The sequence below is a fragment of the Panthera onca genome, chromosome E3 (assembly GCF_046562875.1).
Source record: "Panthera onca isolate mPanOnc1 chromosome E3, mPanOnc1 haplotype 2, whole genome shotgun sequence".
NCBI lineage: Eukaryota > Metazoa > Chordata > Mammalia > Carnivora > Felidae > Panthera > Panthera onca.
This window is the reverse complement of record NC_138354.1, coordinates 37566613-37688508: the sequence shown is the minus strand read 5'-3', so window position 1 is coordinate 37688508 and position 121896 is coordinate 37566613. Positions and strand designations below refer to the sequence as shown.

Here is a 121896-nt window from a genome sequence, read left to right as displayed (position 1 = left end):
CAGAAATCTTAAGTTGTTAATCTCTTGATTTTTAAATGCTGGTAACTATTAAATCACAGTGGACTAAACCTTTTCCTTTCAAAGTGTAGTCCAGACACCCAAGACCTCGTCTTCACCTGGGAGCTCGTTAGAGATTTAGACTCCCGTATCCCACCCTGGGCCAGAATTGGCACTTGAACAGTATCTCCAGGTGACTTGTGTGCACCATAAAGTGAGAAGCCCTGAATTAAACAAATAGATCAGGGAGCTCGAAGTACCTTGGGCTGCCTTTTTATGACCCATGAATCAAGTGAAGTAACCCTACATGTTAAGACCTAGGAACAACCAGAAGTCTACAATTCAGGATTCAGACGCCACCCCGGGGATCCTTTAATTACATCAATTTATTCAAGTGGTAGAAAAACTGTCTTGGCAGCTGGACGCCAAAATAGAAAGCTTGTAAACATGATTTCATCCCCTGTCCCCTCCAAGGAGCTTCCTATGATAGGAAACAGAATTCTAATTGGCAAATTCCATGATGAGGTCTGTGGAAAAGGATCCCATGACGTAGCCATCGTCTCTTTAATCCACCCCTGCCCAGGGGGGCTGGCTGGACCCTGCCACTCAGACATGGTGCGGTCACGGTGAGTTCCATCGCTAACAGCTCCTGCTTCAGGAGGCCGGAGGCTCTTGGGCAGCAGAGCAGCCCTCACAGGCAGCAGACACAGGCAGGCAGGGAAGGAGCAGTCTCTCTCCAGGGAGCACTGTATTGCTAGGGTTGCATAGGTCACAGCAGGTGACCAGGTGAGAGCCCAGGGCCAGATGAGGGGCTGAGGCACAGGTGCTATCAGAAGCTTGGCTTGGCACCAGGGCTGAGATCACCCAGATGGTCAGCGGTCCTGAAACGTCCCTTGTGGAAGTCAGACTGTAACAAAATGAGCCTTCAGAGCAGGCTGTGACGGGAAGCTGGAGGCTTCAGTCCTTGAAGGGGTTGTGGGCATCACCCTGCTGTTCCTTCTCCCCGGCCAGGAGCTCCCCATTCATCTCCTGCAGTGGGTGGTAAACATAGGCCCCATCCAGATGCCGGCTCCGCTCTGCTCTTGAACCAAGGAGCAAGGACATGTTCACCACCGTGCTGATCAGCAGAAGGAAAACTAGGACCAAGGTGAGGGCCAGCCAGGTGGTCCTGGGTGCAGAAGAGAAAGCCAGAACAGGCGGTTGTTGAGGAGTGCTGCAGGGGTTTCCCTCCCTCTCCTCCACCAGAAGGGAGGAACAAAGTCAGGGACCTCCAGGGGACTGTCCAGGAGCAAAATGGGCCTGGTAGGGCCAGGGGCACATTCCAAACCCATGCTCCAGGAACAGCAGTGACAGTCACCACGTGGGATGCAGGCCAGCACTGCCACACCCCCTGGTATTTCAAGAGAAACCATGAAAACAATTTTTTAATATCAATGTTACTGATTTTCAGATATTGTAATAAATCTTAAATTTTTTAAAATTATGCAGGCCAAATAAAATACAGTTGGGGATCTAATGATGATGTGGACCACAAAGGCGGGTCTCCGTTCCAGACACCTCAAAGCAGACAGAGTGTGGAGAACAGCACCCCTGCCTCCCTCCTGTGGAGCTGGCGAGGGCTTCCAATGATCCTTGCATTCCTTCACGTGAATCTGTGGCCAAAGCCCTCAACACAAAAAGAGACACACGCAGATTGCTGGGGGGCATGGTCGTTAGCCCCCCATGGCTCCCCTTCCTTCCCCGACAGCTGCCAATGAGTTCTATGTCTGCACTGGGGAGGAAGAGCTCAGTCTCACAACTGAGGAGCCCAAACTTAAGACTGAGGCCAGGGTGCTCCCGGGGCCCCTGTCCCTGCTCTGGGTGCATTTTCAAAGCACATTTCTATGTTTTTTGTTGTTTTTTTTCAGGTGTGGCTCTGGCCTTTCAGAGCCTCACCCCAGACTCACCAGGTCAGGACCTCCAGGAGGGACCTGGGACCTGCATTATTGATGAGACTGACCCAAAGGACAATGCCAGGAGATTTTCATTCATACCCACACTTGATTCCCACCTCCAACGCGGGTGGGGCTGGGCCGGCACCCAGGGTTGGACCATGAGGTGAGAACTACCTTTGGGAAGTTCTCAAAGCAGGGTCCCCATACCAGCAGCATAGCATCACCTGGGATAGCACCGGGAATGCAGATTCTCAGGCTCCCTACGCTTACTGAAGCAGAAACTCCAGAGATAGAATCCAGCAATCTCTTTTAACGCACCCTCCCAGAGGTCAAGTTTGAGACCCACCTCACTAGAAAACAGACATAAAGCCCGCCACAAGGAGCACCCGGAAGTGACTGAGGAAGTATGTGAATTCTTCAGGCTTGGCACTTGTGTACCAGGAGCTGAGAAAATAGGTCATGAGTCTCACCGCCAGGGAAAGGAACCCCATGCCCTGCCCCACTCAACTCCAACTGGGATGATGACTGGGGTCCTTCTCACCATTTCTGAGGACCATTTCAGTGGCTGTGAGCATCAGCTGTGACGCCCTCTGTGCTCACAGTGGAGAAATGTCATCTGGGTGCCCAGCGGCCACCTCCTAGCCCTGCCTCGTCCCTGAGCAAAGGCCATACCTCACAGGTGGAGGGAGGGGGGATTTCTTCCATCCCCGCCCCAAGTCCCACCTAATCTCCTACCCGGTGAGAAGGGAGAGTTCTCCTGTCCTCAGGGTGGCCTCGGATGCCCGGAAACACTGCTTCACTGTAAGACACCAGGGAGAGGCTGAGAGGCTGGGAGGGGAGGGGTATGCCCCCTCCTGCCCCCCCGGGGATCTGGGAGGAGCCACACCTTGGGAGAGGATGCTGTTAAGGGCTGGCGCCTGGGCCAGGCTACAGCTGCCGGTCTGGGGGTCACACGGACACTGGTGCTCACATTCGCAACGCCTCTGGCAGCCTGGCCCGTGCCAGCCAAGGGGACACTCTGCGGAGAGGAGGTACAAGTGGAGGACGCCTCGGTGGCAAGGCCTCTCTCTGCACTGACAGGATGGGCCCCAGGTGTGCGCAGAACTGGGCTGAAGCCCCCAGGCCCCCCCAGGCTAGGCCCTGGAGGTACCCCTGGGTGGCATGGGGCCCATCTAGCTTACCCTGCTCACAGGTATGTCCAGTGAAGCCAGGAGGGCAGGTGCATGTCCCCCCAACTGGGTCACAGGCAGCTCCATTCTGACACTGGCACCTCATGGCACAGTCCTCCCCAAAGGAGCCATTGCTGCAGGCTGGAGGGGGGAAGGGGGGAGTCTTTTCAAAGTCCAGCCCTGCCTTTGCTAGGCTGGGGGCCAAGACTGTAGACAGATCTCGGTCACACCCAGGGCCCCGTAGGCTCACGTATTCTTCCAACAGAAAGTTACGGACAATTCTACTTCCAGGCAGGCTCTGAGGCTATGCACTCATGGAGACTCTCGTCTAGATGGGCAGGTGGCCAGCGAGCCGCAAAGCAGATATGGAAGTACAGGTGACGACAAGTGCAGGAGGGATGGGACCAAGCGCAGCAGCAGACCCCGGGAGTGGGTGGGATGGGCAAGCCCCCGAGGGCAGGGCACTTAAGCTGGGGGTTCGCAGAGCAGAGCTGGGTCAGTGAGTAGAGGAGGCTCTGGAGCACCCTGGCAGGTCAGGCTGAGGAGCTCATTTCTTCCACTTACTCAAAAGGAAGCCCTGAAAGATTTCAAACTGTGGATGGTTGCAGTGGGTTGAACTGTGTCCCCCAAAAGATATGTCCTAATCCTCAGAACCTGTGAACATGACCTTATTTGGAAACAGAGTGTTTGCAGATGTAATTAAGTTATAATCTTTAAGAGATGACAGCATCCTGGATTTAGGGCGGGCCCTAAATCCAATGACCTGGGATCCACGTAAGGAAATGGACAGACACAGGGAGAAGGCCGTGTGAAGAGGCAGAGACTGGAGTAACGTGGCCTCAAGCCAAAGAACGCCTGGAGCCACCAGGAGCTGGAAGGGGCAGGAAGGAGCCTCCCCTAGACCTTTTGGAGGGAGTGCCGGCCCTGCAGACACCATGAGTTTTGCAGTTGTGGCCTCCTGAACTGTGAGAGAATGAATTTCTGTTGTTCTCGGCCATGCAGTTTGTGGAATTTGTTGTGGCTGCTGCAGAACATCAACGCGATGATTTAGTCAGGTGAGAGGAAGACATAGGGAGCGGGATAAAAGCAGCTGCCACGCTTGCCCTCTCCCCATGTGTCCAGGGCTGGGGAGGCAGCTGGCCTGCTGGCTTTTACCTTCACTGCAGTTGGACCCCGTCCATCCAGCTTCACAGCGGCAGCCAGCTGCCAAGACAAGACCAAGAAGGCCAGGTGAGGGATCAGGCAGGGCCAAGGCAGTGAGAGCTGGGACCCCCGGTCACAGCTGCCTCCCCAGAGACCCCACTCACTCTCTGTGCAAAGCCCGTGCTGGCTGCAGTTGGAGGGGCCACAGTCCAGCTTGTTGCAGGCAGCGCCCTGCCAGAAGTGCCCCGTGCACTGGCAGCGCCCCTCCACACAGGTCCCATGGCCGCTGCAGTCAGGCGGCTGGCAGCGGGGCTCGTGCAAACACACCACAGTAGACACGCGGCGCGGACAGCGCCACATGTTGTCCTGGCTGCAGGGGGACATCGTGTGTGAAGAGAGGCCATGGTGCTGGTGAGCCCCAGCTAACCCCTCTACCCCCTACTGTAGCCCCTGGGGGATGCCTCTCTCTCTCCACTGCTCCTTCTCCAGCTGCTTATAGGTTCATCCCACCCTGACAATCTCTTCCAACCCCAGGGCCTTTACACATGCTGTTCTCTCTGTCCAGAAGGATCTCCCAGCCCAGCCTTGCCACCTCCCCAACCTTCAGATCTCAACTCAAGTTCCATTAGGCTCAGAGAGATCTTTCCTGATCTATCAACCCCCTTTCACTGGTGTGGATAGTACTCATACACTATGTATGATTCAACACTCTTCTTGTAAGCAGCGAGAAGCGGGGATCTTGGCTCTTCCTGCTCACTGCTGAATTCTCAGGGCCTGGCACATAGTAGGTGCTCAATATTTGCTGAATGAGACAGCTGGGGACAGGCTTGGACTTAAAACCTCAAGAAGAGGGCCCTGGCATGCTTACCAGTGATCTGATGGGTAACTGGCCAAGGTCCCATTGAGCACGAAGGTAGCGGAGCCCCCTCCATCGAGGTTGATGGCGTTGACCACATCCTGTTTCAGCAAAAACTCTGCCATCTCCCACAGGTTAATGCTGCAGCATAAGAGCATTAATGCTGACCATGTCCACCAGCGTTTCCAGTTTAACTGGTCTTACTTTCCATGGTGAACAGTATCACACTTGCTATGGCAGACAAATTTCTAAGTGGGCTCCCCCCAATAATGGCCTCTCTTAATCCCTGGGAGCTGTGAATATAATGGGAAATCACTGCCACGACTGTGTTATCTTATACGGCTCAGCTGTCTGCAAGTAGGGACACTGCCCTGGATTATGGGTGGGCCCAATGGGATCACAAGAGTCTTAAAAGCACACCTTTCCCTGGCTGGTGGCAGAAGGTGAAGTGAGAGGTTTTGGAAATACAAAGGGGGCAAAGGGACGGGACACATCTTTGCTGGCGTGAAGACGGGGAGGGTACATGCATGGGAAGGAATGTGGGCAGCCTGAAGGAGCTGAAGGTCCCCTGGCCAACAACCAGTGAAGAAATACAGACTTCTGTCCTACAACCACAAGGAAGTGCATTCTTCCAACCCCTCGAATGAGCTGGGAAGAGGATTCTTTCCCTGAAGCTCCAGATGAGAGCCCTGCCTGGAAAACAGCTTGATTTTGTCCATGGGATACCTCAAACACAGAACCCAGTTGAGCCCTCCAGACTTCTGACCTACAGAACTGTGATCTAACAAATGGGGGCTGTTTGTGTTTGTGTGTTACTCAGCAAATAACAAACTAATACACTCTCTTCACAGAGAAAGAAACTGTGGCTCAGAGAGGCTGAGCGACTTGTCTGTGGCCAGAGAGCTAGTGGACAGCAGAGCTGAGACTGGAACAGATGTCTTCTCCCTGCTAACTTTGTAATTACTTCCTATTACCCCATCTGGAGCGCAGGAGAGAGGAGGCCTAAGTTGGGGGGATGGAGAGGAAGAGTGTGGAGGATGAGGAGTTCTCAGAACTGGGGCAGACGTAGGGACTCTTTTCGTGTGGGAAGGCAGGGGACAGATGGATGTGAACATCCCCAGGGAACAGCTGGGAGTCAGAAGGGGAGTTGTTGGTGGGCTGAAGTCCCTCAAAGCCGGACTCAGCCCAGGCCTGGCATTCCCAGTTTCCGGCACTCACCCCCGCTGCTCTGTCTGCCCATCTGCGTGGAAGAACACCAGCTGCCCCTTCCGGTCATGTCCCACTGCCGTTCTGGCTGACATCACATTCACAAATTTGCTAAAAGAACCTACAAGAGAAGAAGCCTGGCTGATGACCTCACCCTGTGGGAAGCCTCCGGGACTCTGCCTGTAGTTTCTGCCAGTCTAATGCCACTCTCCAACATTTCACTTAGATCGCAGCTTCCTGCCTCCCATCTGCCCCATCCCACTCAGTCTCCACATAGTAGCCAGAGGGCTCTTCTCAGGTGAAAATTAAGTGACATCAGCTTCCAGCTTCCAGTGGAAAACCCTCTAATGGTTTCCACTGTCCCCAGCACAAAAATCCAAGGCCCTGGCCTACTTGTTCCACCTCATCTCTGGGGGCTCCCTTCTCACCACCCTGCAGCCACTTTCTACTTTAGGGCTTCTGCACCTTCTGTTCCCTCTGGCTGGACTGTGCTTCCCCTCAGCTCTTCCCATGGTTTGCTATTTCCAATCTAGGGCATCTCCTCAGTGAAGCCTGCCCTGACTGCTCAGTCTAAAACAGCTCATCTCCACATCAGGGCCATAGCATCCTTTCACACCCCATTATTCCACACCTTGGTGCTTCTCAAATTGGAGACCCCATCAGAATCACCCAGGGGGCTTGTTAAAACACACATTTGGGCCTCATGCGCAGGAAATCAGGATTCTGATTCAGAGCTCCTTTCCTCTACCTGTCCCCTTTCCCCCAACTTTACTTTTCTTCCTCAGCACTTACCACTTCCTTTCATCTTCCTTTCAATAGAAAGAAAGCACTTACCACTTCCTTTCATCTTAATTTCTGTAAAAGAGAAGCACTTACCACTTCCTTTCAATAGAAAAGTATCTATTTCCTTTCTTAAGTATGCCCAAGAGCAGAGACCTTATTTTGTCATAATCACCACGGATTCCCTGTACCTAGAATAGTACTTGCTCAAAGACTTAAGAACAGACTCCTGCTCCAGCTCAGTGGTCCTGGTTCTCAACAGGGCTGTGCCACAACCTGTCTGACCCCAAACCTGTCTCCTGTGTCTCATCACACTCGGCCGCCTGGCTCTCGTTGATGTAGACACTTCCATTGCGGATCAGCCACACGACCCCACTCAGCAGTTGCACAAATGGGTTCTTAGTGTCCAGCACCTCCTCTTCAGACAGGTACCTGGACACAGAGAAGGCAAGAGATTCACTCACCAGCAGGGACAGCTACGGTTAGTAGGGGTCCCACTACCCTTCCCTCCTCGGCTTGGCTGGTTGATTCTTCCTGGTTTCCCAGGAACCATCCTGGTCCTTAGTGCACCCCTTGTAAATAGTCTACCCATCCCAGTTAACACTTCATCTAATATAAACAACCATTCTCAGCAGATCTCAAGTTCATCCTATAGTCCTTAATTTCCTAGGCCATCACTCTGGCCAAAATACCACCCGATGCCTACTGACGAACCCTGCAATTAAAGTGCCTATTCCCATTCTGCAGAATGGACATGGAGGCTCAACTTTGGTAAATGACCTGAACACACTACCGTGGCCACAACCCAAATCTCAGGTCCCCTGGTTTCTCACCCGGTGACCAGGGTCCCGTCGCGCCGGATCCCGAACTGCGCGTTCTGCAGCCCCCCGGCGCTGCTCACCGGGCGCCCGTCGCTCACCACGTTCCCCAGGCACTCGCCCGTGTCCATGCGGAAGAAACCGCCGTTCTGGGCGACGCTGCAGCCAGCCGCCCTCGCCGTCTCCTCCACGGTGGCGCGGCGCCTCGAAGCGCAGCCGCCAGACCCACCGGGCTCCAGCACCGAGAAGGTACGCAGGGGCTCCGCTGCCCGCGTCAGATGGCCAGCCACCGCGCGGTCCGAGAAGTGTGAAACGAAGGTGCGCACCGCCGGACCGCGGGGGCTGGGGGTCGCCGGGGTAGGTGGCCAGCTCTCGTGCTCGCGGCTGCCGGCGCGCACCCTCGTGCAGTCCCGGGCGAAGCGCGCGCGCGCGTGGGAGTAGGGCAGCAGCAAGTCATCGTCGCGGGAGGCCCTGTGGGGACACGGCGGCCGTGAGCTCGGAGGGCTCAGGGGCGGAGTACTCCCGAACCAGGCTCAACCCTCGGGAGCTGTACTCACCCCGAGTCGAGGCTGCTGGTCGCCTCCCGGAGGAAGCCGAGCAGCGCAAAGAGGAAGACAAGCCAGCGACCCATGGAGGCCGCCATGTTGGACCCGGGGCCTCCAATCACGTGGGACCACCCCACGTGACTCAAGACTTTTGGTGGCAGCTTTCAGGCGGGACAGAATAATTTAGGGTCCTTTGGATATCGCGAGATCCGGTCCTATCACTTACTGTGTTTTTTTTGTTTTGGTTTGGTTTTTTTCAGAAGAGGCGTGGCACTCGTGGTGGTGGGAAAATTCGTGTTTATGTAATTTCAAAGATACCGGAGGTTGTAAGAGTAATGTAAGGAACTCCCATATGCCTTCTACTTATCTTTACCAATTGTTAACTTTCGTCTCATTTGGTTTATCATTTCAACTTTATTCGTATACTTACCGCCCCCGCCCCCGCCCCCGAACATTTGCAACCAAGTTGCAGACATCTTTTACTAACAAGGACATCTCACGTAATCACAGGCCGAGTAAAATTAAGACATTACATACTGATAGTTTGTGAACCAATCCACAGTTCACATTCAAGTTTTTCCAATTTTCTGTATGATGTCCTTATTTCCCCCACATCCAGGGTCTAATACAGGAGTTGCATTTAGTTGTCATGTCTGTTTAGTCTCCCTGATTCTGGAACAGTTTCTCAGCCTTGGTGTTCTATGACCTTCACATTTTGGAAGAGGACAGACAAGTTGCATTGAGAACGTAATCAGCAGGGATCTTTATTTAAAAATTAAGAATTTTTTTTTTTTTTCGGGGGCGCCTGGTGGCTCAGTCGGTTAAGCCTCCGACTTCAGGTGATGATCTCAGAGCTCAGCTGGTGAGTTCTGCCAGCTTAGAGCTCTGTGCTGACAGCTCAGAGCCTGGAGTGTACTTCAGATTCTGTGTCCCTCTCTCTGTCCCTCCCCCCTCTCAAGAATAAACAAACATTAAAAAAATTTTTTTTAAGGAATTTCTTTTTTTTATTTATTTACTTAAAAAGAGAGAGCGAGCACGAGCAGGGGAAGGGCAGAGAGGGAGAGAGAGAGAGAATCCCAAGCAGGCTCTGAGCTGAGCCTGATGAGGGGTTCAGCCTCATGACTGTGAGATCATGACCTGAACCGAAACCAAGAGGCAGACATTCAACCGACTGAGCCATCCAGGTGCCCCTAAAAATTAAGAACTTTAAGATGGAGACAGCAGAGTGTGAACGCAAGCATGGGACCCATCCTTGTGCAGGCCCTCTGTACCTGCACAGGTCAGAAGTCCACGAAGCTGGCCAGTTACTTTACTTCAAACTTCCTTTGAGGGAATACTTCTGTTTGGGCTTCTGGTCCAGGGCAGTGGCCAGAGGTAGGTTGCCTTTTGGTGCCAGTGCAACGTATAGGCCACCTTGGAGACAGTACGAGTTGAGTTAGCCTTTGGTGCACAGGTATTCAGGCCCATACCAGCCACCAGCCACCAGCCTGTTTTGGTTCAGTCAGCGTTGTTAGTGCCTGAACTCAGACCCCTCTTTGAACCACTGCCCCCTAAGGCCAGTTAGGGTCAGTGTACTGGATTCGATAGTGTTCCCCCAAATTGACATCTTTCCCAGAACTTCAGAATGTGACCTTTGGAAATAGGATCTTTGCAGATGTAATTCATGAAGATGAAGTCATAGTGGAATTGGGTGGGTCCTAGATCCAGCCTGACTGGTGTCCTTGTGAGAAGACACACAGAGAGAGGCATGCACAGAGGAAAGAAAGCCATGTGAAGAAAGAGGCAGAGACTGCCAGTATAACGACAAGCCAAAGAGCACCAAAGATTTCTGGTAACTACCAGAAGCTAGGAGGGAGAAACAGATTCTTCCGTCAAGAAGTCAGAGGGAGAATAGCCCTGCTGACACTTTAATTTTGGAACTGATACAGTCAAAGCCCTTACATGAACCCCCAAGAGTGGCTCTGAGGCTTGTGGGGGAACAAGTTAGTTCAAGTCAGTTAACCACATTCAAAATGATTTCCTTTCTGGGGTTAAACGATCCAGCTTGATGCAAATATATTGATGGGAAGGGATTATGTCTTTCTTATCTTTACATGCAGGAGTCAAAAATCATTAGCAAACAAACCCAGACCTGCCACCAGCTTCCTTGCCCCAGGAAGTCTTCTTTTCTCTAGGTCAACTGGGCGATGTGGGTGCAGGCAGTCTCTAGTGAGTTCTGACCTTTGGTCTCCTCCCAGCTTTGTCACTCCTTTAACAAACACATAATATGCACATAATATCTAAGCACATATGTGCTATTGAAATTCTCCATTTGCTGAGAAGCCTATGACATTAATTAAACAAGGAGGCCATCGGATTGATGTGGCTTTATGCAAAGGCTGCTGTTAAAAAACAAAATTCAACTGAGTAAATTTAAAGATCAAATTGACTTTATTCAACGACTCATGAACTAAGCAGCATTCCATCTAGCAAATAGAAAGGAGCTCCAAAGAGCCGTACAAAATGAAAGGGGTTTATAAGCAGACAGGGAGTGAGACAAAGAAAGATTGTTTCTGGCAACTTCACCTTCCTTTGGGGGAAGGGCAGGGGCCTATCTTGTAGATGATTTCACTAGTGCTGACCAGGTTACTCCAGACTGGAGTTAAAACTTTCATTCCTGGAAGAGGCTGAAACTGCAGTTAAGTTACGTATTAAGTCTTGGTTTGCTGATGTGGGGCTTGGCATATGTGACTCTATTTGGGGCCCGTGAGCCTCGAACTGAGGATTCTGAGATCAAGAGTTGCGCGCTACACGACTGAGCCAGCCAGGTGCACCTCTTTTTCTTTAACACTGCTTACAGAAGCAAACGAGAACCCAAGACTGTAAATGCCTCAAGGTTATGAAACCAAAATGCTAAGAATGGCCATTTACAAACAGCTTTAACTAACAGTCAACTAGGCATTAAACTATAGGCAACCAATTTCCTGTCTTTATTTTCTCGCCTTCTTTGTTGAGGTCTTTCCCCTGGCTCCTCTCCACTTCAATTTGGTACTGCTGGATTTGAATTGATTTTTGCTCAAATAAACCCTTAACATTTTTAATATACCTCAGTTTATCTTTCAACAAGCCCGAACCCACAGTTCCAGCCACACCAGCTAACTAACTCAGGGCTGTCTCCTCTGCTCATATTTATCCTTCCTTAGGAATACCTTCGTCTCTTCTCAACATCCTCATCTGGCTGTATAGTCACTTGTGTATTCAACAGATTGAGGGCCTCCTCTGTGCTAGAGGCTGATGAAACAGACAGCTTGGCCCTGCCCTCGTGGAGACACACAGTAAACAACCCAAGTGTGGTGGGAAGAAGCAGGATGGAGAAAGAACCATGTCTTAGGGGGAGGTGGCAGGGAAGGCCTCTCAAAACCCATTGTAGACTGAGTAATAAGGGACCAGAAAAAAGGGACAACTGTGGGAGATGCAGGGCCAGAGCCTCACAGGCAGAGGGCACTATAGAGCCCGGAGATGGGCTGGAGCTTGGTCGGGGAGGGTAGAGGAGGAAGGGTCAGGCCAATGCCAGATCCTGCAGGGCTCCAGGGAAATTCATTTGGATTTCAGCCTAAGTGGAAACAGGAAGCTACTGGAAGATCTAGGGGGTTTTTTGTGTGTTTTTGTTTTTTGTTTTTTTTATATAATGGTTTTATTGAGGTATAATTTACATACCATAAAATTTAACTGTTTTAAAGTGTACGTGTCAATGATTTTCAGTAGATGTTGCAGAGATAGCATATCTTAGTCCAATTTTAGGACGTTTTCATCACCCCCAAAAGTTCTGTTGTGTGGTTCCACTTGTTTTCAGTGTCTGGAAAAGGTGAATCTGGAAGGACAGAAAGCAGATTAGTGGTTGCCTGTAGTTGTGGCTGGGAGCAGGGAGTGACTGCAAATAGCATGAGAGGGTTTGAAGCTAGACGCTGAATGAATGGGGGTTGGGGATTGGACCTCTTCCTTTGTCCTCCGTCCACATGCTGCCTGTGAGTTTATCCACTTCTTTCAGCTTTTGAGCACACATTTCCCGAAGATGCCTCTTCTGTTGCTGCTTATTTTTTTCATGCATTCAGCAGTCTCTGACTGAGAGCTCTAAGCTCTGGCAGGACATGGAATATAGCAAGTATCTTGTGTTTCTTTCATCCAGAGCATGAACAATGCTTATGCATTACTGTCAGCTTATCGATTGAAGGAAAGAATACCATGTCTAAGCAGTGCACCCTGTCTTTCCTACCACAAGTGCAATCTGATTGATTATAACTGTTTCTTTTCTTTCTTTTTTTCCAAGTTTTATTTTTAAGTAATCTCTGCAACTAACATGGAGCTCAAACTCAAAACCCTGAGATCAAGAGTTGCATGCTCCGCAAAGGAAACAATCAGCAAAACTAAAAGGCAACCGACAGAATGGGAGAAGATATTTGCAAATGACATATCACATAAAGGGTTAGTATCCAAAATCTATAAAGAACTTATCAAAAGCAACACCCAAAAACAAATAATCCAGTGAAGAAATGTGCATAAGACATGAATAGACACTTCTCCAAAGACATCCAGATGGCCAACCGACACATGAAAAAATGCTCCACATCACTCATCATCAGGGAAATACAAATCAAAACCACAATGAGATACCACCTCACACCTGTCAGAATGGCTCACATTAACAACTCAGGCAACAACAGATGTTGGCGAGGATGCACAGAAAGAGGATCTCTTTTGCACTGCTGGTAGGAATGCAAGCTGGTGCAGCCACTCTGGAAAACAGTGTGGAGGTTCCTCAAAAAACTAAAAATAGAACTACCCTACGACCCAGCAATTGCACTATTAGGTAGTTATCCAAGGGATACAGGTGTGCTGTATCGAAGGGACACATGCACCCCAATGTTTACAGCAGCACTATCAACAATAGCCAAAGTACGGAAAGAGCCCAAATGCCCACTGATGGATAAATGGATAAAGAAGATGTGGTATATATATACAATGGAGTATTACTCAGCAATCAAAAAGAATGAAATCTTGCCATTTGCAACCATGTGGATGGAACTGGAGGCTATTATGCTAAGTGAAATTAGTCAGAGAAAGACAAATACATGACTTCACTCATATGAGGACTTTAAAAGTCAAAACAAATGAACATAAGGAAAGGGAAACAAAAATAATATCAAAACAGGGAGGGGGACAATACACTAGAGACTCATAAATATAGAGAACAAACAGAGGGTTACTGGAGGGGCTGTGGGAGGGGGGATGGGCTAAATGGGTAAGGGGCATTAAGGAATCTACTCCTGAAATCGTTGCTGCACTATATGCAAACTAATTTGAATGTAAATTAAAAAAAAAAAAAGTTGCATGTTCCTACTGAGCCAAACAGGCGCCCCCGATTTCTTAATGTCTCTCCTACCTTGACTTTCATCTCTCAGGACAGAGACTATGTCTGCTTTTCACTGCTTTCCCCTGGCACTTGGCACAGTCCTTGGAGCAAAGTAGGTACTCCATGGATTTTTCTTAAACAAATGATGGGAACAGGGTCCTTGTTTGTTCTCAGCTGCATCTCCCTTGTCCAGAGGACAGCTTAGCACACAGTAGGTTCTCAGCTACTATTTATTGAATGAATGGATGTGGTATTTCACTGGGAATGACATCATTTGCCAGTAAACCCCAGAGGTGGAGGTGGTGTGGATCCTGGGTTTTCTGAGAAAACTCACTCACTGCTAATAGTCACTGAGCTCATTTAAGTCTCAGGCAGCGTGTGAGGGGCCAACCTGCACCATTTTATCAGATCTCCTCCTGAGTCCTAAAGGTGGGTGTTATTATGATACCCATTTTACGGAAAAGGAAATGGAGGCACAGAGAGGGCAAGCTAGTGACCCACGGTCACACAGCTGTAAGCAGAGGGGGAAGATGGTTCTGAAGCTTGAGTTCACAACTTTTCCTGTACATATTTACATATTAAAGGGAAAAGCTTAAAAAACACAATGATTTATTTAACCAGAATTAGTCTTTTATAGTGAAATTGTTTATCTTGAACAGGGGGCCTATATGGAACACACTTTTGACAGGAATATTGCTGGAGCACCTAAAATCACAGTGGATGAGTGTGAACACTGAGGAAGGTATAGGGGAGCAAATCTTGCCACCCCAAGATATGCCTCTTTGGCGCACTGATTATTTTCAGCTGGTTATTTTTAAGAAGCTGCAGACATGAGAGATGCTCTGAAAACTGAGAATTTACCCTTTTGTAAGAGATATTCATACATATAAGGGAAACACCCTTTTGTAGGGATGTCTCTCTCTGTCACAAGCAGAAAGAGGGGGATGGATAAATAAATCTCCAGAAACTGTTATCAATAGAGACAGCATGGACTTAAATCTACTCTTGCTTCCTGTGCTTTCCCCAGGAGCCTCTCATAAATGAGAGGCTCATCCCCAACACCTTCTTTTGTCTTTAGCTGGAGATGGTATTTAAAGTGATACCTTAGATCATTGTAGGGAGTGGGTCTCTCTCACGTATACAGGCAGTATGCATGTTATTGAACTTTTTTTTCTTCTATTAATGTCAACTTAATTTCTAGACCAGCCGAAAGAATCTTGCAGGGTAGAGGAGCATGTGATGGAAGAGACATTACTTATGCCTCTGGATGTACACGGTCAAGGCCACCACCCTAGATGTGCCCCTTATCTAACTGTAGATATCCCTTGATGTCATACAGGTCCAGGCCTTGGAGACCCCACTGTTCTCAGCCTTGGCGAGCATCAGTGTCCCTTAGGAGCTTGTCAGAGAGGCACGTTCCCAGGCCCCCTCCCGGTGGCTGAATGAGAATCTCTAGAGGCAGGGTGGGGAATCTGCATGTTTAACAAGGCTCCCCAGCAGGTTCTGATGCCAGCTGCACAGGCCATACATTGAGAAACTCCTCTGGCAAGGCAGTGCCCTGGTACTGGATAGAACAACAGTGTTCAGAATATGGGAGGGGCACCTGGGTGACTCAGTCGCTTGACTGTCTGACTCTTGGTTTCGGCTCATGTCATAATCTGACGATTTGTGGGTTCGAGCCCTGCGTTGGGCTCTGAGCTGGCAGTGCGGAGCCTGCTTGGGATTCTCCCTCTCCCTCCACCTCTGCCCCTTCCCTTCTTGCGTGCTCTCTCTCAAAATAAATAAACATGAAAAAAACAAAGAATGGGAAATGAAGGCCCACCTCCACATCATGTTACGTGCTCATGTAATTTATCTTCAATAAGAAGCTGAGGTCTGGGGTGTGGGAGTGATAAAGAGATTCATCCTTTGGTGTTTTTACCTCTTCTTGGTGCCCTGCAGCAACCGTGATGCAAGGAAGTCACAATTCAGAGGGGGTTCATCTTGCAAATTTTTCTTCCCATGTCTCCATTCTGCATTAGGATTCTCTTTTCCTGAAAGTGACTTACAGACCCAGATGTCTGCTAGAGTCCTCCTCCTTTCCCCCCCACCCCGCCCCCGCCCCCCTGCCCTAGTTTGGTAATTTAAATCTTCTAAACGTGTATCAGCGTCAGGCCCCAGTGACTAATCCAGCCCCAATTCAGGAAGGATGGGGCTGGGGCATAATCCCCCCTAATCTGGTTGTGTGCCCCCCACCTCTCTCTAGGCCGTGTGCCTGTCTTGGTAAACTTTGGTTTGTGGGATAGTGTGGGAGAAATCCTTGAAGCATATGGAGCGCCAGGTGGGTATTAAATTCTGCCCCTTGGGTCCCCAAGAAAGCTAGCAACTCGAAAGCAAGTCAAACTTGTCAGCGAAATCCAGGACCGTTTCGGCGTGCCTGACAATTTAAGAGCACTTTCAGGAAAGCATCCAGGGGCACAAGCAAAGAGGATTAGACAGAGGAGACTAACTCCCAAGAAAAAGATTTAGAAGAACCACTGCCCCCACCAGGTTATTCAGCTGAGCACAGAAGGAGCCTGGGTGTTTTAATTCAGGTTCTCAAATACAACTAAATAATCACATCAGGACAATCAGTAGCTACTTTTCACTTTGAGGCAAAACAAGATGATGGACTTAAAGACACTTCCAGCCCAAGGACAGGGTTTTTAGCTGATTTTTCTACCCCAGAGTCTGATTTTGACATGCGTCTGCACGTAGCCTGAAATCTGCAGCATAGACAGCACCACCTGGACCTGTGGTAACGTTCCAAAGGCCTTTCCTTGAATACTAGATTAGTGTCAGAGCTTCAGCAGATTGTATGGCAGCTGTACTTCAACAAAATAAATAAATTAATTGAAAACAAAAAGGAATTCTAGCTGACATGTTTAGATATACTCACAATGAAGCAGAACACGAGGGAAGAAGTACAAGCAGGGAACACTCCCCTGGCACTTATTATGTTACAGGAATTGTTCTTAGGACACTTACGAACATGATTCTCACAGCACTGCAAGTAATCCGGAGGTAGGTGCTGTAATGATCCCAACTGTCCTGATGAGGAAACAGAGTCACAGAGCTGCTAAATGACTTCGCCCAAGGACACAGAGCTACTTGGGGGGGGGGGGGGGGCAGCTGGGATGTGGACTCAAGGCAGCCCGGACACAGAACCTCATCTTTAACCATTATGTCACACTGCCTTCTGTAAAATGACAAGGCTGTGACAGGCTGTGACATGATAGCGTAGAGTTCCTTGCATGGGTACAAAGAGTTATGTGTTGCTTTTCGTGGTCAGATCTCAAGTTCGGTCATGACTCCAACTGTCAGGTTCGGAGACCCTCATTTCTCCCACTGGGAAAGACACAACAGTTGACATCTGAATAAATTGCCTTTAAGACTCAAGTTTATGGGTCTCCTTGGAATTTGTGTTGAAACAGAAGCTGTCCACACGACTGAGAAACAACACTCGACTCCCCACTCGACTGCACTCTGAATTTATTTCTCTGCTTCTACGCCTGGATCCATCCCAGCCTCACCTTCCCTGGCTCTGCTCCGTGCGGAGAAGCTGGGTTGCTTGGCTAGTCTGCGTCTTCAGCTACCTCCTGGTCAAGGTATGACCCAGGCACCCAGGATTTAAGGGAGGAAGGACTAAAGGCATCTGTCTTATCTTCCAGTGGCAGGAGTGGAACCATTTGTCTCAGTGGCCGCTGGGTCGTGCCAGTGTGGACTGCCACAGCTCTCCATTTGCTGGGGGTATTCTGCCAGGATGTAGAGGAAGCCACCCAGGGCTGCGACAGCCGTGGCTGTGTTGTGGGAGGAGCAGCCATCTGGGGAGAGAGAGTCCTCTTTGTGAGTACTGTGTGGTGGCCACAGTTCCGTTATGAGTGCTTTTCAGATACTTGCTCAGCCAGCCAAATCCCCTTTGCTGGCTGGCCACCCATCCCCCAGCTGCTATGAGTGCTGGTCACTAATGGCTCCCTTCTCCAGAGAAATGACTTCAGCCAGTTGGAGCCTCCTCACTGGGGACGTCATGCCTCCTTCCAATGACTCACTTATACAGGACACAAAAGCCTAGCCCTCCATCTCAGGGGGGTGACTCAGGTCTGATTCCCACTCCAGAGCCTCCTTCCCCTGGGATCTGACCAGGAGCCACATCATTGTCCAGCTCCCTCCTACCTTCCCTTGCTTTCAGGCCTTGCATGAGACCTTCTAGGACAGCCCCCCATGCCTGTTTTGCATATAGGGAAACTGAGGCTCAGATAGCACAGCCGAGCTCCCCAGCTCTGGCGACTCCACAGCTCATTTCTTGACCCTGACAGCCTCCTGCATTGCTGCTTCAGTCTTGCCCATTCCCAGGTGACCCTGAGCACCTGCCTGAGACAAAAACTCCTTAGATGTTACTTAGTTCTCTGAACTCAAAGTGGGATGCCCACCTTTCACTCCTGAGCAGAAGGAGCCAGGACTTTCCTCTCCCCTCAGAGTCTTGGAGAAGGGACAGACCCCAGCCAGGTCCTTTGGCGGGGGAGGGAGAATGCAGGTTTCAAGGAGCCTAATTACCAACTCTAGCAGTCCACATTAACATATGCCAAGTTCCGTGGGGAGTGCTTTGCACAGTGAACTGCTATTAACCCCCAACAGCTCTATGAAGGAGGCACTGCTAGGTCCCTATTTTACAGATTAAGAAACTGGGGCTCAGAGAGGTTGAGTGACTGCCACAGTGAGGAAGGAGCAGAAGCAGATTCAAACCCTGACAGCGTCATTTCAAACCCTGTACTCTAAATCTCCATGCCAGCTGCCCCCTTGCTCCACAGGTGTGCAGCAGAAGTAAGGAGAAAACACCACTCCCACCTGGGCAGCTTCCTAGACTGCTGTCAATCTGCAGGGGCCTAGGAAGGACCTCGGCCTTCAGAAATTCTGCAGCTTCCTCTCCAGCCCTCAGGACAGTCCTGGGGTTCAGCTGTGTGCCTCTAGGGAGCAGCCAGCTCTTCAGGGTGTGCACAGCATACCCCCTACCACCTGTTCATAGGTAGCCCCAGCCCCCTGTGTCAGGCAGGCCTAGTCTGGGCAGGGGCCTCTGGAATCTCCAGAGAACTTCTCTCCTTTCCCCAGCCCAGCCTTTGGTGACAGCTACAAAACAACCCATTGGAGTTATGCTTCCCTCTCTTGTTTACCTGCAGGCAGATGATGCGGCTGCAGGGGAGCTCATGGGGAGCCATTTAGTTATTGGGATCATTCACCAACATATGTTGGGCATCTACCCTGTGAGCTGGCTGTTCCACCTCCTTCTGCGTCTGTCTTGCAGTTATTTATTTTTTCTGAATAAAAAAATGGGCGTGCCTGAGTGGCTCAGTTGGTTAAACGTCTGACTCTTGGTGTCGGCTCAGGTCATGATCTCACAGTTCTTGAGTTCGAGCCCTGCATCAGGCTCTGCACTGACAGTGTGGAGCCTGCTTCGGATTCTCTCTCTCCATCTCTTTCTCTGCCCCTCCCCAGCTTGTGCACACACACTGTCTCAAAATAAATAAATATTTTAAAATATGAAATCAAGTTTTCTCTTCCTTCTTTCTCTCTCCCTCCTTCTCTTTCCCCCTCCCTCCCTCCCATATTAAACCTTTTCTTTCTTCCCTTCTCAATACAATTATATCTTATTCTCATTTTCTCTACATTGGTGGACGGACCAAATAATTTATTATCTCAATCAGGACACTTTGGGGAGGAAAGGGGGCACTATTTATAATGGCTCCAGGAAGAGATGGAAGCTGGGGACATCTGGACATGTGGTCACCGGGATTATACTGGTCACTTGCCTGCTGGCTCGAGGATTCCCTCCTGTCCTTTCTTGCTTCAAACCACAGTGCACTGACCCTTCCAAACTACATTTCCCAGGATACTTCGCTCATCATCTGGTCAGGTTTGAGTAACAACATCCACAGGCTGAAAGAGTGGAGAAGCCGGGGTATTTCCTCCCCATCTCTGCCTCCTCTGTGTCCAGCCCCTGCAGGCTCTGCTAACCCCACTTTGCTCCACAGTCTCTCCAGCTCTGCCTCGAGGGAGGGTAGTGGCTTACTGCAATGATTTATCTCTGGGTTTTCTCACTTTTCTGTGTTCAACTCTTGCGACACCTCTGAGAAGAGTTCCCTATATTAAATTCCCTCTGCCTCAAGTTCCTGGTGCAGGTTCTGTTTTCCCGACGTGACCTTGTCTGAGAAGGGTTATCTCTGTGATTTTCAGTAACACACTGAAAATTCCTTCATGCTCCTTTCACTGGAGACAAGACCTCTGGATTTCTACTTCCTACCCTGCCCTCTACCTCCCAGACCTGGCCCTTCAGGGATGCCAGGGGACTTTTCCACTGAGGTCAACCTGTGTGCACTCTTTCCAGGGTGTCCTGGTTTCACGCCCAGAAGGTCCCTGGGTATTTTCATTACCTGTAAATTGTTTTTCTCGCCTCTTCACTCTTCTTAAAACGTGCTGTTGGTGTTGAATGGTTGTCAATAATTCTTCATCTTCAGCAGCTGGGAGAAGGGTGAAACGTGACCTTCTCATGATAGACTTTCACACATTACTCACCAAACCTCCTCCCCCTCACAACACCTCAAACAACTCAGATCTTCTCCTGAATCTGGAGGTTCTTCCAGAAGGTTCCTTGAGCACCCATCTGCAGATCCTTACCCACTGTCTAAATTTGTCATCTACTGATGTTTCTCCAGTCGTGGTCCCCCAACCACCTACATCAGGATGGCTGGAGGATCTTGTTAAAAATGCACGTTCCACAGGCCTACCTTGTACCTGCTGTTTTAAAAGCAGACTATCTTTATTTCAGAAGCTTTGCCTTGGGGCGGCTGGGTGGCTCAGTTGGTTGAGCTTCCTAGTCTTGATTTCGGCTCAGGTCATGACCTTACGGTTGGGTTCATGAGATTGAGCCCCGAATCAGGCTCTGTGCTGATGGGGTGTGGATCCTGCTTGGTATTCACTCTCCCTCGCTCTCTGCCCCGCCCCCACTCATGTGTGCGTGTTTTCTTTCTTTCTCTCTCTCTCTCAAAAATAAATAAATAGACATTAAAAAACCAACCAACCAACCAACCCTTTGCCTCCTTGCAAAACATCCCAGGCTTCTGTATTTATTCGGAACCTCCTCTGTACCATGCACAGGACAGGAGGTTTCCTATGTTTTAAGTCTACTCCTCACAGCTCAGGAAGGAGATTATTATAGTCATTTATTTACAGATGAAGAAATCAAGGCTCAGAGAGGTGAAGGGACTTACTCCCAAGAGGATCAGCTGCCCAGGGTCACACGGCTGGAAAGGGGCTGCATCTCTTGTCTCCCTATCTCTGCTTCTGTGTCACCCTCTCCCAGACATCTCCCCTGACCACTCCTGCCCAAAGAACTGTCTTCCATAGTCTTTTCTTTCTCAGCCTGTTGTCTCCTTCACAGCCCTTATCAGAACTCACCATTGTTTCACTTATTGGTTAATTTAGGTAGTTTCTGCCTCTTTTCTTCGGACCCTAGTTTCCCCTGGAGCCTAGAACAGTGTCTGGCACAGAGCAGGTGCTCAGGGAATACTCATTGAAGGAATGGATTTGTTAATGTAGGTCACGGGGCCAACATCTTCCAATAAGACTGTCTCCCCTCCTGCAGAGTTTTGGCTTTTTAAAAGGTCTGACCCCATTTCCGTGTATGTGTGAGTGTTCATGTGTGTGTTTGCACGCACATACATGTTGCAAATCTCTCTCTGAGCCCTTAACACCACCGCATCACCTCTCCTCATTTGGCCTAGAAATCCAGCCCCCAACCACCCGCCTGCTCCCAGCCAGGGTACAAGTGCAGCTCACCAGGCCTCCCGAAGCATCCTTCCTCTGGCTTCTGCCAGTTGAGAATGGCCTCCAGCCACCAGAGCTTGTAGAAGTCTGAGAAGCCACTGATTCCACAGAACATGACTGGAAGCAAAGACAGAGGACCTCCTACAGGCCTGTCCCCCAAGCCCACCTGCTTCCACTGCTCAAAGCTGCACAGCGCCACCTGCCTCCTCCCGCCAAGGTGAAGCAGCGCCAGGAAGTGGGCGCTCAATGCAGTGGCTGGAAGAAGGCAGCTCCCAGGCTAGGTCCTGCCTCCCATTTAGACCCTTCATTACAGTCACTCAAGAGTTGGGGTCAGTAGAGGGATCTAGACACCCAAGCTAAGGAGCAGCTACCCAGAGACTCCTTTTCTGCCTCATCTCTGAGACTTCAACATCTGTTTGCCCATCAGCTACTCAGTCCAGAGCTCCATCACTGAGTCAGCCTTTGGGGGCAGGAAGCAGTCACATAGTGACAGATAAAATATGGGATGACAAGTTAAATTTGAGTGTCCAATAAATATAATTACAAATTTTAAAGTATATGTATAGCCCATGAAACGTTTGGGATATACTCATACTAAAAATGTATTTAGTTTATCTGAAGTTTGAATTTACCTGGGCACCCTGTATTTTTATTTTCTCTATCTGGCAGCTCGTGTGTGTGTGTGTGTGTGCGCCCTGTGAATCAGGGACACCCAACTGCTTTGTCCCTAGAGTGCAACGCCAGGGCTCACTGTTCTCCATGAAGATGTCCCGGGTGGGGTACGCATATCCGATAGCCTCAGCTCTCTGGTTCAGGTCCATCATGTTGGCACAAAAGAGGTTCATGTAGTGCTGGCTGTGGCGGAACAGCCCCTCCGTGCATCCCTTCTGGGGAGACAAACACCCAGAAATAAGGAAGTCAGTCACATGGGTGACAGACTGGCACTATTACAGAAGACTTGCAATTCTGAGATGGTCTGGCAGGTGGTTGCCTTTGGGGAAGCTCTTTCCCCTTTTCCCAGAATTTCTTCCCCATCTACACACCCCACCTGCTGGGGGCTCTGTCACTGGGGGATCAGAAAGAGCTGGGTTTGAATCCAGGCTCTGCCACTCAGGAGCTGTATGACCTTGGCTGGCTAAGTTAACCTTTCTGAGCCTCGAGGGTCTACACAGGGAAAGGGCAATGCTGCTGGGAGCCACACCAAAGGCACTCACATGGATGGGTGCTTCCATAGTTAGGAAGGCCCCGACACAAGCCCAACACTGAAGGACACACTATAGCAGTAGCTGCTGTCACATTTAGATTGCAGGCTACCCCAGCTGGCAGCTTCAGGGCTGCTCAAACTGTGAGCCATGGACTGGTCTCAGGGACAGGATAGGAGATGAGAAGAGACTTTAGAAACTTCTGTAGCAATGTGTCAGAATGGCTTTCTATCCGTCCAACCTAATAATTTAAAATAAGTTAATTTTAAATAATTTTAAATTTAAAATTTTTAAATTTAATTTTAAATTTTATTTTAATTTTAAATAATTTAATAAAAATAATTGATATTATATTTAAAAAATAATTTTCCTCGTAATCTGATATTTTTTTGTATTTACAGAAATACTGGACTGTGACAGCCTGCATATAAATAACATTTTTTAAAAAACCTGACAAACAAAAATATTAAGTCCCTTTTCAGCTAAGGATTTCTGGTCATGGAATAACATCTTTCAATAGAGATAATGAGGCTTACTTTTCTAGGTAAGGAAATATATATGTTTAAAATTGTTATCATTATTGGGCGACCTCATGCTTGTTTCTCTCTCATCAATAAATAAATAAACATTTAAGAAATTATTATCATTATTTAGCAAAGTCTGAGCTCCTGGGCTTGGAAGAGCATGGCAGGCTGCAGAGGTGGGGGTGGGACTGGCTTGTCTTGGTTTTGTTTTCTGGAAGCTGCTATGGACCAAATATTCTAAATCCTTTTCAATTTGTTATTGTTTACTAAATTCTTTCTGCTGCTTCTCTTTTATTCTTTCTCTTTTTTTTTCGGATGCCCATGATCCAGTTCAGCATGCAAAGCTATCTAACAGAATCCCTTTACTAAATCGTTTACAGAATCGTTTACTAAATTCTTTCTGCTGCTTCTCTTTTATTCTTTCTCTCTTTTTTTTTTTCGGATGCCTATGATCCAGTTCAGCATGCAAAGCTATCTGTCCAACAGAATCCCTTCCCCCCCTCCAGTTTGGTTCAATGTTATAGTGGGCAGATGGTAAGCTACGCTTTTTTTTTTTTTTTATATTTATTTATTTTGGGAGTGAGAGAGAGAGTGAGAGCATGAGCGGGGAAGGGGCAGAGAGAGAGGGAGACAGAGAATCCCAAGCAGGCTCCGTGCTGTCAACGCAGAGCCTGATGTAGGGCTCGAATTCATGAACCGTGAGATCATGACCTGAGCCAAAACTGAGAGTCAGATGCTTACCCAGCTGAGCCATACACATGCCCCTATGGCAGACTACTCTTACTACTCCTTCCCAATGCCCAAAGCACAAGTCCAAAAACCTGCTTATTTTCCTGGTAGATACCATATAAAACCATGCTGCCAAAGGCCCTCTTTACCTTTCTTCTTTTAAAAGCATTTTTTTAAGTTTGTTTATTTAGTTTGAGAGAGAGAGAGAATGAGAGAGAGACAGAGAGAGAGAGAGAACACAAGCGGGGGAGGGTCAGAGAGAAGGAGAGATAATCCCAAGCAGGACCTGCAGCGTCAATGCAGAGCTCGATGCAGGGCTTGAACTCATGAACCTCATGATCGGTGACATCATGACCCAAGCTGAGATCAAGAGTCAGACACCTAACTGACTGCGCCACCCCAGCCCCTCTTTACCTTTTTTCCCCCCTCTGAGTGTGTGGCTAGCCCACATGGGCACTCACCAATCTGGCTGAGAGGAAAAAGAGCAGCTGGTGAGACAGGCAATAGCCTGAGCAGCCGGGCTTGGTCATGAGGGTCCTGCAGAAGTCTGAGAGCCTGCAGGGCTGGCCACCGTCGGTCCTGGGGGAAAAGTGGTTCAGGCCCTAGAGAAAGGGTGTCCTAAAGGAAGCCTGAGGACATGGAGACTTCCCTGGTCCCTATTCCCCGACTAGTTATTAGAACCTCGGTAGTTTCCAGGCACCCAGCTGTGCACAAGGGGTTGCTGGATAAAGCACAGGTGTACTGTGACTTGATTTGCTAAATCAGTATCCCAGCACAGGGGAGGTGACACTGGAGTTACCTGGGTTGGAGGAGCTCCAGGAGGCTGCAGCTTCCTATTGCACCTTGGAACCCCCAAGTACAACCTTTCCACCCTGCCCTAAAGAGCAGATCCCTGAACCTCAGGCTGATTCAGGGCTTGCTCCCAGCTCACGAGCCCATTGCACAGCCGGATAAAATGGTAAGTTAACTGGGATCCAGTCCTGCTTTCAGAGACCTACAGCCCAGTGAGAGGGCAGAACCATAAGACAAATGTAAATTGCACCTATGGCTACCAGTGGTGCTAAGAGAGCCAGCCCACCACGGGAGGTCAGCTTGTGCAGTGAGGTCAGGGAAGGTTCTGGAGGAAGGATGCTGGGGGTGCCCCTAAAGTATGAGCACAGTTACTTAGGCATGGGGGAGGGGTGGGGCAGGGTGGGAGGAGGCCCACAGAGGCCAGATGGGCATAGGCGCGGGTTTAGAAGTGGGACAGACTAGGCACTGTCTGTCTGACAGTGAGAGTCTGACATGAGCCCCAGGGGCTGGACTAGAGAAACATGGAGACCTGGAAGGGCAGTAGGACTTGGGGCTTTGTTCTGAGAACAACAGGAAGCATCACACAGCAGGCAGGAATTTCAAATGTGGTTTTTGAAAGGATTGCTCTGATATGGGAGACCGGTGGGGTGTGGAGTGGGGTGGGGTGCATGTTTGGACCAGGCGTGAAGTATTGAGTGGACAGTGGGGGCCAGCTCGGGTGCCATGGGGGGTGGGAGAGGTTGGTGTCTGGGGTGGGGGGTGGCTGTGCCTGGTTTCACACAGACCCTTGGGGACTTGGAGAGTGCGTGGAATGAGAGGACAAGCAAAGAGCAAGTACTTTTGGGTTTTTTGGAAGCAGGGCAAGTACAGGAGGCCCACCCTGTTCCCAGCAGCTGCACCAGACACGAGTCACTGCTTTCCTCTGAGAAGGAGTCCTGAGTCTCAAACGTGGGGTAGACCATGGAGGCATCTGTGCAGGTCCAGGCACGCGGAAGCTTCCAAAACCCAGGCTGGATGGTTGATTGGAACTCTGGCAGAGAGGTGGGGGTGGGGGGAAACACCCAGAGGCAGTGGGCCATCCCCTACCTTACTGCCCCCAGGTTCCTGTAACTCCAAGCCAAGCAACTAGGTGTCCCACCCCCGTTACCCCTGACCACACACAAGTGCCTGCTTAGGGCTTTGAACCTTGTCTGCTGGTTGCACATTGTGTTTGAAACACTCAGGAAACGCTTCTCCAAAAAAAAAAAAAATTTTTTTTTTTTTTAATCCATAGGAATAGTGTTGGGACAGGCTTTGACCAAATCTACTGCATCCCCTGGAAGTTTGAGACACACAAAAAGGGTTAGTTGACTCCTTTGGTTTGGCTACAAAGTGGAGCTCTTACAAAAAAGATGCCCAGCTTAGGGCTTCTTTAGGATGACACAGGTTGGGATAGTCCCAAGGGTCAGGCCTGGGAGAGGGTGGGGAACCTGGATGTTGGAGGTAGAGAGGGCTGGATATGGTCACATGCAACAGGACTTTGAGAAGGAAGGGAGGACTGGCCAATTATCCCCCACTCACTCCCACCTCTGACTGGGAGCTGGGAGCCTGGGAGGCAGGACTGGACAAGTATGAGGGGCTGCCCCCCTCCACCCCCCCCCAGCAATGATTCACTCCAGGTTTATAGGGTGGGTCAGAGACTCTTAGCATTATAAGGCACAAGAGAGATACTAGCGAGAGGCTAATATTTGCAGCACAAAGGGCTGAATTACCTTTGAGGTATCCCACTCTCTGGGACAGACCAGACCCTCCCCTCTGGTCTAGGATGAAGGCTCCCAAGCCTGGGGGGAGCTAAACAAATGAGGGGGGACATGTTCCCTACTCTCAGCCCTCACTGCGCCACTCCCTGTGTGGGTGGGAGAGGTCATCTCAACCCAGTCAAGGATGCCCAAACATTCCTCAGGGTCAGCCTGCGGTGTGCTTCGCCCACAGGACCCAATTGGTTACAGGTTGTCCCAGACCATCCCTTACACTGGGAGGAGCACCCCCAGATGCTGTGTTCTTGAAGAAATGAGATCCCCGCCCCCCACCCCTGCTATTACCTCTTAGGTACTTAGGGTCACTCAGCTCGAGGTAGAAAATGGATCTGTGAAGGAGAGGTGCTAGTTTTTCCACCAGCTTCCCCACACTCAGGCTCAGCGGCTGCAGCTGGGGGTCCCGAGCCCATTTTTCCTGAACACCTTTTAGCTGCACTGGAAAGGAAAAGAGATCATTCATTCCATCATTTGGCAAATCATTTGGACAGGAAAAATTATCCTAAGCTATAATGCTTACTGAGCCTCTCTGCCTCCTCCAGCTCCTGAGGAAAAGGAATTCACTGAGCTTATTGGAAATTAGACCTTGTGGGGCTCAGCTGGGTGATGGCAGTGGGGGCACTAGAGTGCTGGAAATTGGCAGCCAAGAGCTTGATTTCTGGAGGTGAGACTTCATTCAGATCCTGACTCTGATACTTTCTTGTTGGGTGACCAGAGAAAGATATTTAATTTCTCTCCATTTTACATTCTTCATCTATAAAATGGGGGTAATGATGGCCCTTACTTCTTGGAGTGGGGAGTTGTAAGGATTAAATGAACTAATGCATAGAGAGGACTTACCATTGTCCATAGTACAGAGTAAGCACTCGATAAAGTTTAGATATAAGTATCAATTAATCATTTAAGGCTTGCTGTCCAGGAGAAAAAAAAAATGAGGGAGGGATTCAGATGCAGTGTGGAGAGCTGCTGTATACAGTTGAATAGGTTGTACATTGCACAAGAACTGCACACAATCCTATCATGGGTTTGTGTATGTATTTAGCCAAGTTTCCAGCAGATGGCAGGCAAATGACTTGAGGAAGGAGACATCTTTTTCTAATTTTCACAAAGGTGCCTTATGGATTCCTAGTGGCCCTACAGGGGTCAGAGAAAATGGTGGTGGGGGGAAGGTAAGAGGTGGTCAAGAGAGGAGATGGGAGGGAGAGCCTCAGCACAGGGCTGAGAGGGTAAGAGGTGGCCTGAATTGTTCTCTGCTCCAGGAAGAGAGCTTTGATGGGGAGGTTGGGTGAGGTTTAGGAGGGTGCTAAGCAAACCTTTCGGGGTGATGGGCTCTGTAGCACTCTTCTCCAGGCTTGGCTCTTTCCCTGCCCTTGAACCTAGGCCATCTGCTTCTGAAGCCTTGTTCCAGATTGCTTGACTCTACAGCAGAAGGAGGGTACTGTGCTGGCACCCAGAAGGGGTAGCCAAGTCATCAGTGAGATGAACCCAACCTGGCCTTATGGTGGTGCTGGGTCCTGAGACGTGTTTCTATCTCTCCTATTCCTCCCTGCCTGTGTGGCTGCTGCTGCCACCTTCTGGATCACCCTCTTGGCAGGTGGAGGTAGTTGGAGGGACCCTTTTCTCTTTGAAGGTCAATGTCCACCTGTCTACCTCTGAGCAGAAGGATTCAGAAAACCAATGGATATTCCATTACTATTGGGCCCCCCAGAATGTGAAATCCTTCTCGCTCTCCCAGGAGGCTGAGAATGAAGGTAGGACCCTCACAGTGAGTTCTGTGGCAGCCAGTGGTTTTCATGCCCTTTCAAGCCCTTCCTGCATTGTATGGGCTGACCCTTGAAACCAATAAGAAATTGGGGAAATGGTGTGTGACCTCCAAGGCTTGGTTGTAAAGACATTGAGGCTTCTGTCTTGCTCTCTGTGAGGCCACTTGCTCTCAGGGAAGCCGGCTGCCATGTTGTGAGAGCACCCAAGCAGCCCTATGGGAAGGTCCATGTGGTGAGGAACTGAGACCTCCGGCCACCTGCCAGCACTAACTTGCCAAGCCTGGGAGTGAACAGGGGTGGCTCCTCCTGTCCCACTCAAGCTTTCAGATGATCACAGCCCTGGCTGACATCTTGACTCCAACTTCATGTGAGACCTGAGCCAGAACCACCCAAACTGTTTGCAGATTCCTGACAGAAATGGTGAGATGGTAACTGTTATGTTGTTTTATGCAGTTAAGTTCGGGGATAATTTGTTAGGCATCAGTAGGTTACGGTAAAAGGAAAGGGCAAAGTTGTGGAGAGGAGAGGAAGGAGGAGGGGGTGGCCCTGGTCTGAGGCTGTTGTGTGGTGTTGGTGCGGGCCATCACCTCCCTCCTTCCCAGCCACCTCTACCCTGTAATGGTTCAGAGAATGGGAGCTCAGTCAGAGCAGGGTTCTAAGCCTGCCTCCTACACTTACTCACTATGTGATGTTACTCGCTATGTGAACTTGGACATTCTCTCTCTCTCTCTCTCTCTTTTGAGAGAGAGCAAGTGAGTATGGGAGAGGGGGAGAGAGAAAGAGAGAGAGAGAGAGAGACAGAGAGAGACAGAGAGAGAATCCTAAGCAGGCACCATGGCCAGTGCAGAGTCCAATGTGGGGCTTGATCCATGACCCTGACATCATGCCCTGAGCCAAAATCGAGAGTCATATGCTCAACCAACTGAGCCACCCAAGGGCCCCTTCTCTAAAGTCTGTCCCCTCATTGGTAAAAAGAGGATAATCATAATGAACTTACTTCAAGGGTTATGTGGGGTCAGTGAATTACCCCATGCAAACATTTACATTATGCCAGGGCTTGGCGGGTACTTAGTGAACCTTATCTTTTATTATCTCACGGACTCCAGAAAGCAGTCCATCAAGGGAATCACCTGTCCCTCCCTTCTGTCTTCAGAAGGAACTGACAGACCCATGGGACTATTACTGACAAAGGTCTGTTGCCTTGTTTCAGGAATGTTTATTCAACCACTGCTCAGAGGGAGCCCAGTGCTGTGTTTCACCAATAGGGTGGTCAGGAAAGTCAGTGTGTGCCCACCCTGCCCTCAAGGGCTGTTAGAGCAGTTAGATTTGAATACTAGACCCTCTGCCTATCAGCTGTGAGGAATAAGGAGTCTACTGAACCTCTCTGTGCCTCAGAGTCCCCAAGTGCTGAAAGAACAAAACAAAGTACTCCCAGCTCTGGGCGTTTGGGGATTACAGTGGGTACCCAGGTAACATCCAAGGCATGTTTGCCGGGCCACATGCTATGGCTTTGTGGGTTCCTTCCTTTATTAAAAAAATAGATTGGCGGCACCTGAGTGCTCAATTGATTGAATGTCGGACTTCAGGTCCATGACTTCAGGTCATGTTCTTGTGGTTCGTGAGTTCAAGCCCCACATTGGGCTCTCTGCTGTCAGTGCAGAGCCTGGAGCCCACTTCGGATCCTCTGTCCCCTTCGCTCTCTGCCCCACCCCTGCTCATGCTCTCTAAAAAATAAACATTAAAAAAGATTTCAAAAATAGATTAAATGTTATCTCTTACGGGGCACCTGGCTGACTCAGTCGGTGAAGCGTCCAACTTTGGCTTGGGTCATGATCTCATTGTTCATGAGTTCAAGCTCTGCATCAGGCTCTGTGCTGACAGCTCAGAGCCTGGAGCCTGCTTCAGATTCTGTGTCTCCCATTCTCTCTGCCCCTTCCCTACTCGCACTCTGTCTCTGTCTCTCTCTCTCTCAAAAATAAATAAAACATTAAAAAAAAAAAAAGGTTATGTCTTGCAACTGCATTAGTATAAAGATAGATATGTTTATGTTATATATTACAGCATTCTTTTTGACCTAAAAGTTCATTTTTATTCCTTCTGACTAAAAAAGAAACAAAAACATTTTCCTGGATCCCTGAAAGTATTCTGTGCCTAATGCGGTAGCCAGCTCTGTGGTTTATTACTATAATTCATTTCTAGAGGTGTTACAGGGTGTGTCTGGGATTAAATGGAGACCCTGGTCCTAGCCTGAGAGGATCTTGGATCTTAGGGGTCTCCAGGATGCCACATGGGGGGTCAAGGGTGTGGGGAGGACACTGGGGCGCCAGGCATGGAAGCAGACCTGTCCGGGAGCCCCTCCTTCCACTGGGACCTGGAGGCTGGGTGGGTGGTGGATGGCAAGTTGCACTGGCCACCCAGAGGAGGGTGGTGTGAAAGGGGGGGCCAGCCAGAGCCCCAGGCTGATTCCAAGTCAGCTCTGTCACTTAGGTCAAGGTGGCCTTCTTAGAGGGGCTTCCTGCAACTCGAAGTGAGTGTGGAGTGGCTCCTTGCTTGCACTGGCCTGTCACCAGCTCCCTCCACAAGGATCTTACATCCCTGAAAGCTCAACAAACACTTGCCTTTTTTTGTGGAGGCTTCAGATGGCTTTGGCTAGAAGTAGGGGGAGTGGAGTTGGAACCTGATCTTGAGAGTTCCTGGCTTTGTTCACAGGCGCCCTCCCATACATGCCTCTTGAAAGGGGACCCTCCCTCTGCCCACCTGGTTCATGGTGTATCAGGAGAGGGGCTGTCAAATGAATCATTTCCTCCTGGGAAAACAATAAGTTCCCAATCTTTTCTCATGTGGCCTCTGAATCCTTCTTGCTTCCAAAATAATTGAGTAGAGCAGGGCCCCAAGACACCCAAAAGGAGCAAGCTGCCCAGCCCTTCTTTCCTTATAGTTAAAGCAGGATACTTCAGTGGCCAGGAAGTGGTCGGGTCCCAGGGGTACAGAGCAGAGAGGTGACAGGCTGGTATTCCAGGGGTCAGTCTAGGATAACAAGAGTGCACCTACCTTCCAGCACCCGGAACCCCACCAGGCCATCCAGGTTGATTTCAGGCAGCCTCTTCTCCAGGAAGGAAATGGCTCTCTCCAGCGCAGAGAGGATGAGGCCTGTGATGGTGGCTTTGCCTTCTGGGGTTTCTGGAGGTGCCAGCGAGGAGGGTCGCAGCGGTGGTGACGCTGACAGCAGCAAGAGCAGGAGCAGGAGCCCTGGGCTGGACATGGCTGGCCCTCTGCCTGAGTCTGGTGCAGTGCTTCAGCCGTGGGGCGGCCCGCCCCCACGTACCCTCCTCCAGCCCCTTCCTCCTTGCCCCTCCCCTGCAACGCTGCAGACGAGTGGCAGGCAGGGCTGACCCAGCAGGTTGGGCTGGCCTGGCAGAGGTGTCTGGGAGGGGCAGCTGCAGGGGTCTGATTGCCAGGGGGTGGGGGATGGGGCAGTGGGGAGCAGGCCAGCCCTGGAATGGAGCCAGCTAGAGCTGTAACTTCCCACCCTTTCCTTCTCAGTCCTGATTCCCCAGGCTTGTGGTCTATATTTTGGATCCCCCAATTGAACTTATACTCTCTGGAAATCAAAAAGCACTGAAACGCAAAGGATTTTTTTTTTTTTTTTTTAGTGTTTATTTTATTTGTGAGAGTGAGAGACAGAGCGGGGGGGGGGGGGGGGGGGGGAGGGGCAGAGAGAGGGAGGGAGACAGAATCTGAAACAGGCTCCAGGCTCCAAGCTGTCAGCAGTCAGCACAGAGCCTGACATGGGGCTCAAACGCACCAACATGGAGATCATGACCTGAGCTGAAGTTGGATGCTTAACCGACTCAGCCACCCAGGTACCCCACTTTTTTTCTTTTTTAAAATAAATTTGGAATAAGCTTGTTTGACTGCACATCTGCCAGAAGAGACAGAAGACTCCTTAGGGCAGTGCCTGCCTGCCTGGCCACTAGAAACAGAATATGAGCTGCAAAGACAGAGCACATGGGTACTGAAAAAAATATCCTAGATAATCACATTTAAAGAAAAATAGAGGGAGTGCCTGGGTGGTTCAGTCGGTAAAGCGTCAGACTTCCGCTCACGTCCAGATCTCATGGTTTGTGAGTTCAAGCTCCGTGTCGGGCTCTGTGCTGACTGCTGACAGCTTGGAGCCTGGAGCCTGCTTCAGATTCTGTCTCCCTCCCTCTCTCTCTGCCCCTCCCATGCTCATGCTCTGTCTATCTCTGCCTGTCAATAATAAATAAACGTTAAAAAATTAAAAAAAAAAAAAAGAGAGAATGTGTACCTGGGTGGCTCAGCCAGCTGAGCGTCAGACTCTTGGTTTTGGCTCAGGTCATGGTTCATGAGTTTGAGCCCCACGTCAGGCTCTGCATTGACAGCGTGGAGCCTGCTTGGGATTCTCTGTCTCCCTCTCTCTCTGCCCCGCCCTCATGCTCTCTCTCTCAAGATTAATAAATAAACTTAAAAAAAAAAAGGTAAAGAAAAGCAGGTGAAATGAATTTTAATGATCTATTTAATTTGAGCCAATGGATCCAAAACATCATTTCAACTTATAATCAATATAAACATGATCAACCTTGTAACATTTTTAAAAATATCAGTTTTCTCAAATTAAGTCTTTGAAATCTGGCATTTTATACTCGAAGCACATTTCAACTCAGGCTAGCTTCATTTCAAGAGCCAAGTAATCACATATGGCTTCTGTATTGGACAGTGAAGACCCTCAGCCCTTATTAGCTCATTCAGTGTGAAAGCACATCTGTTTTCCTGTGGGAATTTTAATGTTCATTTACTAGGTGCTATCCTGAACTTTGCTGGATGGTTACGTGATGTGCACCATAATAATGTTAAAGTCCAAAAAATTCTGAAGTTAGAAACATATCTGGCCCCAAGGGCTGCAGTTAACAGATTACAGATCTGTAAAAATAATAAAAATACCATCACCAAAATGTGCATCTTGATGGTCTCCGTGGGCTTGCTGTAGGCCAACCATTTAATTTCATTCTTGTCCTTCCTTCCCCCACCCCTGCCAGCCTTTTTATACATTTTTTCCTGAACATTTAGAAACGACAGCTTTATTGAGATATAATTCACATACCATAAAATTCGCCCTTTTAAAGTGTACAATTCAGCAGTGTCTTTTAAAGTATATTCACAAGGTTGCTCAACCACTGTCTGATTCTGTCTGATTCTGAAATATTTTCCTTCCTCCCCCTCCCCCAAAGAAACCTGTAACCATTAGTGGTCACTTCCCATTGCCCACCACCCCCGCCCCAGCCTCCTCAACTCTCCAGCCCCTGGCAACCACTAATCTACTTTCCATTTCTATGGATTTGCTTATTCTGGAAATTTCATAGAAATGGAGAGTTATTCAATATATGATGTTTTGTGTCTGACTGCCTTCATTCAGCATAACGTTTTCAAGGTTCATCTATGTGGTGGCATGAATCAGGACATCATTCCTTTTTATGGCTGAATAACATTCCCTTCCGTGTCTAGATCACATTATGTCCTATTCATTCATAAGTGATGGACATTTGAGTTATTTCCACCTTTGTGCTATTGTGAATAAACATTCATTTACAAGTTTTTGTTCCAAAACCTGTCTTCAATTTTCTTGGGCACATACTTAGGATGCAGTTGCTGGGTCCTGTGGTAACTCTATGCTTAATTTATTGAGGAACCACCAAAGGATTTTCCACAGGGGTCGCATCATTTTATATTCCTACCAGTGATGATGTATGAGAGTTCCTCATGCATATGTTTTTGTGTGGTAACCCCATGATACTGCAGTTATACTGTATATTTTTGTGTGTACTGTATCTATATTGTGCCTTATACATAAAAAGAGCTAGATTCCCCCCCCCCCCCCGACACACACACAACTATTTTTTATTCTTTTGGGTGTACCATTGAGAATGAATGTTCCAGGTAAGACTTGTCACTATCACCACTTTAGTTAATCCTTAAAACAACCCTGAAGTGGGTATTTTTCCTATTCCCTTTTATAACTTAAAATCTGAGGCTCTAGGGGACGGGGTAAGTGACTTCTTGTGACATATTGACTCACAGCTAGTATGAGGTGTGCAGGAATTCCGATCTTTGAATCCACAGCTTAACCATGAGGTGATCCTGCTAGGGTTCAACCTCCCATCTCTGGAAGGGGAAACAATCCCCTCCTGACCTCTGGAAGGACTGAATTTTCCATGTGATGTATGCCAAGTGGGCAAGGAGAACAAGCCAGGGCTGGCTGAGCTCCAAAGCACCCCAAGCTGGTGATGCATCTTGTCCCTTTCTCCCTAGAGAAACAATCCTCACTCGTTTTCCAACTGGGAATTCAGCTTCCAGAATGTGACATTTACTCTTGGTTTGTCATACCCATGGAACCTGGTCCTTATCCTCATAGATCATCAGAACAGGAGGGGCTGAGCTGAGAAGTCCCCTCCTTTAATTATAGGTCAGAAAAGCCAACTGACTGAGAGTGGCTTATTTCAGATCATGGAACCCATGAAGCTGAGGTCTCAGACTCCAGCCCCATCTCACCACAAAAGGGTGGAGAGAGTGGGCAGGGCATGTGCTCCAGCCTCCCAGGCCCTACACCTGCATCTGAGGGATTAAGGAGGCTGCCCTCAGTGTCTATTTGCTTCTCTCTCCCATCTGTACATATGTACTCATCTTTCCTTTCCCTCTTTAGCTAAAATTTCAAGCCCTGCCTCTGTCACATACTGACTAATGGTGTGACCTTTAATGTCCTTATCCATAAAAAAGGAGTCACAAGACATGGTGGGAAGCATATGCCAAGTCTTGACCTGGGCTCTAGGGACTCGGGAAACACATCTGCAAGGTGCTGCCTGTCTAGGCTCTTATTGAAGGAGGAGAAGCTGTTTTGTTTCCTTGTCCAATGCATGAGTGCGTTAGACAGCTGGCGGGCAGGTGGTGTTCTGTAGGTTCTAGGGCAGCTCCCACCCAGGGCAGTGAGGGTGGCTTCACCACCATGCTGTCGATGTTTCTTAGCAAGGGGACCCATTTCAAAGTGAAAAGGCTATCACGTGGACACACACTGAACTCTTCAGTGTGACTATTTTCGAAGGTAAAATGAAAAGGTCAGTGGCAAAATTTCCCTTCTTACGACATAGACTTAAAATCATATTTTTTACTTCCTTCTCTGTCCTTTTCCTTTACATTTTAAGTGTTTCATTCAAGTACAACATAACATCCTGAAAAATGAACAAGTTTGTTGCTTGATGAATTGTGTCAAAAGGATCACCCCCACCTTATCAGCACCCAGGTCAGTATAGAGAACCCACCAGCTTCACATTGGCTCCCTCCCACTCACTCCCCGACCCTCGAAGGCAGGTCACTCTCCTGACTTCTAACAGTTAAAGTGTGGTTTTGATTATATATATGTGGAACCAGCCAGTGTATACTCTGGCATTTGGCCTCTTAACGTTATGCTGATGAGAGTCATACAAATTGTTGCTTCACTGTATTTTGAAGTTATCTTAGAATTTTGAAAAAAATTGTTCCTAGATCCTTTCATGGAAGAAGCTTTACCTTAATATCACTAATTTTTGGCCCCCAGAGGCTCCTGGGAGGTGGAGGCCTCTGGGAGGTGGGCCGCCACTTAGGGAACCACTTCCCCACCTTCCTTCTCTCCGCCCACTTCGGAGGCTGGGTCTTTGCGCGTTGAGCACCCGGCCCACAGAGGGCCGTCACGTGACTGCCATCCGGCTCGGCCAAGATGGCGGCCTCCTGCGTGGCCGTGCTGGTGATGGCCGCATCCCTGCTGCTGCTGCTGCTGGTCCTGTGGAAGCGCTGGCGGCGGGGGCGAGCGGATTGGCACGTGATCATTGTGGTGCTGGGCGACGTGGGCCGCAGCCCCCGCATGCAGTACCACGCACTGTCGTTTGTCAAGAGCGGCTTCTCCGTGACCCTTATGGGCTTCTGCAGTGAGTGCTCGGGGTCTGGGAGGGAGGCTGAGCCCTCAGCCTTTGACCCGCGGCTTTGACCGGCCCAGGGGGGCCGGGACGGGGACGTCCCTTTTCTCCCTCCTCTCTCGGACAGCTCTCCGAGATTGGGTTTATCTAGTTCTGGCCAGGTTTCTGCTCAGCTTCTGCTGGGTGGGTCTCTAGGAACAGCTGGCGTTAATGGAGTGCCTGCCTTATGCCAAGAGTGTGCTAAATTAAGTGAACTCATCATATAGTCTCACTTAATCCTCCTAGTGAGTGGAAAGACGGACTGGAACCTAGTGTGTGTGTGACTCCGGGGTCAGTGCTGGTAACCATAGCTCCTTGTGGCTACTTTTGTCAGGCTGTGTCTCACGGGACAACTTGTCTCCTCTCCATCCCACACCCTCGGTGCAGAGCTGTGCAGGCAGGAGAGGTTTCATTGTGCTGCATTTCCACCTTTTACTCTCAGTGTGCAAAAGCAGGGGTGTCTGCTCCTTCATCCTCCTTCAGGATGACATCCTGAAGATTCTGCTGTGGGAGGGTGCAGGAGTGGGGTGAGACTTCCTAGGGGTCTCCCTATGGTGGGATAAATCCACCATTCAGGGACTCTAGATTATTTTGAGTGCCTACTATGTGCCAGACATTGTGTTAAGTAAATAAAGGTGGACACCATTGAGGCCCTCCCTCTCTGGGGGAGACTCTGGACAAGAAGTGTCCTCATGCTCTGTTCTGGCTATGGAGGAACAGAGAGAAGTCTTACTTTCCAAAAACACTCTTCACTATTCAGCCTGAGCTGGGGGATCATCTGACTTTATATTGCCCTGTCTAGTGCATTGAAGGGGACATTCTTTTCAGACTCCAGACCCTATGATGAGCTCTTGCAGAACAACAGAATTCAGATTGTGAGTTTGACAGAACTTCCGAAACTTGCAGGTAGGATGCTGTCAACTCCAGATTCCTTTGAATCTGTGTGTGTGGGTGGGTGAGGGGAGGACCCGCACATTGCCAAGAATTCCTTTTGGAGTAACGGGTGTTTTTTGACTTGCAGTTGGGCCCCACATTTTTCAGTATGGAGTCAAAGTTGTTTTTCAGTCAGTGTACCTGTTGTGGAAGTTGATGTGCAGGGAGCCAGCAGCCTACATCTTTCTCCAGGTAAATGTCAGTCTCCTCTTGCTCTCTCGGAACCATTGTTAAGTTTCCTTTACTGCCCAGCCTTTTATTTTATTTATTTATTAAAAAAAATTTTTTTTAATGTCTCTTTATTTTGAGAGAGAGACAAAGTGTGAGTTGAGGAGGGGCAGAGAGAATCTGAAGCAGGCTCCAGGCTCCGAGCTGTCAGCACAGAGGCTGACCCGGGGCTTGAACTCACAAACTGTGAGATCATGACCTGAGCTGAAGTCGGACACTTAACCAACTGAGCCACCCAGGCACCCCTTCCTTTATGACTTTTATACTTCTTTTTTGGTGAGAAGAGAGTCTTATTAATTATCAGGAGGTTTGTAAAGATAAATTGACTCTTTGTTATGTATGTTGCAACTATTCACTCAGTTTATTATTGTTGACCATGGTATGGGTTTCCTTCTCTTCATTCAAGTGTCTCTTTCCCAGAACCCCCCGGGCCTGCCTGCCATTGCTGTGTGCTGGCTTGTGGGCTGCCTTTGTGCAAGCAAGCTCGTCATTGACTGGCACAACTACGGCTACTCCATTATGGGTTTGGTGCATGGTTCCAGCCACCCGCTTGTTCTGCTGGCCAAGTGGTAAGGGTCTTGGAAGAGGGTGCAGACACCTTCCCTGAACCTTGGTAGGAAGAAGGGCCAGTGCAGAGACCTGGTGAAGCTGTCCCCTATGTGCTCTTTGTGGGTGAGGGCAAGGCTGGGGAATTAGGCTGACTTGGGTTACAAGTGACAGAAATAGCCTAAGGCAAGGAGGGCATTTGTTGGTCCCTAAAACTGCAAAGTCCAGAGACGTGGCTGACTTTAAACTCAAAATGGCATTGTCAGGATCCCCTCTCATTTCTCTCTCCACACTCCGTCCTGGAGGTGTTTCTTAGGTGCTGGGAGCTCTCCCGGCACTCAAACCCCCACTGACAGGCTCAGTGGAGACAGGGACCCTTTCTGATTGGCTTGTGATCCTCTGCCAGGCTCTGACACCCCACTGAGGTAGGGGGGCTGCAGTAACCCGATGTCTCAGGCTTAGGGGAAATGCTCTTCTGTGAGACCTGGGGTCCCAGGTGAACCCAGACCAGATGCCCAAATAAAAACCGAGGCTGCTGTTAGACAATGGGACTCAGGCAACAGCCTGCTGCAGTCAGTGAGACAGGGAGAGGGAAGAAGGGCTTGTGGGAGCAGGTTGGACATGGAGCAGGAAGAGTCATGTTCTCAGCCTGAGTGGGTGACATCTGCCGCCTCTCCCTGAGGGACATTCACTGAGGGTGGTAACAGCTGCCGCAGCAAACGATCAGTGCGTACATGCTGCATGTCAGGCTTCAGGCCAAGCCTTTTATCCTGTTCAGTCTACACTCCCCCTGGTGAGAATGTCCTGTGGTCACTCTCCATTTACAAACCAGGAAACCAAGGTCGAGCGCCATTTTGCTATTTGCCACACAGCTAATATTGTTGCATGAGGATCAAAATTCAGTCCCGGGCTGTCCAGCTCTCTCGCCTTCTCTGCATCCTGAGTGAGGAGCCGGCTGTGATAAACCAGTGGCAGTGAACAACCTTGTGTGCTCCTTCCCTTTCTGGTTCTCTTTCAGTTCTGCCCTCAGATCAGGGCTCAAGTCTCAGGTGGGAGTTAATCTGTCACTAAGGCCTCTCTAACATTTTTAAAACCATCCCTTGGTAACGCACAAGCCTCAGCCCCACAGCCTTTGCAGCAAGAGCACAGTGTGGCTAAGATTAATAACGAGGCCTTTACTATATTTCTTTCTCTTGTGGCAAGAGAGACCAGATTTTCCCTTCTTTAGGCATAAGGTTTCTAACCGTATTTAAGCTGAAAAGCGATATGACTTAAAGAAAGGGGTAAAGGAAATAATAGTACAGATGGAACTCAGCACAAACTCTGGGAAAGTGCCTCACCAGCAACCCGATTTGGGAGACCCCAGCTCTGTGTTCTTCTGCATCAGAAGGTGTCAAGTCATGTGGAGGTGGTGGTGATGGTGGTGGTGGGGCCCAAGGCCCAAGGCTCTGGGCTGACAGTGATACGTCTTTGCAGGTATGAGAAGCTCTGCGGGCGCCTGTCACACCTGAACTTGTGTGTGACCAACTCGATGCGGGAAGATCTGGCACAGAACTGGGGCATCAAGTAGGTGCCTGGGGAGGCGAGGGGTCCCAGCTGCAATGCCTACTATGTCCTATTGGCAGGGTGTCTAGAAATCCCTAAGGGTCTGGGAGAGGGTTCCTGGTTTGGGAAGCCGAGGGAGCAGGAAGAGGCCAGATGGCCCATGCACTTTTGGTCTTAGAACATGTCTCTGTGCTTCCCCAAGCAGGTCTTGTCCTTGTCTGAGACTTGGATCTTCTGAGTGCTCTTATTTTCTGGATCCTCTTGGGTCATGTATTCCGTAGGCTTTTCTCTGGCTCTCTCTAGAGCCCTCAACGATCTCATTGCAGAGCTGTGACCGTCTATGACAAGCCAGCATCTTTCTTTAAAGAGACGCCCTTGGGCCTGCAACACCGGCTCTTTATGAAGCTGAGCTGCACCTACTCTGCATTCAAGGCCTGGTAGGTCTCCCATCCCCAGTCTTTATCTTCCTTCTCTTGTGTTTGCAACTGTCTGGCCTCTCCCCCATGTCCTTGCTGCCCCATGTCCCCTGTCTGCTCACTGCTAGCCTGGCCTCTCTCATCTTCTGGCTGCAGACCTGGGAATCCACTAATCCAGGGGTTGGCAAACTATGACCACAGGCCTGCCACCTGTCTTGGTAAATAAAGCTTCATTACAGTGCAGCACATGCATCCGTTTTTGCATTGTCCCTGCTTGCTTTTGCACTGCAACAACAGAGGAGAGTTTTGCAACAGAGGATGGATGATGGTTTTGACATGGTCACGTCCTGACCTTTGGGAGCCTGTGGGCTTCACTCTGGTAGGAGATGGCTGTCCTGGGGCCCGAGGGCCTGCTTGACACCATCTCACGGGATCTGTTTCTGTTCCCTCAGCTCAGAACCCCTGGACCCAGACACAGAGAGGTCGGCTTTCACAGAGCGGGATCCTCAGAGTGGGGTGGTGACACATCTTCGTGAGCGGCCGGCCCTGTTGGTCAGCAGCACAAGCTGGACAGGTCTCAGGACCCTTCTGGACCCTTGGGGCTTGTATGAGCACCTGGCTAAGCCTGCATTATCCTTGCCCTTGCCAGGCCTGTGCCCCACATGTATTTAAGGACATTGGGCCCTGATGAGAAAGGGGAGGTATTCAGTTGGGAGGGAGGCATCTAGAAACCAGCCCATGACATTTAGGTCTCTTTTCTTACAGAAGATGAAGACTTCTCCATCTTGCTGGCAGCATTAGAAAGTAGGTGTGTGGCTTTGATCAGGAGCTGGGCTTGTTGGCTCTTGAGCTGTGAGGTGCTCACCTGGCCTTGCATGGTGTCTTTGGCAGCATGTTCCTGCCCCCAGGGCCACTGGGTAGGCCAGCCTAAGAACACGGTGGTGGAGATGGTGCCTCTGATCCCCATTTGGGTTACTGAGTGACCAGACCCTAGGTCTGAAGTGCCACCTCTGGGAAACTGATCTTGTGGTTGGGAGAGGCATCCCCCCAGTGCTCCCCCAACCGCTCCTCACCTGACAAGATAATCCTGGTTATCATTTATTTTTTTATACACCAGAGTTTGAACAGCTGATCCTGGATGGAGAGAGCCTTCCTTCTCTGGTCTGTGTGATAACAGGTATTGCCAAGGATCTTCCATGTTCCCATATTAAAGGGGGGCAGTGGAGGGGGATGAAGGCATCTCCCTTTATTGTGTGCCTTCCCCATGCCAGGCATGTGATGTTGGTTGTGTTGTTAATTCTGACCACAGTTCTGTGATACAGGATTTTCTATACCAGCTTGACAGAGAAGGAAACTGAGGCTCAGAGGGGCCTGACAGCAGGGCATGGTTTCTAGTTGAATCTTGGATAGCATGGCCTCAGAGATGCTGAGCTTTCCACTCTTGCAGCAATTTCCAGGCATCTTTTTTTTTTTTTTTTAATGAAAGAATCCACATTAAACTAAAGAGTTCAATGTAAAATTGCTTCCAGAGTAGCCCAGGATGGGAGAGAGAAGCAGAGAGCTGTGGTTGAAGCAGGGTCCTGGGCCTGCTGCCCCAACTTGCATACTCCCCTCTTCCTGGCCCCAGAGCTTCCAGGGGTGGCTAGGAGCCCACTGCACACACCATGCCACCTGGGGCATCAAGAAAGACACAGGCCTGTCTGGGTGAGAAGTTGTTTCCAGCTGGCACTCTGGTGCCTCGCCAGAGTTTATCTTGGCCACCTTCCCAGCCTGAGACCCACTGATGCAGGTTGCTGGAGGAAGGGCCGTGGCCTCACTGGTCAAGGTGCATACCCCTGAGGGGTCTGGAAGGGGCCACATGGGGACCTGATCACAGCTGTAGAATGTGGGCCTTCTCCTGACACCTGTGCAGGGGTTCTGAGTCCCAAGGCCATGGGATGGAGCCAGAGATGGGCCCAGTGCAGTGACTCAGATTTTCTCTGCAAGGCAAAGGGCCTCTGAAGGAGTATTACAGAGGTCTCATCGGCCAGAAGCATTTCCAGCACATCCAAGTCTGTACTCCGTGGCTGGAGGCTGAGGACTACCCCCTGCTTCTAGGTAAGGACATTTAGTAGGGGGGCTGCAGGGAGAGAGCTGAGGGTTAAACAGGAGTATCTTACGGTACGGGGGACAGAGTTTTCCTGAAAAGGGCCAGATAGTAAGTGTTTTATTTGCCTCTGTTGTATATTCTTTGTTTTTATAACCCTATACAAATTAAAAGTCATTTTTAGACCAAGGGCCATACACACACAGGCCTGAGGCTGGATTGGGTCCTGCTCAAGGGCCACGTGGGGCAGGGGGATGCCATGTGCCAGGAACTTGTTGGAGGAGCTCTTGGCTGTACTTGGGGAAGATCCAGGCTGTTTCCTGGTGTGCCGGCTCCTCCCGCCTTTGGGGCCTGGACCTCTTCTCCACGGATCTGAGAGGGTTCTGTCCTCTTAGTCTCCAAGGCCTCCATTTAGTCTTGCTTTTCCATCTGGGCAGAAGGGCTGGTCCTGGGCTTGGGTTGGGGTCCACGTTCCCCAGGTCTGGGAGGGCAGTGGCTTGGGAGGTGTAGAAATAATGTGTTAAATAGCATTGACTCCCCTATGTTTCCCTGGCTTCCTCTGTCTTCCTTTCTCTGGGAGGGGCGTGCTGGCCTAGTGCTGATGTATCTCCAAGGCCTCATCTTCCCGCAGCCAGTGAGCAGTCTCCAGCGGAAAGCCTTTGGTTGGCAGGAGTTTTCTAGCCAGTGTTTAGTGGTGTCAGGTTGTTTATTTGGCTTTATTTTCATAGAGACAGCTGGTTTTCTGTTACTTTTTTTCCCCCCCTCCTTACTGTGATAAAACATACAGTAAAAATTGGCTATTTTAATGATTTTCCCATTTTAAAGTATATGTACAACTTGGTGACATTAATTATGTTCAGTGTTGTACAATCATCGCCCTATTTCCGAACCGTTTTCATCATCCCAAGCGGAAACTCTGAACCCCTTAAGCAGTAATTGCTACAGGTTCTTTTTAAAGAAATTGTGGTTAAGTAGACAAAGGGGGTCTGACTAAAGAAAACTACTCGTGACAGGCAGGTAGTTTTCAAACAGGGCCGAGTGGCTGGGAGTGGCAGTTGGGGAGGTCTGCTGTGTACTTGGCCTTCTCCAGCCTGTGGCATTGTTACCCACGTTCCATTCCCCACTTGGGGTGTCGATCCACAGTCCTTTCAGGGTTTGTGTTCCACGGGTGCATGGGTGGCGCTCTGACCACTCCCTTTGCCCCCACCTTGCAGGGTCGGCAGACCTGGGTGTGTGCTTGCACAAATCCTCCAGCGGCCTGGACCTGCCCATGAAGGTGGTGGACATGTTTGGGTGCTGTCTGCCCGTGTGTGCCGTGAACTTCCAGTGGTAGGAGCAGAAACTGAATCTTCCCGGGGTTCGGTTCTCAAATCAGCTGTGGGGGTGGAGGGGGGGTGTTGCCAGTGAGGTCAAAATTGTTCAAGGAATTGCCCCGGAAGATTGTGCAGCATTTCCAGGTGGTCCTCTGGGGGGAGGGCCCTTGGGGTTTCTGTGGGCGGGCTGCACCCTATTGAAGGGGTGGGCTTCCATGGAGAGCTGATGTGCGACAGAAAACATGTGTCTTCTCTACTTAGGGGGCCTTTGCTCATGGATAGACGGGTGGCTGGTATTGACTGCACAGTTGACCTGGGTTTATTTCTCTCTTTCTGAGCTCATACAGTTGAATTGGAATCTGTTAAATGAGTGTAATTCTCTGTCACCACTTTTCCTGGTGAAGATGGGTGTTTGGAGAGGGCGGTGTTACAAGAGGTTCAGTACAAGAGAAATAGTAGCTCCACCACCAGCTCAGGAGCCAGCCTCTGAATGGGAAATAGCCTCTGTTAGACCCTGAGCTCTGGGCACATTGGCATCAACTCCCTGGTGACCCAGCAAAGTCATCCTTAATATGCCAAGTCTACCTCCAGTGGGGTTGCCTTTCACCTTGTTTCTCTGCTGTGCAATTAAGAAAAACATGGAGAACTCGCTGAGCACATAGTCACTGAAAAGAGCATATAGCAGAAAAGGTCAAATGTGTGTTCACTGTACCTCCTCTTTGGAATCATTTTGGATTTTTAATGTGTATCCCTGCAGGCCTTTTTTCTATTCAGACGCTAAATCTGAGACTCACTGAAAGCAGACTGTTCTGACCCCTGCCTGGCCTGTGGGAGGGGTGGTGTGGGAGGCCGGGTGGGCACCGCAGGGTTCGGGTTTCTCTAGGCACCTCTTGGTTCTGTGATTCCCTCTGCAGCTTACACGAGCTTGTGAAACATGACGAAAATGGCCTGGTCTTCGAGGGCCCTGAGGAGCTGGCGGCTCAGCTGCAGGTAATCACGTCTGCCCCCATGCCAGGGCACCGACCCATGCCCCCCGATTCTTTGCTCCTGTGGCCGGCCAGGCTGGATCCGAGAGCTAGCCGGGAGCAGTGGTCTCAGAGGCTGGGCCTCAGTGGGCTCGGGGGTCTGGACATGCTCTGACTGCCCTCTGGGTTTGTGGAGCTTACACCACACAGGTGATGCCAGAGCTGGTAGACCGTGTGCTCTATCTAGGGAGCGACTGGTTCTGAGTAGGAGGGATGTGTGAAGGGGGCTTCCCAAACTTTCCCTGAGGGTGGGTGGGTGTCTTCAAAGGGCACTTACTACAAAAGTAATACATCATCGTTCTTGGCAGTTGAGACCAGGGGCAGCAAACTTTCTGGGAAGGCCCAGATAGAAAAAGTTTTAGGCTTTGCCATAGTCTCTGCTGTAACATGAAACCAGCCACGGACAGCCTGTGAATGAAGGGGTGTGGCTGTGTTCCAATAAAACTGTACTTACAAAGACAGCTGGGGGCCGAATTTGGTCCACTGGCTTAGTTTGCAGACTCCTGATAGAGTTTAGCAAAGCTGGAAGACTGCCTAGTTCCAGCATGTGGGCTGGACGGTGCTGGGCAGAGGCTGAGGGTGGGTGCTCTTGGTGGACAGAACATTGCTGGAGTGGCCTGTGGCTAAGCAGGGCACAGTGGGTGGAAAATGCTGCAGCCTGGCTGCACTGTTAAGTAGGAGCAGAGAAGGGGAAGGAGCACGGGCCAGGGTGTGAGGGTTTTCTCGTGCCCCATGAGGAGGGGGCTTGCTGGGCCGGGGATATTCCGGGTCAGAGCTGTGTTTTGAGAACATTTAATTAGCCAAGCCTTCCATGGAGGCTGGGTCAGAGCAGGAGGCCTGCTGGGGGCTCCAGGACACTGACAGTGGTTCTTGAAGTGCAGTGACAGAGGGTTTCAATAGTATCACTGGCCTGGCTGCCTGTGATTGGAGTGGGACCAGAATCCAGGCTGCTGGGAAGGAGGAGGGACAGCTCTCTGGTGGGACCTGGGGGTGGGAAGCAGTGATGAGGTAAGTTCTGGTCTTTATTTTTCTTCTAGATGCTTTTCTCAGCGTTTCCTGATCCTACTGGCAAACTAAGCCAGTTCCGGCAGAACCTCCGGGAATCAGAGCAGCTTCGTTGGGATGAGAGCTGGAAGCAGACCGTGCTCCCTTTGGTTATGGACACATGACCCTTTGGGCCAAATATTGAGAGCTCCTGAGCGACGCCCAATTCCTTTTAGCCTCTTCTAGCCTATCTGGCCTTGACAAACGCTTTAGAGCAGCGCCTCCCAGTGGATAGCAGCTGGAATGACGGCTGTGGAATGAAATGTTTTGCTGACCCAGTTTGTGGCCCAAGAAACTGGTTAACCCTGGTTTCCTCCCTCGAGGCTCTCAATCACTCCTCCTCCTGATCTGAGTCTTTCTTTCCCCCCAGTATTATTACTTTCCTGTTATTTGCACGTGGTATTGTCAACCTCTCTTAGGCCTGTTACGGTGTCTGCCTTTCCCAGCATCTGCCCTGTTGTGTCCCTAGTATTGTCTTTCCTGCCTTGAGGACAGGCACTGCAGTCTGCTGCCTTGTAAGAGTTTAATAAGACATGCCACATGTACAACAGGCTTGGCTTCGTGATGGACGTGGGTCCAGGCACCGGTGGGGGGAAACATACTTGATCTGTGTTTTTATTTGCCCAAATGAAATGCTTGTTTCTGAGCCAAAAATTCATTTTTGATTTATGGAGGTTTGTTTACTTAAGAGCCAGAACTAGTGATAGAAAGGGGCACCCACTTGAATGTATTTTATTAGAACACAGTTTGTGGTTCCTGATTCTGAATTTAACATTCTTAAAAAAATTTTTTTCTTTAACGTTTATTTTTGAGAGAGAGACACACAGAACGGGAGCAGGGAAGGAGCAGAGAGAGGGAGACACAGAATTCCAAGTAGGTTCCAGGCTCTGAGCTGTTAGCACAGAGCCTGATGTGGGGCTCGAACTCACAAACTGTGAGATCATGACCTGAGCCGAAGTCGGACGCTCAACGGACTGAGCCACCCAGGCGCTCCCTGAATTTAACATTCTTCAAGCATTGAAGTCCAGTGGAAATTTTACCAGCTTTCCCACATAAAAATTCTTTCCAGGATGGTGATTTAATTTTAATGGTAATCTTTAAAACCATTTGTAAACCTACAGAGTTAGTTTCAGAATTGCCATCTCTGAGTGCTCTTCATAGGGAAACAGCTTCTGGTCGTGATGAGGCACTGCTTCCCATGGGATCCCAGCAATGCCTGGAAACAGAATATGTGTCTCAGGAAGGTGGGGTTTGGGGACACGACCCCACCCGATATAGGTTAGGGCTGCAGGACAGGCCTAGGGGTTATATATAAACCACAGACTTCCAGGCCCCAACCAGACACCTAGAGTCATTTCAGGGATGGACCAAGAACTGAGTTTTTAAATGGCTCACAGCAGCCAGGTTTGTTGCCCCTGCCTTCTGGGCCATGTGCATCCCTGGAAGGTCACAGACCTGTCTGGGTTTCTTGCCCACTCAGCCTGGTGCCTCTTCGCACAGGCTAGATGTGCATCAGAAGGGGTTCATCTCTTCATAAGCACAGATGTCTTCATAAGCACAGAAGCCCTTGGCAAAGATCATTTTGTCATCAGGTTTTTACAAATGAAAATAATTATTTATAAAAATGAAATCTTAGACATAGAAGTACAGAAGTGTCAGGGCACCTGGCTGGCTCAGTCGGTGGAGCATGCGACTCTTGATCTTGGGGCCGTGAGTTCAAGTCCCATGTTGGACCTAGTGGTTATTTACAAAAAGTGTGTGTGTGTGTTTGTGTGTGTGTGTGTGTGTTTATCTATAATCCTGCCACCAAGTGTAACTACTGTTACTTGGTGCGTGTTTTTCAGATTGTCCCCTAGATGCACATTAACACAAACATGATTATTTTTAAAAATACAAATGGGCTTATACATATACGGTGTTTGGTACTTTGCTTTCTTCCCTTAAACTACAGTGTAGATAATTTTCACATAGTGTCTAAGAAGGACTTCATTCTTTTTCAAGGTTACATGCACTGTCTGGGGCATGAGCACATGTGGTGGGCGTTTGGGTCGTCTCTGTGTCTGCTGTGACAGCAGAGGCTGCTGTCGGTGGGGCTGTGCCTTGGGGGCGTGGATCAGGGCAAACCCAGTCCTGCACTGCTGCCCGGTCATGTGTGGAAAGTCCTGGCTGGGCCTGGCGCGTGTCGGGGATTGCAGGGCAGTGGTCGGTGGTTGTGGGGTGGAGAATGGAGAGCCAGAGTCGGCTGCCTGACTCCACCCTGGAGCTTGGGGAAACAGCTCCCCTGCACCCCAAGGTTTCCATGGGTGAGAGCAGAGGATGGCAGCACACCCCTCCCTCCTGACAGGTCAGGTCTGAGGACAGTGCCTGGGTGCAGCAGTGCTCGTTCAGGGTGTAAATGGCAGAGGCCTCCCTCCTCTTCTTCCATTTACTGGATGCTTACTGTAGTGACAGCAGCAGCTACCACGTTCCCGAGTGCTCCCTGCATGCCAGTCCCTGTGTCACCTCCCAGGGGGATGTTCCCACCATACTGATGAAGACAGGGATGTGAGTAGTGGCCCGGCTTCACCAAAGCAGGTGGTGGGATCTGCTCCAGAGCCTGACCTCACCGCTGTGTGGACAGAACTCCCCTACCCTGACACCCACTGGCATCCGCCATCCTCTCCATTTTACCAGGAAAGAGTCCTGCACGTCCTTGAAACCTGCTCTAGGGCTGCTAGTCTCTGACCTCTGGGACTGCTGCATAAGTTGCCTCCTTCCAGAGCACAGCTCCCGGCCCTGCCTCCTCTGCAGACCACCCAGGGGGGTGGGCGTGGTGGATGGATGGCCCAGCACATTGGGTGTTCTGGGGCTTTCTGGTTTGTTTCCAGGGCTTCATTCTTTTACTTTGCTTATTTCTGCCTCACCGGAGTCCCGTGTGGGGCCCAGGTGGCCTCTCAGAGATAGCAGCCCCTCCCAGGGCCCAGGGCTCACCCAGCTCGCTAGTGAACAGCTGGCATGTCTCTGGGTTGCGGACGGTGAAGGCAATGTAGGCGTCAGGAGCCTGCTGGTTTTTCAGGCAAGCAGAGAGCCTCTGCAGGACTCGGACCAGGGAGAGGACAGTTTCTGGGCAATATAGCACATCTGTAATGAAAAACCTCAGGTTACTGAAAGGGGCTTGGTCTAGGATTCAGTGCCCAGAAAGCTTGCCTGGTTGTGCTGACCTCAGCAGCAGGGTGGGAGCCTGGAAACCAGCAGTTTTTTTTTAGACTCGCCCTATTGGATACAAAGAAGATGATGTGGGTAAAAAGGAAAACTTAGGAGAGAAAGAAAGTTGCTGAAAGACCATGCAACAAATGGAACATACCTAGGACCGACTGATGTTCCTTTTAAAAAAATCGGGCGCGTGGGCGGCTCAGTTGGTTGAGCGTCCAACCTCGGCTCAGGTCATGATCTTGTGGTTTGGGAGTCTCAGCCCTGTGTCCGGCTCTGTGCTGACAGCTCAGAGCCTGGAGCCTACTCCTGATTCTGTGTCTCCCCTCTCTTTGCCCCTCCCCCACTTGTGCTCTTGTTCTCTCTCTCTCTCTCAAAAATAAACATTAAAAAAAATCAATTCTTTGCCTGTGGTCTATTTAGAAGATGCTTAATGAAGCACACCTTGACTTTATCTCAAACCTTGCTGCTTTGTTAGCTGTATGGGGGTGGGGGTGGGGGACAAGCTCGCTCCCTGTTGGCATGCTTACATGGGAGGGTGCTGCTCAGGCTCTGTGTTCTGACCACTGTGGGTCTCTGAGTCGCAGCCCAGGACCAGAGGCACAGCACTGTCAGCTGGATAGGGGACTGGGTGAGCTTGGTGGAGGACAAGGGGCCCGTTGGCCAAACGCTCCTCTCAAGGACCCTGTCCAAAGACATGGACATGGACCTGGGATACAGACATGCAGACATGTGACAACACAGCTATGCGCAGAGCAGACAGAAGCTCCCAGGGGTGGGGGGCACTCAGAGCTCTCTGCCTGACTCAGACACCACTGTGGCCTGACCCTAGGCCTGGCCCGGGGCTGGATGCCCATGACATGGTCCTGGGAGAATCACGCTGTCCTTCGCAGCCCTGAAAAGTCAGGGCTGCCATGGCTATGTCTTCCCCACATCTGAAGATGGGGTGATGGTACAAGTGGGGCTGGTGTTCAGCTGCTCTGGCCATTTCGTTTTGGTTCTAGAGATGGACATAATAATCTCTCTCCTCGGGTGCAGCCAGGCTAATAGGTCAGACTGGTTTGGTGCCCTGGGGCCTGTTCTTTCCATGTCAGGCTTTGCTGAGAAAAGCTGGGCTCATTTATCTGATGGGACCATTTGCACAGGAGTACATGTGGCCACTGTGTCAAATGGGAGGGCTGTGGCTTTATGGCCCCCAAGGGGCATGAGCTATGCTTTGATGTCACCCTGGAGGCCCACAATGGCCCTTCTAAAAATCTCATCACTCCTCTGCCCTGGCAGCACCCACTGTCCCCTTCCCAGAGCTGAGAGCTGGGTGGAGCCGCTCCAGTGGCCCGGGGATGGGGGGCAATACCTGCTGCGATGACGACATCTGGCTGGAAGGCAGCGAGCTGAGGGGCCGTCACGACGTCCCAGTCCAGCTGGGCCACCGTCACCCTGGGGCTCTCTGAGTCGCAGGTGTTGTGTTCTGGGTGCCTTGCAGGGTCAGTGACGTCTGCCTCTAATGAGAGGCCGTTGAGAAGGATGTTCCCTCGGAGCTGCTCAAGGACGCAGCTGTGACAGTCACTGAAGATGTATGCACTGGGACGGCATGTCTTGCAAATGGCCAGGCCCGTAAGGCCAGCTCCGCTGCCGAGCTCTAAGACAGTCCTGGGTTGGGGGGAGAAGGGGGTCTGTGTCTGAGACCGTACTGGGGAAAACTTGCCCTGCTGCCCTGCCCCGCACCCCGAGGGCACCTGTGAGCAAAGGCTGCTGGGTTCTGCATGGCCCATTCTGCAAGGTAGAGTGCAGCATCCCATGTGACCAGGCCGGTGGTGCCATGGGAAATGATGGCTGTGCTCTCCGAGAGCGTGACTGAGTCTCCGGAAGGCTGAGCCAAGAGAGGGAGAGAGAATTAATCCAGCTACCAGGAGACAAGGAGCTGATTGTAAAAAGAAAAACATCACAACAGGTGGATGGCCACATAGACTATGGAACATCCTGCCTCAGAGCAATCACTGTCTGCGCCAACCTGGATGGGTCCAGAGGGCGTGATGCTGCACAACAGAAGGTCAATCTCAGAAGGCCACACATGGTGTGATTCCATTCACCTAACGTTCTCAAAAGGACAGGATTGTGGAAAGGGAGAACAGATCAGTGTCTGCCGGGGTGGGGGTGGGGGGGGTCCGAGGGCCACTACATAGGCATGGTGTCTACATCAGTGTCCTGGTTGTGATGCTGCACAAGTTGGGTCACGTGTTTCCAATGGGGGAAAATGGAGAAAGGGCACCTCTCTGTACTATGTTTGCCATTTCTAGGAATCTATAATATTAACAACAAAAGAGTCACAACTCTTGGGCATCATTAGCTAGATGTGAAAAATTTTAGGGTGTGGGGCCTTCTCAATTTAGTGTGACATTTAGGGCTTGGGAATTCTCTGGCCTTTGAACTTTCCCATCGTCCCCAGAGCAGGTGGTTTGCTGGTAAGTGCTTCATGGAACATGCAGTTCTGAAACGTGTTCTTTAATATGGGGCTTTTGAGAATGGTGCTTCCAACATGCAGTCACCCAGGGGTGGTTTCTGGCTATCTCTGAGCTCAGAAAACTCACATAGGGGACTCAGGTCTCTGGGGTGTTGTGAGCATTCATTTGTTCATTCATTCATCCACACATTTTTCCTGAGCATCTACTATGGTGCTGAGGATTCAGAAGTGACAAGATGAACTCGTTCCCTGTTCTTACAGAACTTACGTGCCAATAGGGGTTAAAACCATAATAAATGAAGTAATTTCACAGTTTTTCAGTGCTATGAAGAAAATAAAAAGGATTCCACAATAATAGAAGACTGGGGGTGTATTTCAGATAGTTTGGTCAGGGACAGCCTTTTTGAGGAGGCATCACGTGACTTGGGATGTGAGTAAAAAGGAAAAGGTGAGGCATGTGAGGTTCTGGGGGAGAGCATTCCAGGCATAGCGAGTGCAAAGGCCCTGAGGCAGCAGCGTTTCAGTTTCTGAATTCAAGGAAGACAAAGAATGCCAGGGGTCTGGAGCACAGGGAGAGCAGGAAGAACTAAATGAGAGAGAAAGGCTGGGGCGGGGCACGCAGGGCCTTGAAGGCCACGCATGGAATTAGGAATTGAGTCTGCATGCTAAGGAAAGGCACTGCCAGGTTTGGGTGGTCAAGTGACATACTCTGATTTACCTCTTAAATCTAGGGGAGCACTCTGAGGATTCTGGGAAGATGCTGCAGTGTAGTTCTGAACCTTCCTGAATCCCCACATAAGAGGAGACAGAGCAGCAAGATATGGACATCATTTAACAAAACTAGGTGACAAGGCATCTCTGTCAACCCCAAATGTCAATAAGTGGGGGGCAAACCACCAAGAGACACAAACTCATGTACTCCATGTGTGTGTGCAATGGGGTGTGCAACAGGCCTGCGGACAGAACCCCAGGAGCCAACAAGTGTTCGCTGGAAATGCAGGTGCCAGCTGCAAACCATGGCCCATGGAGGAGAGACCTTGCTGCTTCAGTCATCAGGGGTGTGAGGGACCTGGGGCAAGGCCTCATGGCAACTAGAAATACTCAGAAATGTGTGATGACAACAGAAAACATTTCAGACATCAAGGAACAGGAGAATGGAAACAAAACACACAAACAGATAAGCCCCTTCAAAAAATAGGAGGTGAAAGAAGTAAAATTTTAAATATCAAGAAGAAATTAAGGGGTGCCTGGGTGGCTCAGCCAGTTGAGTGTCTGACTTCAGTTTAGGCCGTAATCTCACGGTTTGTGAGTTTGAACCCTGCATTGGGCTCGCTGCTGTCGTTGCAGAGCCTGCTTGGGATCTTCTGTCCCCCTCTCTCTGCCACTCCCCTGCTCGTTCTCTCTCTCAAAAATAAACATTAAAAAAAAAAAAGAAAGTAAGAGATTGTTTGGGGTGAACTGTACCCTCCCCCCAAACTCATGTGTTGGGACTCCTAAACCCTAGGACCTCAGACTGTGATCTTATTTGAAGAGGGGGTAAATAAGAGATCTTATTTACAGAGAGACTCAAGTTAAGATGAGGTCATTAGGTGGGCCCTAACCCAATAGGACTGGTGTCTCTGTAAGAAGAGATCAGAACACATACAGGCATAGAGGGAAGATGATGTGAAGACGCAAGGAGATCGCAGCCGCTGGCAAACCAAACAGACCGGAAGCACATCCTTTCCTCTCTGCCCTCAGAAGGAACCAGCCAGGCCAATGCCCTGATCTTGGACTTCTGGCCTCTCCAACTGTGAGATGGTAAATTTCTGTTGTTTAAGGCATCCATTTTTAGGTACTTGTTACAGAAAATGAAGGCAAAGAACAAACTTTAAAAATTATAATTCAACAGGGGCGCCTGGGTGGCTCAGTCGGTTAAGTGTCCGACTTCGGCTCAGGTCATGATCCCGTGGTCTGTGAGTTCGAGCCCCACGTTGGGCTCTGTGCTGACAGCTCAGAGCCTGGAGCCTGTTTTGGATTCTGTGTCTCCCTCTTTCTCTCTCCTCCCCCGCTCATGCTTTGTCTCTCTCTTCTCAAAAATAAATAAATGTTAAAAAAATTATAATTCAACAAAAACATTCCTGAAAAAACAAAAAGATGTGAAACAAACACTGAAGGGGTACACAATGCATCTGAGATCACTCACCCAAAACAATCAGCTTCAAGATATATTCTACTAAAATTCTGGACTTTAAAGGGAAGAGTCCTTTGGCCATCCAGGAGTAAAGGGCGTGTGGCATAAACAGGAAAGACAATTATTACAAGGCTTTTCCACAGTAACACTTCATGCCTCAATAAAGATACAATTTTCAATGGATTGTATCTCTTCTGGGGATGGTAGGAAACTAATTCACCTTGTTGACAAGAAAGGAATCAAGCTAGTATCCTCCCTGTCCTCAGTGGGCCCTATCAGTGGGTAACCAAGCAGCAGATGATGGGAGATAGCTCATAAAATTTCTCCAACTAACGAATGAAAGAAAACAAAATGATAGAATTAGAAAACCACCCTTTTGTACCCTCCAAGAATCAAAGAATCTAAGCTTTGAGCATCCATAACCGCTATCATAACAGATATGATGTGCCTCCTAGAACCTCATGTTGTGTTCCTGCCAAAGGGATTAAGTGGATGCGAGTCTGAGCTGGCCTCTGAATCCAGCCAGCAATTAGAGGGAAACAGAGGATGGAAGAACGAGCTGAACAGCACCATGCATATGTGACCAAAGCTAACCCGTGGAAAGCTCTCTAAGCCTGTTCGACACAGGCAGGTCCAGAGAAGAAACAGCTACAGGGGGGCCTGCAGATGAAGAGACACTTGAAACCAAACCTAGTTAATGGGCAAGAAGACTAAATGCTGGTGTCTGGAGGTGCACATGGCGGGAGAAAACGAGAGTGACTACTCCAAAGGCATGGTGGCTACTTTTGCTGGAGGGGACAGGTCTGATGGAGGGCTTTTGGGCTCTGTCCCTTGACTGGAGTGGTGGTTACTGTGGTAGGTACTGTGCAACAATTTGGTAAGCTGTACATTTATTTTTTTTATTATTTATTTATTCATTTTATTTAAAACATTTAAAAAATATTTATTTATATTTGGGAGGGGGGGGCGCAGAGAGAGGAAGACAGAATCTGAAGCAGCTCTGTCAGCAGAGAGCTCAACACAGGGCTCGAACTCATTAGCTGCGAGATCATGACCTGAACTGAAGAAGTCGGACGCCCACTGACTGAGCACCTACGTGCCCCTATTTTTTATTTAAAAAAAAATGTTTATTTCTTTTTGGGAGAGAGAGAGAGGCAGCGTTGAGCAGAGGAGGGACAGAGAGAAGGAGACACAGGATCTGAAGCAGGCTCTGTGCTAAGAGTGGAGAGTCCGAATGGGGCTTAAACCCATGGGCCGTGAGATCATGACCTGAGCCAATGTCAGACCTCAACTGACTGAGCCACCTAGGTGTCTGTGTACATTTATTTTGTGTGATTTCCCATATCTTTGTTTTACTTTATAATAAAAGGTCCAAAAACAAAAAACAAAAAACAAAAACAACCCAAGACTCGACTGTTCTGTGCAGAATGTATTTTTGTCGGCCAAGAAGCTGGAAGCCAGTCTGAGATCTGTGGCATTTGCCAGGCCCATAAGGATGGTGGCAGTGGACAGCAGAGAGAGACTGCTGTCCTATTAACACCCATCCATCAAGTGTTTACTGAGGACTGAGCACCAGGTATGTGATAATATATATTGTCTGATTTAACCCTCAGCTACTCGCATAAAATAGGTACTGTTATGTGTTGAAATGCTTGGTTTACTGAAGGGGAAACGGAGGCTCAGGGTGGTTAACTGACCTCCTCTAAGATCTCAGGAGCTGATGGGTCAGGATTTGATCCCATCTGAGACTGACTGGAGCCTGAGTTTCAACTCTGTGTGCAGGGGCAGATGTCTGGACTTTGTGGGGCGGGTGCCCATCTCCTACCAGCAGATAGCTCCGGTGGCACTGGGTGGGCTCCGTGGTCATCAGGACCTCTGCCAACGCCTCGTACAGCTCGTCCAAAGGCTCTGTGTGGACAGCCTCGTGCTGGGGGTGGGCAGAGCAAGAGCTTCAGCCAAGAGGTTTAAGTTGACCCTCCTGAACCAAACAGACGTTCCATGTATTTGCTTTTACTCTGACTTGTAAAAAATGGCTGGAGTATTTTTACCAAATTTTGATGGGAGATTTGGGATGGGTTGACTTAATATAGGCAACCTGGCCTATAAAAAATTCATTTGGTAGGGGAGCGGAGGGTATCTCAGAGGGGTACAGAGAGGGTGAGGGTGAGGTAGTCTAGGGCAGCAGGAACGGGACTGTGTGAGCTGCCATGTGATGGTGACAGAGAGCTCTGCCCTTCTATCATGATGTTGTACATGGATCAAACAACTGATGCTTTTAAGTGAGCTAAGGCAATAGCCACAAGGACGGGCACTCTACATGGCGTGATGTGGCTTCATCAATGGGAAAGCCTCTGTTGTGCAACTCATGGGGGCAGCAGAGAGTCGGCATGCTTCCCCTGGTGGTTCTGGGGACACCTGTGGCCACGACTAGATGCACATGTTGGGGAGAACTAGGTGGGGAGGTAATGGAGAAGCTGGGATTGCTTCACATGCTAAGCCTGGGTGGGACACAGCCCTTGCAATTGGTGGCCAAACACAGGAGGTCTGATGCTGACTACTAACTAAGGAATCACCTCTCTGAGGTCCAGTCTAATTTGAAACCCAGCAAGTGTGGGCTCATCCTTAAAATCCATCCTATATCAGTCAGGAAAAGGGCCCACATCCGGTAGTTACTGAGGAGATGATAAAGGGAACTAGTTACAAAGGTACTGCAAGACCTAAAACCCCCAGTAGAGGGCAGTGCGGTAATCCAGAGACTGGCAATGGTAGGAACGGGTCAAAACCCTGTGGGCTGGTGGGCTAGGGGAATGGCGGTGGGTGGAGCTGGGACCACAGAAGAGAGAAATACCCTGGCATCTCTCCCACTTGCTTTCCATAGCCTCTCACTGACCGAACCAAGCTGGGAACAGTTACACAGGGAGTCCACTGCCATATGGGGGTTTGCAGAGCGGGCAAAGGGTATGGGATAGATCTGAGCTCCAACACGCAAAGCCAAGCAGAGTCCACATCCGGAGAGCCAGCCAAGTCCCAGGTGCTGTCTGGCTACCAGACAGACAGTGCCCATTACTGACCTTTCTGATGAGCTCTGAGAGAAAGCACCGGGCATACTTCACTGATGGTGGATGCTTCACACACAGAGGATGTTTCACGGTCTGTGACAAAGGACACAAAGTGGGTTGCTGGAAAGACCCTGTCTTAAGACTCACACGAGCTTCAAGTGAATACAGGGCATTCCTCATTATCTGATCCCTCAGAAAAGATGTGTACAGACACAAGGGTTCTGGGTTCAGGTGACCCTCATGCATCTGAAAAAGTTAAGTCATAAGGTTTAAGTCCTTTCCTAAAAAAATCTCTCCACTACAGTGGCACAGACTGACAGAACATTCTGGGCAGAACATGGTGCACATGAACCCAAGCTAACACCCTGTTACAGACTGAATTTTTGTGTGCACCCCCCCAAACTCAGTTCATATGTTGAAGCCTCACCCCCAATGTGATAGTATCAGAGGGCAGGGCCTTTGGGAGTGATTAGGTCATGAAGGTGAAGCCCTATGAATGAGATGAGTGTCATTATAAGAAAGACCCCAGAGAGCTCCCTCGGCCCTTCCACAGTGAGGACACAGCTGTCTATGAACCAAGAAGTGGGCCCCCACCAGGCGCCAAATCTGCAGGCACCTTGATCTTGGCCTTTCCAGCCTCTAGAACTGTGAGAAATGAACTGCTGTTGTTTGTAAGTCACCCAGTCTATGGTATTTTGTTATAGCAGCTGGAATGGGCTATGCTACCCCTTCCCAGGGCAGGCAGCATGAACTAGTTTGTACGGGGACAATTGTGGGATTGTCTGGCTCCATGGAAAAGGTGAGAGCCTAAATAGTGGGAACGTGCATAGTGGGAGAGCTTTTGCTCTCCTGGAGATGACATGCCAGGCTGAGAATGAGGACTGTGATGGTCAGGACAGAGGAAGATGGGGACTCTGACTGGGATGTGGTGGAGGGGAAGGGGGTCCTCAGGGGTGACACTTCAGCTGAAGTCTAGAGAAGCAAAGAGCAGGGGGAGCAAATTATGGGCAGAGGGGATAGTTTGTGCAGGCTCCAAGGGGGCCATGGCCTGGCATTTTGGGAAGGAGTGGGGCAACAGAGGCAGTGAGAGGCCAGGCTGGGTCACGCAGGATCTGCTGGCTCCAGAAACACAATTTTACCCAAGGTAAAATACCCACACAACCCTTCAGGGGGTTTCTAGTTGGCTGGTGTCAGGTTTTAGCCTCAGGGTGAAAATCAGAGTCAGCTGCCTGAAAAGGACCCCAGAATCTCTGAGCTCACAGTCCTTAATCACTGGATGGCCCTGCAAGCTTCCCCTAACTATGGCTGCCTTTTCTTCAAGTGGTGGTCAGACAATCTTGGTTCACTCACCTCAGAGGAATTCTTAACCTAGCCTTCTTGGATGGGCTTGGTGGTTGGAGGGGTGTCTACGGCTTCCCTGAATTTGTACAAAAATGTATTCTTCTGGTTGTTTTTTCTGGGGGGGGGCGGTGCATAGCTTTGGGTTTTCAGAAGGGTTCATGATCCTTAAGAGGGTTCATAGCCAGGATATCGTGTGATCTCCACCTGATCCACGTGGCAGTGTGTTGGCCTCACCTCTACTCTCGCCCAGATGTACCTTAGAATTCAAACCCCACCTCAGAAAAGCAGGACACATCTACATCTAGAAGAGACACGAGTGGGTAAGGCTCGCCTCCTTATTTTTTCCTTAAATGTAAAGAAGAAAGTCTTTGAGCAGCTACCAAATGCTAGAAGATGTTCCCACAGATGTCACTTTGGTTTTCATTGTGGATGGTTTCAAAAACATCCCCCGGATTCCCTCCTCTCATGCAGATTTTTGTATATTCTGATGTCTTCATCTAAGAAAACAAAAGAGCCAGAGCCGTCTGAGGCAGTGCCACCCAAATGCAGTGTCTTTTTTTTTAAAGGATACAAGTGCATCCGCTGTGCTTCTGTCATGTCTTCATGGGGAAGTCAGGAGGCTGGTGACGCGACCTGGTTATTCTGATTCTCACCTTCTGCAAAATATTCAGCAGCAGCTCAGGACCTGATGAGTCCCGTAATTTCTCTTCTAGGCTCTATTCAGAGAGAGACAGTGGAGGGAGAAAGAGAGAAATCTCAAGGGCATTTTCACAGGAACATTAAACATGTAATAGGACATGTTAGCAAAGTGCTAAGTGATCTCTCCCCAGGGACCTGGGGCCAATTGGAAGTGGAAGCCATAGGGGGCTGAAAGCTGAACTTGAGAAGTCCTGGGTTACACCTGGATCAGTCAAAGAGAGAACATCAGAAGACAGACTGTTGGTTTGGATTAGCCCTGGATGCTTAGGCTGGCCTGGGTCACAGACCAGCTCCGTGGCTGAAATGGTCAACCAGGAATTATGAGGGGAAGCCATGACATCAACACCGGATGGGCTCACCTTACACTTGACATCTGAGTTAAAATGGACATACAGGCCAGGCCAGGTTATGCTGTCCTCTCTGACAGGGAACTCCAACCCAGCAGTGAGCTCAGGCTCTAGAAGCAGGCAGATTGGTCCTGGCTGATGTGTGACACCAGGCAAACCATTTCATTTCTCCAGAGTGACTTATCATGCCCTAAAAGGCCTATAAGCCCTGGCCCTTGCCTCTCTTTCTGACCTTATGTGCCATCACCCCTGGCCTCCTTGCCGTTCCTCAATTGCAGCAGCTTGTTCTCACCGGCAGGGCCTTGCCACAGCTGGCTGCTTTACCCGTTCAGGTTCTGGCTCAAATATCACCTCTTGGGGGAGGACTTTCTGACTCCTCTACTTTGATACATATAGTTCCCTGTTTTACTGACTTTACAGCCACTATCATCTCCTGGTGTGTTGCTTATTCATTTACCTGTTTATTCTCTGGCTCCTGCATCCAAGCAGGCCCTCATTTGTAATGTGTGCTGACTCCTGGGGCCTGGGTCGTGGAAGGCATTCAGTAAATATTTGGTGATGGAATAAAAATACTAGCTAACACATTCACTTACCATGAGCTAGGCACTGCCTCAGATGCTTCATACTCCTGTAATTCCGACAAGAGCCGTATCATTATATCCCCCACTTTATAAGAAAACTAAGGTATAAGAGAGATGCAGTCACTTGCTCAAGGTCACACAGCTTGTATGGGGTTGGGCCAGGATTCAAAGCAGGCATGCTTGCTCCCAGGCCTGATCTCTCCACTGATGCACCCTACTTCTTTTTCTAATCAAACCTTTCTGGTCAAATGTGAATGGCAGTAATAGTACCCACTGCACGGCTGTTGTGGGCCAGCCTAAGTAAGCATTTATCATGGGCCTGGTACAAAGTAAGCGCTTATTTCATGTGAACAATCATAGTCGATATTGAATTGGGACCCACGGATGCTGTTACAAAGGTTTACGTTTTGGGTTAAAAAATGTACATATTCCTTTCTGATGGGAAAGACCACTCAGAATGCTAAATGGATTAGGTCAATGAGACACAAATGACTAACCACTGCCCCTTAAGATGGGGCAAACTTGGGGGGAGGAATATGTACCCAATCTGAGTCATCCCAGTGAGCTCACTGCACATGAATTATGAAGGAGGCAGCATCATTAGAGCCCCTGCATTGGCAGAAGGAAGCTGCCGCCATGGCCATTTGCCTGTGGAGAAGGGCAGGTCTCCAGGGCAGGGGAGGTGAGACTTCTTTCGTCTCTCTTCTGGCCTGTTTTGTACTTCCCTGTCTCTTCCATCACAGGCCTAAGAGGCTTAAACTGCTTCTGAGGGGATTTTGTACAATGCTCATGGTACAGATGAGAACACCGAGGTCTGGCGGGGGAGGGGAGGTGTGGTATCTGTGACTTGGTCACTGCACTCATTGCAACGTGGTCTCCCACGGTCTTGCGGACGTTGACTGTTTAAATGGGCAGCAGCAACTGTTATTCAATGGCCAGGATGACAACTGGCTAAACAAAGTAATAGAATTGATCGTGAATTGTCCCTGACCCTAACCCCCAAGTGACAAAGGGAGTTGGGAAGAAACCCCGCATTCCTTAAATTCGTGGACTCAGTCGGCAAAGGCACTCGAGGGCGGGAAGGGCCAGGGGTGGAGGGAGCAGATGGCAGGCGGGGCCTCCCCAGCGCGCGCAGGTATTCTTTCTGCTCCCCGCCGCCAGACCGCGTGGCCCCCGGCTAAGCCCCAGGGACGAGGACCAGACGTACCGCCCCTGCACGCGAGAGAGAGCCGAGAACATCACGTGGGGGGAGAGAAGGGAGTGGGCGCCGGAACCCGCCCCGCCCCCACCCTGCCCCAGCCGCCCCCCGCCCGCCCTTCGCGCGCACCACCGCCCACCTGCCAGGGGAAGGAGTGAAACGCGCGCGCCGCCAGGAAGCGGCGCTCGAAACTTGGCAGCAGGCGTACGGCCTCCGTGCTCTCCTCCGGCGCCATGGCGGGGCGGGGCGGGGCCGCGGCGTCGCCCGGGAGACGGAGCGGCAGTGGGGCGGGGCCCAGAGGACTTGGGGCGGGGCTGAGGCGGGGCTGGGCCGGGGGCGGGGCCAGGCGCCACTGGGCGCGTGGGAGGCGGGGCCAGGGTCGGATAGGGGGTGGCCTGGGGCTTGGGAGGCGGAGTCAGGGCTTTGGCGCCAAGTGAGGGCAGGCGGGAGGCGATGGCTTTGTGGTAGGTAGCGTCCAGTCAGGCGAAGGGTCAGGTAATCATTCTCGCTGTTCCCGCGTCTTCACGAGGCACTTTTTGGCGGACGCGTAGCTCCCTCCCTGTTGCGCAGCTGGGAGGGAGTGAGCCTGACGGCCCTCACGTTCCAGGGCCCTCACGTCCCCAGGCCGGGGTTAGGAGCCTCAGGCCTTTTCCGCCCCTTCGGGTCGAGCTGCGAGTTCGCCGCTCCGGGTAGGGTAGGTGGCGCAGTCAATGGGCAAGGAAACTTAGTCACTCAGGCCTTAGCTACGGGGGCGCTGCAAGATGAGCTGCGCCCCTGTGTCAGAATCTTAAACGTTCGCATGGAGGCCGTGGCGGGGTTTAGTCCCCTTTGTGGTCCGCGTCCTTTCCACAGCGCGGTGCTCTGGGGTGGTGACCCGAACCGCCTCCGGGGTGGAAGCCCCACCCGTGCGCTGAGGTGCATTCCAGGTCGGGGAAGGGGCGAGGAACTTGGCGAGGTCAGCCTGCGGTCACGTCCTCTCCATGACCTCTTTTAATACCAGGCCAGAACCCCCACTCCCCCGGCCTCGGTCCGTCCCTAATCCAACCAGCCTTGTCTTCACCACTTATTAATCACCTACTGTGTGCCCGGTGCTGTGAGGCGTTGGGGATGCGACCGCGAGGGAAACCCAGGTGTGGTCCCTGCCCTTCAGGGGCTCAGGGGGAAGCAAGCGTGCAGGCGAGCTCCCGGAACTTGGAGGACTTACAGCAGGAGTTTTGACTTTGTAGGGAAAGGAATCTGAAGAGTAAGAGTTCCTGGGGGTGGTTGAGGAGGGGGAAGAAAAGAAAAAAAAAAAAAAATTATTATTTCCATTAGACGTTATTATGTCTTGAGTGAGAGGCAGGATAGACAGCAACCCACCGGTGCTGCCTCTGGAGTTTGAACTGTGTTCAAAGTCTAACACATTTACTTTAGCACATCTCTCATAAAACTCCATTTGGAAGAGTCTTGAGAGCTAATTTGCTAAATATACTTGCAGAAGGTAGATGAGGGGACAGATTAAATCTTATTACCCCTTTCAGATGAGAAACACTGAGCCCTGCTCAGCTAAGAGAACAAGAGAGAAGAATTAATTCTAATGGAATGCATTTATTCTCATATCTGTTGTTCTTCCACCAGTACCAAGTGAGCACAGGATCTGACACAGGAACGGTTTGTCTTATTCTCTCCACAGTGTTGATTTAAATCAAGAGGGTCGGCCGTGGTTATTGCTGTGTTTTTACACGGAATTAATGGTTTCTAGGTCTGATGTTGCAAGAATCCTCTTCCTCACGGTATCCTGAGGTAGAATCATCTGAGATATGATGAGCCTTAACCAGGGCCAAGGCTTGGTCTTAAGGGAATGATGCTTCAGAACTGGGCCAGGCCGATTGGTCCACTTTTGCTCTTTTGATCAGCTCTCTGCCTGCAGTAGACAATGAAAACCAATGGGAAAGGGTCAAACTCATAAATACTAGGCTTATTTTGTTAACACACAAAGTAGCTATTAATTGCGTTTCTTCTGAGGAGCAAAAGGGCATGTACAGTCAGTGCCATAATAAGTAATACTGTATGACGTTATACTAAGATATTAATAAATCTAGGCTGTTTTAGCCTTTCCTAATGCCAGATGGGGATGTAGTTTGGGAAAGGACCCGGAGTGGTCTATGACACTGACTTGCACACAGAAGAAACCTTTATTTTGGTGTGTGGGCTCTAGGGAGGGACAGAGTTCATAAGGTCACATATCTCAGATCTGAATCTGGAAGAATTAAGACAGTGAAGGGATTGTTAACATCCCAGGGGCCTCACAGGTGTGTGTTCAGGTGTAAATGAAGATTAGGTACCACAAAAAGTAAAACTTCTGGGGAGTGTTGATATGGAGAGAAGCATTAGGACCCATCCCATGGTCCTGCCAGTGGCGAGAGGGGATGTGTATGTGCACATGCTATATTAAAGATTCAACTTCTGGATTGGAGGTTTTTAACGACAACAGCAACAACGTCAACAACAACCACCATCTAATATATTTTAACTGTACAGAATGGTTGCCTTTTAGAAATTATGCTGTGGGCATGGCAGTTCAATCAGTACATTGAAGTTTTTCCTTTAGCTCTCCTATAGCTGATGGTTTCTGTAGAAAAGGGCCAATTGATTTCTTTTTAAAACGTTGCTTCAGGGCATAGAGACCTTTATAGGTCATGTTTCAACTTATAGGAAATTTTTATAGTTCAAATATAAATTACATTAAATGTGGGCTTTGTAATGGAGTTAAGGTTAAGTAAAGTTCTGACTTCCCTTAGGCTGTTTATAGTGTTCAGGAGGCCTCCATTCTATTGAGACAGGAGCTGTGTTAAAGCAGAAGAATGGTCAGGGTTGGGTATAATAAGGAATATGGGAGGCTCAGTCTAATGATATAACTATTGAGATATAGAAAGAGGTGCACCAGGGCTCTGTACTGCTTTAGTTGGTGGCAGAACCAGTGTTATGGGTTGGATTGTGTCCCTCCAGAGAATATGTTGGAAGTCCTGACCCCTGGTACTTAGGACCTTATGGTATTGGTGACCTTATTTGGAAATAGACTCTTTGCAGATATAATTAAGGTGAGGTAATCCTGGAGTACAGAGGGCCCTAAATCCCATGAGTGGTGTCATGGACACCAGAGAAGAGAACACCATGTAAAGGCAGAGACACACGGCGAAGATGGCCATGTGATGATGGAGGCAGAGACTGGAATGATGCATCTATAAACCAAGGAATACGAATGATTGCCAGCAACTACCAGAAGCTAGAGAGGCAAGGAAGGATTCTCCCATACAAATTTCGGAGGCAGCTTTGACCTTCTAACATCTTAATTTTGGACTTTCCCCTCCAGGTCTGTGAGACAATAAGTACCTGTTCTTTTAAGCCAGGTACGTTGTTGTACTTTGTTATGGCAGCTGTGGAAAACTAATGCAACTGGTATTTAATTTTGGAGGCCCAGTACAAAATGAAAATGCAGGGTCTTTGTTAAAAAAAATCAAGAATTCTGGGGCGCCTGGGTGGTTTAGTCGGTTGAGCTTCTGACTTTTGATTCTGGCTCAGGTCATGATCCCAGGATTGTGAGAATGAGCCCTGAATTGGGCTCTGTGCTGAACATGGAGCCTGCTTGGGACTCTCTGTCTATCTCTCTCCCTCTCTCTCAAATAAAATAAATAAAAAATCAAGAATTCTGAAATGGTGACAGACTAGTAGATTATTAAACCAAGTTGAGGGCTCTTTTGAGCCCTGGGCCTTGAGTGACTGCTCACTTTACAAGTCATGAACCTGGCTCTGGTTGCTGGGTTCTCAAAGTGCTGGACCCCCTCTGGCATGCAGGAAATGGTTGAAGTGGATTATTATAATGTACACTGATAAACCCTGGGAAACCCAAAGAATACTCACTTCTTTTTCCGACGAATGACTGTGTATGTCACACTAGCAACACACAGAACTGCAAGAACTCCTGTCACAATCCCGAGGCCAAACGCTATCTTCTGGAGAGGGAATGTCTTCTGTGTCTCTGCTCCTGATAAAATATAAGATGGTTTTTTAATTGTCTGATTATTAAGAGGCTGTTCTCGCTGCTCCTGGGTCTCTGGGAAGTTTTTCATCCAAGCTCTGGTGAATATTAATTATGGAAATGAAATGTACATTTAACCCAAGAAAGTGTTCACTGTAGAGAAACCTCATAGGGCAAGTCGTTGAAAGGCGATTTACTAAATGACCTATTCGCCAAATGACCCATTTGCCTAATGACCACTTTGCCAAGTGACCAATTTGCTAAAAGCCAATTTGCTGAAAATCAGTTGGTGGGACATCCTGCTTATCAATAACTGACAGCAGTCAGACACCTTACCCCAGGTTCCCAATGGGCTATGAGACGGGGGTAGCCAAATAGTTATAGCAAAACTCTAAAACTTAAAAAAAAAATCCCAATAATTTCCTGAGTTGGTCATTCATTTAAGTAGTTTCCTACAAAATGGCCTGCATCCTGTAAGTTCACAAGAAAATCGTGTGCAGTGGCTTAGAAGAAGGGAAAAGCGTGTCCTTTATACTCTGTTTTGATTGAATGTAGTTGCTTTAAGTGTGATAAATCACTGAACAGCATCTAAGTCTCTCCTGGCAGAAGAAAAGCTGGCCACTGGTTGCAAACAACTGCATTCTTAGAGACTATACCATTCTTCCTTTATATCACCCTGGTTTAAGGTTTTGAAGTCTTAAGAATTAGCAACCCCATTTACAGAAACACCTCCTTCCTTCTTTTTTCAGCAATGAGTGGAATGGTAAGGTTTCCTCCACTGTGAGCAGCTTTCTTCCAGGCACTAGCAAAGGCTGAGTTGCTGAAGGAAGACTGCTTTTCTGTACTACAAGGGACGTCAGGGGGCAGATTGCATGTGATTTCTAAGGATCAGAAGGATTATTGCTTGACTGTCTACGGAGAGCCTTCCTTTGGCCCCAGAGGCACCGTATGAAATGTCACCAGCACGTGGAGGGATTCCCTGTTTCCTTTGCTACCTGTTTAAGAGCTGCTGCTATCTTGCCCTGCAGATGCTGAAGCTGTTGGACAAACAGGATTATTCTGCTCGATTCTACCAGTGGCCCCCTCACTCCCCCGCCCAACCTCTTTTTCATTCGTTTGTATCTCAGGACAGAATAGATCAGACTGCCAGTTTTCTGGTGGTTGCTCTTGTATCTCACCTGGCTGCTGCTCATTGTGCTCATGTTGCACAAGCATTTCCTGGGTGACTGCCAGGGAGCCGTTATGGGGTTCAGGGGTAACCCCCAGGAGCTTACACATGAGTGGGTAGATGTGGATGCTGTCAAAAGGCTCAGCTAGGTGATTCTTTTTGAAATCTGGCCCAAAAGCTCTGAATATGGTCTTCATGTCCATGTAGACATTATCAAAGCCATGATCTCCTTTGTTGAAATATATTATTAGTTGCTGAAAAATAATAATAATAAAAAAGCCATTTTAGGCTCCAATCCCCTGAAAGAAAACTGTCCCTTAGTTATTGTCATGCTTGTCAGATCCATGAAACCTTTGAAAATTTAAATGACAAGGAAGGACACTGCTCTGCAGTGCCAAAGGGAAGAGCAAGGAATGAAAGATCTTTAAGAAAGAGAATAAAGAAAGTATACCCATTAGACACAGCAAGAAGGTAATACTGACAATAATAAGCTGAAACATAGTGCCTCTGGTGATAGCCTCCTGTGCTTTGCAAGTTCCTTAATCCTGAAGAGAGAAGACTAACACCCACTTCACATTAAGTCAGGCAGGTGGATGGGGATCTGAGAAGTGTACTCAGTGAGAGGCACTGAGACCCAAAGGATTTTCTAATGGTCGGTTCAGAAGTTTCCCTATTTCCTCAAACCTGGTTGGTTATGTTGGGAATGTGACTATTGCATTAAATTCCTTCACATCACTCTCAACTTGTTACATCATGAACCAGGTTTAGAAAGAGGCCAGTGGCTATGGAATTTCTCCTTGGCAAGAACTTAGCTTTGGGCATGCATCCTCAGTGTTCTGGGTCATGTGAGGGATTGCAAAATATCAAGTAATTGTTGCATTTTACTGTGACTATTTCCACCAATGCTAAACAATAACCTTATGAATTTTCCTATACCTATTATACTCTGAACAGATTGCAAATATAATGTTTGGCTCATGTCCATAGCCTAGGACAAATCTTCTTCAAACTATTTCTGGGATGGTCTTCTGTCATGCAGTGTTTAAACATCACTTACATTTTGTTCTGCCATGAATTATTGGTTGATAGTTAACAAAAACCAGACCACCTTAAATCTATCTCACAATTAGTGTTGATTTTGGTATTTTCTTCTTTAGGCTTGCTTATTTTTTCATAACTGCTTTCTTGAGATATAATTTGTATAATTACCATATAATGTACCCATTTAAAGTGTACAATTCAATGATTTTAAATTTTGTTTCACAGAGGTGTGCAACTATCACCACAATCAATTTTCATCACCCCAAAAAGAAACCCTGTACCCTTCAGGAGTCACTCCCCATTTCTTCCCAACATCTCTCCCCCTTCCCCATCCGACAATTACCAATCTGTGTTCTGTTTCTATAGATTTGCTTGTGCTGAACATTTCATTTAAATAGAATCATACAAAGTCTTTCGTATCTACTTTCTTTCAGTAAATATAGTGTTCTCAAGGTTCATTCAAGTTGTAGCATGTATCAGTACCTTGTTCCTTTTAATGGCAACATAATATTCCATTGTATGGTTATATCATATTTTGTTTATTCATTCACCAGTTGATGGGCAATTGGTTTGTTTTCACTTTTTGATTTTTATGAATAATGCTGTTGTGACCATTTGTGTATAATGTGTGTGTGTGTGTGTGTGTGTGTGTGTGTGTGTGTATGAACAGGGCTTCTCCTTCTTCTCCTCTCCCTCCCCTCCTCCTCCTCCTCCTCCTCCTCCTTCTCTTTCTCCTTCCCATCACCCTCCTCCTTCCCCTCTCCCTCCCTCTCCTTCTCCCTCTACCTCCCTGTCCCTCTCCTTCCCCTTCCCCTCCTCCTTCTCCTTGATATGTGTAAAGGGGAACCAGCACATGGTTATTTTTGGTGAATCTACTGGTGATCTGTGCATAATGATCAAGCAAGCACACAGGCTTGGATTCAAACATTAACCTTATACTTACTTCTAATCCTGAATCACTTCTCTCTATCTTTGGCTTATTCCTTATTAAATAAAACAAGGGAGATAAGAGTATCTATCTTTGGGTTGATGGGAAGACAAAAATGAAACAACATGTTAAATTTTTAGTACAGTGCTGGACAGAGCTTTGGTCGGGGATGTTTGTCATTATAACTGCATAGCAGTAACATGGGACAGGGTTGGTTGGGTGAGACATGGGGTGAGGGTGGGGAACACTTAGAACTAACAACTTGTTAGTTACAACTTGTTTTAATTTTTTTTCAGAATCGTTTCTCTCTAGAGGCTGTCTCCCAGATCCAAGATGACTTCATTCATTTTAGAATCGACTCACCCCATTGATGTTATAACCAGAGTCAGCGTACATCACAATTGGCAGCACCCGCTTGTGTTTAGCAAAATGGAAGCGTTCTGGGAATTCCTCCTTCTTGTACACATTGAGGTGAGGATGTGCATTCTTCAGTGCTTGGTAAACAGCTTCCTCTTTCCCTGGTTTGGGCAGGATCATCCCAAAGCCACCATAGTCCACGATATCAAACTTGACCAAGTCCTTGAACTTGATGTAGTTTGTCAAGAGGATCTCAGTGACATTGGGCCTCTTTTTTACTGTGGTCATGCCATGGTCTGATGTGATGATGACATTGAGGTGCTTGGTCAAGCTGTGCCTCTTAATGGCTTCCACCAGGTACCCGATGGTTCTGTCAATTTGCTGAATCATCACCCTTCTGTTCTCCGTCTCAGGCCCAAATTTGTGACCCACGTTATCTGGCTCTCCATAGTACAGAGTCACAAAATCAAAGTCTTCCTTAGTGAACCAGTTCATGACAATATCGATGTTCTCCCTCCACTCTGTCTCATTGCTGTCTGGGTGAGTGTAAGACTCCACCAGGGACCGCTGGACAGCCTCCCCTTTGTACTTTGCACCTCCCCCAGGATAGTGGAATGATGCTGTCTTCCTCCCCTGCAAGTACAAGAAGAAAATTCTATCAGGGCTGTATCTTATATCTTTTATAAAATAAGCAAAGCCTGACTTGTTGACATCTCTGCCCTAGTCCCTTTGGAGCTTTGGAGTCAGATGGGGTTGGCTTCACCAGGCTTCATGGCTTCACCAGGATCTCATCAAATCTAAAACACTGTTAGTTGCAAGACATGTTATTATTTTATGTGCTACTGGAAGAAAAATGCTGCCAGTTAAACCATGACACTCCACTGATTTTAAGATGCACTCCAACTTTAGAGATGGCAAAATGAAAAAAAAAAAGTCCCTTGGAATGGAGGAAAAAGTTGCTGATGGTGAGTGTGTTCTTTAACTTCTTATGCTTCAGGGTTTCTATATGTAAAATGCCAAAAAGTTGATGGTATTTTTGTGAGGATTAAGCCAGATAACTTTAAGGTAAAGTGTTGGGTATTGTGTTTTGGCATGTGCTAGGCAGTCTTTTCTTTGCCTCCAGGTATAGCAAATCACCATAAAGCCTTCGCTGAATTGTATAGTGGACAGTTTGCCTGCCTAGCACCCAATATCCTTCTGCTGGTTCAGAGAGCGCTGACTTCCCCTAGAGGCTCTCCTCTCTGCCCTTGCTTCATGGCTGGTTTGGGATGTATTGGTTCCACATCAGGCTCCAGAAGTGGGATGTGGCTGTGGCCTGGCCAGTTAGAGGACACTGTATCCATTGGCCACAGCAGTTGGTTCAGACGTGGGCCCATGTCCCAGTCAGAGCCAATGAGATTTGATCTTGGGACTTCTGGGGAGGAGAAGTAAGGGCTGAGGAAAGCTTTGAACCAGAAATAATTCAATATATTGTTTTAACAACGCATGTGATTGCAAAGTTATGAAATATTCTTAAGTGATCTCCCCAGTAGAAAGGTGGCTGTTGACAAAGTTTGGGAAAATTGTTAGGAAAAAAAAATTATATATGCTCTTTAATGAGTTCACAACAAGATGAACACATCTCACTAAATAAGTCCTGTTGTTGGAAAGCATCTACTCAACCAGGACATGGCACATAGTAGGGGCTCAATAGATTTTTGGTTCAATGAATGAATGACTTGTGTATTTGGGGAGCAAGTATTTTCCTTTGCCTCAGCAAAGCTATTAACTTGAAGGCTGTATTGTGGCACTTGCTGTGTCACCCAAGGTTTGAATGTTTTGAAAAACACAAAAGATTTATTGGTTTTAGTAGAACCAAGATTGGTGTAACTGTGCTGATTTGGTATGGAGAATAAATGACCAGGAAGACTTTGGGGATAATGGCACCTGGGTTGTGGCTGTTTGATTAACAAATGAACAGAAGAGTATAAATAGAGAGTAATGAAAACTTCCTATATACTGTTTAAGAGAGAGAAACAAGAAAGCAATTTGGAAGTTGTAGGAGACGCTGTTGTTTTTCTACCCAGATCCCCTTACTGGGCCAGTGAACTCACATTCACTTCAGCTGCTCCATGTTCTGGAAAATTACCTTTAGCCAAGTGGCCAAATCTTGCCTCACCTGGAAAGTTGTTCCATACTGCTCCTTCACTCCCAGCTACCTATGGCCAGGAATTGACTAATGGGAGGACAAAAGACCAGCTTACTTGCTTCAGGCTGGGATAACATGGGGGTGTAATTCATGCGCCAGAGCTCCCTGTGGGATCATGCTGAAGCTGGTATCCAACTTTGGGGACCATTTATCTTTCAAACCCTGCCCTGTCAGTTTCCCTTACTCCCATCTCCTGAGAACTCTCCCTCAATGCCTCACATGCACTAAACCCCTGCCTCAAGCTCTACTTTTAGGAAATTTGAAGTAAGACAGAAGTCTTAAGGTGTGCCTGGGTGGCTTAGTCAGTTAAGTGTCTGACTCTTGATCTCAGCTCAGGTCTTGATCTCAGGGTCATAAGATCAAGGCCTGCATTGGACTCCCTCCATGCTGGGTGTGCAGCCTACTTAAAAAAAAAAAAAAGGCAGAATTCTTAATACTAAATTCTTCGCAAGGCTCCAGAAGCTCTGCTATCCATAGTTATAGGTGAAATATTGTGCCCTCTGCCCTCCAGCATTCATTTTCTGTGATTTAGTTTTATTTTCTATAAAACACTTTACTCAGTCTGAAATTATCTTACTTTGTTTACTTGTTTACTATCTATTTCCCTCCCTTAGAATGGGAGTTCCAGGAGATCAGGGGCCATGTTGATTTTGTTGACCACTCTTTTCCTGGGACCTAGAATAGGCCTGGTTCAGTGTAGGTGGTAATTGTTGGTTAAACGCATGTTGAATGAATGTATAAATTGCATCTCCTTTAGTCGGTGCAAAACCCATCCTATTCTCACTCCTGATTAACTTATGGAAATAGTTACAGAAGCTCTTCCTTTTTTGGGTTCTAGCATCTTATTTGTAATCTCTTCGGGCAACACATTTTCATTTCTGATAATAGAATTTATATGGTTGCTTTAACTTGCAAATCCTCTAATATTTATTTATTGCATTTCTGATTGGCATTACTCATAATTCTCAGTTTTTAGCGATGGTACTTTGTTTAACTTACATATAAATTGACTTTGCTCTGAAGTATGGAATTGGCTGGAAGGATAAAACTTTCAACGTTTTGTACAACATAGTTTGGCTATTTTATTATCTAGAATAAGCTGACATTGACTTTATGAGGGACTTAGGCAGCCTTGCCTATCCATTTGTGTTCTTGATGTTTGTGTGTTAAATCTCACATGTTCCCAACTTGAAATTGTTTTCTTGTGCTGCGTTCTCAACATACACTTTCTTTAAAGATATCCCAAGCTGTATGATTTTTTTTTACTTGGTCCCATAGGAATTTTAAGAGTTACACTACTCCATGAAAAGAGCTCCAGAGATAAATGTGTATTTGAGTGTGTGCACACACACACACACACACACAAACACACACACACACGACTCTGTTTATTTGGGACCCGTTATAATCAAAAGTGCTATTTTCAACAAATACTTCTGAGAAATAATCTGAGCACTTAATTGGATGCAAAAGAGTGGGTATTTACTATTCTACCCTTTAATTAGCATAATCAGTGTTTCCAGTAGCAATAGCAATTGGAAAATCGCTGGTTTTATTAGGTTCATTATTCTCCCTTAGTGTAGTTTTGCATCAATGTGGCTATTATTCTTAAGTTGCTTTTTTAAAACAAGAGTTGGTACTTACTATGGGAAAAATCCTTGTACAGATCCCACCAAACTCTTCAGAACAAATCATTAGAGCAGAAGTTTCAGTTTGGTTTTGTATTTTGTTTTATTTCTTCCTTTAAGTGACAGAGTGAATGTCACAAGGTGCACATGTTTTAGGAAGGCCCTTGAACATTTTATCATGGTTGTGCTTTGGTGGGAATTGTGTGTGGTTTAGGGAAAGGAGTTAGTTCCTCCTTCTAGGGAGTGACTGGGTGGAAAGAGATGGACTGTATGTATGTGAAATTCAGAAGTCTGAGCGTTTTCATTGGTTTTCTGTGCTCCAGAGGAGTCACTGAACAGAAGGAGCCAGACGGCCAAGATTCTATTTTCTCCCCATCCCACACCCTTTTGGAGGTCAGATTATTATTCTTAGAGCCTTTATGATGCATTATAAAAACATGGTTTGGACCAATATTGGGATGAATTATTCTGTTATTAACACTCTAGGCAGAAGTACCTGGCACCATCTTGCTCACAGCTCTTCCAAGTTTGGAAGCTATTGTCTAGGAGACTTGGCTTACATTGAAAACCATAGCTAAACTCCCCATGGTCTCTCTGAATCCCCTCCTGGTAATAGCCTACCATGGTCCTGATACAGACTCTTGGCAGCCATGGGGATCTCACTCGGATCATCCTCTGCCATTTCACTCCTTAATACACTCTATAGCTCCTCCATAGAGAGGTGAAACGTGCCCCTAGGTTTTTATGGTTCTCTTGGATCTTACAGTCATGGCTGTCTGCCTTTCTCTGAGGATTAGGACTTCTGAACATGGTGAACCACCTCAGCCATTAATCATGTTCAGTTATCAGGTATGTTCATTTAAAATATGAGCTTGCTCTAAATGGAGCTTCTCTGTTCATACCCTGACCATTAGTGAAGTCCTGCTGGAGTGTGGATATGCTCATGGACCATGACTAATGGACGCAAAGGTGGCCAGGAATCCCATCTTTTAGGCATCATGTGTAAGGCATGTCAATGCTTGTGTATCTTGATGAACTCTGGCAGCATTAGTGTCATGGAAGGAAAACATTTTAGTCCTATTAAAGGTGAATGCATCAATCTCCACAAAGCCTGCCTGGAAGAGACTCAGGAGAACGATGGATTTTCCCAGTGATGGATACAGGCCAGGCCACCCCCCCCATAGCCCTGCCTGGCAAAACATATGGGTTCCTGAATGACATTTAGGGCCAGTTGGAATCCTGTTACTGGGAAGCTGACCTGGGGCCACAGGTCTGCCTTGAATGCAGTGGTTTTCCTGCTATCTCTTCAGGCTGCTGGGCAATGGCTCTGTCCCATGGCAGGAGATATCAGTGGTAGAATGAGAGATGCACCAACTTGACTTTCACTTGCTAAATGAATGGCGTGTTTTCAGTCGCCTGGCCCTGAACCAGATCTTTTTCTGCATAACCACTTATGAATTCAGCAAAGAGAAAGAACACTCTGATTATGAGTTGAGCAGAAGGAAACAAAGTCCTGAAAATAAATGGCAATGAGACAAGAACTGTGAATAAGAAAAACTACAGGAAAAAATGCTACAAGAACCCTCATGCCAGTGAACAAATATCATAGCAAGTTGAATAGTGAATTAATGAAGACTGCCCAGATCTCCCTAGCAGTAAGATTCACTATCAGATCCATGACTAAATGTTTTGGCCAAGGAAATAATATTCTGTTATGGTTAAGAGTTAAGAGTTGCTGAACCCTGAGTGAATTCAAATCTCAGCTTTGCCTTTTGCAAGCTTTGTGACTTTGAGAAGTTATGGCACTGCTCTGTTTAACAGTTTACTCATCTGTTAAGTGGACATAATTGTAGCACCCACCTAAGAGCTGTTATAAATTAATAAATGTAAAGCACTTAAATCAGTATTAGACATGTAGTGTTATGAATCTTATTTTCTTGGAAGGACAGAATTTATTTGCATGGTGGTCTCTGCCTCAAAGTTAAAAAATGTGACAGAAGGGGCGCCTGGGTGGCTCAGTTGGTTAAGCGTCTGACTTCAGCTCAGGTCATTATCTCGCAGTTTGTGAGTTCAAGCCCTGCGTCGGGCTCTGTGCTGGTAGCTCAGAGCCTGGAGCCTGCTTCGGATTCTGTGTCTCCCCTTCTCTCTGCCCCTCCCATGCTCATGCTGTCTCTCTTGTTTCTGAACACTAAATAAATGTTAAAAAACTTTTAAAAAATGTGACAGAAGAGGAAGGAATCTAGAGCCCAACAGTTAGGGGGAAAAATGAAGCTAGGGTAGAGTCATTGACAACTCCCTGTGATTCATCTAGAAGCTACATTGTCCAATATGGTAGCCCTTAGCCACATGTGGTATTTAGATTTAAGTAGAAATTAATTAAAATCAAATGCAGTTAAAAAGTTGGTTCCTCAGTCTCACTAGCCACATTTCAAGGGCTCAATAAGCACACATGGCTGGTGGCTTCCATTTTGGAAAGTACACAGTAGAACATGTCCATAATCAAAGAAAGTTCCTTTGGTTAGTTCTGGTTTAGAGCTGTAGTGACCAGCTGAAGTGCTAAGATGATTCAGCTTCCTTTAATGACTAATAGTTTTTGAACATTTAGTTTTCAAGACATGTGCATTATCTCAGTTCACCCTCCCAATGGGCTTAAGAAGCAGGGACTCTGACAGTTTTCATTTTATGGGTGGGGCAAATCACACACCCAGAGGAGGTTGTTGCCCAAGGTCATGCAGCTGGAGAAGGGTGGAGCTGGCTGGATCCTGCTCCAGGTGTCCAAGTCCACAGCCTGCATTCTGAGCTGCAATGGCACCATCTTGCAACATGACACACCCAGTGTACCTTGGAGCATAGAGGTGAAGCGCCAGTGCCAAGGGGATCTTTGGAGCAAAGATTGGTGTCTTGGGGAAGACAAGGAGGAGGTCCTACTCTGAAGTGATGACTGTGGAAGCTTATTAAGAAAACACAAAGCTGACAAAAGGTTTTGGGCTAGGACTTAAACACAGAGTTCTGATTTCTGCCTTTTTGAAGCAATAATAAATGGCTACCAGAATCCTTTCAAGTGAATGTTCTCTTAAGAACTTTCCGTGGTCTGAAGATTCATTAAATGGTCAACTTCATTCCTAAGGGCTTTTATGCTTAAGTCTGAGACAAGTGTATAAACAGACATTTATGAAAGTGCTACTGGGTTAAAAAAATGTGACAGAGCCCTATGGTGAGCCCTGGAGGTACAATTGTGATTAAGCCAGACTCTGCCCTTGTAGAGACTTATCCATCAATAATGGCTAAATGCATATTTCAATTAATACTTATGTAAAATCTATTAAATAAGCACATCATCATTATTCCCATTACACATTTAGGGAAACATGCTTAGAGAAGTTAAGTCACTTACTCGAGGTCATAGCTTCTAACCCCCGTCCCACATGCTTAGGAATGTGATGCAATGTCCCTGGAAGCCAACCCAGGGTTTCTGAAAGTACCTGTCTCTGGGCTGTGATCCAGAGGGGGAGAACACCATTGTCCCACCATTCAGTCTTATTCTGTGTGGTCTTGAAGGAGTACTTCCAGTGTGTCTCTGTGTTAAACATCATGTTGTGAATGACTCCATGATCTTCAATCCAGCGACCTTGGGAATGAAGGAGGGAAGGTACTGATAAGTTCTATGAATGGATACTGCCAGCGGTGTCAAAGTGATCTTAAGACCTCCTCCAATATCCTTCTGGTTGGCCTACTTCTTCTGGGGGACTGTCACTCTGGGTGGCCACCCTGGGGCTTTAGATTTGGTTTTCTGGAGGTGCAAACATTGGTAGCCATAATGAAAGGGCTAATAGAATCTCACACCTGCCAGATTGGATCTGTTGCCTGGAACAGTCCTGGAGGAAGCTGGGGTGGGCTGTGGAAACTGATGGGCGAGGAGGGAAGGCTTAGGGAGGCCAGGTTACTTAGGTTATTCTGTGTCCAGAAGGCAAGAGCCTGGGATTTGGATATATCCTGTGGGGTGATATTCCTTATCTTCTGCTTGTGATGGTCTGATTCAATATTGAATATCCAGTGGGCCCAATTCTTGGCAAATATCCTAGGGTTTTTCCTAGGACTCCCATTGGCTGTGCTGTTTGAGGAAAACAATGGAATCAAGAAAGATTTCTAGACATAGATGGGTATAGACTTATTTCTCTCTACTTAAAGAAGGAAAGTGGATTTTGGGGAATGTGAGTAAGCTAGATTATTCTTGAAAACATAAGAATTGAACCAGATATAGAAAGTACCTGTGGTCTTACACTGTACTGGGGAAAAGGAGAGTGCATACTGGGGAGTAGTCTAAAGACTTAACCAAAAGACCCAGGGAACAGCTGAGTGTCCACTCCCCCACATTCTGGAAGAGATTCCTCTGGGTGACCCTACTGATTGCAATAAGATAGTGATGATTTCTCCTATTTTCAAGGTAAATCAAGACAGGACATTCTGTGACTAGAACTTGATGGTCACGGGAATCGAGAGGGGAAAATTCTCCACTGGCTCAGTCGTAGCCAAGCTCCTGGTGGGTAAAGTCCTCTTAGGATGGCCAAGGCTTTCAGCTGGGAAGAAGCAAAAATACTTGTTGCTTTATCATTTCTGCCTTGTAGGTACACCATGCTTGGAATCACTGGAAAAAAGTTGCACTGCTGTCAGGGACTGGGGTCTTGGTATCAAGGTTCCTGGTGAGGGATCAAATTGGATGGTCAACAGGGGAAGAGCATGGACTTAGAGTCCAAAAAGAGCTGGGTACCAGCTCTGAGTTAACTTCTGACCCTGTTATGTGAACTTGAACAAGCCCCTAACCTGCCTGGCCTTGGTTTGCCTGAATAATAGTGGGTAGGGTTTGTGTGATGAAATCATGGCACATATTTATTGTCCTGTCTTTAGAGATTTTCCACTTTACAGGAATCAGGCACAGAGTTTGCTCAAGATCATGTAGCAGTACTGGGCTTTGAACCCAGGAGGTTTGGTTACACCCCGCTTTTTTTTTTTAGTAGGTAAAATTTGCAAAACATAAAAATAACCATTAACATTTTAAAGTGTACAATTCAGTGGCACTTATTATAGTCACAATGTTGTGCAATAATCACCTCTTTCTAGTCCCAAGGTATTTTCATCACTGCAAAAGGAGACTGTACCCATTAGCAGTCATTCCCCAGTTCTCCATTCCCCTACCTGCTACTGGCCGTTAATCTGCTTTCTGTCTCTATAAATTTAGGTATTCTGGACATTTCATAGAAGTGAAATCTCACAATATGTGACTTTTTGTGTCTGGTTTCTTTTACTTAGTCTCATGTTTTCCATCCATGTTGTAGCATATATCTGTACTTCATTCCTTTTAATGGCTGAATAATATTCTGTTGTATGAATAGACCAGAATGTGTTTATCCATCTATTAGTGGACATTTAGGTTGTTTCTAGGTTGTTTGGCTACTGCGAATAATGCTGCTATGAACATTCATGTATAAGTATCTGTTTGAGTCCCTGCTTTCAATTCTTTTGGGTATATACTTCAGAGTAGAATTGGTGGGTCATATGGTGACTCTATGTTTAACTTTTTGAGGAATTGCCAAACCATTTTCCATAGTGGCTGTACAATTTTACATATCCACTAGTGATGTCCAGGAGTTCCGAATTCTCTGCATCCTCACCAATACTTGTTTCTTCTTTTTTTTGATTACGGTCAACCGAGTGGATATGCAGGGGTATCTCATTGGGTTTGCTGTGCATTTACTGAATGACTTAAGGTGTTGAGCATTACAACCTGGGCTTTTAATCTCCCCGTGATACTGTATGTCACGAGGGGGGTTGAATACCACAAGTGAGGGTACTTTGTTATGGGTAGATGGGGGCCAAATGGACAAGAACTTTTCCTTTTTTGAAATCTACAACAAATCCTCTCCTTGTTGTAGTGTCCAAGTTTTCTCATGGTTGAGCCATGTCATATCACAGCAGATGAAATGGAAGCACAGAGATAATTCACCCAGGTAGTAGCTTGCTTTTGTCTTTATCTTTTTTACCTGCAAATCCTGGATTCTGTTCTGTGTGACTCTTCCTGCCCAGTAAAGAGCAAATCACCATGGAATTATAAATGCCTGCCACTTCACCTGTTCCAGTATTTATCCATGGTATCTATACCACCAACATTAGAATCAGTTGAACTACTGTTAAAAAACACAAATTCTCTGTTCTCCAATCTAGCCCTTGCTCAATCCACACATCTAGGGTTGGATCTGCGAGTTTGCATTTTCTTAGCCAACTGACATGTCAGAGCCACTGGTTCAGGGACTGTTAGTCATTCACACATGTATGTGGATTAGTTCTAGCAGATTACCCATTACTCCAAAATCTGGGTTGATAGCAGCTTCCCTAAGAGACCAAAGGGAAGGCTGGCAGCTGTCAAAACCTGGAGTATTCCAGTATCTGGGGAAGCCTGGGGGCTCAGAGACATTGGGAGGATTTGGAGGAGGGATAGGAGGAAGCAAAGGACACCATGGACATGGAAACTTCCCCTCCCTGGACCTTAATGATTCTGGTTTCCAGGCTCTGGGACCAAGAGGTCAATTATAGTATCAGTTAAATAGACTAGCCTGGGAACCCATCATAGAATCCCTTTTCCCCTCAAAGAGATGTTACCCAAGTTTCAAACAACTAATCTAAAATGAGTTCAGGGAGCATGACCCTTCCATTTTGTGGCATGGCTAGTCCCAGTAATTGCAAAAAGGGAACTGTCTCCATGGTGTTTGTGTTATTTCCACCCTGACACTTAAAGGTATGTTCTAAATCCAGCCAGTGGCTGGGGACCACTAATGACCCAGCAGGAATTTCCATTGCCCCTTCGGTTCCTCCTTCCTGCTGCTCAAGCCTCTTTATCATGGTTAAGGCCCTGTTCTGGAATGTGGGCAGAACAAGATGGGGAGGTGGGGGGAAAGCTAAGAAATGAACAGTTGTAGGGAGCAGCAATCAGTTTTACTAAAATTGCATTTTGTACTCTGGAGACAATCAGGGACTGGGCTGGGAAAGCTGCGTGAAGGCAACAGTGTTGGCCATGCCTGGAGTTCCAGTAGCTGCAAAGGAACTGGTTTCACTTGGGTTGGGTGATGCTGCCCTCACTGCAGTATGATGCTACAGAAGCGGGGCTGCTTTCAGGAGTGGGACACCTGGGTTTGGTCTTGGCTCTTGAAAGCACTTGTTCTTCCCTTGGGCTTCATTTTCCACCTTCATAAAATGAGAGGATTAATGATTTCCAAGGTCCTCTCTGGCTTTATCCATTCTGAGAGTCTATTATCCATGTCATTTCAGTGTCTGTGATGTGGGTAATTATGCAAGTTAAACAGGAAGTAGGATGAGCTCTCTCAGAGAGCGTTAATCCTGCTGCTTGCTAATTATGCTTTAATCAGGGTACAATGCATACTCCCACACCATACCAGTTATGGCAAGATGCAGGTAAATTCTCCCAGCCAAGCATTTCAGGTGTGGGAACGAACCCAGCTAGATTTGACTCCTTTCTCTTGATTCTCAGAGACTGACATTTATTTATTTCTCAAATACTTGCAAGGTGAATTTAGAGAAACATCAAATCCAGCATTTGATCCAAACCCTCCCCTTCAAACATTTTGACCCAAGTACTATCCTCCATTGTCCCATGGTGTTCATAATCTAGGGACCAGGGGAGAGAGTTAATAAGAGAGCATGTTCTGGGGGTGCCTGCAATGCTCACAGTCACTCAGTCTTAGGATTCCCCAACTTACAGGCCCTGCCGAGAGGCAGGTCTAGGTACCATATTTGTACCATGTGATGTCTCCTCCCTACATTCATTTGGCTGGCGAGAAACCCAATTCTCTCTCAAGACTTAAACCAAGAGATGCAGTAACTAATCAGCTGGTGGTGGGCTCCCAGTAGCCTACCATGATAGGTCATGAGCAAAAAGAGAAAGCTGGTTGTGAGTGAGAGAAGTAGAGATAAGAGAGTTCCTGGGGCTGATTAGAAGGAGCACTGGGTTTCTGGATGTCTTCTTTGGAAAAGTGTCTATTCATGTCTTCTGCCCATTTCTTCACTGGGTGATTTGTTTTTCAGGTGTTGAATTTGGTAAGTTCTTTACAGATTTTGGATAGGGTTGATGGGGGGGCAGGGGAGAGGGGTAAATAGGGGATGGGCATTGAGGAGGGCACTTGTTGGGATGAGCACTGGGTGTTGTATGTAAGTAATGAATCATGAGAATCTATCCCCAAAAACCAAGAGCACACTGTACACACTGTATGTTAGCCAACCTGACAATGAATTATGTTGAAAAAAATAAAAAAAAATAGGGACCACTGGGTTTCTGAGAGCCAGAAAAGTGGGATCTGGTTTCTCTAACTCCATTTTCCATTTTTCCTAATTATCCCTCATTTGGTTCCCTGCCCAAGTTTGCCTGTTAGAGTCTTGCAAGGTGGTCCTCTCCCTTGAGCTAGTGTGAAAGGATTTCTGTATTTTACTGACATAGCTGGAGATCAGTGCTCCAATAGATGCTGAACAAAGTGCAGTGGGAACACAGAAAAGAGGGTATCAGGGAAGGCTGCACAGAGGAGGTGACACTGGAGCCTGGTGGCAGGTGAGAGTAAATGCAGTCCATCCTTGAGCAACATGGGCTTGCATTGTGCAGGTCCATTTACATGCCAGATTGTTTTTGACAAATACAGTACAGTACTATAAATGTATTTTCTCTTCCTTATGACCTTCTTAAAAATTTTTTTAAATGTTTTATTTATTTTTGAGACAGGGAGAGACAGAGCATGAACAGGGGAGGGTCAGAGAGAGGGAGACACAGAATCTGAAACAGGCTCCAGGCTCTGAGCTGTCAGCACAGAGCCCGACGCAGGGCTCGAACTCACGGACCGCGAGATCGTGACCTGAGCTGAAGTCGGACGCTTAGCCGACTGAGCCACCCAGGCGCCCCTCCTTATGACCTTCTTAACAACATTTTCTTTTATTGTGAGAATATAGATTATAATACATATAACATATAAAATATGTGCTAATTTACTAAGTTATCAGTAAGGCTTCTGGTAAATATTAGGTTATTAGTTTTTAAATTTTGGGGGATTCAAAAGTTCTATGTGGGCTTTTGACTGTGTGTGGGTTCACCACTACTAACCCCCATGTTGTTCAAGTGTCAGCTGTATTTGCCATGATTTTTAACTATTAAAACTAAGCAGTTCACTGCTTGGGCAAAAGTAGATAGTGGTGGTTTTATAATACCCTGCTCGAGTTGTAACCATCGTCAGTTACCTCCCTTCAAGGATTAGGTAGCTCAAGTTTGCCTAGTTCTTATTTGTTAATGACCTAAACTTACATGATATGCCTTGGGAAAGAAGTGAGCACTGTTGTTCTGTTCTGTTGTTGTGGACAGATCACTATTTTGGCCATTGTTAGATGGCTTGAGAGTTTAGTTCCATAGTTTGAACTAAGATAGGGTCAGGCATCTACCCGGTAAGACTGCTGAAAATCTTTCCTTTTTTGATTATAATGACAAAATGGTCGAGATGGTTCACGACAGGCTTATTGTTGTGAACAATAACAAACAACAAAATTGTTGTGACTGGCTTATTGTTCTAGAGCAGAAGCCCTGCTCTAGAAGCTGTAATTTTTTCAGTTTTTTGCCAGTGTTTTAGGCTATTCCTTGGCTTGTGATGGATGAAAACCACTCCTAAGATCAGGACTAGACCAGACGTAGACTTTAGACCTATACTAGATCTGCCAAGGCTCAAACCTTCATGGGCCTTCAGATCATACAAGAAATGGGTATCTGTGCAGTATTGCCGTTGGCTGTCAGGGAGTGTCATTGGAACTGGGCACACATGGCATTAATGCCATTCCATCCTGCTTATACTTTGCATTCAGCATTCATCTCATTTCCTCTTGAATTTCAGGTGATTACCTCTAAATATGTTTTCTCCATTAGTTTAAAAGCTTCCTAAGAGTAGGGCTGTGCTCATTTATTTTGGTATCAACCTGGCACAAAGCATAGGGCTTTACCCTTAGTAGGCATTCAACAAATGTTTGTTGAGTTTAATTGAAAAAACTCCCTCTTACTTCTGCCCCATTTGCAGATGGCCAGGTATGCTCTGAACAAGTAGGAAGCAGAACCCGATTTAATCCAAAGTCAATTTGGGAAAAAAGATATTTTAGTGGGATTAAAATAAACCATGCCATAACTTAATAACTCAATAAGGGCATTCCTCTCCCCCCGCCCCAAACATTTGCTCTGTTCCTATCTACTAATTTTCAGGTGGAACAGTGTATATTTACAGATAGTCCATCTGGGTGTAGACACACTTTAATGCTGAGAAACTGCTTGTGTTATTCACTAATTCCTTTAAACTAATCTACTATATAAACTATAAGCATATCTTCATTTTCCTCCCGATTTGTGATTCATTAATTTCATATTCCCAAAACCAAAGAAGAAAATGTCTTGTTAACCAGCTAGTATGAAGTCAGGAAGAATTGTTGCCAAATCAGGTCAACTCACCACCTCAAATCCACCCAATATTCCATTCTCAAGCTAACAAGCTCATTCAGAACCACAGCCAAGACACTGATGGGAAAGCAGCCTCCACTGATGCTGAAAACCACACTCACCCAAGTGTGCACACCCAGGGTACCACCCATTGATAATACACTGGACCCATAACAAAAGTACTTGAAATGAGAACAGGTGAACCAATCAAAATTTAAAACCTTATCAATTCCTGCTATAGAACTGAGGCTTGTCCCCAACACTAGCACTCATGATGGCAGCCCTTGTCTGGACAGAGAATATAAAACCCTAGCATGCCCATTTTACTAAACCACTCTTGCTCATGTGTAAGTGCGAATGAAAAATGCTGATGCTGCTTCTTTTTGACATTGCTTTTTAATTATGGTCATCAATAAATCATTTTATCCTTGAACAAGACTTGAGAATGGCCCTAAGGCAGAGGCACAATTCCTTAGGAACTAGGCCAACAGAGAATGGTCTTTCACACTCTATACCTCTTCCTTTATCTGCTGTCAAAAGCAGAAACGTTCTCTCTTTGAGTAGCTGGAAGTAGACGGCTTCTTGAGTTCCATCTGGAAACTCTGTTAACACACAGTTCTACCCTTGACCTGCCTTACTAGCCACTGTGACGGAAATGGGATCTCTCTGCTGTATTTTTTTTTCTCACTTTATTTTCTCCTCTTACCACTATAGTGGACTGAATGGTGCCCACTGGCACCCCCCCCCCCCCATTTATATGTCCATATTCTTATTCTCAGAACCTGTGAATGTTGCCTTATTTGGAAACTAGGTCTTCATAGTTGTAATTAAGGATTTTGACATGAGATGATCCTGGATTATCCATGTTGACTTTAAATCCAAAGATAAATATCCTTACAAGAGGCAGAAGAGGAGAGGACTCAGATGGAAAAGGAGAAAGGAGACAACATGATCATGGAGGCAGATATTGGAATGATGTGGCTACAAATCAAGGAATGCTGGTAGCCGCTAGAAGACAAAGTGGGAAGGAAAGATTCTCCCCTTGAACCTCTGGAGGGAGCATGGCCCACTGATACTTTATTTTGGGCTTCTGGTCTCTGGACTTTCAGTTGCTTTAAGCCACCCAGCTTATGGTACTTTGTTACAGCAGCCATAGGAAACTAATACACCTGTGCTGTTACCCTCAAGTGGTTCCAGCTTTTCTCACTCAAGACCTTGGAATCCAGAGCAGTCATGATTTTTTTTCTCAGTTGCTGTGGTGTTTTGGGCTGACACGTTCTCATGTGTAATCCATAGACCTGAAGCATCAGCATTACTTGGGAGCTTCTTGGAATGGCCCCACTTCAGATCCTTTGAACTGGAATCGGCATTTTAACCAGATCCCCAGGTGATTCATATACATATTCAAATTTGAGAAGCACTAATAGGAGAATCTCTAAGGTGGCAATTAGATCTTTTCTCTACCTGGAAGAGTCCTAGTTTCTTCATGTTAATTATGGTGTGGAGGTTATATAAAAACAAAACCAAATCAAATTCTTTGGTTAGAAATTTACACTGATGTGGTATAGATGACATGGCATAATGTCTGGAATTTGCTTTACAAGGTTCCAGAAAGGGGACACCTGGGTGGCTCAGTCGGTTAGGTGTCTGACTTCAGCTTGGGTCATGATCTCACATAACCTGCATTGGGCTCTGTGCTGACAGTGCCGAAACTGCTTGGGATTCTCTTCTCTCCCTCCCTCTCTGCCCCCCTCCATCGTTCATGCTCCATCTCAAAATAAATAAATAAACTTAAAAAAAAAAAAAGGTTCCATGATGTGCCTGGGTGGCTCAGTCACTTGAGCATCGAACTTCAGCTCAGGTCATGATCTCATGGTTTACGAGTTTGAGCCCCGCATGGGGCTCACTGCTGTCAGTGCAGAGCCCGCTTCAGATCCTTTGTCCTCCTCTCCCTTTGCCCCTCCCCAACTTGAGCATGCTCTCACTCTCTCTCTCTCTCTCAAAAAATAAACATTAAAAAAAAAAAAGTTTCCAGAAAGAAAGGCAGGCAGGCAGAAAAGAAGAAAGAAAAGTCCATTGAGTGGAGACAATGGAACAGGATTGGCAAAATGTGGAAAAATTCTTACAGTTCGGTGATGGGTATAGGGGGTTCCTTGTGCAATTTTCTCTGCTTTTTCTACACTAACTTTAGAAATTAGTGTACTGAAAAGTTAGGGAATACCCTGGTTTTCCAGCCTTCCTTATTTTCAATTATTTTCTTTTCTTATTTATTTTCTTAATAATAAGAAATATTTTCTTATTTCTCTACTTTTCGTTCCTTGTGGAAATGATTAGTGTTGGAAACATGTCTTTTCTGTCTCTATCTGTGGTTTTCTTTGTTTCATCTGTGTTTGGGGCTTTGTTGACTTCCAGGACTTTTTCAGTGGAGAGTGGTTTCTGGGGGAGAAGGATGGGAGCTGATTAAAAGGTTTACATCTTCTAACTAGGTTTCCAACAACATCTGCTGGGCTTGTACTGTTAACCAGCAGCAGGGATTTAATTTCCTTTTCCTTTCCCTACCTCTCTTACCTCTTTCAGACTCTATTTTTTTTTCACTGGATAGAGTGTCACATGGGTGACCTTTGGCCCTCTGATTTATATGTGATTTGTGTATTATACCTCTAGTTCAAGGGTTCTCAAGTAGGGGGTGATTTTGCCCCCCAAGGAACATTTGCAATGTCTTGGAGACATTTTCGGTTGTCACAACTGGGAGAGGGGAGGGATGTTGCTAGCATCTAGTGAGTAGAAGCCAGGGATGCTTCTAAACATTCTACAACACACAAGACAGCCCCCCCCAAAGACAAAGAATGATTTGGCCTAAAATGTCAGTGGTGGGACATTGAGAACCCTGCTCTAGTCTTAAAGATCATCTAAATACATTTGGCCATGCTTCTTTTGCTCTTGTTTCAGGCAGAAGGAGAGGTGGATTCATGACTGGTTACGACATCTATGAGGACTTTTTACCTCTTATAGGTTGATTTTGGGATAGAATGTAAGTAACTGATCATTTGTGCAAATTGTGCCCTGCCCACCTCCAGGGGGCACCACCCACATAGCATTCATGAAAACAGTTCTTCCCAGAATTGTGCTGTACACCGTCTACATGGTTACAAGTGGTGGTTCTGATTTTGGAGTTGTTCTGGCGGGGTTCTGGAATTGGGAGAAGCTTAATTTCTGACTGATAGGGACCTTGAGCCTACCATCGAGTGTCCTTCCAAGAAAGGAGGAAATGAAGAGCAGAGAGGACCTCACTGTTATTATCCTCCACCATCATCTCCTTACGAGCATCCCCCTTTCACCTCTGATCCATATCTATTTGACTAGATTTAAAATTGTTAAATTATAATATCACAGCTTACATTTTCTATAGCCTTTGTCTGAAACATGGTGGTGATAGCTTCTTATTTTCAGTAGGTTCCTTGGGGGAGAAAATATATGCTGCTGCCATAAGACTTCCTATCCACCCACCACTTGCTTGGCGGGATTTCCTTAGTTTCAGCAGCATAACTTATTCTCACTGGTCTTCAATCACTTTGCAATAAAAACTGAGATTGCAGAAATGTTCACTGTCATTACCAGTGATGGAGCAGTAAGTACAGGCTTCTGGAGAGGGAGAAGGAATTGGGTGATTTAAACTAGCAGAATGAGCTTCTAACCCTCAGAGAATGGCTTTTCATTTCAGTGAGATCTGAGGGGAATTGGGACAGTTCAGGGAGACTGGGGGGACCATGCTGGGATGTGGCTGTTTGCAGGTGTGGGTACTGTATCCACGGGGTGCCCCATAGCTGAGGCTGTGATTTCTTGGGACTGAGTACTGGGCCACTGGACTGTACACCCCCATCCCTACATCGTCAGCCCCAGGCTGGCGTGGTAGACCTCAGCACTTCCTGCCAGTTCTTCCTCTGTTGGTCTTTTCTCTGATAACAGTCCTTGACTTTCCACTGGGAACCCACCAGCCCCTGACTTGCAGTCTACCTGGTTTGTGTGAGGCTTGCCACCTCCTTAACCCCAAACTGGGGGTGGACACGTAGTCTCAGCTTGGGTGTTCAGCATTGTTCCACTCTCCCCCGGGCCATAGCGATTGGTTCTGAGAAGTAAATTGGTCCAATGAGAGCCAGCCTTGGGAATTTTGTGGTCACTCTTAGAGAGAGACAGAGAGAAAGAGAGGGAGAGGGAAAAGGAGGGAGATAGATCATTGTGATGACATAATATGAGGATCTGGATTACTAATGCCTGTAGTTATCAATTAATTATGTCTTACGGTACTATTATCGGTTGAACTGTTTCTCAAAAAAGATGTTGAAGTCCTAAGCTTAGATGCTCAGAATGGGACCTTATTTGGAAATAGGTCCACTACAGAGATGAGGTCATGCTCCAGTGGGGTGGGCCCCTAATCCAAATGACTTGTTCCCTTACAAGAAGATGACTATATGAAAACAGAGACACAGGGAATCCAATCTGTGGATTGGATGGAGGATGGGACTGTGGCATCTACAAGCCAATGAATGCCAGAGATTGCCAACAAACTACAAGAAGTGAGGAAGAGACAGGAAGGATTCCCTGTGGATTTGAGAGGGCATACAGCTCCATTAACACCTTGATTTCCAACTTCTGGACTCCACAAGTGTGAAACAATAAATTTCTGGGTTTTTTTTCTAAGATTAAAAAAAATCTTTAAGCAATCCCTACACCCAACATGGGGCTTGAACTCACAACCCTGAGATGGAGAGTCACATGTTCTACCAACTGAGCCAACCAGGCACTTCATAATTTTCTGTTGCTTTAAACTGCCCAGTACTGTTAAGTAAACTGTGGTACTTTGTTATGGCAGCCCTAGGAAATGACTATAAATACTTTCAATTAATAATTCTCCCCCAACTTCTTCTCCTCCTCCTCTTTGTCCTCCTCCTCCTCATTTTTGCCTAAGCAACAGAAAGTCTAATAGTGATGTGGTGACACACTATGATTGGACAGCCCAGCCTCCATGGACATTTATTGCCCCTCTGACATCAACCCTTGGGGTTCAGGGGTTAGCCATAATTCTGCGGGCTTTCTGGAGCTTCACTCTGGGGCATGATCCTGTTAACTTTTGCCTTTACACAAAGACTGATGCTCACCTACTGTTTATCTAAGCCCCGTCAGGGACCTGTTTGTGCTAGGCAGAATTCCAAAATGGTTCTCAAGGTTCTTGTCCCCTGATATATATGCCTGGTATAATTCTTTTCCCTTGAACATAGGTGAGACCTGTGGCTTGCTTCTAACCAACAGAACATGGAGAAGTTGAGATTTTGCAGATCCTTTGAATCCTTATCAGTTCATTTTGAGTTAATCAAAAGGGAGATTATCCAGCGTGGGTCTGACTTTATTAGGTGAGCTCTTAAAATAGGATCTAGAGCAGAGAGACCCTCTCCTGTGGCCTCAAAGGAGCAAGTTGCCATGAATTCTACAGTTGCAGGGAAATGGATTCTTCTAACAGCCATGAGAGCTTGGGACCCCATCCTAGCTGACACCTTGATTGTGACTTTGTGAGACACTGAGCAGAGGCTCCAGCTCACTGGTGCTGACTCCTTTCCCATGGATACTGAGAGATAATACATGGGTGTTGTACTAAACTGTTAAGTTTGTGGTAATTTGTTTTGCAGCCAGAGAAAAGTAATACATCATTCTATTTTAAGAAACTTCCAGGTCCTGTGGCCAAGTTCCCCTGTGTGTGTGTGTGTGTGTGTGTGTGTGTGTGTGTGTGTGTGTGTGTGGCATGGAGTTTGGGGGTGGGGGTTATGAAGCCAGATGGGAAGAAGAAAACTATGTTGGAGGAAGTAATGGCCCATTCACTGGGGGAGGGGCTGAGCTTGATTAATGTGCAGGCCTACCCAGTGCCCGTCTTTGGGGAGCTGGAGGGAGAATGTTTCCTCTAGAGCCAAGGCTTGCTTTGCACTTGGGAGCTTAAATCCTAGACAGGGGCTCTACTTCCCCGTCTTGTAGATGGTGCTGGGGGAGCCTGTACTTGGAGGAAAAATTTACATTCTTTGTAAAGATGCAAAGATTTTTTTGAGTGTAGAGGTGATGAAGTAGGATATTTTGAATTAGTAGCCAGTTTTCAAGAAATCTTCTTTCCTTGAGTCTTTTGCTCAGGACTTCTGCCCTTCCTGCTTCAAGGAGAGGATGCTATTGGAGAAAGCATGGAAAGTGGGTATTCCTCTTAAGCTCTGCCCCTTATGGTAGCCATAGAGGAGCTGTGGTGCAGTAAAAGGCTTATGGGGGGGACACAGCCAGGTGAGAACACATCTCTCTGTCTGATTCCCCGAGCTGTCAGTGAAAGGAAACACAGAGGCAGAAGGATCCACAAGAAAGGGGCTCTTCATCTTTCTCCCTGGCAGAGCTGCAGAGAAAAGGAAACAACACCTGAATAGATCTGTGGGATCTGGAAACAGAGGGGACATGAGCCTGTGTCTTGGGACAAGTCCTAGGAAGTGGCAAGACCTTGGAGTCACTTAAGTGTATAGTTGGCCATTGTTCCCACTGCCAGGCCCAACAGAGATGCTAAAATAATTGTTGAGTGGAAGAATGAATACGTTGGAGGCCCCCTTAAAAACTCTCCAGGAGGACTTTCTTTACCAGCAGCAGGGAAAACTGATGAGGGTCATGTGACTCTGGTTCTGGGGTGAGGGCTGAGATACCCACACATCTGACAGCCCCCAGGTATGAGGAGGCCCTGCTGCCCATATCTGGGCAGCAGATTCTCTGGGGGGCCCAGGGTTCTGACCTTCGGCAGCTGAGTCAGCTATCTTAGGGAAGCTTGCTCATGGGTCCTTGTGCCTGGGGCATGGCTTCTCCTGGCCTGGGACCACCTGGCCCCTGCTCCTTGAACTCTGTCTGGGAAGCTCAGGGAGGTGGCCACATGGCTTCTCAGACCTGAGCCTGTGTTGGAGCTAGGATGTGAAGCAGTGCAACAGGCTCTTCTTCATCACCTCTCTTCTGTTAAATTGCCCAGAGGTGTTCGTAAGAACACAAGTTAATTAGTCGTTGAGCTAGGAGAGCCCCCTTTATCATAGTTTGTGTCAGGTCTGTACCCTAGAATCTGATGAGGTCTTTGGGTGCTGGCAGCACACATTTTAACCATTATTTTTTCTATTACGGATAATTCTTGCGCACACTGGAGTCAGACAGAGGTCGGCTTGAGCTCAGCTCATGGAGACAAATGCTGAGGGTTTTGCTGGGTCTGGGGTGGTCTCTGTTTCATTAATACAACATACTCAGGATATATACTCGTTTCCTGGAAGCTCTGGGGATGGACAACATTCAGAGGGGTTTGGAAAGATTACTTAGAATCAAAGACACTGACGGGCTGTAGTCATGCTGGAGGGTAGGGATTGAGGAACCAGTGTCTGGAACCATCCAGGACTGAGTTTGAATCCTGCCTCTGCCCCAGAAAAGATTTGTACATCTTTGAGCCTCAGATATCTCTGCCCTGTAAAGAGGGTAACTGTCCTGACTTCATATCACCGTTAAAATTATTGAAAGATCTGATGATCATGGTACCTGCTTGGCCTATTCATGAGCAGGTTCAACCATTCAAGGCAGGGGTTTTCAGCTGGGGCCAATTTGCCCCCACAGCAGACATTGGGCAATGTCTGGAGACGTTTCAGGTTGTCATATCGGGAGGAGGGGTGCTCCTGACATCAGGTGGGTGTACAGACCAGGGATGCTGCTCAGCATTCCACAGTGCACCGGATATCGCCCCTCCAACCCCAGCACAGAGAATGATCTAGTCCCAAATATCAATAGAGCTGATGTTGAAAAACCTGTTTTATAGTTGAAGCAGAGTGAATGTTCACTTGCTCAATAAATGGCAGGTCTAGTTATAAATAAGAGGGTTCAAAGGAACATGTTTTTTCCACAGTGGGTGAATTAAAAAGATTATTTTGTATACAATGCTTTGTTATTTATAGGCAATACGTTTCACATGGTCCAAGATCTAAAAATTATACAGGGGGTACAATCCAGTCTCCTACCCTGTGCCCTCCTCGGAGGAACCAGTATCGCCAGTTTCTTGTGTATTTATCCAGATTTCCTCTATGCATCTACAAGTAATTGTATGCATATATATACACATCCATATTATATGAACACATATATTCATGCTACACACATTCTTTGCATCTTGCTTTTGTCACTGAATCCATTTTGGAGATAACTTCCTATGAGGACACAAAGAACTTGCTCATTTTTCTTTTGTAGGTAACAGACTATGCCATTCAATGGGTATCTGGTATTTTATTTAGCCATTCCCCTCTGGGTGAATAGTTAGGTTGTTTCTGTTTTCTTGTGGTTACAAATGCCAGTGCAATGAATAACTTTGCATGTACATCATGCATCATTTTCCACCCAGCAGATATATATCTGTTGGATAAAGTCCTACAAGTGGAATTGCCAAATAAGAAAATTTGTGCAATTCTGATTGTATTGGGTGTTGCCAAATTACCCTCCATTGAAGCTGTACCCAATTCCATTTCCCACTGGCAATGAATGTAGACGAGGAGGTGCAGTAATTTTATAATTTTTAAAATTTGCTCTCACTGTTTATATCTTGTCATCAAAAATCTTCTGGGAATAAATAAAGGGTGGGCATGCCTTATAATATTTTGTGCCCATCATATTCTCAGTGTTCAGGGACCCAGAATCTGCCCATGGGAGGTCTTTTAAGTGTTAGAAAGTTAATGCCACTGGGAAGTAGCATTCTCTTTCTCCAGAAAAGGGCTATTTAGTTCCTGCTTCCTGGCACTAATAGTTCCCAAATGACTTGCCTCTCAAAGAGTTTACATGTAGGAAAATCTCCCTCTGAGTGGTTGTTCAGCTTTATTTTTTAAGTTTCTGATTCAAGGGCCCCTTTGAGAGTCTGATGGAAGCGATAAAACCCTCTCCCCGAAAAAGGTACTAGCAGTTTGTGTATCATTTCAGAGGCTCCCAGAGCTGCCTTGGACCCCAAGGGAGTGGTTTTCTGGATAGGGGTGAGGCTCATACTGCCAGGCACCATTCCATACCCCACAAGAGGGGTCTGTGGATTCCAGGCTCAGAGCTGGGCAGAACCAGTTCCACGTGGCCAGGGACACCCTGGTTCCAGGCCTGGCTTCTTCCTTGCCCATTTCCTGGCCAAGTGACTGATGAGTTATTTGGCCTCTCTGAGCCTTCATTTTCTCATCTGTGGAATGAGGACAACACTTGCTTTGCAGTATTGTTGTATTGGAGACATTGAAGCCTAAGCACCTAGCACATGCCTGGCTTCAGGCCCATGTTGGAGAAAAGAATGCTGATGTTATTCTTACTATCGTGGAATCCTTTGCATTTTGGTATTTGGGATTATGGAATGACCACATTCCTTCCTATCACAGACATCTGGAACATGCTCTTCCCTATGCCTGAATGCTTTTCCTTCCTCTTGTCTCCTGTACTCTCTTTCAATTCTCAGTTCAACTGCTCCATCTCAGAGAGCCTTTTCCTGTTTCCAATTTCAAGTCAATTTGCCCTTGCTCTCTTCTGGAGAAACTCTTCTCTTCCTTCTCAGTGACTTTCCTAGTTGTAATGAGATCTGTTAGTATCTTTTCTTGTCTAATGTTGTGTCCTCCTCTTGGGCTACACGTTCTAGGTAAGCTGGGGAGACTGGCAAGGGCAAAGGTACTAAGAGAGGTCGGGACTGGGTGGAGGCACAGGCAGGTGACCTTTGTGATCTGGAAAGAACCGTGTAAGGGAAAGAGAAATAAGAGAAGATAGGAGAGAGTGGATCAGGGGCCAGGTCATGGGGACTTTCTGGGCCACAGAGAGACAAAATTTGAATTCTTTTCAAAGAGTATTGGTGTCCCTCCAACTCTTCAGTAATAAGCCAGGGAATCCTCTAATCTAATTGAGCTCTTTAAACTTTAATGTTTTACTATTTTTATAAAGTTCTTTTAATAATTTACTTTTGTTTTTTTAAATCATTATTTTTTTAAACGTTTATTTGAGAGAGAGAGAGAGAGAGAGAGAGACAGAGCATGAGTGGGGGAGGGGCGTGCACACACACACACACACACACACACACACAGGGAATCTGAAGCAGGCTCTAGGCTCTGAGCCATCAGCACAGAGACCCATGTGGGGCTCGAACTCATGAACTGCGAGATCATGACTTGAGCTGAAGTCAGATGCTTGAATGACTGAGTCACCCAGGCGCCCCTAATAATTTACTTTTGGAAAAGATCACCAGCCACTGTGTGTAAGGCAAGGTGCAGGGTGGGTGGGTCTGGGGAACAGGGAGCAGGGGCTAGGGAGGCTGCAGCTGTGTGGTCCTGATTCTGTCTGCAGACTGGGGCTCTGTAGCAGTGGGGTTCTAGAAACCAGAATATTCTTAGCTAGTGCTTCTTCCATTTGCATGAACTGCCTCCGTCTCCCGAGAGCTGGTTGAGAATGGGCTGTATCTCAGGGAATGACAGACACTGGAGCTTCCACTAGCATTGGCAAATTGGCTGCAGAGTGGAGCTTACCTGAGATGGTGGTGAAGTGAGACGGGGACGTCATTGTCACGAAGGGTGGTGTGAGGTACTTGGCCTTCACTCCCTCCTGGGCCAGCCGGTCCATGTTGGGGGTGTCCACATCCTGGTCATAGTTCCAGCGGAAGCCATCGAAGGAGATCAGCAGCAGCTTGTTGAAGTTCTTCCTTCCAGGGACAGGGTGGCAGCTGGCCCAGCCCAGCAGGACGGGCAGCAGCAGCGTGAGGACCCCAAACCCTGTCATGCTGCGAGCACCAACATCACAGAGTTTGTGGTCCGGCTCCCATTTTCTCCCTTTTTTATCTGCGATTGAACAAAGTCCAAATTGATAATTCTGCCTGAGCTCCGCTGTGGATCAAAACACCTGGAATGTAACAAGATGTCATGTTTTACGTGATGGAAAGTTCTGGAAATGGATGGTGGTGATGGTGGTACAACCTTGTGAATGCATTCAATGCCACTGAACTGTACACTGTAAAATGGTAAAAATGGTAAATTTTATGTCATGCATATGTTACCATGATAAAAATAAGTCAAACCATGTGAAATATTTTGGACTTTTATATCAATTCCACTATTGTGAAGATTTGGGGAACAAATTAGATTGGTGCTTTCCTTTGCTCAGTATATTCTGTTTTTATAGGGAGAACAAATTATTGTGAATTATGACTACAAACGCAGCCACCATGGATTGAGGGCTTGTGAGGACTAGGAACTGTATATACATTATCTATTCCATTTAACTAAAAAAAATCCTAGGTAGGTTATTAGTTAGAAATGCCCCATAAGAAATAAAAAAAAAAAATACTGTGGCTAAATACACATAGGATAACACCATTTTAACCATTTGAAAGTGTACAAATTCAGTGACATTTGGTGCATTCACAACGTTGTAAAGCTATTATCTCTATCTAATTACAGAACTTTTTCATCCCATCAAAAGGAAATCCTATACCCATTAGCAGTCACTCCTCATTCTTCCCTTGATCAGTCTTTGGCAACCACTAATCTGCTCTTTGTCTGCTTGAATTTACCTTGCCAGGACATTTCATACATGGAATCATAAAGTATGTGACCTTTTGTGTTTGGCTTCTCTCACTGAGCATGATGTTTTCAGGGTTCATCCATGTTGTTATATGCATCAACATTTCATTCTTTTCATGGCTTATTAGTGTTCTACTGTATGGATATGCCACTTTTTGTACATCCACTCACCAGCTGATTGACATTTGGGTTGTTTCCACCTTTTGGCTATTGTGAATAGTGCTACTATGAATATTTGTTTGAATACCCTCTGCTTTCCACTAAATTTTTACAACATATCGATCAGGTGGTTTTTACTTATTATCTGCTGCATAAATAGTTCAGACAGACTATGGAACCACTTCAAGGTACTACAGCAGATGTGAGGCTGGAACTTCAGTTTTTATACTTGGCTACATGTTTGCTGGGCATGGGAGGGGTGTATTAAATTTCCCAAGGGAACAAATTGCTTTGTATACTATTCTTTTTTTTAAAGCATACTATTTTTTAATGTTTATTTTATTTATTTTTGAAGGGTGGGGAGGGGCAAAGAAAGAGACAGAATCAGAAGCAGGCTTCAGCCTCCAAGTTCTGAACTGTAGCGTAGAGCCTGATGTGGGGCTCAAACTCATGAACCATGAGATCATGACCTGACCTGAAGTCAGCCACTTAACTGACTGAGCCACCCGGGCGCCCCACACCCCACATTTGTTGAGCACATATTCTATCCTAGGGGTAAGAGACACAGAAAAATAGATGCAGAGGTTGCCTGTGGGTGGCTCAGAGTCCAGGGGACAGGCAGACAAGTAAAGTATTACATGCAATGGAAGGGCCCTGCTGGAGGTGTGTATGGGAAGTGATGTGGGAGCAGAGATAGAGGGTCCCAACCTGGAGAAGCTGGGTAGGGGAGGGTTCCTTGGAGGAGGTGGTGCTAGTTTTGAGTTTTGCAGGCTGGGTGGAATTAACCTGTTGGAAGAACCATCGCTCAGCCATCCCTCTGGATATGACAGCATCTGCTTCTGACCTCTTCCTGTAGGTATATGGATGACATTTACCTTTGCTCTTTTAGAAAGATCTTTGCATTGTGTAAAGATGTCACCAATGGGTTTTTCTGTGACAGGAGTTGAAGGTCTGCTCAGGTATTTAGGGGAAGTTTTTGGAAGATTTTTATCTTGACATGGGGGACTGAAGGCTGGATATCAGACCCCACATCAATGACTCATTTCCCCCTTGCTGAAATTGCCTGGAATTCTGTTCCAGGTATTTGCTTAGGTTGAATCTTTGGGATGAGGAGGTGGTGTGTTGGAGGAGCTCCATTGTGTATTTGCATAACTTGGCTTCTCCTATTAATTAGCGTGGTGTTTTGCTATTTGAGGGATTTCCATAGAATTTTGTGATGAGTGTGCAGCTTTGTGGTTGAGTGTGTTTTGAAGTTTTCCAGGTTGAGCGTGTTTTGAAGTTTGGGTTCATATCTTGACTCTGCCACTTACTGTCTGTGACACCTTGGCACAAGTCCCTTAACTTCTCTATTATTTCTGTTTTCTTCTCTGTAAAAAGGAATAATGATGTATTTTCTAAGTTTGTGAGACTTTGATGAGATACTGTACATTGGTAGGAATGCTTACTGCTCATGGGCTATCCATCTTCTCCCCCTCATTTCCCAGCCCCCTTGGAATTATAACCAATGTACTATGAGTGGAAGCCACATGCATGACTTCCAGCCTGAAGGTGTCTAGAGCTGGTGCCTGACCATCCCATTCTCTTATCCCCTGCCACCCCATTAAATGGAAGTCTTGTGTTGAGGTGTTAGGCTTTCCATAATTCTGGGTCTATGAGTGACCCTATGGAGCATATTCCCCAGCCAACCTATGGTGCACATGGAGTGTGGGAAGTCAACCTTTGTTGCCAAGCCATTGAGATTTCGGGGGTTAATTTGTTGCTGTGGCATAACCAGTGTATCGTGGCTAATACAGCAGGTAAAGTACTTATGTTGGTCCCTAACAATGTAAGTGCTCAACAGATGTTGGTTACTTGTAGCATGATGATAAATTGCCACTGAAAATTTTGTTATCTGATCTGATGATGCCAATGATGCTATTTTGTGCTTGGACAAACTGGACTTGGCATTCCTTTCCACGTGTGGCAGGGACAGATGCTTGAGGGACAGTAAAGCATTATTATCTTTAGTTTGTGTCCCTGGATACCCTTGGTGGCAATGAACAATGTATGCTACTCTGAGAAAGCCAGACCCAGAGGAGAATTGCTGTTGATCCCAGAATTGGGACTGTGCAAGGAGAGAATATTGAGTCTTGGTGTGTAGATTCTCCAAGGGAATTAGAATACTTGTAGTAAGTGGTTTGGCCCTTTGAGAATTGTATACAATTGTATAATTGTAATCACTTAGGCCCTTTTTGGGACAATCTGTATGCATCTCTGTATTCTGGAAGCACAGAAAAAATAGCTTTCAATAATGCAACAAACAGTCTGCCATGTCCACTGAAACATCCCTGAAGTGCCACATTTGGTGTAATCAGCAGAATTTGGTGGAGGTAGTTGACTAGAGAAAATTCTCATTATGGTCAATATGATGCTTATGGTTATAGCAGTGTCTTGTTTTCTCTTTGGTAAGTTCTGGTTTGAAAGGCATAAATCCATCACTTGTTTATCAAATATTTATTGAGCAGTTTGAATGGGGTGGAGGATGAAATATGGAGGAGAGAGTAAATCTCTTCTTGCCACTATGTTTTCAAGCTTCCTAGTATTCAGCTCTGAGGCATGCAGGCTTGAGGGTCCCACAGTTCCAGAAGCATCTTCCAGTCATGCCCTCTTGATTGTGCCATTCTTCCTTGCAAGTCCAGTAGAGCCATCTCTGGCTCTTACTGTCTTTTGAATGGTTCATATATCAGTTATGGAAACTTTTATAAAATTTCAGGGTGTTGTGTCAAACCTAAGGATATCATTAAACTTTGTGAAGTTATAAGAATATCATTAAACTTTTTAAAGAAATCTGTATATTTATGACATAGTTAATGGAGTGGAGATGGGGAATTCCAAACACATTTTGGGAATTATCCCAGAAGGAGGTAATAGATAGAACTCTTGGTTGAAAGTGGCAAAAACCCATATATTATTAGTCTAGGTAAGAAGAGGGACCATGTTTGAGTCTGGTTTCACCCTGGAGCAGACCCTGAAACAAGGATGGGGGTACAAGAGTTTATTTGAGAGATAATCCCAGGAAGCACCACTAGGGGAGTGGGGAAGTGATTCAAGGAAGGGAAGGGGGCCAACATGGGGTGTTTCAGTCTTGGGTACATGCAGTGCTAGAATGATGAGTACGAATATGCTATGGGCATGGCCTCTGCTATGGGTTTTTTAGCGAATGATTTCCCATGTCACTGAAATCATCCTGCAGAAAGGCAGGGATTCAGCTGAGTTTCACAAGCAGGTACTTACATACCACCAGCTTTCTCTTTCTATCTCTGTGTCTGCCTTTGCATATCACCTTAATTTTCTTTCATTCAGGACTGGTTTTCTCCATAAGGTGAGGAATATGACCACAAAAGCTCCTGTATTTCCTCATTCCAGAATTTCTGTCATCACAGAAGATGACTATATTTTCCAGTTCCAGTTAGGAAAAATAATCCAAGGGAAGAACTCTGATCGGCCTACTTGGGTTAGATGCCCATCCCTGGACCAATCAACTGTGACCAGGGGGCAGGGCCGTGTAAGCTCATGGCAGCCTTCGCTAGAGCCACATGGCTGAAGTAGGAAGAGGTACAAGTCTCAGTAGAAGAGAGGAGTGGTAGGATGAAAAAGCTACATGTTTGTGATGAAAGGAAAGGATTAGGAGATGCATCCTGTTAAACCTAGTAATTATTGGAACTTAAACTTTTTGAATATCAAGTTTCATTGTGGTCCTCTCAGGATGATTCCCTAGAAAGGAAAAACCTATATGAGCTGAACATTTCCTATGCACAGGCTGTTGCTATGGGTTCAAGTTCTTATTGATAGATCCAAAGATCAATTAAAGTGTTTCTCAAGAGATGTAAACCATGTTAGGCCCTACTTATGATGAGGCCAAAATTAAGCAAGAAGAGAACTGGCATGTAGGACACTCTAATTTCTTTCTGTCATTGAGTACTGTCAGGTTTAGATTCTGGCTGGCAGTGGATGCACCTCAAGGGAGGGTTGCATATAAAGGTGTGTGTGTGTGTGTGTGTGTGTGTGTGTGTGTGGTAGGTAATTTCCAAACATGAGTCCAACATGCCACAAATGCTCTTTTGCAATGTGATTGCAAACCCTTCCATTAGTAAGTGGAGTCAACAGGACACCTGGATGGCTCAGTTGGTTAAGCATCCAACTCTTAATCTCAGCTCAGGTCCTGATCTCAGGGTCATGAGCTCAAGTCCACATCCAGTATGGAGCCTACTTGAAAAAAAAAAAAAGTGGAGTCATTTCCTTTCTTTTGAACTTAGACTGGCCTATGACTTGCTTTGACCAAGAGATCGTGGCTGAGATGATGGTCTCTGACTTGGGGTTCTAGGTCTTGCGAGCCCTGTAGCTTCCCTTATTTTTGCTCTCTTGCAAGCCAGCACTAAATAAGCCTTGCCTGTCCTGCTCAAGGGGCCGTGTGGAGAGGGGCTCTAGAGGATAAGTGGCCATGTGGAGGAAAACCAAGTTCCCTGGCCAATAGCCAGCATCATCTGCCAGGCATTGTGTGAGGCCATTGTCAACCTTCCAGCCCAGCTGGGCCTCAAGCTGCATGCAGCCACACGAGTGAGCCCAGGTGAAACAAGCAGAGGGAAAGACTGGCCAGCTCACAGAATCATGAGAAATAATGAGCTGATGTGGCTTAAAGCTACTTAGTTTTCGGTGCAGTAGGAATAGCTCATGAGGGGATAAGCATGTAGGATCTGCATTTCCCATCTGCTGAAGACCCATGAGTTCATAGGATTCAACCCAGAACTGATGTATTTCCTCAATGTCCTCTTGCTTGAAACCTCTGTGAACATTTTTTAAAGACTTAAATTTTTAGAGCAGTTTCAGGTTTGCAGCAAAATTGAGAAGACACAGAGATTTCCCACACACCCCATGCCGCCACACATGCACAGCCTCCCCTATTATCAACATCCCCCACAAGAGTGAGACATTTGTTACATTTGAACACATCACAGTCACCCAAAGTTCATAGTTTATATTATAGTTCATTCCTGGTGTTGTACATTCTGTGGATTTGGGCAGCTTCTGTGAAATTTTCACAGGTTTGGACCATCTCAGGGAAATCTCAAAACTCAAAAATTGTTTTACCTCCTGGAAATATCTCCATGTGGTTGAGCCTTACAAATTCCGAGGAAGGATTTTACATGAAAGAAAAATTTTAAAAATGTATTCTTGTGGCTTTACTTCAGCCAGATTCATGCCACATGTTGAAATAAGTGCTGGTGTTATTCTTAGGTCATGTTTTCAGATTCACACGGCTTCAGGGTTATCAGGATCAGAATGACCTCCCAGTGTCTGTGACATACCCAGAAGGGTTGGTTCTTCTGGAGTGGACCTAGGTCTCTGGGGGCTAATGTACTATTTCTTTAAGACAAATGCCACCACTCTCCTCTAAATTTCCACAAATGCAACCTCAGAAACATTGACAAAATACTGCTTTAACTGAAAATTAAACTGAAGAACTGGGGATGCCTGGGTGGCTCAGTTGAGTGTCCCACTCTTGATTTCAGTTCAGGTCATGATCCTAGGGTTGTGGGATCGAGCCCCACATCAGGCTCTGTGCTACGCATGGAGCCTGCTTGAGAATATCTCTCCTCCCTTTGTCCCTCCCCTACTCATGCTCTCTCTGTCTCTAAAATAAATAAAATGAAAGAAAAAATTAAACCAAAGAACGGAACTTTTGTGAATTTCCTTGCTATGTGGCCACATCACTTTGTCCTTCCTCCCTATAATTTCTCCTCTCTGCTCTCTCTGGCCGGAGCCTTTTCTCCAGTCTCACTCTGCCTTTCAAAACCCCTTCCGTTTGCATACTTCCTTTAACAAAATCTCCATCTAAACCTGTGTGCTTCTAGGGGACACAGTGCACTTGCCACATGCAGACTTCTACCAGTATCATATCATCTTCATTACTCCAGGGAGGTATTCTGGGGTGGATTCTATGCCTGTTGGAGAGTTTGTCCTCATACTCAGCTGATCCTTTGTCTGTACCTTCAGTCTCTCACCCCTCATTTGACCTCCTTGGACCACACCGAGCAAAATGAATTCCTTTTACTTACAGCAGATGTTTGAATGCAGCCATATTTGCGCTTCTCTCCCCCTGCCCATTCCCTTCCTTTTCCAGATCTGGGTTGGGACACTTTTTCTGTAATGAGCTAGATAGTAAATATTTTAGACTGTGCAGGTCTTATGGTCTCTGTCACAACTACTTAAGTCTGCCACTAGCATGAAAAACATGAAAAGCAGCCAGATGATACATAAATAAATGGATGTAACTGTTATTTACAGTAACATGTAATTTACATGTTACATGTAACATGTTATTTACAAAAACACACATTGGTCTGGATTTGGCCTATGAACCGTAGTTTCCTGGCCCCTTTACCAGAATATTCTCTTCAGCCTGAACATCTCTAAGTCTTTTGACCCCTGCTTACTTGGTGTGGCTTCAATTTTCTTCCTCACTGTAGTAACCATTTTCTGAGTACCTGTTAGTTTGTCCATCTCTCTTAAAATGTGGCCCCTAGAACAAGATGGATCATTCTGCAAATGCGGCCATGTAATACTGTTTCATGCTGCATTCTGAGCAGGAGAACGAGAGCTGGCGTACTATTACCCTTGGGAACTCCAACCTTGTGAACATTTGGTGACCTTCTTAGTAAAGGTTGTAAACCTGTTAATCCACAGGCTGGAAGGAAAGAAACCGGAAGCATGATCTGTTCAGCTTGAGTTTAATATTTGATGCACAGAGATCTCTGACTTTTCTGATAGAGATTTGAAGGGGACACTCATCCACGGGAAACAACTTCTGTCCCCAGATGAGGATCCAGCAGATAATCTTGTGAGCAGAACTCCCTGAGAACTGAGATGAGGGGAAGAGGTGGTGGTAGGAGAGTGAAAAGGTCAATAATTAAGGCTCTGACTGTGCTGGGAGAGGCGAAAGAAGAAAATTAGACTGCCAGGCATGAATAATGAGAAATCTTTGATGGAATTAGCAGTGCAGAACAGATACTAAAGCTTCTTTATTCCTCTCATAGTTAAAAGTTTTTGCTTAGGCTGGATGGGGGAAGAAAAAGCAAGTATTTTGAGAACCCCCTTTCACTAAACATGAAAGGAGGATTTTGGAAAAGGTCTCAGAAGAGAGAGACACCTAGGGGTTCCTTGGAAATACACAGAGGCTGAGCCCCCTCTTAGTGTAATGCAGGGATTGGGAGGTAGGGGATGGCATTCAATTAGGTCTTTGTTCATCCAGCAATATCACCATTTAAATGTTGGCTGTTCTCACAGCCTAGTCTTGACATACTTCTCTGCTGTCCTTAGACTTTCTCACTAGGGGAGCCCATCCATTCCCATAGCTTTACCTGCCATTTTTGGGCTGTTGACTCCCAAATGTCTAGCTCTGGCTCAGACTTCTCCTTTGAACACGAGACTTACACATTCGGTGTTTTTCTTGTTTTTTTTTTTTTTTTTCCCCACTTGTCAACAAAATTGACATCTCACATTTAACACATCCAAAGTCACCAAAACCACGCTCTTGCTTTTCATCCTTTTCCTTCCTTGCACCCAATCTGAGCCTCTTCCATTCCTTAAATGACATCACCATCTACCCAGATATTTAAAGCAGTAAGCTAGGCATTGTTTTCTTTTGCTCTTTCCCCCCATCATTAAGTCCTGTGATTCTAAACTTTATCTCAAGTTGTCCATTCTCTTCATCTATATTGTTCCTTTCTTAGTCTAGGACACCACCATATCTCAGCTGGGCTCTGGCAGCAGCCTCCTAACTGGTCTTCCTGCTCCTGCCAAGAGCCCTGAGCAATCCATATCCCACCTGGCAGCATCTAAAGTGATCTTAGGATTCCTGTTTTGGATTCCCATTGCTTGGAGCATAAAATTGAGAACTTGAGCCTCCTTCCCACTTTTCCACTGCCTTCCTGTCTCCCACCTGTTTGTCTCCTCTGCTTCTGTCACCCTAGTTTCCTTTTGGTTTTCGAACCCAACAAGCCTCTTCCTGTCTTAGGACCTGCTCATCTCTGGGAATGATTTTCCTTGGCTTTTCCCCAAAGTAGGCTGTCATCCTTTATGTCTTAGCTTAAATGCTGTCTCCACAGAGAAGTCTTTCCTGACCCCCTTTATGAAGTGGACTTCCTGTTGTTCTCCACCTCAGCCTCTTGCTTCTCACTTCATGGACTTTCTTATTTTTTTCATTTTATATGTTATTTTAAATCACTTTTTTATTTTTGTGTCCCTCAGTAGCCCATGTTCCTCAAGGGAAAGGCCACACCTTGCTCATCATTGAATTGCCAACACCCAGCATAGTACCTGAGACATGAGAATTGCTCAATAAATCCATATTGTACAGATAAATTAATGGAGAGTGACTTCTTTGAACTACAGACAATGAGCTTGAACACTGTGTTTTTCTTAGTCAGACGTTATGTGCAATTAGGCATACAATAAATGATGATGGGACAACATCTGTGTCTTGCCTGATGTTCATCACCAATCACTAAATTAGTCGGTTGTGCCTCTTTTGACAGTTATGTTTTCAACTTAATGATTTGTTTCTCTTAACTTATGGCTGTTGGCTTTGTGGGGTCTGTTAGCCTGACAAAGTGCAGATTATGTTGACATTTGCTTTTTTATTTATAATGTCATTAACTTTAAAAATGCTTTTGCTTTTGGTAAGAAGACCTAGGTAGGGCAATGTATTAGTTTGGTTTGGGTTATGCTGCTGTAACAACAATCCCTAAATCTCAGTTGTGCGGTGCAACAAGGTTTATTCTTAGTCACTTGCATGTCCAATGTGTGTCTGGGTACTGTGGGGTTGGTCTGTCTATTCTAGTCACTTAGGGACCCAGGCTGATGAAAGCTCCATCTGTATTTATCTGCTTGATCACCATTGCAGGGGGACAGTAATGTGGAAAATAACAGTGTCTTAATTCTTCCACCTGGTAGTGACATAAGTTACTTCTGCTCATATTTCACTGGACAAAATAGATCACATGGTTATGCCAACTTCCATGTGCCTGGAATGTGAACCAAATAATTGTGAATAGTCTCATTGACTACTCCCATCAGTTACACAGAAGACCTCATATAAATGTACTTATTTGTGATTTTCCAGAAGCAAATTGAAATCCATTAGCCTTCAGAGGCTATGTGCAGTTCCAAGCTCTTATTGGGTACTCTTTGGTTTCAGAATGTCAGACTTAAGACCTTTGTTAGAGGATACTGTGTTGTGATGGTTAACTGCAGGGCTCTGATGTTAGTTTGCTTGTGTTCAGGTGCTATTTCTACTGTTTCTTGACTGTGTAATCTCTGGCAACTTTATTTACCTTTTCATGCTTCAGTTTCCTCATAAATAAAATGGAGGAGATAATTAAAATGATAATATTATTATATAATATAATTGATAATAAAAATATATGTAATAATCATAATAATATCATCTATCCAAATGGGGAGAGCTCAGTATTTGAAACATATGGATTCAAAAATAGTATTTATTATTAATTTTGTTAGATAGTTAATAAATTTTCTCAAAATCAGGAGTTCAATAACTTTGAATTCTTGGCTGGGATCCATCATTGAAGGGAGAAGTTTTTGAAGAGCACGGCTGGGGGAGAGGGGCAGAATTTAGTAGGTGTTTTACAGATTGTGGACTTCACTTGTATGGATGTGGGATTGAGTTCTAGCTTGTGCACCAGATACCAAGGCTTTGCTAAATTATATCACTTCCCTGGGTCTCAATCTCATTTGTAGGAAATGGAGTTTATCTCAGGGCTGAGATAAAGATTATTATGTAAGAGAGAATGGAAACTTCTATCAGTGATCAAAAATGGTAGCTTCTATAATTAATTTTCTTTTGCTATATAACAAATTATTAGTGGCTTAAAACAACACTTGTCTATTATTTCATGTTTTTCATGGGTCATGAATCTGGCCAGGGCTTAACTAGGTCTCACAAGCCTGCAATCAAGGTGTCAGTTGGGGCTGGGGTCTCATCTGAGGCTTGGGGTCTTCATCCAAGCTTATCCAATTTGTTGGACTGAATTCAGTTTCTTGTGGGTGTTGGGCTGAGGACCTCAGCTCCTTAGAGCCTGCCCCTCTCCACAGACTGATCATAGCATGATTGTCTGCTTCTCCTTGAAGACCAAGAAGTGAATCTCTGAAACTTCACCTTGTTTAAAGGGCTCACCTGAGTAGGTCAGGCCCACCCAGGATGATCTCCCTTTTGATTAACTCCAAGTCAACTGATTAGGGACCTTAATCACATTTGAAAACTTCTTCCCCCTTTCCATGTAACTTAATCACAGATTCTGCCCACACTCAGCGACAAAGGATTATAGAGGACATGGACACTAGAGAGTGGGGATCTTGGGGCTAACTTAGAGTTTTGCCTTACTCTAAGAAGAAAAGATGTTGAAGGGAGGGATTATCACAGATGAGCATAGCCCGGAGGTTGAGAGAGCCTGATGTTGGGCTCAGATGGAGGAAGCTGGGAAGTAAGTGTATAAAACTTTGTCCAGTTTGTGCTTCTGTTGGGGCTGTGCCTTCGTAAGCCAAGGCCAATGTTAAGACCAGGTTGTTTGGATTCTTTTGCTTCTTTCCTCCCCAGTCACTGCCTGTAGTCTCCCAGCCCTCCCCATCCCAGCCTGAGACCCTTCAGCTGTGAGTTAGGATCACCAGGTGCCATGATCAGAGATGCAGGTGAGCAACAGGTGGGATCACAGGGACAGAGAAATACCCATGATACTTCTTCCCAATGGCTTCGCAGACCACAGGGAAAAGAAGACAAACTTCAAGTGAACAAAAACCCAGAGAGAAAATGAATTTTAAGTGGTGATGTTTTTTCGGAAACTGCCAGATGTCAGAGGCTCTTTGAAACAAAACAAATGCTGTCTCAGTTCCGCAGAAGGAGGGCTGCAGGAGCTGGTGTGATGTGCCGAGAACCAAATTACTAACCACCTGTGCAGAAAAATAGTCTCTTCTTGCTCACGGGGCCATGGGGCGCACTTGATAACAATCAAGATACAAATCAAGGTCAGCTAGAAACAAAAAGCCACTAACCTTGAGGTCTCTAAGTTCCTCTCAGTGAAGCCTTGAGCATGACAGGATCACTCCCGGGGAGTGAGCTGAAAGGGTCACTCTGAGACCTCTTTCATAGGGCCTGTGACAGGGTCTCTTTCATAGAGCTGTGCCCACAGCTCCCCTAATGGGACCACAGTGGAGCAAATAAATATCCAGGGAGGTCTTAAGCTGGCCTGAGGGCCCCCTTCACTCCCTTTTCAAATCCAGCTCTGTTCTGCACTTTGAAATTGCTCTTAGTTCTTGTCAACATCTGCCCTACAGAATGGATAGAAATTGCTTGCTTGTACATCACTGCCAGGCAAGATGGAGAAGGACCCTCCTCTGTCAACAGAAAAGGTGGCATGATAGAGTAAGATGGAGCGTCAGTTTGGATTATGAAGGATTCTTAGAATTGATATAATTCCAAAGGGGGAGGGAGAGTCTCAGCCAGCCTGGGTTTGGAATGACATTGATAAAGCTGGTGGTGCTCAATGGGATACAGATTAGAAGAAGCTTTTGTCCTTGCCTGATGCTAAATGGGCTGCCTGTAAGATGAACTAAAATTCAGAGTCGGAAAACAATTGCAGAAGACCACATATCATCGAGCGTTGTTGATAAATGTTAATGAGACAGGAGCAAGCACTGAGATTGGGCAATATTGATTAAGAGAGGAAATAAAATGTGCCGAGCGGTTCTTGACAATCTCAGGCAATGACTGCATTTTGTTTAAAGTATCTCTTGCCACAGCATACATCCTTGTAAATCTGGGGTGTGATATATGCTATTGTCTCCTCCCCCTCTTCCCTACTTTCTCCATTTCATTCACTGTTGCTCATTCATTAATTCAACAAATATTTGAGTGTCTACCACATATCCACACAGCACCAGGTACTAGATGAGCACCAGGTACAAAGGTGAGCAAATAGACACAGTTGTTTCCCTCGGAGTTTATGTACAGTGGTAGGAGAGATGCTTTAAAAGGCAGTTTCAAGGAATGGGATATAATTTGAAAAAAAAAAAAAAAAAAAGGGCCTTTATTGGGTGGTCAGCGGTCTACGGTAAGGCTTGGGTTGAGGTTGAAGGAGGAGTAGGAATGGGGCAGGGGCCAGGAGGAAGAGTGCTAAAAAAGCATCCCACAAAGGCAAAGGCATGGGGGACAGAGTGGAATTTCCAAGGATTAGGGTGTGGGCAGTTGGGATGGGCAGGGAGAAGATAAGAAAGGAAGCTAGAAGTGAGTGGAGTTAGCAGTACACTGTCCCCTTAAAAAGATATGCCCCAGCTCCAACCCTTGGTAGCTGTGAACGTGACTTTATTTGGAAATGGGATCTCTGCTAATGACATTAAGTTAAGATGAGGTCATACTGGATTGGGGAAGGGGAGGGCGAATCCAATGACTGGTGTCTTCACAAGAGAAAAAGAGGGAGATTCAGACACAGAGACATGGAGGGGGCATGGGAGAAGGCTGTGTGTGATGGGGGCAGCTGGAGGGATGCAGCTATTAGCCGAGGAGTGCCAGACATTGCAGGGGGCCACCAGAAGCTAGGAGAGGCAGGAAGGAGGCTTCTGTAGTACCTTCAGAGGGAGCAGTGCCCTACCAACGCCTTGAGTTTGGACTTCTGTCTCCAGAACTGTGAGAGAATAAATTTCTCTGGTCTTAAGCCACTTGGTTTGTGGTACTTTGTTACATTAGCCATGGGGAAAGCTAACACAGAGGGGTGGAAAATGCAGGAGGGGCAAATCTGCTCCTTCAGTCCCCTTGCTCCCCAGGAGGAAAGTGTATTAACACTAGAATTGTGGTGATCACTGGGGTGGCTGAATCAGTTGCCCAAAGGGGCTGGATGGGGCCAAGAACAAATAGTCCCTATCTAGAGGGACAGCCACCCCTAAGCCTTGGCTGACTGTGCCATATATTCTGAGTTTTTAGGAGAAGTTATAAATCCGATTTTAAGAAAATGCAGAAAATCCTCATTTTTGAATATTGGCAACTAATTAACAAAAATTTAAAAACACTGTGCAGGCAAATCCAACCAGGTCTGCAGCCCTGATTTGGACTGTGGCCTGATACCTCATGAGAGAAGTTTAAAAGTATGTGAAATCATCTGTGTAGCCAAACACAATCATGTTTGTTTAGGGACAAAATAAAAATGGCCAATTTCTCATTAATTGAAAAAAATACACTGAAGAAAAATTCCAAGTGCTGTCTATGGAGACCTAAAATGACTGTAAACTTTAGTGTCCTAAACAGCCAAGGTCTGTAATTGTTCCACCCCCAAACTTTTAAGGTACAAATAGAGAGGACTTCAGGTCCTATTCAGAGGCTTTAATACAAGTCACACAGAGATCTTAATAAAATGCAGATTCTGATTCAGCAGGTCTGGGGTGGGGCCTGAGATTATGCATTTCTGACGAGCTACTGAGTTTGTGCCATTGCCAATGCTGGCTGGTTCGAGAACCTCACTTTGAGCAATAAAATTTTCAAGGATCTGTGCTACCACTGTGCACATCAGAAGAGAAGTTCCCCAGCTGTAACACTCACTGAAAGTAGCCTGTTGCCAACTGTCTGTGGATGGATGGGGAGCTAAACAGGGGAGTTGGAAACCGCAGGTACCTTTGCCTTTAGAAGCAGGAAGTAGGGAACATTGCTCAAGGTGACAGAAAGGTTTGGGAGAGGTTCCTTTTGCTGCCTTTGGCTCAGTGGTTGGAATGGGAAAAGAGCAAGTCTGAAAGTGAGGAAACAAAGCATTTGGAGAGCCTCCCCAGACCAAATTCCAAGTTTGGCCTAGTGGAACCCTGCCGTCTCTTACTCAGGCCTGCGGCGTCTGGCCTCTCTTCCCATGCAAACATTTTTCTTTGCACTCTTGGAAAAATTGCACCCATAAATTGAATCCACCTTCAGGCAGTTTAACTTGCATGGCCAGCACTTACTCAGCAGATAACCACCAGCCTCATTAACCTTGGCTCATTCTCAAGAGGTTTTTTTTTTGGGTTGGGGGGAGGTGTTGGTGGTGATGGTCGTAGAGCTTATGAATTATTCTTTGATAATTTCTGGAGTATGTTGGGGAGCAGAGTCATTTATTTTGTTGAGTAAACATAGTTGGTATTCCAAGCCTTGTTTGTTGGTATTGTTGATGTGTGCGCACACATATATGTGCATATGCGTGCGCACACATATATGAGTGTTGATGTGCGTGCACTCATTTTAAATGCTGAATAGTGACCTCTCCCTGGAGGGGGTCTCTTACTCATCTGATATTGCCAGGAGATCTGAAAAACCAATGCCTTGGGTTCTGTGAGCACTGTGTTTTTCGAAATGTAGTCCTTTGCCCATCTGCGTCAAATCACCTGGAGAGCTTGCTAACATGCAGATTTCCGGGCCCTGCCAGGGAACCGTGTATCAGAATCTCTCGCATTGGAGCCCAGGAATCAACCCATCCTGTGACCCTGATGCATAAGAATCTGGAGAATCACCGCCGTAGATGAGGCTCAGAAGGTTCTTTTTGCATGTCAGCTGAGTCATTCCACTTATTTTTGAGTGGTTGTCTTGCTTATGTGATATATTTTATATTACAAAGTACTTGTGTTTCTCAGGGATCACTGGGCTGACTTTTTAAACGATCACTGCGCCCAGTGTAGTTTTGTTTGCTGCTCACTCCCATTTCCTCATGTTCTGTCAACAGCCCTGCTTATCATCTGTGGACTCTTGCCTCCTCTACTCTCTTAAGGTCTTACAGCTGCTAGGTGGTGGAGTCAGGATACAAGCCCAGGCAGCCTGGCTTCAAAGTCTGCTCTCTTATTCACCGTAGCAGGTAGCTATAGCAGACGCTGCTGGGGCCCTGCTTCATTGCTTAGCACTCACACTCCTTTGTATACAGAGCTTCTTTCTGCACCCATGTCCACCTGCTTGCTCAGCCAGTGCACAGGGTAGACCAGATGTAACCAAGTGGTTTATGGGAAGTTACCAGTCACCAGGAAGTTACCATGCCAGGAGCAGTCCTCAGCCAACCACAGGCAGGGGTTCATTGTTAAACCCCCAGCTTCCTTTCCCTTTAGGAGACAGGTTCTGAGATAAGCTGTATGTAGTCTCCCTGAGTTGCCCAGTGCAATTGAGCCCCAGTTGCCCACAACAGGGCTTGCTCATCACACCCCTAGTATTGGCTTCTTCCTGTCACCATTTCACATCCCCACTCCCCTATCAGTGCTTCTTAGGATCACCTCCCAAATCAACTACTTGTACCCAAACCATTATCTCAAGAGGTCTGCTTCTGGGACAGTATGTGCTTAAACTGTCTTAGGCATATCCTTGTATTTAATCTTCGCATTATCCTTGCCCAGTAGGAGCCATGATCATCAGTCCCATTTTACAGGTGAGGAAAATGAGGCTTGGAGAATGGAAGCCACTTGGCCATGCTTAGGAGCCAAGCCAGGACTGGACCCCAGGTCTGTTGGCAGCACTGTCCAGTTCCAAGTTTTTACTTTGCACTGTGGAGTTTATGGGTAACTGGTGGGTAGTGTGTGGCGTGTGTTGGATTGGGCAGCTTCCAATCTGTTCTTGCCATACCTCCCACTCCCAGCTGCGGGAGGCATCGTGGTGCCTCCCTATAAATTTACAGTACAGGTCAAGAAGGTAGGATCCTGACCTCAGGCCTGGCTGCCATACTCCCTGTTGAGTCAGTGTGTCTACCTCAGACCTGGCTTTACTTATGTACCAGCCTTTGACAGCAACTTGAGCTGAACTTGGCAGAGTGAACTCCAGTCAAGACAGATCCTTTCTCAGGGAGTGCCCCCCACTCCTCACTGCTCCCAGCCTAAGCAGACCCTCCCACTGTGAGCTGACCTCTGGGTCCCAGTGAAGTGCTCTTTCAAAATGGACTTTTCCTGGTGGGAAGCCCTTCCAGGGTTTTTGTGTTGATCGATTTCAAGCCTATGATCTTGTTTGGGGCTGCCTGGGTTGTTCCTGAGGTCTGCCTTCATGTTACAGTTTTGCACTTGAGCCCACAGGCTATTCTGCCAAGAGTAGAATTTCTGTCTTTAAGAGAATAAATAATAAACTGCTCTGGAATGGTAATAACTTCTGGAGCCTCCTTAGGTCCAATATCTCACTTGTTCGTTTGGTGAATTCAGTGACTTCTCAAGCTGCACAGGTATGGGGAAGTGAAGTCAAACACCCACCCAGGAAATATCCATGGAGTGATTAATATGCACAGGCTGTAAGTGTGTGATCACAAACATGAGAAGGCATATTATGGAAAAGAAATAGTAATATGAGAGAGCGTAACAGCGGGCCAAATTTTAAAACCATTGTTGGGTTTGTTGTATTGATTATTACAGAATTTATAGATTTTATAACGAAATCATTATAGACCTTATAACTAAATCATTATAGACCCTATAATAATTGCAGATTATTCTCCATACTTACATTTGTATAAAGTATGCACATGTATACACACACACTTATACATATAAGTGGGTTTATTCACCAACTAGCTGTTTTATTTTACTTTAGAATATATCATGGATCTCTTTCCTGGAGTATACTTAGGGACTGCCTCATTAAAAAAATTATTATTGAAATATAATGACATATAGTGTTAGATTAGAATTGCTGAAGACCGTTTAAAAAATTCTTTATGATAGAAACTTTTTTTTTTAAATTTTTTAATGTTTATTTTTGAGACAGAGAGAGACAGAGCATGAATGAGGGAGGGTCAGAGAGAGAGGGAGACACAGAATCTGAAGCAGGCTCCAGGCTCTGAGCTGTCAGCACAGAGCCCGACGCGGGGCTCGAACTCACAGACCATGAGATCATGACCTGAGCCGAAGTCGGACGCTTAACCGACTGAGCCACCCAGGCGCCCCTATGATAGAAACTAAATTTTAAACATATACAAAAGTTGTGAGAATAATAAAATGAATTCTCTTTACTGAACTTTAACATTTATCAACTCCTAGCCAAACATATTTATCTAGACACTTACCCCTTCCAATTCCTCCCTTCCCACACATATTCCCATATATCATATCACATTTATAACTTTCTCAGTAGACCCCCAGGCTTTTTAACTATTGTGTAATATCCACTGATAAATATTCTGTAAATTATTTATCCTGTTTCCTATTAATGGGAATTTCAGCTATGTTTAGTCTAGGTAAGGACACATTTTCTTTCTTTCTTTCTTTTTAAATATGAAATTTATTGTCAAATTGGTTTCCATACAACACCCAGTGCTCATCCCAGGAGGTGCCCTCCTCAATGCCCATTACCCACTTTCCCCTCCCTCCCACCCCTCATCAACCCTCAGTTTATTCTCAGTTTTTAAGAGTCTCTTATGGTTTGCCTCCTTCCCTCTCTGTAACTTTTTTCTTCCCTTCCCCTCCCCCATGGTCTTCTGTTAAGTTTCTCAGGATCCACATAAGAGTGAAAACATATGGTATCTGTCTTTCTCTGTGTGACTTATTGCACCTAGCGTAACACTCTCCATTTCCATCGACGTTGCTACAAAAGGCCATATTTCATTCTTTCTCATTGCCAAGTAGTATTCCATTGTATACATAAACCACAACTTCTTTATCCATTCATCAGTTGATGGACATTTAGGCTCTTTCCATAATTTGGCTATCATTGAAAGTGCTGCTATAAACATTGGGGTACAAGTGCCCCTCTGCATCAGCACTCCTGTATCCCTTGGGTCAATTCCTAGCAGTACTATCACTAGGTCATAGAGTTGATCTATTTTTAATTTTTTGAGGAACCTCCACACTGTTTTCCAGAGCGGCTGCACCAATTTGCATTCCCACCAACAGTGCAAGAGGGTTCCCGTTTCTCCACATCCTTGCCAGCATCTATAGTCTCCTGATTTGTTCATTTTAGCCACTCTGACTGGTGTGAGGTGATATCTCTGTGTGGTTTTGATTTGTATTTCTCTGATGAAGAGTGACGTTGGGCATCTTTTCATGTGCCTGTTGGGCATGTGGATGTCTTCTTTAGAGAAATGTCTATTCATGTCTTCTGCCCATTTCTTCACTGGATTACGTGTTTTTCGGGTGTGGAGTTTGGTGAGTTCTTTATATATTTTGGATACTGGCCAGATAAGGACGCATTTTCTACTTGTAAATGTGGAATTAAATGAAAGGTTTTTTTCCTCTTCTGAAGGGGACCTTATACTGAAGACACAGATTCTCTAGACTTAAGTAAAACAAGAGTGTACTTCATGGCTGTCTCCTGCCACTTCCACACCTAGTGGGGTGGGAGGGAGGAGTCTCTGAGCCAGGGAGTAAGGAGTGCAATTTTCTGGCCATGGGGTGGGGATCGGGTCATCATCCCCACAGCCTGAAAGGCCTCAGGAAGAGTGTGAGTCAGGCCATCTGGTCAAGGAGGCACAGTGGTTTCACCAGTGAGTCTAGCAGAACACAGAACAGACTCGAGTGAATGCTGTTCTTTGCTAGGGCTGCCACAACAAATCACCAATAACTTGGTGGCTTAGACCAACAGAAACTTATCCGCACAATTCTGGAATCCAGAAGTCTGAAATCAAGGTGTTGCCATCATACTCCCTCCTAAGGCTCCAGGGGAGGATCCTTCTTTGCCTCTTCCAGCTTCTGGTCACTCCTGGTGTTCTTTGGTTTGGGGCTATGTCCCTCTAGGCTCTGCCTCTGTCTTCACATGGCCTTCTTTCCTGCATATCTGTGTGTCCTTTTCTCTTACAAGGATACTCTCATTAGATTTAAGGCCTGCCCTAATGATTTCATCTTAATTCTTACCTTAATTACATCTGCAAAGACTGTATTTCCCAATAAGGTCATATTCTGAGGCTTGGGGTAGATATTTGGGAGTGGGGAGAGTCATACTATTTAACTCATCTCAGGGAGAGTTTTGGTATACTTCCAGTTGTCCTAGGCAAAAGGCTGGGACTTTTTCTGGAGCTGAACAGGTGTTACTGTGGCAGCCAGGCAGTCACAGGCTAGGCATAGGGCAGTTAGGGAGTGTTCACCTACAAGCAACTGAGAACCCAATTCTCAGAAGGTAAATGGGAAGATCCATAAGAAGCCTGAAGGTTGGTGTTTCTGGGGATGGTTCAGAAGCTTCACGATATCAGGGGATTCTGTGCTTCTTTTCGCTTTTCCCTCTTGGTTGCAAGATGGCTGCTGTGAATCAAGCAGGAAGTGTTCACACAGCTCCATCCAAAGGTGTGAAATGTGAGTGAGTGAGAGGGTACTGGGTATGGCCAGGTGTGTGTGTGTGTGTGTGTGTGTGTGTGTGTGTGTGTGATAGAGAGAGAGAGAGAGAGAGAGAGAGAGAGGGAGGGAGGGAGACAGAGGGGGAGGGAGAGAGAGAGGGAGGGAGAGAGAGTGGGAGGAAGGGTTTTTTTTTTTTTTTTATGAAGGAGGAAATGTCTTTCCCAGGAGACCTTCCTATATATCTCACTGGTCAAGATTGGGTCACCTGGCCACCCCAGCTGCAAGAGAGGGTGGGAAAGCAAACATCTCTTGTTCAGCCTCTGTAGACAGAGGCAAGAGAGAAAGAAAGAGCTGAGGAGGGGTCTCTACCCATGGATAGACAACCTTCCAACTCTTCCAAGTAAACCACCAATTAATCCATTATGCTCTTCCATGCGCTTCCCAATGCAACAAGTCATATCTTGTTGATCACTTAAGACCTATATATGGCAACTCATGTCAGGGACGGTCTCATTATGAGGCAGCTTTTGTTTGTAGGGCTCATGCTCTATGAAGAGGACTTTCTGGAAAAACCCTCTTAAATCAGTAGGTTTAATTATTTTCCTCACAAGTAGGACAGTGCTGAAATGAACATCCTTGTCCATAAATATTTGTACATCCGCTACCATATTTTGGTAAGTTACATTTTGGGATGTGGCATTGCTGTGTTCAAATACCCTGTACATTCCTGGTGAGAGTTTCCTCTAGGGCTAGATGAGGGTCTCACTTGCTCATCTTCAAGCTGACTGTAGCCCACAGTTTTCAGGGACAACTGAGCAGGAATATGCATTTCTTTTGCTTCCCCTTCGAATCCATTATCTCGACCTGCTGTCCCTTGCCTGTTTTGGCAGTGAGGTTCTCTGATGACTCTGGAACTGTTGTATACATTATTCATATATCTTTTTATATCACCTACTGTGGCACCAGCTGGGGACAGCAAATACTACAAACATGGCACCAATAAAAAAGAATGTGTAATCAGTCTTTTAAAATTCCTTCTTGTCTGCCAAGGGTGGCACGTGAGGGTGGAAAGTGAGCAGCTGGCTGGTCCTGCTAATTTTGAGGCGGCTTCACGCTGAAAATGATGGCTGTTTCACAATCAGTCTCTCCCTGACCTCTGGAAGAGGCAGATCCCAGGGGCCTGAGCAGATTTTATGGGGAGGGAGTGCATATCTGATGCCATAAGTGAGAGGAAAAAATAAAACATATCTTCTCCATAAGTGAGGTGTATTATTACCGGCTCTCTCAGATGCTGACAGAGAGGTGGGACTTGTTGGTTATGCTTATTTATTGTTTTTCTTTCATTTTGTTTTGTTGAGACATGATGTTTATACAGTAAGGAGTAATCATCTTAAATTTGCAATTTGATGATTTTTTACACATATACACCCATTGTGATTTGAATTGTGTCCTCACAAAAGATATATGGAAAGTTCTAAGCCCCAGGACCTCAGAATGTGACCTGATTTGGAAACAGGGTTGTTGTAGATAAAATTAGTTAAGATGAGATTGTGCTGGGTTGGTGTGGACTTTTATTCCAATGTGACAGGCGTCTTTATGAGAAGAGAGTAATTTGGTTACAGGCACACACACAGGGAGAAGACCATGTAAAGACGAAGGTGCAGATTGAAAGGATGCCTCTACGATCTGAGGAAGGCAAGGATTTCTTTCAGCCACCACAACCTGGGAGAGGCATGGAAGGATTTCTCTCCTAGAGCTGTCAGAGAGAGAATGTGGCTGTGCTGACATATCCTTGTCCCAGACTTCTGGCCTCCAGAACTTGAGGCGACAAATTTCTGTTGTGTTAAGCCACCCACTTTATGGTGCTTTGTTATAGAAACCTAGCAAATTGATATACCCATGTGACCACCACTGAGATGCAGATTTAGCACCTAGAAATTTCCCTTGGGCCCCTTCCCAGTTTATAACCTCTTTCTTCACCTGAGCTAACCTGTTTTGATTTCTGTCATCATTGGTGTGTTTTGCCTATTCTTGAACTTTGTGTAACTGAAATCTTGCAGTAGGAACTCTTTTGTGTCCAGCTTCTTTCACTCAGCATCATGTCTGTGAGATTTATTCATCGTGTTGTGTCAATATTACTGCTGCTTTTCCTCTGTAAATATTTACTGATCACCTGTGATGTGTTGTGTGCTGTGCTAGGCCCTGAGATTATGAGGACTATAGGGATCTCTGTCCAGTTTGGAAGAGAGAATTGTAAGCCACTCATCATGGGATGATGTGGACATGTGTTGACAAGAGCATGGACTTTGGGAGCCTGCAGGGCATGGGGGAATCCAGGACATTCTCCACAAAAGAGACAAAAGTTCATGCTGGACAGTTTGGGGTAGTAGACAAGTTTGAGTGGAGGCATGGAGTGGAGTATAGGGTTGTGTGCAGAAAACTGTGAGGAATCTGGTGTGGCTCAGGAATAAGACATCGTAGGCAAATGAGAGAAATTTATTGACTAGTGCAGGGATTGGCAACCATGGCCCTTAGGCCAAGACTTGCCCACCACCTGCTTTTGTAAATAAAGTTTAATTGGAACACAGCCACTCCCATTTCTTCACATATGATGTATGGTTGCTTTGGCCCTATGACTGCAGCTTTGAGTAATTATGATAAAGGCCATATGGCCCACAAAACTTAAAGATTTACTGTCTGGCCATTTACCAAACCAAACCAAACCAAACGAAAACATAGGTGATACCTGGTCTTGTGTATGCCAGAAGCTGGGGCAGACCCTTTTTAGTTACATTTCCATCTAATAACTACAGCAGCCCTGCAAGGGAGCCATTATTGCTTCTACTTTAACAATGAGGATCTTAGACTCAGAGGGGTGAAGTGATTTTTCAAGGCCACAGCCAGCAAGGTCACAACCTTTGTCTGAGTTCAAAGGAGCTTCTCTAGAGTAACTGGAATCTCTTCAACAATTAGTAATCATTGGAGCAAATAGGTTGAGGCTAGATTGTGGAGAGTCACTCATGTATTTTCATTTTTGGGCAGTGGGGATACAGTGAAGGTTCTTAAGAAAGGGAATGGTGTGATCAGGCCAGTTTGAAACTGTCACATTCAAGTGCTTTGCTGGGTGTGGGGTCCAGGACATAGCAAGCAGGGTTTGCACTCATCCACAGAATTTTTCTCAGGAGGATCATTCATTTAGGAAAAGAAAGTGCTGGCCAATATTCTGAATTTCTGACTTATGCCTTGGAGCTGGGGGTCTTTCTTGACACAGCCCTGAGGATGGCAAGTAGAGCAGAGGGGAGTCGATCAGCCCAGTGCCTAGATTTAGATCTGAGCATACATGTGCCAGTCTCTGCACTACAAGTTTCTACACATGATCTCATCTTATCCTCACCACTGCTCAAGAGGCAGGGGTTATTATCAGCCTTTCTGTATAGATGGAGAGGATAAAAGTCTTGTCCCTTAGAAGGTAGACCAGTGGTTTCAGGGCCTACAGGGAGAGGGAAATGGAGAGTGACCAGTAATAGGTATGGGGTTTCTTTTGGGGATGAAAAAAATGTTCTGGAATTAGATCATGGTGATAGTTGCACAACTTTATGAATATTCCAAAAAATGCTGAATTGTAAATTGAAAGGTGAATTTCATGATATGTGAGTTATATCTCAGTTTAAAAAATGACAATGGTGGGGGTGCTCCTGGGTGGCTCAGTCGGTTAAGTGTCCAACTCTTGATTTTGGCTCAGGTCATGACCTCATGGTTTGTGGGTTTGAGCCCTGCATTGGGCTCTGTGCTGACACTGCAGAGCCTGGTTGAGATTCTCTCCTCTCTCTCTCTCTCTCTCTCTCTCTCTCTCTCTCTCTCTCTGCTTCTCCCATGCGCGCTCTCTCTCTCTCTCAAAATAAATACATAAAAAACCCACAATGGGATACCATTTCATACCCATGAGGATAGCTATAATAAAAAAAGACATAATAACTGGGCTTGGTGAGATGGTGGAAAAATTGGAACACTCATGCATTGTTGGCAGGAATGTAAAATGGTGCAGCTGCTGTGGAAAATAGTCTGGCATTTCCTCAGAGTTAACATAGAGTTACCATATGACCCAGCTATTCCATTTCTAGGTATATACCCAAGGGAACTGAAAACATATGTCCACATAAAAACTTGTACACAAATATTCATAGAAAATTTATTCATAATAGTCAAAAGTGGAAATACCCCAAAATGTCCATCAACTGATGATTGGATAAATAAAATGTGGTCCATTCACACAATGGAATATTATTCTGCTATAAAAAGGAATGAAGTACTGACACATGCTACAATATGGATGAATCTCAAAAACATGATATTAAGTGAAAGAAGTCAGAAACAAAAGGCCACGTGTTGTCTGATTTTATTTATATGAAATGTCCAGAATAGACAGATCCATAGAGATAGAAAGTAGATTAGCAGTTGCCTGGAATTTCAGGGAAAGAGATTGGGAGTGACTGCGATTACGTACGGGATTACTGTTTGGGGTGAAGAAAATTGTTCTGGAACTAGATAGTGGTGATGGTTGCATAACTTTGTGAATACACTAAACATTACTGAACTGTGCACTTTAAGATATGTGAGTCATATCTCAATAGCAACAACAACAACAACAACAAGACTCTCATCTGTGATGACATAAGGAGCATTGTCACAGCCAAGGTTGAACTCAGGTTGTCTCCTTCCAGGGCCCAAGCCCGTACTCATCCTGTCCAGAACATTGTCCATCAAGTAGGATACATACATGTCATATCTAAGAAATCCCGAATTACTAGTTTTATATGCTTTAGAGGGGGAAGCATATGTTGATCCAGGAGACAGTGTGAATTGCTGGGTGGAATCCCTGCTGTCACTAATCAGTGGTGCCTTAGCTTCCTTATTTGTCAAATGTGGTTGGTAGTATCAGTGTGGAACTCATGGGGCTGCTGGGAGGAGTACGTGAATTCGTACAAGTACTCTATTGTGAAGTGTGACTGGCTGGTAGCAAGTGCTCAGTAAATGTTTTCCTGTCTCTTTCTGAGTTGTTGGGGACCTCAGTCTGGACTCTAGCTTAAAGTCTTTGAGCTTGGGTGTCTGCAGCTACCTCATCTTGCTTGTCCAAGAATTAAGTGGTAAGATCAGGCTGATGCCTTGGTCCAGGTACAAAGGTGATGGGAGAGAAAACCCCCAGGAATTGATGACACTAGACCAACCTTTGTTCTTTGAGTCATTACTGTTTTCACTTCTCTACAGCCCTGATATTGAGCATGATATCAGTAAAGCTTAAAAGTATCTGATGGTACAGGGACCGTATAGTAATCATAGCAAGTTTAATATTCATATTAGAATTTGAGTGAACATGGATAATCAAAAACTTTTGAGTTCTACTTCTCATTCTCTGCCAGGTCTTCTCAAGGCTGAATAGCTTTGAAATAGCCATAAATTTGCATAATGGCTTCCATAAAGCTAATCACTTTAGGTCTGGAAGCATTTTTGCCTTGGGCTATTATAGTCTTCCAGTCTTTTCCCTAGCTGACATATAAAATCAGAGGACTGAGGATTTTTTAGGTAGAGCAAGGGTTGTCAGAGTCTAGCTGTGGCCTACTTGGAACCTCAAAGGACGGAGCAGGCTCCAGGATAGGTGGCATCACAGCTTATTTTTACTGCCATTTTGGGGCATGTTGCAGGATCCAGAGAAGAGTGGAGAAAAGTCTGTAATAGGGGCTTATGTATTATTTGCCAGAAATTTCTTCCTTAAGTCAGTCTTGAAATGGGCCACTGGCCCTGTGAGTTGTTGAATGCCATGTAGCTGGTGAAATCTGGTTAAGATTTCCCTCCCATTTTTGTCTCCACTTCTCAGGTACTCCAGGTCTCCCAGGAGCCCCAACCATTGGGTAGTGATCATTCTATTTCCACACTTCTTCAGTTTGTACATTTTATTTTTTAAAAAAAAATTTTTTTTTAAATGTTTTTTTATTTATTTTTTTGAGACAGAGAGAGACAGAGCATGAATGGGGGAGGGTCAGAGAGAGGGAGACACAGAATCGGAAGCAGGCTCCAGGCTCTGAGCCATCAGCCCAGAGCCTGATGCGGGGCTCGAACTCACGAACCGTGAGATCGTGACCTGAGCCGAAGTCGGACGCTCAACCGACTGAGCCACCCAGGTGCCCCTCAGTTTGTACATTTTAAATAATCTGAATCTTCAAAAATCTATATGTCATGGTAATGGAGGGAGGTTTACTTACATTGAAATTTTATTGTTTCACTAGTCAATAAATTCAAATAGTACAAAATTCAAAAGGTGCGTAAGGGTTGCTATAGACTAAATATTTGTGTCCTCCCCTCCCCCCAATTCACATGCTGAAATTCTAACCTGTAATGTGATGGTATTAGGAGGTGGGGCCTTTGGAAGATGATTAAGTTATGAGGGTGGAGCCTCATGAATGGGACTAGTGTTTTTATGAAAGAGTCCTCAGAAAGCTCCCTCACCCTTTCTACCAGGGACACAGGGAGAAGATGGCCATTTATGAACCAAGAGACACTAAATCTGCTGGCACCTTGATCTTGGATTTCCCAGTTGACTGAAATGTGAGGAAATAAATTTATGTTGTTTATAAGCTACCCAATCTGTGGTATTTTGTTATAGCAGCTTGAGTGGTATTTTGTTATAGACGGGGTACACATTGAAAAGTCAGCCTTCCATCCTTCTCCCCCTGCTACCAGTTCTCCCCTCACAGGCAACAAGTATTATTGGTTTCTGGTCTCCTTCCGCAAAGAATATCTATGTCTATATCATCTATATCTATACCTATACCTACTCATCTCCTATAAATGATAGCTTACTATAAATAATATTTTGCAACTTTTTTCCTTTAAATTATGCATTGGTTTCCCATTGCTGCTATAACAAGTTACCACAAATTTAGTGCTTAAAACATCACAAATTTATTTTTGTGTTGTTTGGAGGTTAGAAATTCCAAATGGGTCTCAATGGGCTAAAATCAAGTTGTTCCCTTGCCTTTTCTACCTTCTAGAGGCTGCCTGCTTTCCTTGGCTCAAGGACCACTCTATCTTTTAATTTTTTTTAATTTTTTTAAATGTTTTTATTTATTTTTGAAGGAGAGAGAGACAGAGCATGAGCAGGGGAGAAGCAGAGCGAGAGGGAGACATAGAATTTGAAGCAGGCTCCAGGCTCTAAGCTCTCAGCACAGAGCCCGATGCAGGGCTCGAACTCACAAACTGTGAGATCATGACCTGAGCTGAAGTCAGACGCTTAACCGACTGAGCCACCCAGGCACCCCAAGGACCCTTCTATCTTTGAAGCCAGCAGTATAACATCTTCAAATCTCTCTCTGACTCTGATCCTCATTCTTCCCTGTTATAAGGATTCTTATGATTGCATTGGACTCGACTGAATAATCTAGAGTAGTCTCCCTATCTCAAAATTCTTAATTTAATCATATCTGCAAAGTCCTTTTTGCCATGTAACATATTCTGAGGTTCTAGGGATAAGAATGTGGACTTCTTTGGGGACCATTATTGTATCCATCATGATAAATCTTGGAGATTGTTCCATGTTAGGGCATAGAGTGTTCTTTCCCTTGTATCAGCCTCATAGACAATGTTCCATTGTTTGGATATACCACAATTTACCTAACCTATTCCCTCCTGATGAACGCTTAGCTTGTTTCTAGCCTCTTGCTATTCCAACCCGTGCTACAAGGAAAAACACTTTATCTGGCACCTTTGCTAGTATGTCTGATGAATTTCAAGAAGTGGAATTGCTGAGTCAAAAGATATGAACCTCTCTAATTTTATGAGATATTGCCAAACTGCTTTAAGGGTGGTTAAAAATTTATTATAGAAAATTTCAAATATATAAAAGTAGAGAGAATTGTTTAATGCATACTGTGTACCCATCATGCATTTCAACAGTAAAAATTACCACCTCATGGCCAGTCTTGTTTAATCTATACCTCCCATATGCTTCCTCCCCCCAGCTCCTTGGTTATTTACAAGTAAAACCCAGATATCACATATTCCAAAGGAAAGATTTAGAAGTTTTAAACACAGCAGTATGTGTTAATGAGATTGTTGTGGCAGGACTGAACCAAGAGGAGAATCCTTCCCAGATGTTACATTTGAAACACCTGTGTTCCTAGGAGAGTGACCCTCCACCTGAGAGAGCTTGGGTGTCTGCCATCTGCCATCATGACTGCCATTGTTGTGGAGATAGTGGCTGACCCATCCTGCTCCCTGAGACTGTTTGGTTTCACCCAGAAGATGAACTCAGAAATCAGCATTGTGCTGCAGATTTGTGCAGATGAT

The 121896-nt window shown here is 46.6% G+C and overlaps 5 protein-coding genes and 1 long non-coding RNA gene across 10 annotated transcripts; 1 reads left to right on the top strand and 5 right to left on the bottom strand.

Annotated features, from left to right (window-relative positions):
* Positions 1–365: 365 nt before the first annotated feature.
* Positions 366–8590, bottom strand: NAGPA (N-acetylglucosamine-1-phosphodiester alpha-N-acetylglucosaminidase). 2 transcript variants are annotated; one of them, XM_060648429.3, is made up of 11 exons: positions 8461–8590; positions 7919–8374; positions 7378–7517; positions 6318–6426; positions 5112–5240; positions 4408–4613; positions 4256–4303; positions 3113–3241; positions 2818–2949; positions 2667–2730; positions 366–1165 (listed from the first exon to the last, which is right to left on the bottom strand). In XM_060648429.3, exons 1-11 carry the CDS (start codon positions 8544–8546, stop codon positions 955–957), a joined length of 1710 nt encoding a protein of 569 aa, XP_060504412.1. In that variant the 5' UTR covers positions 8547–8590; the 3' UTR covers positions 366–954. The 2 variants fall into 2 exon arrangements, with proteins under 2 accessions (XP_060504412.1, XP_060504413.1); XM_060648430.3 differs by having other exon boundaries at positions 1059–1165; positions 2655–2730.
* Positions 8591–10855: 2265 nt separating this feature from the next.
* On the bottom strand, positions 10856–31836 carry CE3H16orf89 (chromosome E3 C16orf89 homolog). 3 transcript variants are annotated; one of them, XR_013552915.2, is made up of 9 exons: positions 31528–31836; positions 27002–27151; positions 25800–25950; positions 24590–24707; positions 22425–22560; positions 21686–21790; positions 20281–20367; positions 19024–19167; positions 17572–17679 (listed from the first exon to the last, which is right to left on the bottom strand). XR_013552915.2 is itself a non-coding variant. In XM_060648435.3 (8 exons), the coding sequence occupies exons 1-8, from the start codon at positions 31736–31738 to the stop codon at positions 12225–12227; spliced, it is 1032 nt and encodes a 343-aa protein (XP_060504418.3). In that variant the 5' UTR covers positions 31739–31835; the 3' UTR covers positions 10856–12224. The 3 variants fall into 3 exon arrangements, 2 of the variants coding, with proteins under 2 accessions (XP_060504418.3, XP_060504417.2); XM_060648435.3 differs by lacking the exons at positions 17572–17679; positions 19024–19167 and adding an exon at positions 10856–12298 and having other exon boundaries at positions 31528–31835; XM_060648434.3 differs by lacking the exon at positions 19024–19167 and having other exon boundaries at positions 17331–17679; positions 31528–31832.
* Positions 31837–36221: 4385 nt separating this feature from the next.
* On the top strand, positions 36222–46160 carry ALG1 (ALG1 chitobiosyldiphosphodolichol beta-mannosyltransferase). The gene is made up of 13 exons (XM_060648433.3): positions 36222–36449; positions 37305–37382; positions 37498–37601; positions 38058–38206; positions 39660–39749; positions 40055–40165; positions 40597–40718; positions 40910–40948; positions 41262–41321; positions 42131–42241; positions 43445–43559; positions 44458–44533; positions 45606–46160. Exons 1-13 carry the CDS (start codon positions 36242–36244, stop codon positions 45735–45737), a joined length of 1395 nt encoding a protein of 464 aa, XP_060504416.1. The 5' UTR covers positions 36222–36241; the 3' UTR covers positions 45738–46160.
* Positions 46161–46329: 169 nt separating this feature from the next.
* On the bottom strand, positions 46330–60913 carry EEF2KMT (eukaryotic elongation factor 2 lysine methyltransferase). Of its 2 annotated transcripts, none has more exons than XM_060648436.3 (8): positions 60800–60913; positions 58489–58551; positions 56507–56587; positions 55261–55362; positions 50538–50671; positions 50156–50451; positions 48583–48732; positions 46330–46828 (listed from the first exon to the last, which is right to left on the bottom strand). In XM_060648436.3, exons 1-8 carry the CDS (start codon positions 60893–60895, stop codon positions 46728–46730), a joined length of 1023 nt encoding a protein of 340 aa, XP_060504419.3. In that variant the 5' UTR covers positions 60896–60913; the 3' UTR covers positions 46330–46727. The 2 variants fall into 2 exon arrangements, 1 of the variants encoding a protein (XP_060504419.3); XR_014136362.1 differs by lacking the exon at positions 46330–46828 and adding an exon at positions 49332–49510 and having other exon boundaries at positions 48622–48732.
* Positions 60914–62227: 1314 nt separating this feature from the next.
* LOC144614750 (uncharacterized) lies at positions 62228–64854 on the bottom strand. The gene is made up of 2 exons (XR_013552834.2): positions 64561–64854; positions 62228–62563 (listed from the first exon to the last, which is right to left on the bottom strand). It is a non-coding gene; the product is annotated as an uncharacterized LOC144614750 (long non-coding RNA).
* Positions 64855–65266: 412 nt separating this feature from the next.
* On the bottom strand, positions 65267–93380 carry LOC132689032 (ectonucleotide pyrophosphatase/phosphodiesterase family member 7-like). The gene is made up of 5 exons (XM_060648431.3): positions 93064–93380; positions 75471–75616; positions 68179–68805; positions 65857–66100; positions 65267–65277 (listed from the first exon to the last, which is right to left on the bottom strand). Exons 1-5 carry the CDS (start codon positions 93311–93313, stop codon positions 65267–65269), a joined length of 1278 nt encoding a protein of 425 aa, XP_060504414.2. The 5' UTR covers positions 93314–93380.
* Positions 93381–121896: the final 28516 nt, after the last annotated feature.

Excerpts from the sequence above, each read along its gene's own strand:
- NAGPA (XM_060648429.3), bottom strand. The coding sequence starts at position 8,546 with ATGGCGGCCTCCATGGGTCGCTGGCTTGTCTTCCTCTTTGCGCTGCTC. Across the intron at positions 8,375-8,460 it reads ACCAGCAGCCTCGACTCGGG|GGCCTCCCGCGACGATGACT; the intron begins GTGAGTACAGCT and ends GTGTCCCCACAG. Across the intron at positions 4,304-4,407 it reads GCACGGGCTTTGCACAGAGA|CTGGCTGCCGCTGTGAAGCT; the intron begins GTGAGTGGGGTC and ends TTGTCTTGGCAG.
- CE3H16orf89 (XM_060648434.3), bottom strand. The coding sequence starts at position 31,738 with ATGTCCAGCCCAGGGCTCCTGCTCCTGCTCTTGCTGCTGTCAGCGTCA. Across the intron at positions 22,561-24,589 it reads TTTTCCTCTCAGCCAGATTG|AAGGGATGCACGGAGGGGCT; the intron begins GTGAGTGCCCAT and ends TTGTCTCCCCAG. Across the intron at positions 20,368-21,685 it reads AGGATGCTTCGGGAGGCCTG|CTGCTGAAGATGAAGAATTA; the intron begins GTGAGCTGCACT and ends CCCTTCTCCCAG.
- ALG1 (XM_060648433.3), top strand. The coding sequence starts at position 36,242 with ATGGCGGCCTCCTGCGTGGCCGTGCTGGTGATGGCCGCATCCCTGCTG. Across the intron at positions 39,750-40,054 it reads GCACAGAACTGGGGCATCAA|AGCTGTGACCGTCTATGACA; the intron begins GTAGGTGCCTGG and ends ATCTCATTGCAG. Across the intron at positions 43,560-44,457 it reads TGTGCCGTGAACTTCCAGTG|CTTACACGAGCTTGTGAAAC; the intron begins GTAGGAGCAGAA and ends TTCCCTCTGCAG.
- EEF2KMT (XM_060648436.3), bottom strand. The coding sequence starts at position 60,895 with ATGGCGCCGGAGGAGAGCACGGAGGCCGTACGCCTGCTGCCAAGTTTC. Across the intron at positions 50,672-55,260 it reads GCCACCGGAGCTATCTGCTG|CCTTCCGGAGACTCAGTCAC; the intron begins GTAGGAGATGGG and ends CTCTTGGCTCAG. Across the intron at positions 46,829-48,582 it reads GCTGTTCACTAGCGAGCTGG|GCATTGCTGGGATCCCATGG; the intron begins GTGAGCCCTGGG and ends TTCTGTTTCCAG.
- LOC132689032 (XM_060648431.3), bottom strand. The coding sequence starts at position 93,313 with ATGACAGGGTTTGGGGTCCTCACGCTGCTGCTGCCCGTCCTGCTGGGC. Across the intron at positions 75,617-93,063 it reads TCACTTCACCACCATCTCAG|GTCGCTGGATTGAAGATCAT; the intron begins GTAAGCTCCACT and ends TTCATTCCCAAG. Across the intron at positions 66,101-68,178 it reads CTGGTTATAACATCAATGGG|CAACTAATAATATATTTCAA; the intron begins GTGAGTCGATTC and ends ATTATTTTTCAG.